Source organism: Platichthys flesus, chromosome 19, assembly GCF_949316205.1.
Source record: "Platichthys flesus chromosome 19, fPlaFle2.1, whole genome shotgun sequence".
NCBI lineage: Eukaryota > Metazoa > Chordata > Actinopteri > Pleuronectiformes > Pleuronectidae > Platichthys > Platichthys flesus.
Window position 1 is genome coordinate 18,694,562 of NC_084963.1, and position 144,179 is coordinate 18,838,740.

General features: G+C 40.8%; 4 protein-coding genes across 17 annotated transcripts in view; 2 read left to right on the forward strand and 2 right to left on the reverse strand.

The window, feature by feature from the left end:
- The first annotated feature begins 505 nt into the window (after window positions 1–505).
- scarb1 (scavenger receptor class B, member 1) lies at window positions 506–17,641 on the forward strand. Of its 6 annotated transcripts, none has more exons than XM_062413044.1 (14): window positions 506–854; window positions 2,061–2,221; window positions 4,220–4,361; window positions 4,462–4,665; window positions 5,190–5,285; window positions 5,462–5,577; window positions 5,655–5,821; window positions 6,053–6,171; window positions 11,258–11,331; window positions 11,498–11,549; window positions 12,426–12,566; window positions 14,539–14,589; window positions 15,536–15,608; window positions 17,339–17,641. In XM_062413044.1, exons 1-13 carry the CDS (start codon window positions 735–737, stop codon window positions 15,605–15,607), a joined length of 1,515 nt encoding a protein of 504 aa, XP_062269028.1. In that variant the 5' UTR covers window positions 506–734; the 3' UTR covers window position 15,608; window positions 17,339–17,641. The 6 variants fall into 6 exon arrangements, with proteins under 6 accessions (XP_062269028.1, XP_062269027.1, XP_062269031.1 ...); XM_062413043.1 differs by having other exon boundaries at window positions 507–854; window positions 12,426–12,572; XM_062413047.1 differs by lacking the exon at window positions 14,539–14,589 and having other exon boundaries at window positions 507–854; window positions 12,426–12,572.
- Window positions 17,642–19,558: 1,917 nt separating this feature from the next.
- Window positions 19,559–29,394, reverse strand: tacr1b (tachykinin receptor 1b). The gene is given in 8 exon segments (XM_062412210.1): window positions 19,559–22,574; window positions 22,577–22,664; window positions 22,961–23,057; window positions 23,227–23,423; window positions 23,639–23,789; window positions 25,059–25,253; window positions 25,869–26,044; window positions 28,959–29,394. Coding segments are annotated over 8 exon segments (1,308 nt in total). The 5' UTR covers window positions 29,289–29,394; the 3' UTR covers window positions 19,559–22,500.
- Window positions 29,395–40,559: 11,165 nt separating this feature from the next.
- Window positions 40,560–71,691, forward strand: slc4a5b (solute carrier family 4 member 5b). 6 transcript variants are annotated; one of them, XR_009924740.1, is made up of 28 exons: window positions 40,560–40,623; window positions 41,665–41,883; window positions 45,623–45,752; window positions 45,934–46,094; window positions 47,298–47,453; window positions 48,104–48,211; window positions 50,685–50,740; window positions 54,973–55,130; window positions 57,033–57,120; window positions 57,445–57,603; window positions 58,156–58,277; window positions 58,371–58,545; window positions 58,787–58,920; window positions 59,483–59,663; window positions 59,792–59,882; window positions 60,621–60,652; window positions 62,034–62,225; window positions 62,808–62,921; window positions 63,222–63,335; window positions 63,921–64,082; window positions 64,577–64,755; window positions 64,917–64,989; window positions 65,091–65,159; window positions 65,457–65,630; window positions 66,012–66,176; window positions 67,810–67,925; window positions 68,485–68,537; window positions 71,552–71,691. XR_009924740.1 is itself a non-coding variant. In XM_062413113.1 (27 exons), the coding sequence occupies exons 1-26, from the start codon at window positions 40,560–40,562 to the stop codon at window positions 67,921–67,923; spliced, it is 3,390 nt and encodes a 1,129-aa protein (XP_062269097.1). In that variant the 3' UTR covers window positions 67,924–67,925; window positions 71,552–71,661. The 6 variants fall into 6 exon arrangements, 3 of the variants coding, with proteins under 3 accessions (XP_062269097.1, XP_062269099.1, XP_062269098.1); XR_009924741.1 differs by lacking the exon at window positions 62,808–62,921; XM_062413113.1 differs by lacking the exon at window positions 68,485–68,537 and having other exon boundaries at window positions 71,552–71,661.
- Window positions 71,692–101,241: 29,550 nt separating this feature from the next.
- The window catches only part of LOC133975615 (seizure 6-like protein), a 76,390-nt gene continuing 33,452 nt past the window's right edge, over window positions 101,242–144,179 (reverse strand). Inside the window, exons 2-17 of one of the 4 annotated variants that reach the window (XM_062413610.1) lie at window positions 121,369–121,845; window positions 119,982–120,121; window positions 118,311–118,506; window positions 116,680–116,865; window positions 116,390–116,561; window positions 114,869–115,035; window positions 114,248–114,442; window positions 112,723–112,861; window positions 110,827–111,023; window positions 107,072–107,266; window positions 105,341–105,532; window positions 104,164–104,358; window positions 103,524–103,559; window positions 103,052–103,166; window positions 102,581–102,686; window positions 101,242–102,477 (exon numbers count right to left, since the gene is read on the reverse strand). In XM_062413610.1, the coding sequence (XP_062269594.1) occupies window positions 102,448–102,477; window positions 102,581–102,686; window positions 103,052–103,166; window positions 103,524–103,559; window positions 104,164–104,358; window positions 105,341–105,532; window positions 107,072–107,266; window positions 110,827–111,023; window positions 112,723–112,861; window positions 114,248–114,442; window positions 114,869–115,035; window positions 116,390–116,561; window positions 116,680–116,865; window positions 118,311–118,506; window positions 119,982–120,121; window positions 121,369–121,845 (2,738 nt within the window). In that variant the 3' untranslated portion in view covers window positions 101,242–102,447. Of the gene's footprint in view, window positions 102,481–102,580; window positions 102,687–103,051; window positions 103,167–103,523; window positions 103,560–104,163; window positions 104,359–105,340; window positions 105,533–107,071; window positions 107,267–110,826; window positions 111,024–112,722; window positions 112,862–114,247; window positions 114,443–114,868; window positions 115,036–116,389; window positions 116,562–116,679; window positions 116,866–118,310; window positions 118,507–119,981; window positions 120,122–121,368; window positions 121,846–144,179 lie in introns of all 4 variants that reach the window. The other 3 variants (XM_062413609.1, XM_062413612.1, XM_062413611.1) reach the window with 3 other exon arrangements.

Below are 144,179 nucleotides of genomic sequence, written 5' to 3' on the forward strand. Positions count from 1 at the left end.
CGGTAAATCTTTTTACCTTTGTTATTTGACAACTCAAATAACTGTTACTAAAATAAGATAATTAATAAAATAAGATAATTAAAATGTACATTTTGATAACACGGACTTAAACTTTACAGATCTACGGTCATGCAGTGTTTACACTAATACAATATTATTTATTATTATTTAAATCTATTATATATTTTTTTAAATATTTCAAATACTCTAATATAACAAGTTTCACCTTGTACGGGACCATCCTGATTTAATGCTACAACGTTTGCATGTTTAGAAAAAGATTACGTGTTGCAGTGTGCTATATTATTTTGTACCAGTTTTTTAGTATAATTTTGAATGCAGGACTTTAACCTGTGATGCATTTTCATTGAGTTGTTTTGGTATTTTTTCTTCAGCGAGGAAGTAGAAAAATTCTTTCACTATGAGAATCGGTGCGTGTGTAGTATTAGCGGGGACGACAATTCCCAGAATCCTCGGCCCTGGGAAGGCGTGGTCTGCAGACGATGTAGCTACATAAATAGGGAGGACAAGCGCAGCATGTCAACATGATCGATCAGAGGATAAAAAGCCCCAGGTTCAGTAGACTGTGACTTAGAGAGCCACAGTTTGATACCGAGACGTCGCGCTTGTCACTGACAGTGAGTCCGCTCCGTTCAGACGCTCTTCTTCGGGGACATAAACAAACCCGGGACACAAACAAACCGGGACACAGAGCCTGAGCACAGGCAGCAGACATGCCTCTGAATAAGTCCCGGGTGGCTGTGGGGTTCGCGGTGGCCGGTGTCCTGGCCGTGGTGTTTGGGATAGTCCTCACTTTTGTGGGGCCGCTGATAATCGACGACCAGATCGTGAAGGTGAGACTGACGCTAACAGACAGTGTTTGACTGGGACTCAGGTTAGTCTGTGCTTTATGCAGACTTTCACCTGAAGTGTCGACTTCAGACAGACATGCGTGGATAACACAGCTTCATAAAAAACCCTGATAATGATGAGCGTTATATAGATATGTATATGATTATATACATTCATGTGAAATTCAAGGACAGCCACATTCAAACTTCACTTTATTAATATTATATTGATTTTTGCAATACATTTGATTATTAATTTAAGTAATAATATATTTGAAACTTTGCTGTAATTTAGCTCAAAGTGATATTTTAAACAATATCTTTGAATGGGTTATTGCACTAAAAAATGATGTACATCAGGGAAGCATATATACACATGTATGTATGTGTATTAATATATCTTTATATGTTTATTTTTGTATATAGGTACATATGTGTAGGTAGGCTATGTATGAGGTTTTGTCTGCATTTGTTAATATAATGCCTTATTACAGCAAATATTTTTCACTGGAGCTGCAGAGTACCGATGTCCAGTCTGGGGCCTAAACAACAAACGGATTAGTTGATTATTTGTTTGCTTGTTTAAGCTTCTAAAATCTGAACATTTGTTGCGTTTTGCCCGTTATGAACGCCTCACTCTAGACTCTGGGAAATCCTGATCAAAACTTATCAAAAAGTATGTGAATGACACAGAGCCATGGTCCTAGCAGGATCAACTGTTCACTCCCACTCTATCCTCCTATCCTACTTTGGGGTTTGTATCCCAAAAGATGCAAAATTCTAAATACCACTTGGTAACAGAATTTGTACTGAATGAATTGAACCACTTGAAGTGCGATCAATAGTTAACGGTGCCAAGTGGATCAGAAAAAAAAGGTTGTGAGCACTATTTCTTTTGGTTACAGGACACACATGGCATTTATGGTGTTAACACTGGTCTTTTGGTGGGAATTACGATTTGCTGAATATAAAATCTATGCATGTATGTCCGTTCATTCACACTGAATTTTGTTAGAGCTGAAATGAATAGTCAATCATTATTAATCAGTTGTTTATTTAATTTGTGACATGTCATGTGTTGATCCCGCTTTGTAAACGGGAAGATTACATTTTTTCTTTTAAGATTCTTTGTAGATTAACTGATAAAGCATAAAGGATGCAACAACCCATTCTTTTCATTAAAGTTGTTCTTCATCCCTCTCATGTCAGAACACAGTGATCGACCCAAAGAATGATCTAACCTACACCATGTGGAGGGACATCCCTGTGCCGTTCTTCATGTCGGTCTACTTCTTCAACATCCTCAACCCCAAGGAGTTTCTGAATGGAGAAAAGCCCATGGTGGAGCAGCGAGGACCTTATGTGTACAGGTACACAATTACATAATTCGATTAACGTCTTCCTGGACGGCACCCTGTGTCATCACCCGTGCATTGCTTTTCTGTGCTGTATTGTACCTTCCTATCAGTAAACTTTGTCCTGCAACCTTGAGAGCTGTTGCAAGGTGCATTCAAGTTGCATACTTGACACAGACTGTAGATAAAAATGGATGAAATGACTGCATCCCAAAAGTGAAGCCAAAGCCATAGCTCTCTGCTAGTTTCAGTATAAGTTATAATACCGTTGTGATGTTTCAAATATGGGGTGAAACTTCTTGATTTACAAATGAGACTGGACCAGTGTTTGTAGTGGCCCGACCTTGGAAGTGGAGATGATTGTCCATCTTTATGTATTGTCTATGTACTTAACTAAAATAAATTTAGAGCCTTTGTCTTAACTTTCAATTGTATCCATTAAAACATTGTCCTGATATTGACTGGTTATATGCTCCCGCCTTGGTAAAGCAGAGCTGTGACTTTGAGTCTGATTGGCTCACTATGGAACACTATGTTCCCTGCATCCAGTATGTAGGTTACGCCGGGTTCACACCGGACGCGGAAGCGACGCCGAAGCGAGGAGTAATCGCAGCAACAATCCTCTGGCTCCCATCCACTCCCATGTTAAATCGTTGTGCTGAACACACCGGACGCTGAAGCGTAGCGTTGCGCCGCGGCTGCCTAGCACCGTGCAGCGATCGTTTCGGCGTCGAGTCTATTTTTTCCGCTTGACGCGAGCGTATCGCGACAGGAAAAATGATTTAAACGATATTGACGACATATTTTATATGATATAAATGATCAAATATGCATCCCATACTTTGTATTCACCTTCTGTTGTCCAGGAGTTTTAATTTTACCACTTTTACCGACCACATTATTAAATGTCCCCCTCTGCCCATCCACTACAGCCACACAAGCAGTCATAAAGATAAAAAGAGAGAGAGGGGGGGCTACGTATTCTCCACATAGGTTTGAGTGGAGAATACGTAATTTATCCTCGACACCCGACATTTAACGGAGCAAACAGCGGAGAATTTCTTCAACATGGATGACATTAAATTAATAATTGAAGTGGAGAAGTACAGTGAGTTGTATGATCCTCGGAACATGTTGTATAAAGACAACACCAAGGAGGACACATGTTGGGACGCTGTTGCAGTTAATTTTGGAGCAACAAGTAAGTATATGCTTAAAAGAAAATATTAAATGCCGTTTTTACTGAAGGCTGATAACAGCGGCGCTTCGGCGTCGCTTCCGCGTCCGTTGTGAACCCGGCGTTAGTCTGAACCCGTCTCTAGCCACTCATGCAAAGGGGATGTAGCCTAAACATTGTGTGTGTGTGTGTGTGTGTGTCCATTCTTAAGCATTACTCAGCATGTCTGATGCAGCATGTGTTAACATAGATTTTATGTAACTGCCATCTCCTGTGTTGAGGATGAAAAAAGGTCAAACCATTAGCAGTGATGTCAGAATCTTGCCAGCTCAGCGCTTTGTCAAGTGGTTCTCACCTTACTATTGCAGAGTAACTTTGAGTTAATTTTCCATTTGTTTAATGGAAAAAGTTTAAAATAATTCCCTCGGGGGGGCCAGAAGCACTGCAAAGTCTGATGGTAGTCATTTGTCTGCGATTTTTGTATTCTATTTCGGTTTTTCGTTTTTTTTCCTGCTTGCATCTGTTGCGTATGAGAAACACTATCAACTGGAAAGCGATTGATTCTAACTGATTGATGACCAACACTTCCCCAGCTCTAAGAAAAAGTGAATCGGAAAATGAAAGTATTTTGTGGGTCTCTTTTTGTATCCTGGTCCACACCAGGGTCAACATGGTTGGTACTCCCTTCTTCTCTGCTCTCTATCTTAGCTATCATCATCTTCTTCATCACTTTGGTACGATTCTTTTACCTTCAACCTCTTTTGCTCTTAAGTCTATGCCTGGACTACTGGAGAACAGGCTTGTGGATGCATGAATGTTTTTCTTTCCTTTTTCAGGAAACGCTGTCAGAAAGACAACATCACATTTCATCCAAACGACACAGTGTCATACAAGGAATACAGACAATACTTCTTCGAGCCTTCCAGGTCTGTAGGGAACGAGTCGGACATCGTAACGATACCAAATATGTTGGTGCTGGTAGGACATGATTTCTCATTGTTCCCCACACATCTTTCAGTAAACTGACTCGCACACTCTGCAGTTGTCTGCCTTTTCACCCCCAGTCTGTGTTTTTCAGGGTGCAGCGGTGATGATGGAAAAACTCCCGTACGCAGTTCGTTTAATGATCAGCGCCACCTTCAAGACTTTCAAGGAAGGACCCTTTATAACCAAGACCGTCGGGGAGCTGATGTGGGGTTATGACAGTGGACTCGTCGATTTCCTTAATAAATATCTACCCGGCCAGCTGCCCTCAACTGGAAAGTTTGGCCTTTTTGCAGACGTGAGTGTTCAAACAGGAGTTGAGGTTTATCACCTCCAAGCTTCAGCAGACGATATGAAGACACTTTTGCACCAGCCAGCCAATAGTCAATCAATTGTGTTATCTATTGTGATAATTGGGCCTCAATTAATCTTGTAGAGCTGTGTCAGTGCTGGAGCGTAGTGTGACCAGCCTTTATCATTCTGCATTAGTTTGCAATGTGCTCTGGCTGGTTTGTAATTCTTTAAACCAAATTACAATTGTTTTGATAAACAAACGTTTTAAAAATGGCAAATTCTCCACAAAGAAAATACCACAAAAGATAGAGAGGATGCGTTTTCAGCATGTAGGTGTTTTATGTTGGGTGGAAGTGAAAGGAGAATGCAGCCTCCAATGGAGGGCTGAAACCCACAGTGTACATCTGGTCAGCGAGACTGGACTATAAGCAGTTTGTTGTTTGAGGCCATAACTGCTGAGTTCAGTTCGCATATGTTTGTTATTCTCCACTTGTTTCAGTCATCATGTGGTGTTCATGTTTCTTCTAGTTCAACAACTCCAACACGGGTCTGTTCACCATCTTCACCGGACGGGACGACATCAAGAATGCTCATAAAGTTGATTCCTGGAATGGCCTGACTAATGTGAGATGTCAACTTCTTTATCAATCCTGTCTGTTGAATCGAAGTGTCCTTGGGAAAGTTGCCAAAACCCAAATGGCCCCTTACAGCTGTGCGGGCAGTGTTTGTATTATAGAAAAAGTGCTGAGCATAGAAGCAGTGTATGAATGTTCAAATGTTCAATATTTTATCTTTAACAGCTGGACTACTGGCGGACCCCTCAGGCTAACATGATCAATGGAACAGCTGGGCAGATGTGGCCTCCGTTCATGACAAAAGAAAGCACTCTGCCATTCTACAGCCCTGACGCCTGCAGGTAAGTGATTCTTCTCTCTCCATTTCTCTCGTTACTCCTTTTGCAAACGTACGAAACGGATTTCCATGTCTTTGCAGGTCTATGGAGCTTGTATACCAGCGTCCTGGTGTGATGAAGGGAATCCCTCTTTATCGGTATGTGGCACCCAAGACCCTGTTTGCCAACGGGACAGACTACTCCCCCAACGAAGGTTTCTGCCCCTGCAGACAGTCCGGCTTGCTGAACGTCAGCAGCTGTCGACACAGTGAGTATTCATGACAAATGCACAACTGGATTTAGGTCCTAATCTTTGTCTAAGTCTTTATCTTTTTGTTTGTCGGGACACCGCAGTATCACATCTTGACTCAAGTCTGTTTTGCAGATACTGTGGAGTCCCACAACTTGTGGTTAAGGCTCAAGCAAACTTTCTCCTGAAGTCTTTCATTTTCATTGGGGTTCAGATTATGAATTGTCCTCTTTCGTATCCTTTGCTCAGAATCTCCAGTCTTCATCTCTCATCCTCACTTCTTTAATGCTGATCCTGTCCTCCTGGACTATGTGGATGGCCTCCATCCCAATGAGGACAAGCATGGTCTCTTCATCGACATTCACCCAGTAAGTACACAGGACGTTGCATCACTCAGGATATCGGAAGTAAGAAAACTGTTTTAGTGGGGCTGTTGACGGCCTAGTTGTCCTTGAAGTCCTCTTTTCGAGATGTAGACTGATAACATCGAATGACTTGCAAGTTTTGTATTACGTGTCATGGTCAAGTGTGAGTTTTTTTTGCTTTTCTGCAAACAAACACAACAATATCGGATCGAGTGTAGGCGAAAGGTTGGTACTTTTACGGTTAAATATTATTCATTCTTATACGATTTAAATATTCGTACGAGCTCTTTCTTTAAATATGTCTCAGTGCACTACCGTTTTTAAGGGATTGAAGTTGGTGTCTCTCTGTCTGGAGCATCTGAGTTATATATGTAAGCCCCTCAACGTAGACACTTCAATGTACTGCTGGTTAACCCGACCTTAGGTCCTGCTTGGCTCTCCAAGAAGGGAGTATCTTAGAACTTAGATGGGCTCTATTCACCTGTACAAATATGATGTGTAATATACCATATACATAATATATAGTGCCCTAAACAGTAATGTGTGAGGATGGTCAAAGATTCCTCAACAATAAAGGCCAGTTTTCTTTTTTTGTTTTAGAGACATGCAACAAAAAACAGAAAATTCTAACTTTCATGACGTGACGACAGGTTTGACATCTTATATTGCATCCATTTCAGTTTCATCATAATAATAATTTAGGTACCAACAATTTACTGGCAACTGAGCATACACTGGTCAATAATATATTGTCCTATAGGACTTTTAACTCTAAAAAGATTAGAAAATGACAGTTGTGACTAATTATTCATTATATTAGAAATCTGTGTCCTTTTTTCAACTCAACACACTCAAAGACAGACTTATGGAGAAATGGGTAGATATTTAATTCATCATTGTTTAAGAACATTGGTCTCTTCAGTTAAAATTATATCTTTACCTTGTCCCTCTGCTACTGTCAGATTTGTACATGCAACAAACACAAATTAAGTTTATCTTTCTCTTGTTGCAATCTTTCACTTCTCGATAAGTCAAACTGATAATCACTATCTACGTGTTTGGTGGTTCTTGCATGCTGCTGGTAGTGTATGTAAACTGAGAGGAGGAGCTTTGACCCTTGTGTTCATTTCCTTGTTTTCAAAGTCGCACCTTGCTTAGAAAATGTACTCGTTGATAAGAGATTTTATTATCGTACAATAACCCAGTAAAAGTGTACTTCAGATAATGTCATTGGTGTTTCAATTATCTGTAAGCACGAGGGACTGATTAGTTTTATAACTGACTGCCATGAATCATATTGTAAGTCACTGTAGCCTGCAGTGTGATAAGGTAATTGGAAATAGGGCCATATCCCCATAAATACAGCTGTAAGACAAGTTTTGTAAGGCCCTAATAAACATCAGCTTTGATAACAACGTTTTTTTTTTCAAAGCCAGATTTAACGATGTTTCCAAACACAGGATTCAGGTGAATCCAGCACGTCTAGATTGATATCAAGTTAATTATTAAGGGAAATCACTTGTGTGGTGTGTGTATAGCACACTGACATTTGTAAAGTAAGTACAATTTGAGGAGAATAGCTAGCACTAATTTTGTTGACTTTATAGACATGCCAATTTAATGCAGATTAGATGATAATGTAAAATCTGTCCTGTCCTTTTAAAAATGCATCGTAGACGGTACAGTTTGATGCACTGTGCCACTGGTATCTGTTCCCGACTTCTGGGAACTATTCTGAGGCTCCACGATCTGTCTGGGTGGGTGTGTGCGCGTGTGTGTGTGTGTGTGTGTTAATTTCCTATTGTCTAGAGTATAAGACTTCATCTTCTCTTAAATCCATGATAGTCAGATTATCTGCTGTCTGTATCATCATGTGTTGTCTCTTTATCTTCCCTCTGGACAATGCAGACCGCTGCACGCTCACATTAATGTTATCTCTGTAATCTAGATGAATCATGACTCGCTTTTTTCTGCTGTCTCATAACTTTTTCTAAATGGGGCTAGGACAAAAATCACTTAAATTTACAAAAACAACCAAGAGCTACCAATATCCTGCACGTGCTCAGTGCTCTCTACCCCTGTGTGCAACCATCTCCATCTGTATGTGTATTTTAGAGCAGCTGTGCCCCTGGAGGTAGAGCGGGTCATCCACTTATCACAGGGCTGACGGGTTAATCCCCTCGTCCTGTCCATGTGTCCGATTGACCTTTGACGCTGAACATGAGCTTGCCCCTGATGGGATGGCCACAGCAGCTCCATAATGTGTGATCGGGGGCGAAATCCTGACAGCTTTGCACATCGAACCAATTTATCTACATTCAAATGAATAATCATATCATGATTTTAATATGGGACCTTGTTATGTGGTTGCTTATTATTATCATCAACACACAAATACAAACTCATCAGCCTGTAAAAGTTTGGTACTTAAGTGCTTAAAATGTCCCCTGCCTCTTCTTTAATCATTCTTTTTGGAACCCTAACTGCAGAGAATGTGGCCTGGTGCTCGGGGACATTTCATTTCCTGCAGACTCAAACTGTTGTTGGTAAATTTCCGGCTCGAACATGTCATGTGTAGTTAAAAGGCCAAATGACTGAGGAAACATTAGGACTTGAAAGAGCTGCAAGGCAACGGTGATAAAGTTTTGGAGAGGGAAGGTTTTACATATTAGGTGAATCCAGGTTTGTGAGAGGACACTGCAAGCTAGAGAAAATACACCCCGGTAATCATCGGCTTTTGTTTCTGATTTGAAGCTCTGGAAATGTCTGCATCACAATGTGTTCTGCCAGAAACCAACTCAGAAACACAAGAAAAGCCTGAATGCCATGTTATTATGCATCTTTCCATGGCCTTACACAAATTCCGTTTGGATGTAAAACAGTATTTGTTTCTCTAAAATGCTGATTTTTTTAAACGTTATATTGATTTGTTCTCTAGCTGCCTATTTAAAGTGGTTAAAGTGGAATGACACATTTCAATTCAGTTTGACTTGCATATCTCCCAATCAAACATTATCTCAAGGCAATGTCTAAAACAGTGAGTGATGTTAGTTACATGTTGGGGTTAGTTACTAAAACCAATTGATCAGTGAATTAAATGCAGAACCGAGGATGTCATTAGCAACATCTAGATGAATGTTGAAAAACTCACAGACTTCAGATACAATTTCACAGTAGGGGCCGGGTGGAATATCTATAATAACTAGATGAACAGTTATTTCTGATTTCAGGCTTGGATAAATGTGGTTGAGGATGAGATTATCTAATGAGCAACAACAAACTTGAGGGTTGATTGATCTGTCATATTTAAAGATTGCTGCAACCCCTCCACCTCTGCCTGTGCTTTGAGGAATATTTAGTATTGATATGGATTGGAGGTGTCTCTTCATTTAAATTTGCCAATTCATCTTTTTGCAGCCATGGTTTCATTCAAAGAGAATATATGTATTTATAGGATCATTGACAAGTAGGGATTTTGGATTTGAGTGAACTATTATTCGATAGACTACAATTAATCCTTTATTTATTGGTTCTGATATAGTAGTTGTATGGATTTTTATTGTAGTACTTCTCTCCTGTTTGTTCAGGAGACCCAGATGTCTGAAACCCAGTCAAAGCATAAAAGAAAATAGTGATGTGCACGTTAACACCCAATGCCAACCAGTTCTAAAGAATGTCCTTCACTGGGCTTATATATCTATTTCAACCTGGCATGGCATGGGTTGACATCTCAGAACCTAATGCCCCCTGTCCCACTTAGAGAACAGCTGTCTCGCTCTCTTCTCTCCCTCCTGTCCCTCTTCTCCGCTGAAGCCCAACCTGTCGAGGCCGTTGGCCGCCCACATTGATTCGAATTCAGTTGTAGGTTTCTTCCTGTTACAGGGAGGTTTTCTTCTCACGTCACAATTGCAGAATGTGTGCTCATTGTGGGAGCTGGTGGGTTTCTGTAGAATTTTGTACGGTCTCGACCTGACTAAGTGCCTTGAGATGATGCATGTCCTGATTTGTCGCTATACAAAAAACTTGTTTATGGTGAATTACATAAGAGTGTGACCTGTGTACAGAAGCATGATCTAATACTTTATAGAGATATACCTTAAGAGAGAAACATTCTTTGACAATAACAAGGTTTTCTTTTCCTGTGCTGAACTATCACAAATGTGGCTCATATCTATAGACCATTGATTTGGGATCATTTTTTTTACGATCAAATCACTTTTATATCCCTCACTTCTCCAGTCACTCTCCTGACTCCATAATCAAATTCCCATGATTCTTGATCAAAGGCCCTGTTCAGACCTGGTATTAACTTCCATCCTGAGAGATCTAATCAAAGGCTCACCTGTTAACACCTGGCATTAAATGTGTCCAGAATGTTTCTACTGTGACAACTTGTGATCAGATCTTGCTTCTCTATAGGAAATAGTCACGTTCACCACTTTTCGCCAATATGTTGTTTTTATGCAGTCTGAGTTTACAGGTGTGGCCGATTTCACGGAGTGTTTGTCAGCCTGTCAATGTGATAATTGAGTCACTGCACGATGCACAAGATCCTCCACAAAGCTCATTACAGAAATGCTAGATTTGTGATGAGTGATGCTATCGCCTGCCAATCATATCCACGAGTTGTGGTCCTGCTCCAGGTGAATGAACCACTGATCACAGTTCCTAAACCCTGACATTTACATTGACAACAGAGGACAATCTTTTGTTAGCAAAATGCACCTGCACCACACTGTGTGCCAGACGCATTATTCGTCTCAAATGAAAGACACGTCAGGATCGACCTTGATTGTGTATAGGAGGAAGTTGTTATGGTTCGGTCGTGCGTAAAAAGCCTTTTGATTCAGCACAGCACACCACAAACCACAATTAAAACCGGCTGTATTCCTTCATGTCCCTTCCATCAAAAGAAGGCCTTGAGAAGAATTGCTCGTACATGAAGATTTCCGGCTTTTGTATATTCTCTGTGGTAACATGGGAAAACAATTTTGGCCCAGAGATTTAATCATCCCAATTCTCTAGTGGAAGTGATATTTTCATTAATTAAACAAGTTGACACTGAAGAATTTTGTTTTTGTCTTCACAGCAAACCGGTGTCCCTCTCAATGTTTCCATCCGTCTGCAGCTCAACCTGTACATGAAGAAAGTGTCCGGAATTACGTAAGGAGCCTATTCCCTAAGCTATTGTCACACCATTATCATTTGTCGTGTATTGTGTTGGAATCTCTTCATCCTTCAATATAAAGGGCTCTTGGATATTTCCTGCTTTTCTTACCGTTGGCTGTGTAGCCTTGGTGTTTGAAGTCTGGTGTTATTGTCCTTGTAGAGAAACTGGCAAGATTTCTGAGGTGGTGATGCCCATGATCTGGTTTGAGGAGGTAAGTCGTTACATGTCTGATCTCTATTATACACAGTTCTAATTGCTATCATCATCATTGTCTCTGTTTTGTGTAATTGTTGTGCAGATCTTAGTGTATGTCTTCCGTGCTTTGAATCCACTTTAAATAATTCCTGGATACTGGACACTTAACACTTAAATCCAAAGAAATATATTGAAGACTTTTTTTTATTTAGCCATTATCAAATAATGCTTACAAAACGTGGATATTGTTATTTAATCACTCAGTGGTCATTTTCTTAAGGCTAATACAACAAACAAGAGGAAAAATGTGCATTTAAACTTCTATTTTAATTTGGTTATTCTGCTAATAAGGAAGAGGGAATCAAGAGACTTGCTGTGCAGTACTTTACATTTGTAAATTACTGTTAATGTAAGTGTAAATCAAACTCATACAATACAAGATCTCTATTAAGCATAAAGACACATTAAACCTTAGATATGTTCATGACTGTTGAGATGAATAGTATTAACTAGTGAAATCATTGAAATAATCACTGTTAGACAGTTAATTAGTGATTTCAGAAGTAATTTGATAAAAGCAGTAATACTGCAGTGTGGAAATACTTCATTACTCTATTGATAGCATCAAAATATAATATCTAAAGCTTATTTTGAAAATACTTTTTCCCCCATATTTTGATGTCATACAATAGTAAAGTGTAATTATGTATTTACTTACTTAACCAATAAGATTGGAGATATGATTATTTAATTTAACTGAACATTTGATATTGACGAAAAAGTATAGTCAGTTTGTCTCCTTGCATTGTTGATGCTCAATGATTCTCTGCTCTGGAAACTGAAATACTGAAACAACCCTCCTTGCTTTTTATTTTTGCCCTTTCCCCCTCAGAGTGGATATATAGACGGGCCTATCCTCAAAACGTTCCACACAAACCTGGTCATTCTTCCTGCTGTGATGGAGTACACGCAGTACGGCTTCATAGCTCTCGGCCTGGCAACGATAATAATCGCCGCTCTGGTGCATCATAAAGTGCGGGTAAAGCTGCCACACAGCATGTACTGACATGTTTGTTATTAACTGCATGCAGCATGTTGCACAGTTGTGCATGTTTCCCCACAAACCAATGGAATGGAATGGAGCTGAAAAAGATTGACACTTTATACATTAAGGGTCTAATCTGTTTGGCTAAATTAAATGTGATGATAGTGACGTCATACTAACCCAAAAACTGTGCTATGCTGCAAAGTTGTCATAAACGTTTCAAAATTGCTTCTCAAAGAAAGGCAGATAAAATAACCAACATCCTTTTTAAAAAGATGTAACAGAAAACCTTAAAAGCCGTTTAGCAACAGGGAGTTCTGTGAGATTAAACAATGTTATATTTTTCTTAGGTGGACAAGTGACGCTACGGTTAAAAATAATCTCAGTTTTTGTTAGTATCCCTGTAGTCTCAAACCACATACCCCCGGCAAGTGGAACTGGATTTGACTTTTAAATTAAGGAAACAAATTAGAAATTAAAATCCAGAAGGTTCTCAGTTATAGTGGAATTTGACTGATGAGTGTTGTGTCCCTGTCAAGTGACATAAGAAGAGACTGAAGAGCCTTATGGGTTTAAATGAGTTTTTTGCAACAAACTAACCAGATCAGAATTATTGCAATATTAATAGAAAAGCTGTATCATCATAATGCAAAGTCACTGCGGGCCTCCTTATCAGTTCAAACAGATGGAGTCAGGGTGAGGCTTCCTTGTCAGTCCAAACGTCAAAGATAGTAGATTCATAGTAGCATAGAGTGCATCAGTTCATACATGCAACACATAATTGTGTTGCATGTATAAAGAGGATTTTTTTTTATAAAAACATTTTAATACAAGCAGGCATTACAAAAGGTCCATTGATTTATGTTATATATATTTAATATTATATAATGTAAGTGTGTGTGTGTGTGTGTGTGTGTGTGTGTGTGTGTGTGTGTGTGTGTGTGTGTGTGTGTGTGTGTGTGTGTGTGTGTGTGTGTGTGTGTGTGTGTGTGTGTGTGTGTGTGTGTGTGTGTGTGTGTGTGTGTGTGTGTGTGTGTGTGTGTGTGTGTGTGTGTGTGTGTGTGTGTGTCAACAGTTTATTGTCATAAACAACGATTACATTAAGAAGTCGCTTGCAATGAAATACTTGTAACAGGCACTCTTATGGCAATGCTCAGAATATTACAAGCAGACAAAAAAATAAAATAAGATAAAGTAGAATGTAAAATGTAAATAGAAATACTATATACATATCAAAAAAGTGTGTGTGTGTGTGTGTGTGTGTCCCACACGAGCCAATCCCTTAAATATATATTTGTTTATTGTAGGATGAAATAAATGCACAATATATTATATATATTGCATATTACATGTGAAAATATGTATTCTATGTCCTTCATAAACTACAATGTGTGTTTTTTCTGTCCAAAGTAAATTGATAGGGCTGTTTTTTTTGTGTCTGGAAAGTTACTGTATAGCCAGTTGTCTGTTTTGTTTCCTCACGTTGATTTCTGCATGACAAAGATTTGGAGGGATGAATTGTTGCTCTCATAAAAAAAGAGAAATTGTCAGTGTGCAGAGGGCCTCTCCTTTTCCTAGATTTAGCAAACAGATGTGAGAACAGCGTCAGTCTTCTCAGCTAACTCGCAACAAAAATTGGAACCGCCCAAAATGTCAAAGAATTCCTTCAAACCAATCAAAAGTAGCCTACTGCCGGGACAAAAAAAGACTAACAGCTCCCAGCATGTCTGTTATGTCAAGAGTGTGTGTGTTATGAAACACACTATACTTGATGTTTTATAATAATGCCATAGATCAACCAGTTGAAGTTAATGAGTACTTAAGTACTTTCAGTTCACTCAGTGTTTTTATGGTCTGTTATATCAGCAGCAATCAGTCAGTGGTACAGTCAGGTGATGAGGTTCAAGTGACATGGTTTAGTTCTTAAAGTATGAATGTTTTTGATGTTGTGTGTTTGTAGAGGTCTAATAGAAATGCTACCATGATGTCCACCATGATGAAGAACCCCGGGGTTTGTAAAATGTTTCGCAACACTTCCAATCTATGAGATCCAAATCACCTTGCCAAATTCTGATTCATGTGATTTCGTATTGTGGTTGTCAACTTGATTTTTCAAAATGGACCTGATTCAAAAACTTTTCCTTTCGAGAGTTATCAGTGCAGCTATATTAACTCAGCTTCTTCTAAATTGAGGGAACTTGTGATTCAGATGCAACATAAAACGTAGAGTAAATATTTTGTCACATTTCCTGTTTTCCTTAAGTTAACGATAATAATAAAAAAAAGTTATAATAGTTAATCCGATATTTGTTCGAGTGAGGGATTTGTTCAATGTTAAACATACTGTTGAGTTTACCAAAAATTACTTGGCAACGATCATTTAATTGTTCAAGTAGTTTTAATAGTTTCAGACTCTCCAATTTCAATATTTAACTTTGGACAATACAGGTGTCAGCTCAGGATTTGTTTATTTATGGCTGAAACGATCAATCAGTTCATTGATAGTTGCACGAACCAGGTAATAAGTGCAGTTCCATTTTAATCTCATGTGAGGGCAGGCATGCTGCATGTGTGACTGTCAAATCCTTGATTTCTTTATCATCATCCTTCAATACAAATTTTAAGCATATTCTCTGAAAAACATGTTTTTTAAATTCATTATTGATGCTTTTCTTATATTTCCTTCTGCTGCATAATAATCTGTCGATCAAAATGAGCTGTTGAGTTAAACAAACCAAATGCCTCCACGTTTAATCACATATGATCATATGCACAAGACCAACTAATGAACTAATAGCACGTCCTCGTAATTTACTGCATGGTCCAATGGATTACCACAGGAAATTAGTCCCTGCATGAATCCTTATATCCCAAAACCTGATGCTGCCAAGTGCCTTGAATCATACCAGTTGCTCATCATCTTTGTATTATTCTGATTGGCTGATGTGTTGTTTTAGGCCTCTGACAAAAAGCCAGTAAAAGGCTCACATGGCCATGAAACACAGGAGAAATATAACATAAATAACTAAGGTGGGTAAACACACAAAGACGTAGATGTATACATGTATTCATTGCTTCTCTTTTCATTTGTGCTTAAACTTTGGACACGACCAAAGGCAAGTTAGATTTCCTTAATATACAGTAATAAATACATTTGATATGCAGATTTGTTGAATGGGGTCCCAGTGACAAGACCTCGGCCTTGGCCAACTGTCATGAAAATGTGGGTGCTTTGTTTTTAAGATTTTATGAACTTCATATATTTTATTCAATTACATTTTAAATGGTTAATGACTTTACAACTCATGGCATTACGTTATGAACTACACCAGCATTAAGATTTACCTCAAATGCTGCTACTGTGATAGAAAATAAAATATATAATGTATTGTGGAGCATGCTATCTTGTCCACATAGTGTGAAGCTCCATTTGCAGAAATTACAAGAGGATTACAAGCGAGCAGTTTGCTTTAAATCAAACTACGTTTTTTGAGGGTTTTTTTACATTTTGTCACTTGGCATGATGTTGTAAAACTTTTTTAGAGTTTTGTTCATCGTCTAATACTACACTTGTACCTGCAGTTGATTGCCATCTTAGGGCATCTTATTAGGGCCATGATTTCGAGATTAAAGTTGCAATTGAGAGTAAACTTGTGATATCACATGAAAAAATCATAGACATAGAATGGAGACTCATAAGTCTAAGAAACAACACAATCATTTTCAAGGAAAAGCATGCGTCAGAGTTGCATTCCCTCTAGACCCAAAACCAATCTCATCTTGAAACTATGAAACCCCTTTAGCCAGATTTAACCAAATATCGTCCACCACATTTTCTCCTCAACATAAGAGGTAATTTCCTTCCCTTTTTCAGAATACAAACCCTCTTGTACAATCTTTTCTAACTCATAATATAAAAACATTCAAGATGAAGTATCACATTATTTGTGAAATCTAGTTCAGTACAAGTTCACATTCTTCATCTCCCACAGGCAACAGATCTCCTGGTACTCTCCTTGTAAGGTGACATACAACCCAAGTTTATTCTTGTAAAATTAAGACCTTTTTCCCAAAATATTAGAAGAACAATTTAACCTTAATCTCATAATAATTCTCGAAATCTTGGAATATTTTTCTTCAACCCGGCCCTGAATGCTGAATACGCTTTGGGAAAAATCACAGTGATAATGAAACCAGTTAACAAGTATGTAAGTTGTGTGTCTTAAACACAAAGAGAACAAAAAATAAGTGTACTGAACTTCACCACTGCTGTTTAAACCTAATAACAATGACCCATGTATAATTGTTGACATTATTTTTACAGCTGGCTATTGAAAATATTGTTTAATAATGATATTTCTACTTTTTAAATTCTTAGATTGTATGCTTGTATTTAACCTTGGCAACTCAATTCAAATAGTTGTTTGGATATTCTGTTGTTGCTCATTCATTTAGTACATTCTTTCCCTGACGTTCCCTGAACACAGCAGCTTCTCTTTGTCACCAAATTGTCTGTCCATGTGTAAACGTGCTGTGTGTCTCATGAAAATAGATACTGTCCTGTATTGGTGGTTGTGAGGGAACACGCTGCAAACTTCAAACTCATGTCGTATGTTACATCTTGTCCAAATTGAAATGAAGCTGGACTGATTTGTTTTTCGAAAGTTTCAAAGTCAAGTGTTCAGGTGCAGTTTGGCTTGATGGTGTTTTTTGTCTCCTGAGCACATCCTAACATCCTCTTTCTTCTGGCCCTGACACAGAGAAATAAACGTGAAGGTGGCACCACACCAGATGCAACAACAAGCACTTCAGGCGAAGAGAGAGACCCTCTACTACAAGATGAAATGGACTGACATACAGTGACACTGACATGTCATTTTACCTCTTTAATTTAAAGAAATGGGAACTAATGACCTGCAAGTGTGTATCACACACTCTAACAATCAGTGAGTCAAGCAGAGCACTTTTTGTATCCTACTGCCTTCTGTAAAGATGTGAATGTTTCTTCTTAAAACTGATGTGAATGAATCAGGTAATAAATGTGCCTTTGTTTGAAAATCAAATCTTTTCTGTGTACGATGGTTTCTTCTTGTGGCAGAACGGAGGTCCCAGCAGCTACAAGGACCGAAAAGTGATTTTTGATATCGGACAATATTAATTATAATAGTGATTCATTTTATATTTTGAAACCAGTACCAAGTATTTTGATAAAAATGTTTTAAGCAATGATTTAAAAACAGGTAAAGTGCAGCCACGTCTCAGGTCCTTGATGTCTTGGAACATAGGATGTTAGTATCTCTGTAATATAACTCGGGGCCGGACTGTACTGAGTTTTAAAAAGTATAATCTTGAAATCAAGCCTAAATTTAATTTGGCCGTCAATGAAGTAAGCCAAGAGTTGGAGAGATATGAACCCTGTATGCTTGGTGTTGGTAAAAAGGTGATTAGCAGGATTCTGCTTGTTGCTGAAGCAGAGACACTGAGATTGACTGGTACGTGTAAATAGTGCAGAACAGAACAAATCCAGCTGGATGACGGCTCGGTTAATCTGCTTTCAGTTTGAGCTTCCGCCCGGGATCATGAGGGGAAAGTGTTATTCTGATTTATGGGGAATATGTCCAGATCTAATTTGCACAAGTTATCTAAATGAAACAGAATCCTGGCTCACTGTTGAGCCAAAGTGCATCAGGCTTGATTCAATGTTCCTTTGCAAACGTCTGATGATGACATTTGTGGTGAGGCCGCAGGAACTGTTTTCTTCCAATGATTCTTTTTGAGGGTCATAATAGTTCAGGTGCGGCTGCACAGTAGAACAGTGCACCTCCATCACTGCTGCTAAGTGAAGGTCTTTTGCAGTCATATGTTGGATTTTGCTTTTTTACCAAACATACATAGTCTCTTAAAGTTTTGTGTCTTTACTCAGTTTGACCCCCGATGTTCCTGGTCACTGCCATTTCTTAATTACATTACAAAGTGAGCCCTGCTGAAAAAATATTATTATTAAAGCCTTCTCCTGCTTCATGGGCATTAGTTATATTTATCATTTTGAGAGAGCTACAGGCAGATGTTTAGATGAATCCATGGCTTCTGTTTTTTTGGAGAAGGTTTGAGAAATAAGAATATAAAAATAAACATTGTTATCCATCACTTTTCCATGACTTGGCCTTTATTAACAAGCCAAGGACCTAAGAAGTGTCACAAGATCAGAGACTTTGGTGAAAGTCATTTGAGAGCTCAATAACCTCAAGCTACTTTAACCTAAAATAGTTTATAACACAAGTTAACAAAGATTAAACAAAAGACTTTCTCCTCTAAATTGAAAGTTTGTCTTCATCCCACAGTAGACTAGCATGATCTGCCTCCGTATAATTCAGAACTGCGTTGTGTTTGCAGTTTGTACTGCTGCCCCCAAGTGGCCAAAAACACAATTTCATGCAGGTCTAGATGAAAGGTAATAGTCATAGCTTGCAAACTAACATTGAAAATTGCAGTCAAGTATCATGTTTTGTAATCAACATCTGAACTGAGGGGTGTCAGTGGTGGAAGAAGTTCTCAGATTGTACTATAGATGAAATTATAGCGTGTGTGTGAACATTCAGTCGTCCAGATCTATCTAAGAGAGGTCACTCGTATCAAAAGCAACTGGACTTGGTTGAAGATATTTTAAGACCTGATGACAAGTGAAAACAGCCGTCATTGGAGGGTTTGAGCCTCCTGAGGGGAGATGAACTGACAACACTGTGGGTGGCATCATGGGTGCTTTACTTGTGTTCATGTGCATTTCAGACGGACTGGTTTCTGTCTTCATGGTTTGAGGTGCAGAGCTGGTTGAAGTCAGTTTTTGTGCATTGCTTTTGTTTGTGATGTATCAGGCCTGGAAGAGTTATTGAAATGAAAATAGACATTGAGATAAGAAATCACCTCAGTGAACGAACAGACCACAGCTCATAGACATGTGGAAAGAATTTCAGCCAGTTTTATTGAGTCACATGTCAAAATCATATATATGTAGTTAAGTAAAAAATATAAAGAAGCACAAAATGTTACATTCAAGTAAAGCAGAGGTTCTACATAGTAATTGTCTCCCAAAAATATGTTGGTGACTCCTTAACGGCAACAATTTATTTTTATATGTGTGTGTGTGTGTTTGTCGTCAGGTGATTTATGCAAAAACTATAGAACAGATTCTCACAAAACTCAGTGGAAGGACAGGACATCGACCAAGAGGTAAATAGACAGATCCAGGAATTTTTGAGGAAGGAATTCAAGTATATATATATATATAAAAACAAACATATAAAGCTGACTAACATGAGCGTGTGAAATCTGTTGCAGCTTGATTGAAGGGGACTGCTGAGCCTTGGCAGAGGTATGTGCTCTACAGAGTGACGTTCTGGTTTGATTTGTTCTAAAATGAGTCCTTGTCAGTGGCACTTGGCACCACAGGCATCATGCGGTCAGTCAGTGTTACCATCACATTCCTCTTTTTGACCAGATGTTCATTTAACAGTCAATTATCCGCCTAAGCTGCACACTGGGACCAGTACTACTCTGCACACGGGCAAGGCACATGTCACACTCTCTGAAAAAGTGTCTCCCATCATACAGCATGTTCAGATGTGGCTGAAGGCTTGGTTCACTAACGTTCCTGACAAACCTCATGGTGGAAGCCTTGAGGTGTGCACACAGCACACAGGAGAACCAGCACAGTCGAAACAGCCGACTGGACATTTTGGTCAAAGCTGGAAACACGTCCATGTTATGAGGAGGTCATGTGACCTGACAAGACGTTATCAGATTACTTCTGGTAGCACTGTGAGTTTCAGTAGCTGTTTCTATGGCAACAGATTTCCAGCTCTCTGATAAGATGCAATACAAAGTGATCCCACGACAAGGATCACCAATATCATTACCAACACTTTTTATAGTTAGAATCAGCTGATTCACTTCATCATCTAATGAAAGAAATATGTCATGATTTATGAGGTGAATTTTATTAACAGGCTTATCTGCATAACCACCAAATCAATATATAAACTAGTGTGTGTTGACAACTCAATCAGAGTATGCATCTTTAAACACAAGTCAGAATCCTTGACCAAGGCAGCAGAGTCGCAGCAATTTTATTTCTAGGCAGCGATCCTTTCAGGATGGATTCAGGAAGTTTAAAGACAAAATCATGGAGATGCTATCCATCTCAGAAGCTACAATTTTAAAGTAGAGGGCTGACTAAGAAATGTGTGGTTTACTCAAGTCTGTAGTCGCTGTAGATAGTGTTCAATATCGATCACTTTGTAAATGGAGATACACGTCATTTAATATTATTGATCTGCTAAAAGTTCTGCTAAAAGTTACATACACTGTGAAATCTCCTTCACTTTGTTTTATTGGTAAATATACACATAACCAAACTACTTACAGCTCGTAAATGTGCCCCCCCAAAAAAGGCTTTACCAACAAGAGCCATTAGGATCTGCACTACAGCAGTGACTCCCAAACCAAGAGGGACTACCTGGGGGGGCATGAGATATCGTAACATTCCCTGAAATTAAAAACAATTTGAAATAATAGGTTTTAGCCATGATTGTTATAAACTACAAACAAATGTTAACATAAAACCGTGCAAATTAAAAAAAGTATTCTTTAGCCTTCTGATTGTCTTATTTGCCCACATGAACCTTGAGGAGATTTTGGCAAATTGGTGACATCATCAGTTGCAGCAGGTCAAATGCAGCACCACAGGAGACTTTATATGAAGGGGACTGTTGCAAAAAAAGCTTAAAGCAACATTATTTGTTTGCTTCAGGGGGACAAGGACCATACATTTCCAGAACCCTTGCAGCAGTAGGAGTTCACATTGAGCAACGCGCTTGAGCTGCTGTCAGACATATCAGTTTCAAAAAGTTTACAGAGCACCATTATTTTCAGTGTCTTCCTTTAATGTTTTAAGAATCCCTGATGATTGGAGTCAAGTACTCCATGCAAATCAACTTATCCGTGTAATCAACATGTTGTTCCAGTCCAATTTAAAACCCATATAAATACAAACCAATTGGCTCTAACAACAAATACAATACATGGATCATTTGCAGATTATTGAAATTAATCCATAAATAGCGAGGCATCCTTGTACCACAGGATATAAAATATTTGGTCCCCGCTCACATAATGAGAAAGAGAGTTGGTAAAGTTCAGTAAACCCTACGTGGCCATTCTTTGACCAGTGTTGTGCAGCTGTTGTCTCCGAGGCTGAAATAGCATCGTTCCTTCCTCACCAGTGACAAATCAAAACCCCCAGTCTTTAGCCTGTAAAGAGAGCACACAGATGGTTCACTGGCAGTGTAGCTCCACATGTTTTCCTATCCTTTCTTTTCCTCTCCCCCACTTTATCAATCCTTCCCTATGTGTCTCCCTGTCTGCTGCTCCGTCCTGTATATTTAGCTGCTGTGGCTGTACCCCGCTCTACACATTGTCAAAACAAGGGGGCTAATCCCGTCCAACAGGTGCTAGATTTCCACGCACACGCTCTGACGCTGACCTCCCTATTTCCACACAACACAATCACGTCGCCACAGACAGAAGTTGACGTGGCGCCATTGCCAGGGGAAGCCGAAGGTCTCACTCCAAAGGCAGCCCGAGAATGCTGTGGGGTCAAGTGACGACGCCGCACTCGTGCTGACCGATGAAAAGACCCAGTGTGATATGTACTGCAGTGTTTGTAGTCCACTGGGTATTCATGCACTTGGCAAAACGGCTCGAACAAAATATCAATAATGGACCAGATCAAGTGCAGATTTCTTTGCCATCTGATCATGACTGTCCCATGCAGTGACAGGTTTTAACCACATGGCAGCACTTTGTTTCTGCACTGCAGCACATCACTCTTCGAGGTGTCTGCTCTGCTGCGAGGGACTATGAGGACTCATGCGGTCAACATCTCGGGGCCTGAGCCATTGGTTGTGACCCCCAGGTGAGGCGGGGTGAGAGAGGCACAGAAGGCAGCTCTGCCCTCTTCTGATCCTCTGCTGCAGGGTGGTCTGCAACGGAGACAACTGTCTCCATCCTGCTGGCTCGGTATATGCTCGCCTGAGAAGAGAGACAAAACAATCATCAGCCTCATATACCTTTTTTTGCTTAACAATGCAATGTTTCCTTTGAGTTATAGAAATATTGATGTTCTTGTATTACAGTGGGGAACCATTTAGTCCTTGAGACTATGGAAAGACCACCAGTTTCTTTCTGCCACCCTGATGGAAGAGATACTACTGACTGAAACTGGTCAAACAGAGGACAGAAGACAACTCTCTCTCTCTCTCTCGCTTTCTCTCTCTCTCTCTCTCTCTCTCTCTCTCTCACACACACACACACAAACACAAACAAACCTGTGCTTGCAGGTAACGAGGTGACTTGAGCTCTAGCTCCTCCTTGATGATGGTGGGGTTGCAGCAGCAAAACGCCTGGTGGAAACCTGCTCTAAACCTGCCGTGTGGAGGGCAAATATTTCATAACAGGATGGATTAAACAACAGGCAGGATTACACACACTAATACAGATTACCTGTCACATGAGGAGATCACCTAAACAAGTGAGAGTCAGGAACTAAAAGAATCCAACATTTTGACAGTGAAAAGCAGACTAGACCTCCAACCTTCTGTTGAGGCAGCAGTAGATGATCGGGTTGTACATGGTGGAGCTCATGGCCAGCCACATGACGGCAAGGTACACCTGCTGGATGTAGCGCTGCTCGAACAGCTCCGGGAAGAACTGGTGCAGTAAGAAGTAGATGTGATAGGGCAGCCAGCAGACAGCGAACGTACACACCACCACGATCATCATCTTCACCACCTGTCATGGGACAACATGGTGGAGACCGGGGTGGGGGGGGGGGGGGTTGGGTGCACGATGGGTTTTAAAAATAATCTGTTGATTTTATTGGTGTTTTGGTGTGGGGATTAAAAAGCCATTCAATTACATGATAGTGTTTAGGGACAGTGGGATGTAAGGAGGCTGAAGGGGTAAGACAAATTCAAAAGTAGTAGTAGCTATAGTGTCCGCGTCACCTTGCGTTTGGCAATGAGCTGTTGTTTGTAGTGTTCGGACGAGTTTCCGGGAATCTCACTCGCCCAGAGGGTGACACCTACGGTTGTGTATGCGCAGCCCATAACGCACAGGGGCAGGAAGTAGATGAGCAGTGTCACACACACGTAGTATCTAGAGAGAAATAAGACATGTCAAGTATGGTCTTACTGCTGCACAGATGAAACATGGGTACTTTTTTTCCCCAAGAGGATAGCCTCTGAACAAATCAAACATTCCACCTGCTTATCAACTCGAAAATTTGAAAAGCTTAAGAGGGTGTGTTAGCAGGGTGTTCAGGGATAATATTAATTTATTAGTTTTGGAAATAAAATTAATATACGCCCTTCTCCCCTTTAAGCTAAATATATACTTCCTCATGGACTAATTTTCAAGTTCAGGGTCTATTTTTCATATTCATGAACTCTGCATGAGAATGATTATCGCTCTGGTTCAGACAGACTGATAGCACGAAGCAGAAGGTTTTACTGTCTGCTGTGGGATGACTATGGGAACCAAACCTTATTAACCTGCACAATGTAATGCTGCTGGATATATACTAAACATAGAGATGGACCAGTTCTGACATTCTTGGCATGAAATACATGAAATAAATGGTTTCAATACGGCTTGAAATGAACAACCACCCCGAGAAGCATGACACCTAGCAGCCTGAAGGGGAGTAAGATAATACTCTAAACTGGAACCTAGTTCATTTATTAAGAGTGGGATATCATTTAGTGTGAAAATGATTCTGAATACTAATGGGGCCCAAGCAGATGTTCAGGGTGTCAAAAAATGAGTTTAATACTTCACCTCCATAATAAATAACACAACAAGGCCTGAAATTCATAAGACATGTATTGCTTTTCATTGATTAGAGGTGTGGAAGTAGCAATCTGTGGTATAGGGGCAGTAACATCCCTCAGCTACTTGCAACCGGTTTGAAAGCAAGAGGCAGGAAAATTACAATTACTGTCAGAAAGCTGATGCTTAAAGAAAAACGGTTGGGCTCTCTTTGTTGACCATATGACCTGTAAAAGAATATGCTAGACGTTGTCTCAACTTCCCATCACTGTACAAAAATGAAGCCAAAATAACAGCAAGGCCATTTCTGAGTGAAGCTTAGGGTTTGAGGTCTCATAGAAACATGCAATCGGCCAAAGTCATAACCAAAATGATCAGACAAACGGACACTTTAACATACATAAGTGTGCATAAGAAACCATCATAAAAAAAGTATTTAAGATTTGAAGTTGTTTTTTTAGTTTGGTCCATATTCAATTTCTCATCGGGGGGCGATGAAGATGTTGTGGCTTCACTTCGGAAGCTGTCATGTAATCCATCTTTATTCACTAACTTCTCTTCTTATATAACAAAAGAAACCTCACGTTCTATACTCACATCTTCTTGAAGTCCAGAGTGGAGTACTCAGGCCAGTCTATGTAGCAGACGGAGCGTCCGGGCAGCAGGGCGGTAGATGAGTAGTAGTACTGAGGGAAGGCTAGAAGCAGAGCCAGGGTCCAGATCACACCAATCACCACACGGGTCTGTGTGGAAGACATCCTCTGCTTCAGGGGGTGGATGATAGCCATGTATCTGTGTAAACGAACACAGACAGTATGTTTATGTCAGATTTTGCACAGTATTTGTTATTAAAAAACATCCATTTCCTGTTGGAATTGACACAATAATGCTATGATGTGGTATTTGGTATTAAATGGGACAACTTGGTGTTCCACAGTATAAAGCTTATTCAACTTGACATGTTCCATCAGCCTCAACTGTAGTTTATTGCAGCGTTTATTAGCTAATTTTTTATGCGTACAAGCTCATCTCAGATGGTAAATACTAGTTCAGTCTCAATAATGGTCCACACATGGCAATACTTAAGCAGCAGCCATTTTTCCTCTTTCCTGCATTTATATTATAGGATTACTGTATTTCATGATATATTTGCTGAATTTCTTTCCACTGCACTAAAGTCACATTTATGTTTCATAATTTCTCATCCTTTTCGACTAGTAAACATTTTGTGATATTTCAAAAAAGAATAGTGATAAAATTTCAAAACATAATCTTTCTCAGAGTTTCCAGTCTTATGAGGAGATCACCTTAATGCTAGGGTTAAGAATGGCTTGTATTCCTGTTAATCTAAAGACAGGTATTCTGTAATCCAGACACTGCTGAAAACACAGACACACACGCACAAACCTGTCCAGAGCGATGGCCGTCATGGAGTAAATGCTGGCAAATATGGCTGCAATGGGGAAGAAGTTGTGGAAGCGGCAGTAAACCAAACCAAAGTACCACTCGTTGTGAACAGCATACACAAAGTTGATCACTGTGTTGAATGCAGACATGGCAGCCTCAGCTAAGGCCAGGTTGACCTGCAGAGGAACAACAGAATTTACTGAACCGCTCTTGCCACAATACTCACAAACAGGCACAGTGAGAAGCGCAGCAGATTTAACAGTCCACATGAACTGGCCCAGTGAGATGCATGACTTTTTCCCTATAAAGACATAATCAAACCCCCAATGACATGTTGCAACCGTATAGGTACAACAACTGGGAGACAAAATTCCGAACATAAATCTGTCTTTTCCCTTCTGAGCTGGATGAATAGAGAAGGTAAATGGTACTGTCATGACCAACCGTACGCTCACTGGTCACTATTTGTTAGCTTGTTCCATGAAGAAGACAACTGAGCTCTCTCAGTTTATGAAACTACTATAACGCTGCCACAATTTATTGATTAAGCAGATTACATTTTTACACAAATATACTAAATGCTTTTTGAGCAAATGTGTTAAAAACTAAAAAAGGTAAGTAAAATATCATTCTGAAATGCATGTATTGATCGCAATCACATATTCTCTTTTAAATGATTTCATGAAATTAATCTAGCTACTGCAGTTGATAAATATATTTTGGGCTAACTGTGTGGTAATATGCTCCATAGTTTTGTGACTTGAAAACAGAGCTTCAATATCTGATACAACCATAATCAAAAATGTGTATTGTTCCATGAACAACTGAAATACAAAAAATAGTCATTATTTACATCCCTCATAGTTGTTACAGATCAAGTGTGTGTTGAATACAAGGGTTGTCATGATTCCATACTGTAGAGCTGCAATGTGCAGGAAAAAAGCTTTGCAAAGAAGACATTTAAAAATATTCCCCTGTGCTCATAGATGTTGAGGGGACTGTTGATTATCATTATGTATGTTATTTTACTACTACTAGTAGTCTGTTCTAATGTTATATGGCAGTGGTTTTCAATAGGTGAGGCGCACCTCCCCTGGGGGGCGCCAAAGAGTCGCAGAGGAGGCGCGAAACAAGCGAAGAAATATTAGCAGTTAGCAGTTACAATAGCAGTTAACTCATTGTTCGTGCTTGCGTGTGTGAACAAGTTGGCCCATTGAAAAATGCATCGCTTTCTGATACAACCACCGAAGTCAGCAGAAAGGGAGGCGCCCACAAAAAAACGTAGGAAATATGATCCCGATTACTTAAAAATAGGGTTTACATGGTCGGGTTCCGAGAGCGCACCTCTGCCACAATGTGTGGTGTGCAAAGAGGTTTTGGCTAACGATAGTATGCGGCCATGCAAACTGCGCCGTCATATGGACACAAAGCACACGACTTTATTTAACAAGCCACTGGAGTTTTTTGAGAGGAAACGTAATGAATTGCGATCACAAAAAAAGCAGTAATTCGTTCGTTTGGCACCACTAACGTCAAGGCAACTGAGGCATCTTATCGAGCTGCTCTCCGTATAGCGAAGGCAGGCAAGCCCCATACTGATGGAGAAACATATCTGCTCCCTGCAGCTAGAGAAATGTGTTCACTGATGCTGGGAGAAGCAGCTGCAGCTAAACTTGACACGATCCCAGTATCTGACAACACCATCCAGCGACGAATATCCGACATGGCCTACGACGTCAAAGAACAGGTGGTGAACAGTGTTCGCAAAAGCCCCAAACACGCCATTCAACTGGATGAGTCCACTGACGTTGCACACTGCGCTCAATTGATGGTGTACATCAGGTTTATTGAAGAGCTAAATGTGCGCGAGGATTTTTTGTTTTGCATTCCCCTCCCTGCCCGCACAACAGCAGATTAACTTTTCAAGGCTCTGAATGATTTTTACCAGGCCGAAGGCCTTGAGTGGAGCCGGTGTTGTGGCATATGCACGGATGGCGCAAGGGCCATGACCGGCCGTCACAGCGGTCTTGTGAAACAAGTGCAGACCGTTGCCCCGGCCGCTGTCTGGAGACACTGCATCATTCATCGCCAGGCTTTAGCAGCAAAAAAGATGCCCAAAGAATTGCGTGCGGTTCTGGATGAGGCAGTGAAAATTGTGAACATAATTAAATCACGTGCCTTAAACGCACGCATGTTTAGAATCATGTGCGATGAAATGGGCGCTCAATTCAAGCAATTGCTCCTGCATTCCGAGGTGAGGTGGCTCTCTCGGGGTAAAGTCCTCACCAGGCTCTGCGAGTTGCAAGAAGAAGCCTTCCTCTTCCTCACCGAGATAAACTCCCCACTCGCAAAACATCTGGAAGACATGAACTGGCTCGCGCTGTTGGCTTATCTGTCTGACCATTTCGAGCGGATCAACACCCTGGATACTTCTCTCCAGGGCAAAGAGTGCAATGTGTATACGGCACACGACCAAGTATCTGGCTTCATGAAGAAGCTGGATGTGTGGTGTGCCCGTATTGGAAGGGGCTCTGTTGAAATGTTCCCGACATTGGAGGATACGCTGGAGAAGACAGCGCAGCCGCTCAGCTCTGTGAAACCGGTCATCAGCGCGCATCTGAGCGGGCTGCGTGACCAGTTCGGAGAGTATTTTGGAGAGGCGCCACTGGGAAACCAGTGGGTCCGGAACCCCTTCTCCTTCCTACCCACAGTCCGAGAAAAGGTAAGGCTTGGTCCTCCTTACCTTTTCCAAGGGGAGGCTCACATTCAATGAAATTGAAAACCCCTGTTATATGGGATTCAAGTTAATCTCTTAAATAATTTTTAATTCTTGCATTTTATCACTACATGTTTTGCTCATAAAGATCATGTTGCTCATTAAATCAGTGCCTTTATAATCGATAGTTGATGCAATATATAGCCTGCAACATTTCACTTAAGAAAATTATGAGAAAGAATTGCAGCTTTTTATTTATACAAATCCAAACATTACATATCATCATTCAATTCCTAAAAATATACATGTTTTTAAGTTGTATCCTATTAAACAATACTTTACATTTAAAGTGTGTAAACATACGATTTACTTACCAGAAAGTAATTGGTGACGGTCCTCATGCATTTGTGCGCCAGAATAATCCAGATAACCACCATGTTTCCAACCACAGACACCGCGACCATGCTGCAATACGCGACAGCCCACAGCGTGATCTGCCACACTGGCTGGACGAACTGGTTGAAGCCGTCGCTGCAGTTAACGGAGCCGGTCGTCCCGTTACAATCGGTGGTGTTGTACAGCGGGTCCATCTTCCGGGCATCTGTCTGACCGTTTGGTGAGTTGGAAGTTAAAAATAGATCATATCTCGTCAACTGAGCTGATTCCTTTCTACGAGGAGCAATAGAAGCCAGGCTGGTGAACATATGAAAAAGTACTCTCGGCGCATTGCGTGGCACAGCTGTCTTTACGCACCGCGAGGAGAGCGCGCCGCGCTCCGGAGGACTTTACCAGACCAATACGCACGACGCACCTCATGAACGACGGTCTTCAGGTTGTTCACCCTCCCCCCTCACACACACACACACACACACACACAAACACACACACACACACATACACACACATACACACACACACACAAACACACACAAACACACACACACAAACTTATAACACCGAATGATTCGTCTCTGTTTGATCTGGCCGAAGTCCAAATCACTTCATATGCCCCTGGTGTGCACCACAATTTATCCGGACCCTCTAATATGATCTCAGCAGGATTAGCCCTCAGTCGCCCTAATGATATTGTTTTATATAATGCGATGAGTCAAAATGTCCAAAACAGGTAACTGTCTGAGTAAATAATCTATGGCTTGTAACACACCATAATGTTATTGCAAGCAGAGATAGTGTTGTAAAGTAATCCTCTGATAACATTTGGCCATCAGCTCATATTATATTTTTATTATTATCATGGATTATCCTGGCAATGGCTTCTTCAGTGTCCATAATACTGGAGCTAGACTGAAAGCTCTGTAAGAAATCGAGTCAGTTGACCATGGGATTGTGGCAACTTTGTCTGATTTGTACATATAATCAAATACTGTGAGTCACTCTTTAACAGTTTAACACCAAATACAGATAATGCTGCTGTTAGAGAAAACTATACTACAACTAGATTGTTTAGATAATATGCCAACTCACCAATACTACCATGTTTAACTCTATATACCTCTATAATTACATCTGTCATTACTGCTCCCTCCGTCTCTGTCAGACCTTTTCTTTTGTACCCTTGTGAAGGGTTAAAGGGATAGTTCAGCCAAAAAGGACCTTTCACTCATTATCTATACTCACCACTGTGCCGATAGAAAGTTGGGTGTATTGAGAAATTTAGTATATGAGTATTTAATATATGAGTTATTCATGAAAAAGTCTAATGTGTTGAGTAAACGCCTACAGTGGAATAAGTTAAATCTAGAGAAGGTAGCACTAGAGTGACACAAATTTCCTCACCACACTCATTTTGTCAGGACCTGCCAATTTGGTAATTGGCAATTGGCAGGTAATTGCCAATCGATTTCATGCTTCAATACTGTATCCACTCCAGCTAATTTGTATGTTCATTCTAAAATAGGCAACAGGAATGTCAAGCTGAATAGTTTATTGCAGCTCTGTTTGTCTTGCTGTGCATTAAGGGCTTGATTAGTTCAGGTCAGATAGTCGGTAGTTTGTGGGCCGCCATGGTCAGATTGGATGTCAGCTCACCAAGGGATCGGAAAAACAGATGGAGTGCGTTTGTCTCTCAGCATCTCCACAACTGTTTGTCTGTCTGCTGCATCACATCGGAGCTATTAAACTCCACTGCAGGGGAGACAGCAATTCAATCTCATTCGTCACCTGCTCCCCTTACAGCTGCTGCTTCCTACGCAACGCCGCAGGTAGTGATATCTCACGCCCGAACAAGTGAAGAGGAAAAGGATGTGACATGAACTTGGAGAGAGCTTTCTCCGTTTATCTGTTCATCAGCATGGAACAGCTGGATTCATAAAAAAGTCAAATTAAAAGGTGAACATTTGGTAAACAGGAACATGTTGAGGCAGTGGAAATTTAAGTCGGAGGAGAACTACTAGAGGTGACCAGCGGTCCAAAATCCAACAGGATTCATTTGCTGTGATTTATGACTAAGAAAAGCATCAAATCCTCATATCTGAGAGTCTGCAATATTTACATTTGCCTTCGTACATTCCTTAATAACAAAGGGAGACCTTTTTCGGTCAGGGCCCTGCAATTATGGAAAATCTTCAGGATCAAGGAATTGCATATAATGAAAAATTATATTGAAAAATATATCTCTCTAAACCTTTATGTGACATCACCTATCTTCGACTTTAGCACTCATGGTTTAAAATGTCTCTACTGGTCACTGTTTATCTCCATCTTTAAAAAATGCATTGTTTATTTGTATGTGCTTTTGCTTTGTTTTACAGACAATGTTGTTATTGATGTCAATGCTCCTTTTATTACCTAGTATAAAAAGATGTCAAATTCGTTGGAAGAACACACAAGGCTTTTTCCAAATGTGTTTAAATTCATGTTTGATTGCAAATCTCCAAGATAATCCATCAACCTAAAATGCTGATTACCCAGCATTGATCTGAATGTCCATTATTTCACAACATTTGTTTTATTTAAACAGATTTAAAAAACAGCGAACCATTCACATGCACATGTGACATGTGGATGGTTGATGAACATGGTAAACATACAAAATAGTGAGTCATGACCACTGACCTCGATATGTCAAGCTGGAAATATCGTATTGAAGTTATCCTTCAAGATGTTTACCCTCATCAATGCTGCTGAAAACTCTAATCTTGATGATGTTTTCCTACACTTGACATTGCACTTCTGTCCGTCCTGGGAGAGGGATCCCTCACATGTGTCTCTCTCTGAGGTTTCTACGTATTTTTACCCTGCTAAAAGGGTTTTTAGTAGTTTTTCCTTACTATTGCTGAGGGTTAAGGACAGAACATGTCACACCATGGTATAGCCCTATGAGACGAATTGTGATTTGTGAATACGGGCTATACAAATAGAATTTGATTGATTGATTGACCTCCATGTTGTTTAATTGTCTGTAAAAGTGCAGCAGATGAAAACATCCAGGACAATTTTTGGTCAACTGGTTTTGTTCACTGAATTGTAAGTGTGTGTCTGTGTGTGCTCTACAGTTTAAAGAGTTCACAGCAGATAACATACTCAGAGGCATCTTCAGCTGCAGTGAGTCCACACTGTCTCCTTGCAGACTCCTTTGCTGTCAGAGAGTTTACCCTCCCTTTGCCAAGAGCCAGTCTTTGAAACCAAAGTCCCAAGGTCACAATTCATTTTTTTATTGTTGTCATTTTTAGCTGTGAGGGTGAAAACCAAAATAACATCAGCAGTTCAGTTCGCCATGCTCCTAAATGGGAGTGAAGAGTTTAAGGGGAGAAGACAATGCTAAGCGCGAGAGTCAGACTTGATTAAAGTTGATTTACACCGCCCGACATCCCATATGCTAAAAAACCCTCTATTCCTGCCACAATAGTGAGGTTAAAATGGCAGAGAAGTCCTTTGTTGCTTTAGCAATATAGACAAAGGATTAAAAACGTAGTAATTAATTGATGAAACCGCTACACTGTGCAATGGTTTGGAAAATGATCAGGGGTGGTAAAAGAAAAATGATGAACACACATTTTAAAATTGGACTGGAATAATTATCCATAGTTTTAATTAATAACTCGTCCCCCAAAATTCTTTAATAGAATCATCATTTTAGTAATATAACATATTCCTGTGTATATGCGTGTGAACATTCGAATGTGTGAGAGAGGAGAAAACCAAGTAAAGTCATTCTTCTTTGCCCTGAGGTATTGGTCCCCATCAAAGCAAGACATAAATCGTCAGATATGGAAGACTCTCTCTTTGGGTGTACATGTCTGTGTTTGTGTGTGTGTGTGTGTGCGTGTGTGTGTGTGTGTGTGTGTGATTGTGTGTGTGTGTGTGTGTGTGTGTGTGTGTGTGTGTGTGTGTGTGTGTGTGTGTTTCGGATTGCACGGTTTAATTCGATTATTTCTCGAAACCAGGGCTAACTCCTTATCTCTCCAATATGCAAATAGCTTGGTTCATTGAGCAGTGCAGCAGAAATGAATACCGTGGGGAAGTAGCGACTACTGAAGAGAAATTAAAACATGAAGAAGATACTGAGGTGATGAACAGATACACAGGACAGAAGCAAATCAGAATCCAATCGGTAATATGAAATTATATTTTCTTGACATATGGATGAATACATTCAAAATGATTGAATACACACAGAATTCAGGAATAAAACAGAAGATAATTACTCACATGCCAAGAGCAGGGGTCCATTCAGAAATAACTCAATAACGTTATTTGAAGCACACACAAAGTGATGCAAGTATTCCGATCTGTTGAATTTTTGACCATGCTCACACATTACTGTATATGCCACTATAAGTGATGTATAGTCTATATTATATCTGTAAAGGGGAATAGAGCTTGTCTAATTCAACAGATACTCCCTTCTCTCTAAGCAGTACCCTGTGATGGAAATTCATCTTGAGATTTGAAATAATGAAATTCTCAGACTGGAGTTGCCATTGAGTCTTTATAACAGTAAGCTCTGCAGAGTTTACACAACAAGCACGGGTGCTCAAAATGGAACAATTGGCAGCAAGTTCACAAAAGCCATAACTTATACGAAGAGGCGTTACATAACATATAATATGAAAAAAAAGAAGTCATGCCAGAACTAATACAAGTAAACAGGTGCTTCATAAAACGTAATAAGAAACAAGATATGAACTCCTCCTCTGTGTCTATCTACTGTGTCCGTCCGCTGCAGCAAACTCCCTGTTTGCCAAGGTCACAGCAGTGAGACACCTAGTCAGGTGATTGCCACAACCTGAGACACTGGTCAGTGGACCTTTCCATAACAACCCAAATTCAGGTTATAGATAAAGGACCAACAAACAGTACATTGAAGTGTCTACGCTTATAAGAATTTTCATATCTAACTCAGATGCAGCAGACAGAGAGGCGCCAACTTCAACTCTCACCATCTTCAGCTCTTTTGTGTATTTCACCAGGGCCAAGACGTAAGGACACAATGTGATTTAGTTATGCATACTTTAGGCTGAACTATCCAATAGGATGTGAACACCAACATGAAACATAGAGACGGGCAGCAGTTCTAGCCATTCATTAATGTGCTGTTAGAATGGGTGCAGCAGATGGAGGGAGATATACTCGGATGCTGTGGGACACAATTTCTCATGTTACTCTGTTAGCGTTTGTATATTCTTCCACCTTCTGGTATCCTTGATGCATCAAGTCGACATTACAATCTTCTGCATAAGACATCAGCTGCTGCCTGATGTCCTTTCACCAGCTACCAGGAAACTTCCATAACAATATCCTACTCTGTATAGTACCAACACAGTCTATGAAAAGCTCCAATCACATAAAAAAGTTAAAGAATACTGCAGTAAACTGTCTCTTATGACTGCCATATTGTAATATAGGGCATTTTCACCCTCCGATGCATTGACCCTTACCAACCAAGGTCGGCAGTTTGATCCATCTGAATGCCGAAGTGCCCTTGGGCAAGATACTGAACCCCCGAATGGCCACTGATAGAAAAAGGGCTGTATGAATGTATGGGTGAATGACAAAAAAACTGTACTGTAAAGCACTGTGTAAATACAGACCATTTACCTTTTACCAGTGTAAATGGGGATCTGAGTGAAAACCCTGATGAATCATTTCAAGCTTTTTTTAACGTGACGTTCAATCACGTTTATCGTTACGTTCACGTTAATAATATTGTAGGAGCCGCATTTAAGTTTCTTATGATTTGAGTGACTCACTAATTTTTCCTTCTTTCCCACCTTTGCTGAGTGCACACCGGCGACAAGGGCTGATTGGTGCACCCTTTAAATAGGACATGGAAGTGCATGACGAGGAGAAGGCCGGCAAGCAGATACAGTTATTGACCGTCTGTTTGTGAACTGTGCAACTTGATGTATATATGCATCCTTAATTTGTTACATTTATTTACAATAAATGACGGCCAAAGGACGGCCTTGGACAGTCAAACTCTTACTCTTTTTTGGACACAAACTGCGCCTCAAACAATGCCATCACCAGCTTTCTACGTGTGGCAAAAGGACAACTTGGAATCCTGGGGTTATAGGAAAAACCCAACCACGTTTTTTCACCATAACAAATATGAAAACTGATTTGTTAAGTTCAGCGATTGCGAAACATATGCACAACACTGTACTGTACAGCCACTGCAGAGGGGCTGAAGAGCCGCGTTCGGCTCCAGAGCCGCGGGATGACAACCCCTGTGCGGAACCGATATTGTATGGTGTATTGGACGTTTTAGTGTCTCCTGTGGCAGCGGTGTCTATCCCTTTTAGCTGTCCTCTGGAAACACTTCCGTTGTGTTGTCGCCTCTATAGGCTGCGCGTTCGTCTATTTGCTGCGCGTTCGTCTATTTGCTGCGCGTTCGTCTATTTGCAGCGCGCTCGTCTATTTGCAGCGCGTGTGTCTATTTGTAGCGCGCATTTCTGTAATGTGTTGTGTTGTGTTGTAAAATTGATGAAGATGTTTTCTTACTTTGCTTGTGTTTTGTCAACTTGCATGTGTTTTGTCAACTTGCATGTGTTTTCTTAAGTTGCTGTTCGTTGAGCTCTCAGGGCCACCGTACAATACAACGCCAGCTGATTCTCCAGTTTGTGGTTCTGCAGACTGAGTTCAGTTGAGTTTCAAAGAATTTTGAATAAACAGGTGAACAGCTTTTTGTGAAGGAGTGGTGGTGAGTCCAGTAGAAGGTCTTTACCTGCTCTGGCTCCTAATATAAAAAAAAAATGTAATTCTATTGTTTTCATCAAGCAGTAGTTATGCTTTTCGTAAATTCAATTGACCAAACACAGGGGCGTAGCAAAAATGTTTGGGCCCTATACACAAGCAGTCTTTATGGGCCCCCTTCCAATACAGCATGCAACACAGAGACTCTGCAGATTCACTATAAATTAGCTAATCTCTTCTATTGTCTCAAGCCCATAAGATTGCTTTGCATATTGCAGATAGTTTGGAAACTGTTTGCTTTCCATATGTTTTGGTGCCATTTTGGTTATGTCTCTGTCCTCTCAGTCCCTGTTAAGTAGTTCCTGCTACATTTTCCAAGGTGCCCCAGTCTTTAGATTCTTGGATTGCCTCCACATATATTATTAATACAGATTCATGGATCAAATGTATTATGCTGTCTCTGAAGTTAAGAGGATTACTCACTATACTGCAAGCCACCACCAGCAATCATCGGCATGTTCTCAGCTGGGAAAGGAAACTAAATGTGAGAGCCATCTAGTGGTGACACATGCTGCTGAAAGAGTCAGATACAGTCAAGGAGCCAACTGGGTGTTGGCTCATTTTATAGCACAGCCTCCCTCCGCCTCCATGTGGTTAGTACAACATCAATAGTCATCTTTTAGATTTTAAGGGATGTATTCCATGTTTTGTTAATTGTTATCTGATCTCATGAAAGACCCAAATCAAAACTGAATGTCTCCTACTCAGAGGATGTATGTATCGCAAGCATGATATAACTTATTCCTCTTTAGTCTCAAGATAAAACATCTCTGTGACTGACATTATTAAACCTGGTAGACATGTTCTTTCACTATATTCACCATTGTGTTGATAATGTTCTGTTTTTCTTTGTTTTATTCTGAATATTTTTGCAGGTTTAGACTACTAATAAAACAAGACATTAAAAATTCTAAAATTAGTAATTTCATTCATCACATTCGACACATTAATAACACAAGTCATTATCTCAATGTGTAAATTTGTATGGTATGTACAGTACATACACACACAAACAAACAGAATATCTCTCTCTCTCTATATATCTCTCTCTCTCACACAAACACTAACTCTCTCTCTCTCTCTCACACACATACACACACACACACACACAAACACACACACACACACACACACACACACACACACACACATACAGCTGCAGCATCTAATACTCAATACTCAGATTGTCCATGCAGTCATTGAAAACAGTTTGCTCCAGCATTCTGCTCAACAGATTATATACATAACCTTATTGAAAGCTGTGTTATTCTAATCATTTTAAGCCTTTAATTAACCCTCCGTTAACTTCTGAATTTTAGCTTCATCCGTCACACAAGGTAAGACATTCATTTTTTTGTCACAATGTCATCCTGACTCGATTTAGAGAGAAAATCTGATTTTAGATCATTTGCGATTTTGTGAAAAATGATACTGATTACAGATGAAATTGATCCAATGCCAATGTCAATGGCTGGTGAAAAGGGAAAACTGTGGGCTTTCAATGTTATTTAGAGATTTGGCTGTAAATGTTTCAATACCTTCAAAAATATGTTGTTTAAAAGATTTGAATTGTATTAACTAGCATGATTCTGACATTGATTACAATTTATTTAATTTGGACTAGAAAACTGTCTATAGCTCCGGTTGCATTTAGCAATTTGACTATTTGAGGTGGTCGTCATTAACAATGACTTTAGACAGTTTGGATGTTGTCTTATGTTTTGTGTTAGTGTATTGTTACGGCTACTAAGATCCATTGCTCGTTTCCCTCACTCTGGGATTTGTTGATGAGTTTCGGTAGCTTGGCCCTTTAGGTCCATGGTTTGGCTCAGCCTCAGAAAAGGATGTATTTTCATTCTCCCTCGTTGAAGTTAGTTAACATTAACCTGAGTGTAGCTGTGTTTCAAGAAGAGGAGCTGCCCTGACTATCTGTGTCTGAAGTATGATGCCAAACTAAAAAAAGTAGAGTTAACTTCAGCACAATGTGTAAAAGTTTGCATTCATGTTTGTGCATGTATGTGTGTGTGTTTGTGTGTGTTTGTGTGTGTGTGTGTGTGTGTGTGTGTGCATGGCTGGACTCATGTGACTGTCCTTCACAGTCAGTGATCAGGCTTCAGGAACTAGTAAGCAATCAGGAATGACATTTATTGATCAGCCTAGAAAACTCCCCCAAATCGGCTTTAGAAAGACAAACCTATATGTCATCAGTGCATAGGAAACTTAGTGATCAATTCCTGTACAAATGTATGTGTAACGCTAACGAGTTCATGTCTGTACAAAGAAAATACGTAGATTGCTGTGTGAGTGTTTGTGCATGTGTGTGTGGGTGTTGTTAATTTTTTCGGCCTCCCTGCTGGCATCACCCAGTGGCCGGAGGCATGATGTTTTCAGGTTGTCCATCCAGCCTGCTCTTGTTCACATGATACCTAAATATGTAACACCTTGAGGGAATTCATGTCTTCAAAATTGTTACAAACATTCACTTGAACGCAAAGATGAATTGATTATAATTGGTGGTCGAAGTTTAAGGTCACAATGACCTCATGTTCCTGTGTATGTGCTAGAGAACTGTATTACTTCTGGTACAATTCACTTGGACTCATTGATGACCTGATTAGAATTTGGTGATCAAAGCTCAAAGGTCACTGTGACCTTTCAAATACATGTTTTGCCTTGTGAACAAATAAGTGAATATCTCAGGAACATCTGGAGATAATTCTTTCAAATTTGGAACACATGTTCCTCTTACCTCACTGAATATCAATCACTGAATAACTGATTACATTATGTTGCTCAAAGGTCAACGCCACGGTGACATGTTTTTGACCCTTTGAATGTGATATTTCAACACCGAATTGAGGGAATTTTTCATCTTTTCATCAGATATCACCTGGACTCAAAGATGAGTTCCAGTGGTCAAAGGTCAAAGGTCACAGTGACCTTATGTGAATCTGAGAAAAAAAGACATGTTGTTGGCGGCTACATAAAACCCCAGTGTATTAATTCTAGTCTTTTCTTTTTGGTGGCTGTAAACTGAAATCATATTGCTGACCTTAGATTGCTCACATCATTCATTCACATCCCCTCCCTGATGAAGCTGTCTGCGATTTCTATTGTGCTCAACTCAGTCTTATAACAATAAGGATATCACATTCTAACAGTGTTGGTCTTTTAAAGGCAGCTTACTGGAAAACCTTGCAAACTGGTCCAACTTAAGCATGCTGCATTAAGATTTGGGCCTTGACAAAATTAAAAATGACAGATCCAAACTCATCTCATTAGTTGTGAAAATGTTAAACCAGCATTTAAGTTCACTAAAGGGTTAACAGGTTCAATAAGGAATTCAAGGAATTCAGTTCAGTTAACAACAATGTAGTACACCAAGGTTTGCTTCTATGTTACTCAGTTTGATAAGTCACACTTTAGTTGCTCCAGGAGCAGACAGTTTGTCCCAGCGTGAACACTGTACAACAACAGTGCGTCACATTGCTCCCAGCTACTTTGTAGGAACGAAATCTTTATCATGATTAACAGAATACACATAACTATCAGAGGAAACATGATGGCAGTATGTCAGTCATGGGCCGTAATGTTTCCTTTAAGCATCTGGACAGTTGGTGCCTGATGGGATTTCGGCAAAAATCCTGTTTCTTTTCATTCTTCATTTGATGAACTAACACTTAGCTACAGCAACTGAGTGCAAATAAATTACGATAAACTTTTTTTTAAATAGTCTTGAAGAACAATCTTTTCAACTTCTATTTGGAGAGAATTGCGGCTAATCCATTAGGGTTTCTTATAAATTAATGATTTATTAACCATTGGTTGATACTTAATAAATGTTTCCTTATTAGAAGAGTTGTAGCGTGAGGATGAACACAACTTGGCAAACCCTGACTTATTCATATTAATGTTCATCATGCCATCTCATCATCCTGTAAAAATGGCCTCTGGCCTCAATCGACGTTGTAAAACTCCAGCTACGTATGTGGTAGGATTTGATATATCATCTTTTTAGACAACACACATATTCAGACATCCTACAGATGTAGCTGGGGTTTCACAGCCTCAAATGTTTAAGCGTAGCTCAGGTAAAGTTATTCAAGTTATTGTTATTGACCAATTTTCAGTGTAGCATCATTTTGGTGGAAATGTATCACCGTTTGCTTTAGTTTCCATGGGTTGAGCTCGAGCCGGGACCTGAGGGGCTGCTGGGGTTTTCGATTGAGTTTTCCTCTTGTCATCCTTCGATCTGTGGATGTTGCAGTGGCATGTGTGTTGCCATGTGGTCTGGCAGCCCATGTGGGACAGCAATGTGAGGAGGATTCCCTGATACATGATATTGGACACTTTAACTGTACATGAGAGTGGGGCATATATAGGGCAGGGATAATGTTGATAATATTAAGGGCTGTAAATATATTTATTTTGTTGATGTGCTTTGCTGCTTGCAGATGTTAGGGATCCCTCACATGTGGCTCTGTCTGGGGTTTCAAAAGAGGGGTATTAAGCTGCAACATGCAGCTTAATACCACCAGATGTCACTAAATTCTACACACTGAATCTTAATATGGTTCTTTTTTTGGGGGTTAGGGCAGAGGATGTCGCACCTGTTAAGCCCTTTGAAACAAAATGTGATTTGTAAAGATGGGCTCTACAAATAAAAATTAATTGATAACGATCGCCTCTCTTTCTTTCCTCAAGCTTCTATATTTCCTCAGTAAACGTCTTCCTCCTTGCTTCTAATCTGTTTCAGGATGGATCATCATGACTGGCAGAGGGGAAGGAGCAGAGGTCATCGACACCATGATGATGATGATGGTGAGACAACAGTAACACTGGAAGAAATGCAGGATTATCAGCTGAGTAAAGTGGGCACAGCCCTGGATCATCTCAAAGAAAGTTCAATACATGGCAATTAGTTTGTAACATGTGATAAGCCTTATCATATTGGGGAAAATTGGAATATACACTTCTCAATCCCATCAACTGTCACAAAGGACTTTCTAACCTTAATGTCAGACTCAACTCAAAAAGTTGATATCGCTGGAATTCAGGTAATCTGGGAAATAATGTGGGACACATAAACTTCAGTCTGTTTATTTCCTGTTCCAACAAAATGGCAGGTCAATGTCATGATTCCGAAGAGATTAATGTCAAGGATATAAATCTGTCATAAATAAGACAATGATCCTATTTGTTATCAATTTACGTTTGTGATGTATTCAAGTAAAAAAATTGGCTTTGAGCTGTTGACAATCAATTTTGTTAGTTTTTTCTTTCTCTTGTTGAGGGTTAGGGACAGGGGATGTTCCACCACTGTCCTTAAAAAATGTCCCAGATATCCTGACTTGACCCTGGGAAATGTTTTTGCAAACAGTTCCTGATCATTTCATCAAGTACAAACAAAGGCATTTATTTGAAGCCGATGACAAGTGGTTATAACAGCATGCTGGCACATACTTTTCCTGATAGTCTGATAATTATTCGGGAAATAACACTTGAAGCTTATGGGTTGTACAGGTTATGTACAGTAAAGAACACCTATTGGCCTAATGTCAGTATTAAATTATTCTGATGAATCAAAAGCATCTGAATCTTCTGCCATGACATCGACAGTACAGAGCTAATTTCTTCTTACTAGAAGTTGAAGACTGACCCCAAGTCAGGGTCACAATCCGAATGATTTTGAAGCTTTGTCTTAAAGTAATAAAGTTCTATAATGTTATTGATATTTGTGACAACACAAGATATTTGCAGATTTGTGCATATGAGTGTATGCGTGTGCACATACACTGCTGTAACATCATTCCACAAGCAGTCAGTGTTTTTTTCTTTTCTCTCACATGTTCTCTCTCTCAGAGGCACAGCCGGAGTACATTGGTGTCCCAGTCTCCCACAGGCGGAAGAGGCGCCGACACCACTCCCATGCCAGTGACGCCGAACATAGCGCACGACACGAGCACTACGATCATCACACCCATCGAGACAACTCCCACCGAAGCTATCACCACGACAGAGAGGAGCACTATGACGATGAGGAGGGGAGTCTGGATCGTCATGGGCACACCAACCTCACAGGTTAGGTAAACTGAGTCTGTACGAGACGTGTGTCCCAGGATCCCTTTGTTTCTATTACTTTTCTAAAGTTACCCATTAGGGCTTAGGTATTCTAATATTATATATAGAAAATTATCATATTCAAGGGGCATACAAGCTTAAAAAAGAGAACAAACTTACAAACCTAAAACAAGTAGAAAATATAATACAGCTGATGAAACTTACAATGTACAGAAGAGCCAAGAGTCTTCTCATATTATGCTTCCCTTAAATCACTTTATTTGTCAATGTGGAGGTATCTCTACTCTTCAATTTTTTGAAGGGACCTTAAAAATATTAAACACACAACTTTACTTGCGCATGCAATTGCAGAGGTCTGCCTGCACTAAGAATGTGTGTGATGAGGTAGCAGCTGCGGGTGCTTGTATGTACATATGTGATGAATATTTTTGCAGCAAGGGGCCATGGAGTCTGAAGCCTGTAAGCTGATTAGAGCTGAGGAACTCCAAGCTGTGTGTGCATGTGTGTGCATTTGCTGTGTATGTGTTTGTGCATGTTATTTGGGGTGACTGTGAGTGTTTTGCCTTTGGTATGCTACATTTTTCCCCTGCTCCAGAAAGGATTCGTCCCAAATGTGTGCCGCAAACACAAGGCCTGAGTTGACGGTTAGAGGCACCGGACTACCTGGGTCTTCTGAGCAATAGAAGTTCTGTGGGCGAGGAAGTCCGTGCTGTTCTCACGCATGTTTGAGTTTGAGTGTGTGTGCTTGAGTGTTTGTGCATAGACCTCTGGGAGGAGAGTGCTTGAGGGCCCCGTGGTGTGTGTCAACCCTCTTAAGCCTCTGGCCCTTTGCTGCTTTGGAGATTTCTGAGGATTTCTGCCACAGCTTAGAGGAGACCGACTGATTGAATGGCGCAGGTTTCACATAAACCCACCACACACCAAATCGAATGACTGAAACAACAGAACTGGCTTTGGCCAACGCAGCAGAGAACAGGAAGAAGGGGAAAGGACTTAGCGATTAGGAGTCAAAGTGTGTCACTTCTCTCCACTCATGGTGAAGAGCAAGCAGTGGTGAGCTAAGAACCCTCAGGAACCCAGACGTCTTTTTCTTCCTGACCAAAGCCAAACTGAGGACCCCTCTTCAGCAACTCAGTGGATCAAGTGAGCCTGCAGGACCCCGGGGCCTCTTTCCCCTCCATCATGGCCTCCTGCTGGACCTTGCCAGGCTCTCAAATAGGTAAAGATGACATGAAAGAGGAATGGAGGAGGAAAACCCCTGTGAAAACAAGGTTGTCAGTCTGTTTTAGAGCTGGGGGTCACCACAGATATCCAGAATGTGTATCAGAAGAGCAACGGTCACCTTAACGTACATTTGTCTATTAATGAGGCTTTGGAAATCATTAATTTGCATGGTAAGGGCTTTGCAAATGCATTATTTTTTGGAAAGAATTGGATGGATACTTTATTCCAAAAGCCTCCCCTCCTTGGGTTTGATTTGGATGTGATGGTTCTTTGTAAATCTGAGTGATTAAATGGGTTCAGACATTCAAGGTATTTCCACAGTATTTCACTACTTCATTTAGCACACCTTGCATATGGTAAATTGGTTGTGGTTCTCCTCCTTGATGGTGTTTGTGTGTGTGAGTGTCTTATTTATCAGCAATGTGCAGGAATGTTTAAATATGTGAATAGTTAATCCCAAGAATCACAAGTTTATCATCAAATCCCACACTGAAACTAAAAGGTTGTTAAACTGAGCACTCAAGCGCTGCTCGTCAAGCCTGATAAATATTCATACTGTTAATTGAACGCCATGAGCACAGTCTAGGTCACTAAGCTGTGTCACCGGCGTTTCTCCCTCTGCAGCTACACTGTAGTAGAACTATTCACAACTGTATCAAATAGGACTAACCCTTACCCTAACCCATAGTTACTAATACAAAACACTGGGCTGAAAAAAATATCAAGCAAGAACAACCTCTCATGTTTCCCTCCCCCATATCCTCCTAGTCATTCTTCTGACGAGTTCTCTTCCCAAGGGGAATGGCTGAAGTGACATTGCTGGAAAATGTGTCTTCACTTTGTGTGTGCGTGTGTTCGTATGTGTGTGTGTTTGTGTGTGTGTGTGTTTGTGTGTGTGTGTGTGTGTTTGTGTGTGTGTGTGTGTGTGTGTGTGTGTGTGTGTGTGTACGCCATCTGGTGCTGGGCCAACATGGCACAGTGGATGTAACAGAACCTTTGTATTCCACGCCTGCCTGCTGCTTCTTGAGATGGGGATGAGTAGAGGTGTCAGACCAAAAATACAAAATAAGCTGAAGTGTGCTGAATGCAGTTGGGTCCCTGCACTTGTCCTACAGATCCTATCTTTGTACGAAAAGAGTGCAGCCTACAAGAAGTTAAAGTAGTAAAGGGAATTGTGCATTTGTGTTTTATCCAACGATCCACAACTGAATTGAAAACACAGCAAACACAACAAAGCATGATCTGCCTCTGTGGGATTACTTTGGTCAGAGATCAAAGACGGAACAGCAGACCTCCTATTCTGACAGAGCGGACATAGTCATGAAAACACGACTGATTGGTCTCATTGTGGAACATTCTATTGTGTTATAATCATGCACTATGCTTTTGTAGCCATGGATTACATAATTGTCCCCTCCAAGTGGAAGTGTTGATTGAGATTGTGAACATGCACTTTCACATGAGGCTTCGGACAATTGTAGCTAAAACTGGACCCATTCAGATCTATGAGGTTGTGTGTTATTGACTTTTGCCTTTTTTTCTTTTCTTTTGGGGGAATAAACTGTGCAAAAGCAAAACTGGGACATCTGTGAGACACACACACACACACACACACACGCACACACATACACACACACACACACACACACACACACACACACACACACACACACACACACACAAACACACACACACAAACACACAGTGTTGGGATACAATTGCACAGCGCCTCCAGGCTCAGACGTTAATGTAGATTGATCAGTTCAGAGTAAATTTAGAAAAGGTGCCAGCTGATAGATTACACTTCTCTTTCAGATAGTAATTAGAGGAGCTGACTTTGATCCTCGTTAAAAAAAGGGTAACTGAGGATTGTTAACTATTTTCTGGCTGTCTTGTTGGTCAAAGGTCCATTCTGTGAAATTGGTCATGTCCAGGGACCATTGTCACATGTGACGACCTTGCTCTCTAGAGTTTGTTGTCTCCACTGTCCAATAAAGGCAACATCCCAAACTGATAATAATAAGAATAAAAACCTGACTTGTGGCAGCAATGTTTATTCCACAAAACACAACATACATATTGATGAATCTTACTTCCAATCAAATGGTATCTGTGAAAAATAATTAATGCCAATAAACATTATCTGCAGCCTTTACTTAAGCTTCTCATAAGATGCAGCTTTTAACACAAAGTATAATAGGCATAATTTAAATGGGTTCAAAATTCAGTGGGAACTTGAAGTATATTGATCTTGCATAAATATAATGTACGCTTCAGTTTATATAATATATTTATAAATGGACAAAAAGAAAATTCTTCCCCTTCAGATGTTGACATGATGGTATTTGCTAACTAGCAATAAACACGGGCTGAGAGAAATTCATTCATTTTGCAAGTATTTCATCAAAAGAATGGTATCAAATAAAAAATTGTAGCCGTATTAAAAAGACCTGCACATTTATATTTAAAAATTTCCGAAACTGACCCTTTGTCTCGTTTGGCCTTTATTCTTCAGTGTCCCCTGCAGCGGAGCGGCTGCGCCACATACTGGGGGAAGATGACAACACCCCAACACCCACCATATTCACTGAGATGGACACACTACAGAACGAGGGGGGGGAATTAGAGTGGAAAGAGTCTGCAAGGTACTACGACACACACACACACCCATGCAGCCTGAGTGTCAGGGCTTTCATTAGTTAAGGATTTGGGTACACTTTTGATGGGATTTAGGGGTTGAGGGCTACATGTGAGATATTGTGGACTCTGCATTACTAGACTATACCATTACACGTGATTGAAACCCCCTTTTCTCCCCCTGTGTAGGTGGGTGAAGTTTGAGGAGAAGGTGGAGGAGGGAGGAGAAAGATGGAGCAAGCCTCATGTCTCCACACTGACCCTCCACAGCCTGTTTGAGCTCAGGACCTGTCTGCAGACAGGAAGCATTCTGCTCGACCTGGAAGGCTATTCTCTGCCACAGATAGTGGGTGAGTCCCCCAGCCTCTCCCCTGGTGTGTCTGTACCTGTAGTAAACTACTACACTGCTCACTCTTATCCAGAACATATTAGTGACATTTTGGATTGCACTCCTGTCTTTCATACAACAGAAACTTGAAATGCTAATGCATAAGGTAAAGAGGTGGGTCCAGACTTTCTCCAGAGGTTTCATTTCAAACATGCACATGGCAGCAGGAGATTCTCTGCTCAGACACGTTCACAACAGTTAAAAACCCATCGGCTCTTATCAATACAAACTTTCTGAACATCTTTGTCTCTGTCACTTACGTGAATTGCTTCCCTTTTCATCACAAGATATAGGTTTTCCTTTTTTTTCCGTCTCTGTCACTTGTTGCGTTGAATCCTGTGGAGGTTCTCCTGATGTTTCTCACATTGACTACTTCATAGTTACTGCGAACTTTATACTGGGGTACCAGGTGGAGAATGTCCGCAGAAATTCTGGATGTTCTCACTCTGACCTTTGCATTCACACATGTACCTCCTATGGAGAAACTCAGGAGGATCTCCAGAGTTCAGTGCGTGTCTGAAAGCAGCTTAAGTAATTTGGTCTTCCAGGTGCAGTAAGAAACACCTTGGTGTTGCATTTGAGGAGAGTTTTACCTTTGAGAGATCCAAGTTCCATATCACAAACTCAACATATAAAAGCATTGTAATATTAACATCTCACACGTAAAGTTGACTCGGCGATTGTGTTTGTAAATAGGTACATATTTACATATCTAGCAGACTCAGATTCAGAGCTACATTCGCTTAACCAGTGTAAGGATGAACGACAGCTCCCCAAAAGTATAGCCAAAATATGTTAATGCCCCCCTGGAGGCTAGCCTATGTACAGGTCATTAACCCCATACAGCAAATGGGACATGGGCCAAACAAAAAATGTAAGTACATGTCAAAAAAATGTGGCCCATTTTAGGAATATCTTATCACACTGGTTTAGGGCTGCCACTAACGACTATTTTTCTATTGATTAATCTAAACGATTAATTTTCCTCCCAAAAAAATCGAATTGACCAATTCATTTAATTTCCGAAGTGCCTCGCAGCGCCAAGGAAAGCCAGGCGCCTCTTATCCGATCCCGATGGTTTCAGCGTTGAGTCTATTTTTTTCATATGAAATCAAAGATGTTGTCATGCAAATTCAGCTGTATCGTAAACTTTGACTCTCTCCAGATGACATCGTGGATCGACAAATTGCCGACGGTCTCATCCTTCCTGATCTGAAGGAGAAGATCACTTTTGTGTTGCTGAGGAAACACCGTCACCAGACCAAGAAACCAATGCACCGTTCTCTGGCAGACATAGGGAAGTCCTCCAACACTTCTTCGAGTAAGTGTGTGTGTGTGTGTGTGTGTGTGTGTGTGTGAGTGTATGTGTATGCTACCATGATACAATTTACATTATTTTTCACGGGGCAGTTTCCAAATAATAATGTTACAGTTTGAAAATGTCACAAATATTATTATTTACATAAATTGACTGCATTTTACGTAATGGGCTGGTGATATTTTTCCGAGGAAAACAAACATAGACATGACCCTACCCTGCCTTTGATTGGCTTACTCTAATATTCTTGATCTAACTATCCAATCACGACTCCAACAACCAGCAACATGTGCTAAGAGAGTCAGAGGGTGATGCTGTCACTTTCCTAGGAAGAAAAGGCTTGCAGGACACTACTGCACCAGAAACGAATTAGAAATGGGTATACGCTATGCTTATTGAGAAGCAAGTGGTGATACACCATATACCTGCGTATACCTTGCATTACAACACTGTGGGTTTCTGTATGTGTGTATTCTATTTGTACACTTTTTTTACTACCAATCAAAACTTTCAAACTATAACTACATCCTAACGCTTCCTTTATTTTCTGCCATGTTGACCTCTATCTATTCTACCTTTTCCTTGTTGAAATCGCATCTGCTGTGGCCATCGTTTCACATCCTCTGCTGCTGCTGCTGCTGCTGCTCTGTCAGGCCGTAGTCCTCAGGTTAATCTGAGTCGTAGCAATATTTCAGTTTCTGGGAACCACCGCTCCACAGAAGACCTACGTTCTCGGCAGTCAGGCAGCCTTGGCCGCATGCGTGAGTCAAAACACACCACACAATCATGCACACATGCATGCATCATGTCAGGTACTTGCACATGTTTTTTTTAAATTATAGTCATGTTATAAATGAGAAAGAAGTCTCTAACAATATATTGGCTGATATGTGGGTATAAAAGATGTTTGATAATGACTCATAAGATTGCGTTATCAAACCCGGAAGTCAAAGAAATGTTATTGATATTTTACAGTGTAACCATGAACTTCATTAAAAAAGAACTAGAAATTAAAAAGAAACACAAATATAACCAAATATTAAGTTCTTGAATTGACAAAAAAAAAGAGTAAAAGTTTTGTTTTTAAATCTGCATTATCAACGGCTTAAAAAAGACTGTTTGCTAATAAAAATGGATATAAACAATGCACAGTTCAAAAATAAACCCATTAGCTTTGTATTTAAAGAGAAAGAAATGCACTCACATAGCCTGGATGCCAGACGAACTTAGCCTTGCCCACAACATTTGAGGTCGGGAAGTTCGGTCTGGAGTCGCTCCGTTGGGGAGAAATTATGCCCGGTTCGAAATCATCCGGACCAATCAGATTGTCAGGTCGGGCTTTATACGATGATGGACAGATGATCAACGGTAACGTAATCAACCACGTCATCAAAGTGCCCTTGGGTTGAATTCGTTTTCAACAAACATGCCTGCCGCTGGAGAGCTGAGATGTGTAGATGCTGCCATTGATTCTGTTTTAGAAGACATCGACAGCGCATTCATTTTGAAAGAGGAACACAGAACCACAAACGAAGCCAAAGCACCGCGCAAATTCCTATCGCTGCAGCGCTTGGCTGTTCACACTGGACACTGAAGCAACGCTGAACCGCCGGGCAGCGCTAATAATGTCACCGGTTGATCCAGTAGATTAAAAGCATATACTTACTTGTTGCTCCAACATTAAGCAAAGGCGTCCCAACATGTGTCTTTCTTGGTGTTGTCTTTATACAACATGTTCCGAGGATCATACAACTCACTGTACTTCTCCACTTCAATTATTAATTTAATGTCATCCATGTTGAAGAACTTCTCCGCTGTTTGCTCCGTTAAATGTCGGGTGTCAAGGGTAAATTACGTATTCTCCACTCAAGCCTATGTGGAGAATACGTAGTCCCCCCCCCCCCTCTCTCTTTTTATCTTTATCACTGCTTGTGTGGCTGTAGTGGATGGGCAGAGGGGGCGATTTAATAATGTCATTGGTCAAATTAAAACTCCAGGACAACAGAAGGGGACTTCAAAGTATGGGATGCATATTTGATCATTTATATCATATAAAATATGTCATCAATATAGTTTAAAATCGTGTGTTTCCTGGTGCGATACACTCGAGTCAAGCGCAAAAAATAGACTCTACGCCGAAACGATCGCTGCACGGCGCGAGGCAGCCTTGGTGCAGCGTTTCAGCCTCCGGTGTGACCAGCACAAAGTTTTAACATGGGAGTAGATGGGAGCCAGCTGTTATTTAAGGCTTGACGCTGAGCTGAAGGGTCGCTTCGGCATCGCTTCAGCGTCTGGTGTGAACCCGGCGTTAGTAAATAACTCACAATGCGTTGCTTAACGTACGTCACATACTACGTTGCTCTGATTGGTTGTAGGTCTATCCAATTGAGCGAAGAGGAATTTTATTTCCTGGTCAGTTGAAACACGCCCCATAATCACAGCCCAATGGAGCGGTCTCAGACTCACATTCTGACTAGAATTGTGAGTCTGACAACGTCAGGCTAGCACTCACAGCGCATACATTGTGGTTTGATGTGAAATAATTAATTTAATTTAACACCAGTTTGTTTACAATAAACACCACAGGGCAACTTTACAGAGAAATTTGAGGACAGGACATACTTATTATGGATTTTTTTTCAAATTCAATAGTTCTTTCTTTACTTTACTTTGACTTTTAGTCACCCACTGAAACACACCTCATGACTCGTACTTTCTAACCCCCACTGGTCCCTGGCAGCTCCTGCATGATTTCTACACTTGAGATTGCTTTGGGTGTTTATACTCACCATGAACACAATGTGCTGGACATACTGTATTAATTGCGTGTTTACTTAAGAGAATTTGGTCCTATTGTGTGATCCTTTGATGGTTTCTTTTGTGAATCTGTCTCAATGAAGGGGATTATGAGAGGATTTTCTGGGCTCTGCAGTATGTTCTCGTTCTCTCTTTCTCTCTGTTCAATTTTATTTGTTCCCAAATCTGCTTTGAGGAGGAAAGGGGGTAAATGGCTCATTAAAATATAATCCAACACTGAAACAATTCAACATGGGAAAGTTGTGGAACACTCTGGGGACACTAAAAACGGGGACCGCTAAATTGAATTTACAACCTGTAAACATGAATTATTAAGCTATTATAGCTACTGACCAAATATCCCCTTATATCCCCTTATCCTATCTATGATGTGTTGTGTGTTTTAGTATCAAATATAAATCCATGCTTCATTTACAGATCCTTCCCAGAGCCGAAGCATGAACGACATTTCAGACACTCCGAGCACAGACCAGGTAAATGTTATATTCCACCATTTCATGTCATGTGTTATTAATAGCTTTTGGATAACAGTGGAGCTTAATGGCCTAGAGGCAGGGCCGGTCTTTCCTACAGGCGACACAGGTGATTGCCTAGGGCGCCATTCAGAGGGGGGCGCCAAAAACTGCGCGGAGCAAAAAATAAAATAAAATGAAATATTTTTTTTTTTTTTGCTAGGCAGAGTTTTAGGCGCCCCCTTCTCTATGTGGTATGGCCAAAAATATTGTATTTAATTACTCTGACAATAATTTAAGTAGTTTCAATAGAGAAATCAGTAAATGACAGCAGCACTCAGGTGGAACGTTTGGCACGGGAGCAGTTTCACCCCGTACTGTCAGATGCAGTCTGGATAAGGAACTGAAGGCTCCGTGTCGTTCCTGCTGCTGCATTCATCCTGTATTCTACAGGTTAGTAGTGGGTGAGAGTCTCCTACGTTAGCTCCTAAAGCCTCGATCACCACGGGTGTCATTGAGACGTGTTGACTGGTAAAACCTAGAAACTCCGCTGGGCAGTGAGGAGAGACACTCGCGCACTAGGTGGGCGGGGCTACATTCGCCTGTATAGGTGTTTGTTTTACCTGCACGTCGTCTTGCAGGCGGGTCGCGATAGTATATTGTTTACTTTACAGTGTGTAGTTCAGCTCCGACACACACAGACTCTGTAATTCATGTATTGTTATTGTGCCTTATAAAGACCAGTTATAAGCTAATGTTCAATAGGTCTATATTGTAAATGTTTATATTTCTTTATGAGTGATGATGTATATTAAGATGTTTGGAGGAAAGAGACACCATAATAATTGAATGTATGTTTTATGCACTTAAAAATGCAGTTACACTGCAAGAAATGCTTGTACTTGAAATTGTGTTTAATTTGAATAAGATGCAGTCTGGATGTGGAACTGAATGCTCCGTGTCGTTACTGCTGCTGCATTCATGCTGTATTCTACAGATATACTTTGTTGCTGTGGTATCAATTTTGGGACCCATAACATATATCTCCAACCAATACTTTGACACTAAAAAAATTAATCTAACATTAGGGTAAAATGAGGCAAAAATTGAGGTACGAACCTCCTTGGTGTTGTCAGAACATGCTAGCACATTGAGGCTTATGGTTAGAGTGTGTGTGTCCAAGCAACTTCGACGTAGAAAGAAATAACTTTATAATAAGTTTTCGTGTGGGGGTGGGGGCGCCAGGAGTGAAGCTTGCCTAGAGCGCCAAATGTGCTAGGGCCGGCCCTGCCCAGAGGAATCAAATATATCAGGATTTGCATTCATATACAGCTCATATTAGTCAGAGACATTGATTGTTGATTTGGTTTTTCATTGGGTTTCTCCCTAAAGGCATTCCTAAAAGGTTTGTTTTACTATGTATAGTGTGTTAAACTGATGGAGCTGAAGCCTCTGGGCAAAAAACCCTGTTGGGTTCACGGGAAATGTAGTCCTTTTTCTAGTAGAAACTCTCGCATGTTCCTCCTTCAAAATACAATTGTTCAATGATCACCACACCTAGATCCTGAAATAGACCTGATCTGAGTATTTCCCCAGCTCCCTTTACAGCGTCTTATACAGCGAGAGTTGTGAAATGCCCTTTAAAATCCATGAAAACTGTCTAAATCCACTTTTCATTTCAGTGATGTGGTCCTCTAACAGTTCTTGATATTTTTACATTATCTTTATATATTTGTTAATTTTGTATATATGTATGCACTTTTTTCACCATTTTGAAGAAGATGGACCTCAGCTTACACTTTATCCATCAATCAGGATTCAGCAATATTTTACAATGTGAAAAGGGTGAGGGTAAGCAGCTTTGCTGAGCTTAATGGTGAGTTCCAACTCAACATTTATGTATTCTATATCACTGTCCCCTCCAGCTCAGCAGCAAACATAACTAAGAGCTAAAGAGACCAAAACATAGATTAAACAGAGGGAATACTGGACATAGATTCATCAAAGTAGTAATTAGTTATAAAAATTTTAAATGTTGCCCATATGTTGTGATTTGTATATTTTGCGTTTTCAAATGGTCCTCAAATTACAACAAATCTGTTATTGCAGGTTGAAACTCGAGGCCATTCCAAATGTGAACTTGTTGCTTATTCAGTTGTGAAAATTTTATGTTTCTAATATTCTATTTTGTTTCTGTTTTCCTGTTCAGTCTGCTAGATATCATTAGAAATATTCTGGTTTTGTAGCAATGCTTCATTAAAATCCTGGGCCTTTGAATTTCAGGGAGTGGACCTGGAAATACCTAGTGTCTGACATTTGTAAACCCTGATTAACACTTCAGGGCAAAAATTTGACATAAATTCAACACAATTAAGCCGGTGCAGGTGTGATTTACTGTTGTATTTCATGGGGAGGAAATTTGAAAATCAAAGTAGCACTTCTGGCCCTCAGTTAAGGTCAAGCTCCAAAATACTCTGTCCTGCATTTCCCATAACGAAACCTAGTGGAATCTCATTATTGAACACTCGTTTGTGGTGTCAAATTCCACTTTTGCAGTGTGTAACAGATTAGAATTTTTCCCTAGGCTGAAAAATAAGAATTATTGAATAAAGAGCAAACTAAACAGGTAACTTAATATGTAACACCAATGCAGTGCCCCTTTATCTGTATATCCTACACATTCACTTAACCTGGATATATAAGCAGTCACTGCACTCATTACTGATTTGTAAGTAGCTAATCTCCTGTTGCCTGCGGGAGATTAGCAATGGATTGCGTCAGTTTTGCAAACGGATGGCATATATTGAAAAGCACCATTTCTGTGTGTGAGTATGTGTGTGTTTTGTTGCATGCTTCTTGTGCGTTTTATGATGAATTGAGGAGGTATATAGAGGGATATTTAATCCCTCTAATCCACACACTCAAGCATTTGAGGTGGTAATTTGTTCAATTATATTCTCCCTGAGTGCATGTTTGTACTCATTACTGTATGTTTGTGTTGGGGCTTCTGTTTCTCTCAACAAAACAGCAGTGGTGAATATAATCTCTGCGTCAGCCATTAGCTTTTCCTTTTGATTTGTGCCAAAGTATGCAATAACTCTAGGTTCTGTATCACTATCCATTGTTATCCTGCAGTAGTAATTTAGAAAAGAACTTCAAAGGGAGTAAGAAATGAACTCATGAGTCTTAAGCTGGCTTCCTCGATCTGACCAATATGACCGGACTACACTACTACCACACTACAGTGAGGTACATCACATCATATCATGCTACTAAAGGGGTGTGAGAGTAAACTCCCAGCTGCAGAGAGCAGCTACAGTGAGGAGGTGGATTGTTGTTAAATGAGCTGGTTGTGCTGTTTGTGGCACTGAAATGTTTGTTTATGGTTAGGACCAAGAAGTTAGAGAGTGAAAGAGGAACAGTTGGTGAGTTGACTCTGAAAGCAGCATTAAACAAAGATTATCAAGAGCTTTTCTTCTAAGCCTCCACCACTCCACTGCCACGTGCTTTCTTGGTTAGGAGAAGAAGGGGCGGGCTTGCCGTAGGAGTGTTGTGTGATTTTTGAAATACTGAATGCAATTCATTTGGGGAAAACAAGACTGAAGAATCTGTGCCATGGCCAGAACAGCAACTCTGTGATGCTTTAGGAAAAAAATATGTTTTAGATTCTTTACATTCATTGGGAAGGGAATACAACATTTTAATTGAACTCTAACTAAAATTGAATTAGCTTGTTTTTAACTTTCATTTAATCTCATTTGTGAGATTTTATTTTTCCTTCGCCAAAGCTATTAGAGTTCATTCTTATGGGAGCATGAACATTTAAACCACATTTCCATCACGAAATGTCAGTCGGCTACATCCTCTGGGGATCATGAATAGTAATATAAAATGTAAAGGCCAATAGATGTTTACTTATGTTAAGGTCAAAGTTGCGAATGACAAACAATCTTGCAATTCGTTCCTGCAATAAGTTAGTGAGGAACAGATGACTAAAAGAACTCATAAGAGGAGCAAGAATCCTGCTGCGGTTCTTTTGCTTTGATGTAATTTTTATTTTCTCCCAAAAAATGTATAACTATCGTAACTATCCAACCATTTTAATTCACCACTGAAACTTAACTAAATCCATATCAAATACCTGATCTTGGAACACATAATGCAGGCAGCTAGGAAAGGTAGGCTTCAGTGCACGGCCCCTCAAAGTGTGATTTCAACTTATCCTGCTACCTTTTTTTTGTTTGTTCCTACAGCTGAAAAACAAGTTCATGAAGAAGATTCCACGCGATGCCGAGGCATCCAACGTCCTGATTGGCGAGGTGGATTTTTTGGACAAGCCCTTTGTCTCCTTTGTTCGTTTGGCTCAAGCCACAACACTAGGAGGCCTCACTGAGGTCCCTGTGCCCACCAGGTGAGTGTATTTGATGTCTTGTCTCTCAAGAGAGTGTGACACACTCTCAAAAAGTGTGTGTATCTTTGTGTGGATCATTTTGAGCCTAAAATCTACAACCTATCATTTCTGACCCATTTGTAATGGGCTGTTTCAGGGTTAAGACTTGTTTCTAGGGTTAGAATTAGGTTATGATTAGGAGACACAGGAGCACAGGCAACAGGTAGCTTTATATCTATGTCAGTATTATACAGTGCCTTGCATAAGTACTCATCCCCCTTGGACCTTTCTAAATTTTGTCCATAGAAAATGATTTATTTCATTGTGATTTTATGTGGTGGACCAACACAAAATAGTCCTTCATTCTGAAGTGGGGGGAAATATTACATGGATTTCAAAATTATTTACAGATAAAAATCTGAAAAGTGTTTAGTGCATATGTATTCATCCCCTTTACTGTGAAACCCCTAACAAAGATCTGTTGTGACCAATTGTAGGTCACATAATTAGTAAATAGGGTCCACATGTCTGCAATTTAATCTCAGTATAAATACACCTGTTCTGTGAAGGACTCAGAGTTTGTTGGAGAGCATTACTGAACAAATTGCATCATGAAGACCAAGGAGCTCACCAGGGATCAAGTTGTGGCGAAGTATGAAGCAGGGTTAGGTTTTTTTTAAATATCCCAAGATTGAGTTGCAAGAAGAAAGCCGTTGTTGAAAGGGAACCATAAGAAATGCCATTTGGAGTTTGCCACAAGCCATGTGGGAGACACAGCAAACATGTGGAAGAAGCTGCTCTAGTCAGATGAGACCAAAATTGAACTTTTGGCCTCAATGCAAAACGCTATGTGTGGCAGAAACCCAACACTGCCCATCAACCTGAGCACCATATCCCAACAGTAAAACATGGTGGTGGTAGCATCATGCCTTGGGCACACTTCTCCTCAGCAGGTACAGAGATACTGGTCAGAATTTATGGAAAGAAGGATGGAGCTAAATACAGGGCAACCCTTGAAGAATATCTGATGCAGTCTGCAAAAGTCTGGAGACTGGGGCGAAGGTTCATCTTCCAGCAGGACAATGACCCTAAACATACAGCCAGAGTTACAATGGAATGGTTTAGATCAAAGCATGTTCAGGTCTTAAAATGGCCTAGTCAAAGCCCAGACCTAAATCCAATCGAGAATCTATTGTAAGACTTGAAATTTGCTGTTCAAAGACGGTGTCCATCCAATCTGACTGAGCTACAGCTTTTTTGCCGAGAAGAATGGACAGAATTATCCATCGCTAGATGTGCAAAGCTGGTAGACATACCCCAAAAGACTTGCAGCTGAAATTGCAGCGAAAGGGGGTTCTACCAAGTATTGACTCAGGGGGGGTTGAATACTTATGCATCCAACAGATGTCAACTTTTTTGTTCTCATTATTGTTTGTGTCACAATTAAAGTTATTTGAAACCTCAAAGTACTATGCATATTGTGTGGATCAAATGGTAAAAAGTCTGTTTAAGTCTATTTGAATTCCAGTTTGCAATAGTAGAAAAATGGGAAAAAGTTAAAGGGGGGTGAATATACTTAAGCAAGGCACTGTATATGGTTATATTATGGCCTATGAGATATTCTGATGAATGGGTTATTGCAGTGGAGGTAATTGGAGTAATTTGACAGTGGAAGGTGGGCTATCAGAAATCCCAACGTGCTGACAATTTCCTATTGGTCGGATCTACACATCCCCATGAAAAGAAAATCTATAATGCAGCACAGGGTTAGGGTTAGGTATTTAGTTTTGATGATTAAGGTTTGGGTAAGGGCTGGGGACAAGATTATGCTAATGAATGTCCAGATATACAAATAGTGTGATAGTGAGTGTGTGTATGTGTGTGTGTGTGTGTAATTAATCTTTTAACCTTATGTTCTGACAGGTTTCTATTCATCTTGCTGGGTCCTCATGGCAAAACCAAATCCTATAATGAGATTGGCAGAGCTATTGCTACACTCATGGTGGACGACGTAAGTGACCAACACCCACTGAAAGACACAGGCATTTGTAGTTTTGGCTCTGGAGGTGGAGAGGAAGGTCAGGGGTTCGATTCCCGGCTCTTCCAGTCTCGATTTAGGCGTCCTTGGCCAAGGCACAAAAATATAAAAGCTGTGCTGCCTTTGTGCACATTGGTTGATGATATCGAAGTGCTGTATTAATATGTGTGTGAACGGGTGAATGTGACCAAATCAAAAGTGCTGGGATTGGGAAGAGATAAGCGCCAGTAGATGCTGCCCGCATAATGCACAATTTCTAATATATTACTTTGATTTTATTTCTTTATTTCATACCAGCTGTTCAGTGATGTTGCCTACAAAGCAAGGGACCGTGATGACCTTATTGCAGGTGTTGACGAGTTTCTGGATGAGGTGATTGTCCTCCCTCCAGGGGAATGGGATCCAAAAATTCGCATTGAACCTCCCAAGAAGGTTCCATCGGCTGAAATGAGGCACGTACATTGACGAAACACATGTTGATGTGTATCCAGGCTGCTCCAGTCTCTTTGTTTTATTTAAAGGTTTTATGTTCTCTATAGTTTTGGAGCCAAGCTACGCAAATACAAATGAGTCAGTTATTTTGTGTTGTCTAACCCAATTAGTTCTGTCTTGTCATAATTACATTGATAGAGTGAGGCTATAGTCATTTGATAAGATAAACTTAACTAATCATGTTTTACTTGATCTAAAACATGTACAGGTTGAATAATAGAGTCATAATAATTGAAACCTGGGGGACTCCACCTGGTTCCACCAAAAAATGATACAAAACATTTGCCAACTTGTTAAGAAAGCATTTAATAGTTAATACAATAATAGATAATATCACAGGTTTGGCAGAACTATTGATCAGCCTGCAGCAGTTTTGGACTAATGTAATTAAACACCTTTATCAGCATATTCTCTGTGCTTTGGTCTGAAGCTGGATGGAAAAAATAGCCTTTTATCATCAATAAGTGGTTAGGTTGAGTATAAAACATTTCTCTAAATTCTCTTTGTCCCAGGAAGTCAGTGCTTAACCTGAACGAACTGGGTCAAGTGAACGGCTCAGCAGGTGGAGCAGCTGGAGGAGAAGATGAAGAGATGCCTGCTCCGCATGAGCTCGGAGAAGAGCTGAAATTCACTGGGAGGTGGGAGAGGGCTGAAGATGACTATTTCATGTACCATGTCATTAGATCTAGTCATGTCCAGGTTTTTAATTACCCTTCAATTTGTTTTGATAGGTTTTGCGGTGGATTGTGGCTGGACATTAAAAGGAAGGCCCCTTGGCTTTGCAGTGATATCTATGATGGCTTCCATATTCAGTCCATCTCTGCTGTGCTCTTCATCTACCTTGGCTGCATCACAAATGCCATCACCTTTGGAGGCCTGCTGGGGGAGGCTACAGACAATTACCAGGTTATTATAATCCAGTCCATCCAGGATTTAACAGGCTTTCTCTAAAATACATTTCATTTTAACATGAAAAAGAGCTCACATTTGCATTGAAGTTAAGGTAATTAAGAATTTCTGTTGAGTGTTGCAAGCATGACATTGGAGGGACTTTTACCCAACCTCAACACTCCAATGTAACTCTGAAATCCTCCAGCCCGTGTTACGTCTTACATTTTTCTGACTGTCTCGCCTCTCTTTCTCTCAGGGTGTGATGGAGAGTTTCCTTGGCACTGCTTTGGCTGGAACTGTCTTTTGTTTGTTTGGTGGACAACCTCTTATCATCCTCAGTTCGACAGGACCCATTCTCATCTTTGAAAAGCTGCTTTATGAATTCAGCAAGTAAGATGCACACATAACGTGAACAGATGAATATATCGTATATTTGATGCAGCCGATAGGTCAATGATGTTGTAGAAGTTGTTGATGATGAAGGAAGGATTCCGGGGACCCAGTAGTTTCAGTGTAACAAAGTTTATTACAAGAAATTACAGGTCGGGACGGGCATCTAGATACCCGAAGACACACAGCCAATAGTGAAAGTCTGACTTTGCAGGAGATGAAAGCACACATATATAGGGAGTTTGGTTCCACCCATGACTTCAGGTACAACGCATCCCACATGGGATTTCTAACTAAATAAGGGCACATCTTTGTGTCCGAACATGAAGGCACACGGGTCAAGAACATTCCTTCTGAGCCCATCTGTTAACTGGTAAGAGATGGTTCCCCTAGTCAAAGGTCATCCCCCAAAGGGTAAAATAAATAAGACAAACATCTGGTGGACTCTCTGAGAATGTCTTTGTGTTTTTAAGCATATATCCACATGTTTTACTCTAACGAATATACAACAAATACAATTACAGTGAGAAAGGATATCTCTTTAACATGTCACACTTTGCAGGAATAACGGTATAGACTACATGGAGCTGCGTCTCTGGATCGGCCTCCACTCCTGTCTGCAGTGTTTTGTGCTGGTCATCTCAGACGCCAGCTACATCATCAAGTACATGACCCGCTTCACAGAGGAGGGTTTCTCCAGCCTCATCTCCTTCATATTCATCTCTGACGCCATTAAGAAGATGGTGGGTAACGTGGACCGACATACTGGCCCAACTGCAACACACAGGAGGGACACATATGCACACCACAACAATCAAAGTCCATTTTTACATTAAGTAAGGTTAACAACACAAACCTGTCTTTTCCACAGGTAGGAGCCTTTAAGTATTATCCAATTAACCGTGGCTTCAAGCCGGACTATGTAACAGCCTACAAATGTGACTGCATCGCTCCAGACCAGGGTGAGTCTGCAAACTGCTTTTTGTTTTCTTTTGTTTTCTGAACGTGATATATATATTCAACAATATCATTTTAGTGAGCTTCCTCACCTAAAACATTCACAATGGCCAAAAGGCCGCCCGAATGACTGATTTCACCAGTAAAATATTATGAGATGACGAATGTTGTCTTGTTCACTTCAGGGAATAGTTCAACCTCTCAGAATTTGGGATGTTTGATCTGAGGAGATGAATAACAGTTTGGTGTGTGTTTTGAAAGATTGGAAGCAGGATGGAGTAAATACAACTGGCCAAGCTTTGTTCCGAGTTTTAAATATATGCAAATATACATGGCAAATAAAAGAATTCTGATTCTGATTGTGATGTGACCCTTGTGATATATTGCTAGGGAAACATTATGTTGGCATGTCAACATAATGATTCATCATGGAAATAGATTTGAAGCAAACTTGCGGTTCCTACTCTTTGATGATTTGTGGGTCTTGTCTTTTGTGTCTCTTGCCTCATTTCGGGATTCTGCCTGAAAAAGTGAGTCTGCATGTGTTTACCGGGCTACTGTGCATGCTGAGAAAAGTAGTGATGGGCCTGGGAGATATTACTGTAATCTGATATTCAGAATGTAAAAAAATACCATCACCACTATTACCAAAAAGGAAAGTTTTACCCATCATCCTGCTCATGATTCATTTGTTTTTTTTTCTTCTTTTTTTCAAGCATCTCTGCTGGGATTAAATGTTTCAGCTCCACTCGGAGATGATAACATGACTCTGCTGGTAAGTGAACTTTAACAACACTGATGAATCTTTCCTATTTGTCTCTGTGAGCTGTATGTCGAGATGAAAATGACCTGTTGCAGCTCAAGTTTGACCCATAGAAATGTGGCCCATATTTATGAAGCATTTCAGTGGAGGAAATCGCTCCTGACCAGCTCAACACTCTCAGTAACGAAGAAGCATTTGGTCCTATTTTTATTTCCTATGATTAAAAGGCATTTATCAGCTTTCTAATTTGGTAAAAAACTACTCCCTGCTGATATGTAATCAATCAATCAACCAATAAAATTTAATTTGCATAGCCAATATTCACAAACCTCAGAGAGACCCTCATGTGAGGATCCCTCTCCCAGGACTTACAGAAGTGCAATAGTTTGCACGTGTAACTGAGAACATCAGAAATATAACAGTATTTACAACATTGATTAGAGGAAACAGTTTGTAACATAATGTGAAAGTGTGTCTATGTTTAAAGTATTTATATATAACAAAATGTCTGATAGAGTGATTGTCAGTAATGGTAGAATATGTGAGTGGGCATATTGTATGTCAAGCAGTCTTGTTGTAATCATAGTCCATGATCTGTTGCCAACACAATCATATTTCACCATCTCTGATTCGCGATCCACTATCATGATTCATGATGTGGCCGCAGCAGTGATCCTGGAATATATAATGGTGCCATATTATTAAGGGCCTTGTAGGTGAGGAGGACATGTTTTAATTCTATTCTTAATGTAACAGAAAGACCAGTCTAGTAAAATGAGCTAAAGAACCTGTTAGTAACATTGTGTAGGATAGGGAGAGAAACCCTAACCCATTTTTATTTATTTAAATGGTGGTCTTATAGTGTTTTATGGATTATTGATAGGCTATAATATCAATAATCCATTAGGGAAATAAAACTCTTGTTATGGAACCTTTCTATTACATACTGCACTTGAGACCTGTGAGGCAAATTGTGATTTGTGTTGTGATGAGTAAAATTAGCACAAAACATTCAGAAGCCATGATCAGTTTATTAATTTACGCATCATATTAGGCACCGATTTGTCGCCTTTAAGATGTTGCACTCTCGTCCTCGGACAATGTCAGTGAAGAAGCTTCATGATTCATTGAGTGTTATCCTCAGATTGAATATATGAAATGCTTGATACAAATGGTCCTTTTTATTTTTCAGTCTTTGTTATACAGCCTTATGGTTCTCACTTGTTCTGCTCCTTATTTTATCTTCTTTCGTTATCGCTGCTCTTTTGTCTATCTTGTGTCTGCCTCTTCTCCTCTCCTCCTCCTCCAACCTCCCCTCACCATGTGTTCAACTCCCCATCCCGACCTGCCTCTCTTCCTCCTCCACCTCCCTTGTCTTGTCTTTTCTCTGTAGTTTAACTTGACTGGCCAGGACTGGAGTCAGCTGAGTAAGAAGGAGTGCGCCAAGTATGGCGGCACTCTGCTGGGGAACTCCTGTAAGTATGTTCCTGACCTGGCACTCATGTCCTTCATCCTCTTCTTCGGAACGTATTCCATGACCGTTTCTCTTAAGAAGTTCAAGTTCAGCCGCTACTTCCCGACAAAGGTGAGTCAGCCTCGCACTTCACAGTTTTAGGCAGAACATGTTCGAAGGCTTCCTGCTGTTAGAGGCTCCCCTCCCTTTGAAGTTAACCTGCATGTGAAGAATGGATTATTGTAATGGAGAGATATTTATAAGAGCATGAAATTCTCTATTGACTCCGTTACAAGAGACAAAACCAACTCTACACTCCAAATGTTTAACAGCTGTTATCTCGGAACACATCAGGTTTGTTTTTTATTCTCCTAGTTACATTTCAAATATTTTGGCTTTCCTAGTCTTGAGGACCACTCAAAGTACAAGTTAAGTAAAGTGCCATTAACCCATTCAGAAGGCAAGAGCAAGCCAGGGAGTGTTGAGCGAGGGACTCACACATTGTTGGTTTGGTCTTTATGTGGGCTTTGGTCACAGCAGGAAAAATAGAGAAATCTGCCAGCATTATTCCTTCAAGCTCCTGAGAATGTTCAAGAAATAATAGGAGCTGTCATCCCTTCATTCCACCTGGTGATCTTTGAACCCTCCATAGCTGTACTAGAGTGTCCTCTCCCATGCTCTCTCCCTCCTCTGCCCCTCCTGAATGTTCTCCAGCTCCGTACCCTGATCAGTGACTTTGCCATCATCATTTCTATTCTGGTCTTCTGCGGGTTGGACAGCCTGCTGGAGCTGAACACCCCCAAGCTGCACGTGCCCACTGACATCAAGGTCGGCTCTTCCCTAAATACCTCTTTCTCCTTTGCTATCTTTCCTATGTCACCACTTGCATGCATTTCTTTCCTCAGGGATGTGTTTTTTGTACATTTATCATAGTTCATTTGTTTTTAATTGGATTTATCAGTGTGATGATTCGTTTACAGAGTTTGTCTTCTCTTCTCTTCTCTCTTGTCTTCATTTCACCCATGTACACACACTTTCCATGTGTTGTCCAACCTCACTGTTATTCTTCACGTAATTGTTCGTCCATTTTCTTTGTCTTGGTGTGTGTGTCTGTGTGTGTCTGTGTAGCTGAGGAAGTTAATCAGTGATTTTGCCATCTTCATGTCAATCATGTCCTTTGTGGGTCTGGACATGTTGATGGGGTTAGACACTCCCAAACTAATCGTTCCAACTGAGTTCAAGGTATTTGATTTCTCACCTAATTATTTGCAGAAATATGTATTTGTCATATTGCTTTTGTGTAGATGTTTTCTTTTGTATGCATGTTAGCAGCTGTGGAGGGTAAAGTAGAGGTACACATTCAATGAGTATTTGTATTTACTGGTACTTTTGAAATCAAAATGTGTATTTTTGACTTTTACTTATCAAAAGAGTTAGTGGTAATATTTCAGAGTAAGATTTTGAATTGAAGAAATATACAATGAATTCATAATATACATTTCATCAACTAGTGATTTCGAATATTTTTCACCTTTTCAAAGAGTCAGTCAAGAGGCATTAACTGCAGAATGAATTACTTTTACCTTTGATACTTAAACTATATTTTTTTGATTGGACCTTTGTCCTTCCAATGAAGTTGAATTCTGAATGACTGGTACATGCAGTGCAGTAATTTTACGTAGCTAAATTCGTACTTTAAGTAACTGATCTGAATATTTCCTCCACCACTACACGTTATTTATATTTTAGATTTATTACTCATGTAATTGCAATTCTATTTTTTTAATCTAAATTTGAATTATAAATACATTTTTCTTTATTATGCAGCCGACACGTCCTGAGCGTGGCTGGTTGGTGATGCCGTTTGGAAAGAACCCCTGGTGGTGGTATGTGGCCAGCTTTGTTCCCGCCCTTCTCGTCACAATCCTCATCTTCATGGACCAACAGATCAGTGCTGTCATCGTAAACCGCAAGGAAAATAAACTGAAGGTCTGCATTCTATAAACTCACATAAAGAATAGACATAAATAATTATTTAATCAATCACATTTTATTTACACAGCCCCTTTTTACAAATCATGCCTCAGGGTTTAACAATCTATTGAACGTGGGTGTTGCTCTGTCCTCAACCATTCGACTATGATGAGAAAAAAACTACCAAAAAACAAGGATGCACAAAAATGCAATAAGTATTTTGGGTGTAACAGAGTCCATCAACAAAATAACAATATTTTAAACAAGATAATTAACATTGGATGCAGGGTTTGTTTGTTTGCCTTACACTGTGCCTAGAGGGGATCATTAAATACTTCCAGTACCCTAGAAGTTAATTGTATAAAAAACAATACTATTTAAATAGCTACATTTGTAAGAAGAATCAAAGAAATCAAAGAGAAATCATTTTTTTACTGAAATCGTACAGCCCTACCCTCATGGCTTGATATGAATGATTTTTCACTTCCTGTTATTGTGTCCGACTGCAGAAAGGTTGTGGCTACCACTTGGACCTGTTCTGGGTGGGGGTACTGATGGCTGTGTGCTCCTTCATGGGTCTGCCCTGGTACGTAGCAGCTACAGTCATCTCCATTGCCCACATCGACTCTCTGAAGATGGAGAGCGAATCGAGCGCCCCCGGAGAGCAGCCACAGTTCCTGGGTGTCAGGTAGGACGATTCTGACACTGGTGTTCTGCTTCCTGTGTCACATATAATGGTGTCCACTTCTTTCTATGTTAGTAAGTAAAGTTAGTCAGCGGAGCTTGAGTTATAACTGTAAATACATTTGTGATTCTTTCATATTGAGTATAATGTTGCTTTATTTTTAGGGAGCAGAGATTGACAGGTATCCTGGTGTTTGTAATGACCGGACTCTCCATCTTCCTCGCTCCGGTCCTCCAGGTCAGTTCACACATGAGACTCATGATGTTGCTTTTACTCCCAAAATCAGTTTGTCTCATTTCATAGATATTTTAATAATGTGTTTTTCTGCTTTAATTCAGTTCATCCCCATGCCAGTCCTGTATGGAGTGTTCCTCTACATGGGAGTTGCCTCACTGAGTGGTATCCAGGTAGACTGAAGATTATCACATACTTGACCCATGTACCATTTTACTCTAATACACAACAATACTGCAAATCAGAAAAACTAAAATGTCAGAAAAGTGTGACGGATGCTCATCACAACATGATAATGATCAGACTGAAAAAATAACAAATTAAAACTTATTGGAGAACAGTTGGAAAACTAACATCTGATTATTGAAATAGCTGATCATTAATTCACTAAAGAATGGCCATACTGACTAATCCCTGCAGTTACAAACCTGTGAGTGCATATGAGCATGTTCCGTATCTGTCTGTTTCAGTTCTGGGAGCGCATGAAGCTGTATCTCATGCCGGCCAAACACCAGCCAGACTTCTCCTTCCTGCGTCACGTCCCTCTGAGACGCGTCCATCTTTTCACCCTGGTCCAGATCATCTGTCTGGCTGTCCTCTGGACCCTCAAGTCCACATTCCTGGCCATCATCTTCCCAGTGATGGTAAGTGTCTAACTCAAATATAGAGTTGTCATAGTGTGCTGAAGTTAAAATGTTATGAAAATACATTGTTGTAGAAGGTGGGATGTTATGTTGGCCATCTTTAATTATAGACTGTGGTTGATGATAATAACAAACTTTAGTCATAAAGCACTTTTCAAAACATTTTTACAAATTAAAAAAAATATATATCATAAAATGAACAGAACAAATTAAATAATTTAATTAACAAACAACTCAGATCAAATCAAGAAATGCTTTAGTTTGATGTTTTCAGAAGAGACTTAAAGTCATTTTCTAATCACAAGATGTTTCCAGGAAAGAGAGTGATTAGATTGAAGATTGGAAACTGATGGAGTGTTTCCCTTTTTCCACCGTGTGAAGATTCTGGGTCTGATGGTTGTACGGAAGCTGCTGGATCTGATGTTCTCGCAGCACGACTTGGCCTGGTTGGACGACATCCTACCAGACAAGGACAAGAAGAAGAAGGAGGATGAGAAGAAGATTAAGAAAGAAAAGAAGGCGGCAGAGCCAGAGAGCGACGAGGAGGTGAGGGAAATATTGTCAAACATGGAATCAAACACGACACACACACAAACAGCTGTGGTGTCTGCCTGCCAAATATTCAGCTACAGTAATCTCCTGAGCTGGCGAGTGCATGTCTGGTTTCTTGGTATTTTCTGTGTATTTAAATGTGTGTCACTCCATCTTTTGTATCTTTCCTGAGTTTTTTTTTTTCTCCGACTAATACTGTACGTTTCTCCTCTCTGTTCCACAGTGTTGCTGAAAAGGCACTGTACAACACTTACTACAACCTTTTTGTCTGTCTACCTTCCTTTTATTACTGATCTGCCTCTCCCTCTGTTTTCCTAGACTTCACACTCTTAGCACCTTCGTGTCCCTTCATGTCCTTTTTGTTTGGTGTGAGGACAGTGCTGATGTCCGAGACAAGGCTGGTGCTGTTCTATATTTTTGTTACAATCGAATAAAAAACATGCGAAGTCCAAAACTAACAATGTGTCGAGTCTTAGTCACATCAGACCGTGGCACAATGAAATGAATCCTCCTGAAATATTTAGCTCAAGGGGCTTGATGACATCACAGGAAGAGAGAGAGACACTAGAGGGGTAAATATAGAAAAGGATTAATAAAAACATATTTGGTCAGCAGAGTGGATTCATAATATGTTCTGGGGGTGGGGGATGAAAGATGCTATTCCTTTAAAAACATCTGTTAGTTCATGTTTTGTAGAAATCACATCTAAACACTTTTACTAAAAGCAGTCTAGATATGTTATTTAACTATAATGTAAATTTTACTTAAACATATGTTACGTACAAATGTAGTCTGAGTAAAATGTATGAGGAAAGTGTGAGTGCATTATATGTCTAAGGATGAAATTGCTAGATTACTCTACTTGAATGTTCCTCTGCATCATGACTGTTTGTATTGTTGTTTATCCTCTGAGGTCATATTAAGAAAACTGGACTCACAGCGTCAATTTCGCCCTAGATTATAGACTCTGGCTTCCTGCTGCGTTATAGATTTTTGCTGTCAAAATAGTTTGCTGTTAAATCTGTAAATCTTTAAAAACACCTCACAATTATATAGTTTTGTAAATGTAGTATTTGTAAGAAAAACAATGCACGGATTTTCTAAAACAGAAACTCATTGGAGGAAATAAATAGATGGTGTGGAAGAGGACCTGCTGATATTGCAGATTTTAAAGGGCTCATCAAAGGTAATTTTACACTAATGAAAACATCAGTTTGATATTTTATTACACCATAGACTCTGAATTAAGATTGACAACGTATCCCTATTTTACACGGGTGACATCATTAGAAGCCAAACTCTAAGTAGTATAGCTCTCTAAGGTCTCGCTGATACACAAGGTCAGCCACTTGCAACTCAGTCTCAGCTGTTAATAAGAAACATTTTTTATAACATATCTGAATAAAAACAAACTTACAATAACTTACTGTACATAAGTCAGTTTGGTAAGAATGATCTTAAGTAAAAAACATTATGGGAATTTATGATCTATACCATAGCCAGCCACCTGGAAGGTGGTGAAGCTCTATCACACATATTTTGATGGCAAAAATATAGAATTCATCTGTCCTTTTCCTTTAAGAACCCAGTATGTCCTGCATGCCGACTTCCTCTCTCTGTCACTCAGCCCAACAGCTCTGTTCCCCCTCCAGTGAAGATTCCCATGGAGCACATACATCCACACACAGAGCCAGACCCCACCCATGTTAACCCCAGACTCAACCCAAAAACAGACAACTAATTGTGAGTACACCAACCCCTCTCCTCCACTTTGTTATGTCCTGTCTAGTGGGCTTTTACTGTTGCTATTGACTGTGGGTGAAATATCTGGTAATGTAATACTTGAATCAAATGTACATGAGGTAACATCACACAGAGCTATGATATCCATCATGCACCTGTGTGTATATACTCTAGAGGGACCAACAGAAATGGTATGTTATGTGAAGGAAAACGTCCAGCATCACACAGAAAGATTATCTATCTCCAAGCTCATGCAGGTGCAAATATTTCAAGGGGTTAGGTCAGTAGAAAAAGAGAAGACGGTGCATTCACATGCTCTTCGAAGGGGGGGAGGGGGGGGGGTGTAGCGAATGTAAAACAAAATAGACACTTGTTTCTTTGGTGTAACAACTTAGGAAACTCTTTTCTTATTATTTTGTTCATCTTGATTATCTCTGTGTATGTGTTTGTATGTGATGAACTGTACATGTATGTGAATGCTTGTTTTGTGCACTTGTTCTCTATGTGTGTGTGTGTGTGTCTGTGTGTGTGGGTGTGTGTTTGTGTGTTTTCCTTACAGGAGGAGAACCCTTACTCGACAGTCACATACGATCAAAATGAACTAGACCACAGGTACTGTGTGCTGAAACTGCACGTGCCCTACAGTGATCTGTTTCACACACCTGACTCAACAAACATTGGTTTGGATCCCAGCCCTGTCACCTCCAGGCAGCCAAACACACACACAATAGCTACAACATAGAAACAAAACTTTCTGTTCACTTGTCGGCTGTTGCAGCTCTTGGAATTATGTGTATGTGGAGATGACTATTTGAGGCATTTTATTTTTAAACATAGACTTTTATGGTTGCGTACATGGTTTTTGACATGCATAGACAGTACATGTACCATGTACAGTGACGTGATTGAGAACTTGACGCTGTCCTGAATATTGAGTAGGTTGTACATATGGTGGTCAGAGGTTTTCAAAGCACAACACTGCAGGGTCCCCCTTAGACAAAACCAAGACGATCCCCACCCCTCTTTGTCTACAGGAGGTGAAATGTTAACAATGATAAGATAAGATCATCCTATATTAACCCCACAATGGGGAACTTTGCCATTTTAGAGCAGCAAAGAAGACAGTACAAGTTATAAACATGCAATACCTATACAAGTATGGAAATGTAAAGAATATGATAAATCTAGATATAGAGTGTAAACTGAATATATACCGTGTGAGAATATTTGCAGTGAAAGTTCCTTTAGAGTTAAGCTTTGCCTCTGTTTAAGGTATGCCAAATTAGATATTATTAAATCCAGTTACCCATGGATGTTCTAACAATTACCACTGGATCCTGTTCTGCAGCTTTAAGGAGCCTTTTTTTCCTACAAATCCTAATCAGAATTCTGATAATTTATTTTCAATGGGCACCAGACATTACATTACCAAATTGTGTAATGCAAAGTGAATCTAAAAACATGAGTGCAACTGCGATATGAATGTAAGGAAAAATAAACACTTTGGACACACACTACGCCAGACAGGTGTAAGGGTTGTAAAGTACCTTAGTGCCTCAGTTAGCTTACAGTGTTCAGCACATTACATTAAGTGAATTCCTGTTGTGTTAGCATGTGTCCATCCCCTTTAACTGTATCCAGTTTCTGCCTCACCTCTCTAATTCTACGCCCCCTGGGGAGGGACACCTCGCAGCTTGAAAACCTCTGCTCAAGGTCTATCATTTCATTTCTAGTAGTCCCCTGCTGTTCATGTATATGAATCATTGTAGATCCTGGCATATCTACATTGATTATTGTATTCAAATTGCCTCAATCGCTTTTGTATTTTGATCTGGATGGTGACTGTGACCTTCCACTGATGTTAACAGTGCATTAAGATGAAATGCATTGTTGCAATGCTGGGGGATGTTTTGAATATGATGTCCACCCCCTTTCAATCAATGAGTGTGTACAAGGGTTTTCACCAAGACAGGATTTTTGGTTGTTTCTTACGAAAATACCAATTTCCCTTTTTAATTTAGCTCCTGCGCTTTTCTATATATAGCGTACCTTATTTCATGCACTGTGAAAAGGCACATTGATTCAGTCAGAGGGCTCTCCGGCATCATGCTGCATTTTACATTTCCAGTGTGTCATCTGAAATTTGAGATTTCATTGATCCAAATCAGTCAATTTAGGTGGGTATCACACATTGGCTCAGTGTCTTGCCCAATGAGAATTCGGAATGTTGAATTGGGGTTACCTGGGATCAAGCCACCAACCTTCTGGTTAGTGGACAACTAGCTCTATACCTCCTGAGCCACAGCCAATAAATGTACTACTTTAGAAAATGTAACTAATTTGCCCTGAGACTTTTTTATGCCAGCTTCTCCTTGCGACCGTATTTCCGTATTGCCAGTGTCCCAAACTCTGACAGCTTTAGTTCTTGTAAAGAATGGTAAACAGCTATAGCTTTTTAATGCTCAAATCAGGCTGGTCCCCATGGATACATCAAAGCATAAAATGCAGTGTCAATGCTGTTACAATGAAATTCTAGTTTTTCTTATGTAACACGCAATGAAAAACACACTTACACTTTACATTTTTTATGAAAGCTTCAGGACTCCCACTGTGTATGTGTGTATGTGCTCACTACAATCAGTTGTCAGTTTATCAGGTACACCAGCTCAAAGGAAAGCAGCATTATACAACAATCCTACAATACATCCTCCTTCATGAAGGTTGACTCAACTCTGTGATAATTTTGAAGTATGTAGTTTGCTGTGCTCGTCAACTGCTATTGTGCTTTTATTTTATTCAAAATACATCCGTTGAAAGAAATAAAGTACTGTTAGCCCCATTCGGTACTTAAGTATGGTATTTAGGTATTGTGTGTACTGTGTTGTACGTATGTCTGTGTTTTGCACCTTCAAATTTTATCTCATTGCGTTTTAGAAGGAATTATTTTGTCTTTTATTTGACAAATAAAATCAAATGATAAAATGAGAATGAAATGAGCAACGTAAACATGAGGGAGATGTGATCCACAGATGTCTGTATGTATAGGAGTGTGGATGTGCAGATACTTTGAAAATAGAAACCTTAATTAGATTTGAGACATATGATCACTAGGACTACAAATAAAATATATTTCATTAATTTATCTAAAAGAGATTTTCCTAATAAATTGTTGCTCTATAAACAATATTCAATCTACTCTGATGTAAAACAAGTAAAAGAAGAGAAGCTTGAACCTTTGAACATTTGTCATGATTCTTTGAACAATAACTAAGAGGATTAATCAATCGTCAAATTTGTTTATCAGAACAAAACAATTTTTTTTTATCAGTTTATCAGAACAAAATTCATTTGCAGCACAACCCTGAAATATAATAGCTACAGTAAAGGAATCAAATTGCATAAGGTACAAATACCTCATTGAAGTACAAGTACACCAGCACTTGAGTAATTGTACTTAGTTTGCACCTCTACATTTTTATAAATATATATATATAAATATATGATGGAGGATTAATTGCAGGACTTATGATTGGGACTGTGTAAGCTTTAGTCAGGTGTGTGTGAGTGTGTGTGTCTGATAGTGATTAGAGGTGTAACATGGCCCGGTTCCCACCACTGTTCCTCAGCATCACCTTGCACCTGAAGATCTCCTGCCCCCCCTCACCTGTACACTCCCAGACGGGCCTCATCTTTGGAGACATCGTGTCACATCCGCCGCCCCAGCAGCCTGTGCCCCACCAGCCGGTGCTCCACCAGCCTGAGCCCCACCAGCCTGAGCCCCACCAGTCTGTGTCCCACAATCCTGTGCACTACCAGCCTGTGCCCCACCAGACTGTGCCCCACCAGACTGTGCCCCACCAGCCTGTGCTCCACCAGCATGTGCTCCACCTGCCTGTGCTCCACCAACCTGTGCCCCAGGTCATCATCCAGGTGGAGTCGGACAGCGGCTCAGAGTCCAGCCTTTACTCCGAACTAAGTTACCCAGCTTTGGACCCAAAACCATATAAAACGCACCGAGTCTTTGACAGACACCTGCATGCTCACTTTGGTGACTCCTGTGCTGAGACCATTCTGTAAACAAAAACTACACAAAAATACACACACACTCACACAGCAGGAAGGTGCAAAGTGTTGCATGCCATACGTGTATCTGACTGAATTCAGGGCTAAAATAGATTTGTATCTAATGTGATGCCAGCTTATTTAACAGCTCCCCAACCTTAAACATCTTAGCTCTTCAGAAACCAATTTCCTGTAGTGACACGAATCGAAAGAAACAACCAAAATGAGTGAAGAATAAATATATGAACCCGTTCTGAGACTATGTTCAGAATTGCTGAACATTTCTTTTTTGTCCCTTTTTTTCTCTTTTTTTCTTGAGAATCTATAAACGGTAGAGATGTTGGTTTATGTGCATTATGGATTGTTACACCCTGAACACGTAATAAAACTGCATTTAAAAACAGTTCTTGCTGATTTGTTTTGTCTGAAGATGAACAATACCAAGTTTATTTGTATAGAGTAGGCTAACCCATTACAGCAGTGAGAGTAGGATGTATGTATGACTTACCGAAAATAAAAGTAATCAAGGCAAACTAAAGGCTGAGCAATAAAAACGTCATTCAAAACTCTATTTAAAGATGTATTGCAGCACACACTGTGTTTCTTTGTAGCTAGCTATTGGAAACCAAATTGACAGAATAAATTGATTAGTGTTATATTTTACATCTGTCATTATCATCAGGTTTCTGTCATTATCATCAGGTTTCTTTCATTATCATCAGGTTATGTACCACAGTCTTTTAAAATAGCAGTAATCAAACCCCTTCTCAAAAAAAAAAAAACTAGACCTAGAGGTTTTAGCCAATTACAGACCAATATCTAATCTCCCCTTCATGTCTAAAATCTTAGAAAAAGTGGTAGCCAATCAGCTGTGTGAGATTCTCCAGGAAAATTAAATATATGAAGTCTTTCAGTCGGGGTTTAGAGCCAATCACAGTACAGAGACAGCCTTGGCAAAAGTCACTAATGACCTTTTAATAGCCTCAGATCAGGGACTTGTGTCTGTCCTCGTTCAGTTAGATCTCAGTGCAGCATTCAACACAATTGACCATCAAATTTTATTACAAAGACTCAAACAGTTAATTAACATTGATGGAACCGCCCTTAACTAAGTTAACCATGGTGTTCAACAGGGCTCTTTGCTCGGCCCAATTTTATTCTCATTATATATGCTTCCACTAGGAAACATTATCAGGACACACTCTGTAAATTTCCACTGCTATGTGGATGACACCCAGTTATACTTGTCAATAAAGCCTGAACAAAGTAGTCAAATAACTAAACTACGAGCATGTCTCAAGGACATAAAAACCTGGATGACCCGCCATTTTCTCTTATTAAACTCAGACAAAACAGAGGTTATAATACTTGGCCCCAAACACTTTAGAGATACATTATCTAATGATATAGCTGCGCTAGACGACATTGCCCTTGCTTCCAACGAAACAGTTGAACGAACAGGAACTTGGGAGTGATCTTCGATCCTGATTTATCCTTTAAAGGGGACATATTATGAAATCATCTGCTTTTATAGTGCTTCTACATGTTAATGGAGGTATCTGGTATATCAACCGTCCCAAAAACTCTGGAAAAAAACAACTCCCGCGAATTGTTGTGGTTCCTCTATGTAAGAAACTATAAGATAGAGTGCGTCGATATAAGTACCTTATAAACCCACTATTGCACTCCGCTCCCAGGATTCAGGCCCACTTGTCGTCCCTAAAGTCTCTAAAAGTAGAGTAGGAGCCACAGCTTTCAGCCATCAAGCCCCTCGGCTGTGGAATAATCTACCACTTTCAGTTCGGGAGTCAGACACCATCTGTTCGTTTAAGAGTAGGCTCAAAACCTTCCTTTTAGATAAAGCTTATAGTTAGAGCTAATTAGTGCGGCAGAACGTAACTTGTTCTATTTTATGACACATGACACACAGAGCTTATTTTTCCAGCTTCTCCTTCCTCTTCTCCATCCCTATCCCCCTTCCCCGGAATCCCTTTGCTTTATCACCTGCAGATCCAGGGCCTCTGTGGCCGCACCATGGATTACGGTTTGTGGATCGTGCACCGGGGGTCGCGATGGTGGATCCAGTGTTGCGGATTCTGAGTCATGTGGGCTGATCCTGGTGGCGGACCCTGTGTCGCGTTGGCATTGGGTACGTGCGGTGGACCAGGACCACGGTTGTGGCTTGTGGTGGGTCCTGGTGGGCGGCGGTGGACGGTGACTGAGGACTGGAGTAGTGTCTGGTCTGGATGATGGATCGTGTTCCTGCTGGTTGCTGACCATGGACTGTGATCGGGATGTTTATCCTCATCAATGCTGCTAAAAACTTTAATCTTGATGTTTTCCTACACGTGGCATCTGTTGCACTTCTGTCCGTCCTGGAAGAGGGATCCCTCACATGTGGCTCTCTCTGAGGTTTCTATGTATTTTTACCCTGTTAAAAGGGTTTTTAGTAGTCTGAAGTTGTCAGACTCAAAATTCTAGTCAGAATGTGAGTCTGAGACCGCTCCATTGGGCTGTGATTATGGGGCGTGTTTCAACTGACCAGGAAATAAAATTCCTCTTCGCTCAATTGGATAGACCTACAACCAATCAGAGCAACGTAGTATGTGACGTATGTTAAGCAACGTATTGTGAGTTATTTACTAACGCCGGGTTCACACCGGACGATTCAGCACAGTGCCAAGCCTTAAATAACAGCTGGCTCCCATCCACTCCCATGTTAAAACTTTCTGCGGGTCACATCGGAGGCTGAAGCACCGCCCTGCACCAAGGCTGCCTCGCGCCGTGCAGCGATCGTTTCGGTGTCCAGTCTATTTTTTACGCTTGACGCGAGCGCATCGCACCAGGAAACACACTGAAAAATGATTTTAAACGATATTGATGACATATTTTATATGATATAAATTATCAAATATGCATCCCATACTTTGAAGTCCTCTTCTGTTGTCCTGGAGTTTTAATTTGACCAATGACATTATTACATGTCCCCTCTGCCCATCCACTACAGCCACACAAGCAGTGATACAGATAAAAAGAGAGAAAGAGGGGGGGCTACATATTCTCCACATAGGCTTGAGTGGAGAATACGTAATTTACCCCCGACACCCGACATTTAACGGAGCAAACAGCGAAGTTCTTCAACATGGATGACATTAAATTAATAATTGAAGTGGAGAAGTACAGTGAGTTGTATGATCCTCGGAACATGTTGTATAAAGACAACACCAAGAAAGACACATGTTGCTTAATGTTGGAGCAACAAGTAAGTATATGCTTTTAATCTACTGGATCAACGGGTGATATTATTAGCACTGCCCGGCGGTTCAGCGTCGCTTGAGTGTCCGGTGTTCGCCTCCACGTTCTCTGTTCCTCTTTCAAAATTAATGCGCTGTCGATGTCTTCTAAAACAGACTCAATGGCAGCATCTACACATCTCAGCACTCCAGCGGCAGGCATGTTTGTTGAAAACGAATTCAACCCAAGGGCACTTTGACGACGTGGTTGATTACGTTACTGTTACTGATCATCTGTCCGTCATCGTATAAAGCCCGCCCTGACAATTTGATTGGCCCGGTCGGGCATAATTTCTCCCCAACGGAGCAACTCCAGACCGAACTTCCCGACCTCGAAAGGTTGTGGGCGGGGCTAAGTTCGTCTGGCATCCAGGCTAGGTTTTTAGTAGTTTTTCCTTACTCTTGCTGAGGGTTAAGGACAGAGGATATCACACCCTGTTAAAGCCCTATGAGATGAATTGTGATTTGTGAATATGGGCTATACAAATAAAATTTGATTGATTGACTTTCAACCTGACATCAAATGCGTCAAATGAAAGTATCCAATGTATCCATTAGAGCTTGACAACGCAAGCAGGTGACTATATTTACATGTTTAGTCCACAGGGAAAAAAAAAGTCTTGCTGGCAAGTGGCTAACATTAGCAATTCTAGATCTTGCAGCATAATATTGGTTAAAACAACCAAGATCATGGTTGATCAGATCGATGAAATCATCAGCGTCGCCTATCCTCTGCTGAGCCATAAGAGACATTTATCACCTGTGAACTACTTCCCATTAACTGACGTTTATTTTTAAAACTACTTCCACTTTTTACATTACGTCCATTTCCTCAATTTTTAATATATTCAGAAATCACCAATACTTAGGGAGAGCGGGTAATGCAGTGACGAAACTTTGATTTCAGAGGTGGGGGGGACACAAATATTTTTTATAAAACTCTTCAGTTCACTGTGTTTTCTAGTAGTTCTTCTAGTTTTCTGTTGCTACTTTTAAGTTTACTGTTCCCTTTTTTGGTTTGTCTGGTTGTAAAGCATGTAGCAAAACATTATCACCCAATTCTGTGTTTCACCTTGTTAGTCAACTTCACTCCATCTCAGTAGCACCAATTTTACACTTATTTTTGGAAAATATGGTAAACAGACCTCATTTACATAGCACTACCCAGTGGTGGGCAGGTCAAACTGGCAGGAATATCACAGGTGGGGGGAAATTGAATAAAATGTCCATAATTCAGTGTAAGTAGTCAAGTGATCAAATTTATTTAAAATTAATGTAACACAGAACCACTGTCATTTTAGGCAGTTATAGTAGTTTCTCGTCTTGTTAAGTCTTACAGGATGATCGTGGCAATTAAGGTGTGAAAGGGTGTATATTTATAATTACACGGTTTGTCTGATAACACTGTATTTGTTATCTCTTTGTTTCTTTCACACAGTGGCGAGGTTAACAGATCCACCAGCCTCAGTTAGTATATTTGCGGCTTCTCAGCTACATGAAGCTTCCAAACACATGTTGTCTTCGGTCATTGGCAATGATGAATTCCTGGCAGAGTTTCTTCCTGTCCAAGGCATCAATCCTTTCTTGGTGTATGTGACAAACTGCCACATTGTTCAGGCGTTTCTGCTTCATGCAGTTGCGAAGCCAGGTCTTCAACCTCCTCAGTGCACTGAAACTCCTCTCGGCTTCAGCAGACGATGTTGGAACAACCAACAACAGCCTCACAAGGACCTCCACCTGATCAAAAAGACCTCTGACTTCAGGCAGCATGCTTCTCAGAATGTCTGCAGCTTCTGTGCTTGACATGTAGGTGTTCTTTGACTTAAACATGGCTAACTCCACATCCAATATCCTCCTATTGATCTCTGGATACTGGTCCACAATGGCATCACTTTTTCCAGTTACAAGTACATTCTCCAACTTCTGAAGAACTTCAAGGCTTGTTTGATGAAACTGCTCTCTGAATTGCACATCTGCTGTGTCAAGCATCTGGAAGAACTCCCTTCTGAAGTAATCAACAGAAGCTGCTGGGGCATGTGCTGCAGCTTCACCAGCTAGGCGTTTCGGTGGCCTGCAGATATGAGGCATTTCAATTGGGCTGTTATTTAGTGAGGTGACCAGCTCTGTTGCACTGTCAAAGATCTGTTGGAATGTTCCCTCTGTTCTTTTCTCTTGCAGAGCTGTCTTGACATAATGTGCTGCAGCCTGCATGCCCGCAACTGTGATGGTTCGCTTTTGTAATGATTTGTTGAGGCATTCTATTTCCTCAAGAACTTCCATAGCGAGATGGACTCCCAGCACTGTGTTCCCTTTCTGGAATCTGTCACGGAGACCATTTGCCTTTGTAGCTGTTTCTGAGCCACCGGTTGAAGCCATCTCCTCCAAACTGAGCAACACTGCCTCATGCTGTTTGAGGACTGAATGGACTGCTGCCACTCGCACAGTCCCACGTGTAGGACACAGTGGCTTCAGAGTGGTAAATGATCCATGTTCAGATGTGGCAATTTTGCAGAAGATGGTCTTGAACTTTCCTGAAAGTCCAAACAGATGCCCCAATTCATGGACCCACTGCAATGCATCACGGACGACAGATGAGGCTGCACAAGTTGCCTGTGTTATCAAATTAACACAGTGAGGACCACAGTGTATGAACAGTGCCAGTGGTTGTGCTTGTCTAAGATAGGCCTGTGCACCAGCATATTCTCGGACATATTTGCTGCTCCATCATATGTCTGTCCCCGGAGCCCATCGAGAGACAAATTGAGACGAAGCAGCACATCTTTGGCTACATTTGCTAGGTTTTGTCCAGTTCTGAGCTACACTTCATATAAACCAACAAATACTTCATGAGGAATTAGGTCGTGGTCAACGTAGCGAAGACAGATTGATTCCTGTTCGGTCCCAGTTATGTCCTGTGTTCCATCAATGATGATGGAGTATTGCAACTGTGGTTCTGATCTGATTTCAGTGGCTATATCTCTGACAATGTAGTTGCTCAACATCTCTTTTGGGGCTTTTGTAATCATAAGAACGTGAATTAAGCCACTCGAACAGCACAGAGTCATCATCTGATCTCAACTTGAGTAACTGAGAAAGATTTCCTTCCTCAGATTCATTGCCTCTGAGAGCCAGGCCTTGTCTGCCTAGGAATTGCACACAGCTCATGATCTTCATCAAGCATGCCCTTGCCTTTTGCTGTGATGCTGCCAATGCACTAGAAAGCTGAGAATTAATTGGATTTGCTTTTTGACAATGTGTAGTAACTGCAAGCTTATGAGACTTGCTTTTTATATGATCTGTAAATTTCTCCACAGCCTTTTTCCAATTTCTGAACCCAGCAGAGACAAATGCTGAATCAGTGTTTTTCGCCAGTGAAGACTTGTCAAGTTGAAATGCTTTTACACAGTAAAAGCAGAGGACTCCATTCACACTATGACTGTAATGAATCCAAGGAAATTCTTTAAACCATTTCTCTTGGAAATGTAGGGTTCTGTTTGCAAGTTTTTGAACCGCTATTTCTTTTGGATTGGGCTGATATGGCTGAGTTATCTGATCTGGCCCTGCTCTTCCACCTTGTTCTCCTTTATTGCCTGAGCATCCACTGACCCCTGGCTGCTGCTGATCCAGCTAAGATAGACATAACAAAAGGTGGAATATCTATGAGCAACTTATAATTTAATTAATTACAATAATGACGTTGAACTTTGTTGTTGATGTTTGAACTTTGAAAGCTCTGATACAGATTATCATCACCCTAACATTTGTCACAATGTTTAATCTCATAACTAACATATGTTTATTCTTTCAACCTCACCTGTGAGCCTCCACATATGTTTATTCTTTCAACCTCACCTGTGAGCCTCCAGCCTCTTCTCCTCTACCTCCTCCAGCCTCTCCTGCTCTCCCTCCTCCAGCCTCTTCTCCTCCAGCCTCTCCTGCTCTCCCTCCTCCAGCTTCTTCTCCTCTATCTCCTCCAGCCTCTCCTGCTCTCCCTCCTCCAGCCTCTTCTCCTCTATCTCCTCTAGCCTCTCCTGCTCTCCCTCCTCCAGCCTCTCCTGCTCTCCCTCCTCCAGCCTCTCCTCCTAGATCTCCTTCTCATCAATTTTAATGATACGGTTATAGAGGAAAAAACTTTTTTTTTCACAATTATTATGAGTATTGATGTATAAAATCACATTTGTAATCCGAGGTTTTATTGTATTTTTCCCTAAATCTTTCATTGTTAGTGTTTTACAACATAACATGTTGCTGCCTTTCAACATAAAAAATAATACATGAAAATAAGTGTATCTCTTTGGCATTAAATATAAGCTTTTTAAAATCCGTTGCATTGCTGAGGCTCTACTGTTATAATAATAATGATAATAATAATAATAACAACTAGAACATTTCTAAAGAAATTTTGTCAGGGCCTGGTGGAGCCCACCAATCAGAGCAGAGCAGTCACCCGCAGCGGCTCCTGTGACATTTGACACCGCTGAGAGACAAACCACTGAAACCGAAGCATTTTTGGCCAAACTGTAGTTAGTTCCTATCATTGAACCGGCTTCACTGTGAGCATCCTGAGCTCTTCCTGAACGTCTGCATATATATTTTATGTGGCTAAAGTTAGGAAATGGGGTTTTTAGAGCAATTGATAGAAACTGGTACCTCTGCTTTCCTCCAGAAATTTTCGCGCCTTTTTTTAACAACAATACATTTTATTTATCAGCACTTTCAATAAAACTCTTTACAAGATTACTGAGAGCTTTGTAATTGATGAGGAGGATCTTGAAGTGGACGTGCTGCTTTATTGGGAGCCAGTGAAGGTGTCGCAGGATGGTGTAACGCATTTCTTTGAGTAACTTACACTTTGACTTTGAAAGAAGTCTCTTATGTCCACTTTTCTTTTTTTAGACATCCTGGCTGCGCCTAATTACCAAACACACACACACCGATTCAAACGTTAATGTAAATGAAACCTCTGATATTACAATCCTTCCAGCTGACGTGGCCCAGGCAAAACAAACGCCCAACTTACAGCGGATGATTAACACGGCCTCCTCCCCAACATGCAGACCGGTGTGCGTCCTGGTGCTGTTTATTACCTGATGGAGTGACAGCGGGGACGGCCAATCACACAAGGAATGCAGAGCCAATGGAGGAGCTTGTGGGCAGGTCTAAACGAAAGCAAACTGGCTTCGGCTCAAGCGGCCGTTTCCGCTTGGTCCTAGTGCCTGACGAGTCTCTGTTTACCATAGCGTAACATGGTTTCCGGACGGTGACAACTGCAGGGGACCAGAACAGCCTTTTGATAAAGCGCAGGGGACATGTCCCCTGTGTCCACCCCCCCAAATTACGTCCGTGGGGTAATGTGAGACATTTTTTACATTTGCGCCCCTCTAGGCAAGCTAAAATGATATGTCAAATTTACACATTTCCCATTAATTCAGGATGTTTTCTAGCAATGGAAATGATCAGAATGTCTTTAGGACATAGGGCAGTGAAAATATGATTGTTTTTAAAAAAAGTGTCACGGTTTGGTGGAGGAGATGGACCCAGGATGCAGAGGTTGCAAACAAAAAGGTATTTAATATAAAAAAGGCTTTAAACAAGAAAGAAACAAAACAGGAACACTAACACTAGTAACACAGGCGAAAAAGCGCACAGAGAACAAGGAAGCAGGAGAAGCTGGTCGAGACAGCAGGAACAAACAAACCATATCTGACACGTGTGGAAATGGGTAGACAACGAGTACGAACCGACAAAGGGCTTGGGGAACACAGAGACTTAAATAGAGAAACAGAGGGAAGGCAGGAGCAATTAACCACAGTTGAAACACATGAGGAGTGGGAAGACAATCACCGAAAGGTCTCAGGAAGACTGCACCGTAGCCGCTCAAGGGCCGGGTTTAGAGGCTCCACATGGATTGAGCACCACAGCATAGGGACTGGAGCCAACGCCGGTGTGAGGATCTCCGACGCCGAAACACAGGGGACGTCAGCCGAGAGCCTCAGCTGATGTCACTCGTTCTCCGACGTCAGTGGTCCTCACAGCGGCTTATGCTCCAGCACCTGTCAGCCGAGAGCCTCCGGCGCGGAGCAGGCACTGGAGCAGGTGCCGGAGCAGGTGCTGGAGCAGGCGCCGCTGTGAGGACCACTGACATCTGAGAATGAGTGACATCACCTGAGGGCCTCCGGCGCGGGGCAGGGACTAGAGCAGGTACTGGAGCCAACGCCGGTGTGAGGATCTTCGACGCCAAAACACAGGGGACGTCAGCCGAGAGCCTCCGGCGCGGAGCAGGGGACTGCGACCCAGTCGGGACTGGTCCCTGTGAGCATGCTGCTGGAGGGATTGGCTTCTGCTGTGGATCCCCCCTTTCCAACGTCCGCAACGGGAAACCCCTTGAGGTTGCAGGGTCCCCAAAAGGCCCCGCCGCTTCCAGCGTAAGGACTACAGCTGGGGCTGGAGGGTGGTGCCTGCGAGCTGGCCTTAGAGATGAGGGGGTACTGCTCCGACCTCTGCCACCAACCGCAGACCTCTGCTGCAGGCTGCGAGGTCCACCAAAAGCCAGGCGGGTTCCAAAAAACGGGTTAGAGGAAGGGACTGTATGGCTGCAAAGCTTCCTCAACCTCTCCTGCACCTCAGGGAGGTATGGCACGGTGTGGCTCTCCCACGGTCGATCCTTCAGCAAGGCCTCCACTACCAAGATCTCCCTCAGGGTCTCTGCAGGGTCTGGGGATCCATCCTCCAGCTCGGACACCAGAAAATCAAAATAAAATAAATTAACCTCTGCTGGGTCCATAGTTTGGTCGGTTCGTTCTGTCACGGTTTGGTGGAGGAGATGGACCCAGGATGCAGAGGTTGCAAACAAAAAGGTGTTTAATATAAAAAAGGCTTTAAACAAGAAAGAAACAAAACAGGAACACTAACTCTAGTAACACGCGACAAAGCGCACAGAGAACAGAGAACAAGGAAGCAGGAGAAGCTGGTCGAGACAGCAGGAACAAACAAACCATATCTGACACGTGTGGAAATGGGTAGACAACGAGTACGAACCGACAAAGGGCTTGGGCAACACAGAGGCTTAAATAGAGACACAGAGGGAAGGCAGAAGCAATTAACCACAGGTGAAACACATGAGGACTTGGAAGACAATCACCGAAAGGAAGTGAAGATAGAAACTACACACAAGGGACATAGACTACAAAATAAAACAGGAAACAGAAAATACACTGATGAGACTGAAATTAACAAACTAAAATGACAGGACACCACAAAAAGTGGTCTTGTATCTCACTCTATCCCAGCTACGGGGTAAGGTGATCCATTTACTTTTTCCACTTTATAACTACCATAACAACACATGTTGTAATAGTTAAATTAATCTTTTGAGGGTTGTCTTGTCAATATTTCTATCCCTTCCAGCTTTTCTTAAGGACTTCTTTCCTTGCATGACCTCAGCGGCTGCATTCTCCATCTCTGCGAGGGGTGTTTGGTCCCAGGTTGTCTTCCTGGTGTATAGTTTCTTGGCATGATGGCTTTTCTACAATGTTTATGACATTAAAAATAAAACGTATATTGTCTCACTTTACCCCACAGCATTTGTCCCACTTTACCCCACAGCCACCGTTTTAGAAAAAACTCTTAGTAATTCAGGCTAATCTTCAGCTAGCATCAATCACATGGTTTAATATGTTGGAAGTTCACCAACATGAATGATATACGTTTTTTTACCTGATTCAATTTGTTTTGACACAACAGTTGATTAAGTTCAAAGCAAGAAAATTTACTTTTACATGCTAAAAACACATTTTTGTGAAAAAACATACTGTCCACAGCACCAGCACCAACTTCGCCTTCATGGCAAGGGGGGATTAGGAGGGGCTTGAAAACATAATGGTCAAATGACCACAAATGTGTTTGGTTGCCTAGATACAGGGGGTGTCTCACATTACCTGATGTCCCACATTACCCCGCTCTCCCTATTCCAAACATACTGTAACATAGAGGAAACTGCTGTGGTCAGATTTTGATAGCTAAGTCCATCATACCTGCAGGTTTTGATAGGTTTTCACTGACAGGGTTCTATCCCGAGGTCCACATCTGATTAAGTCAGAAACGTCATTTTTTAAATTTGCTTTATAAATGTTTGCATGCATGTCTGCTTATGACAAACATTTTGTTGTATATTTATGTATGTATATCACAAGGTCAATACAGTAAATATAAGTGTAATAAACCAGATTGGTTGTGGTGTCTGTGTATCTGAGTGAATTGGTATTGTACAGAGGCCAAGAGGAACAACCTGTGATATATCACCCTATAACACAGAGTGCGCCAGTCTGTCACTGAAGGAGCTGCCCAGTGTTGGGATGGTGTCCAACAGGGGGTTGGGACTGCTCCTCCAAGAAGTCAGTAAAGAACAAGAACCGTAATAACTATTTGTAAATTCAAAGTTCAAATATTACAGTTGAGTAAATATACATAGCTTTATACCCCTGATGATTTAAAAAAACATTTGTATTTGAACTGTTGGTTGGACAAAAGTGAAATAAACATCTATTATTGTATTATATATTTACAGGAAAGAAAAAATATTGCAGTGTTTGCAATACAGCTTGATAATTACAGTACAAGTCGGCGATGCAAAGTAATTGAGTAAATTAACTCAAGTACTGCCCTTGAGTATTTCCGTTTTATGCCACTTTATACTTCTGCTCCACTAGATTACATTCAGCTATTGCAGTTTCTTAACAACAGCTACAGTTACTTTTCAAATAAAACAATAAACCATAATGGAGAGCTGTATTATACTGTAATTGACACATCCTCTCCAGAGCAGTGGTACTCAACTTAGTTCAGTGATTGTACCCCCTTTCAAATTTTTTTGTCAGTCGAGTACCCCCTAACCAGCGCATGGCATTTTTGGTTGAAAAAAAGATTCTAATACACAGTCCTGTGCAGTTAGTGTCTGATTTATTAAACTTCTTGATACTTTTGAATGCAGGGTTGTTAGTGCATTGTTAATATATCTACGTGAAAAATGTATATGAATATACCTCTTCCATGACCATTATAAAACAAACACCATGCTGCACTGTTGCAGTAACACATGATAACATCTGAACATATCAGCGTTGCAATTTAAGGGATTTGTTAGTGTCTGGTGGCACCTGGTGGCACAATACCATTATCAAAATAATATTTCAATACCTTGTTTGAATAACCAGCAGTATCAGAGTCAAACATTTCATTTTGTGAAGATTATTTATTTAATTAAGTAAAACTCAGTATTAGAATGCTGATCAAACAAGACATCTGAAAACTTCAGGAGGTTCTAGAGATCGATGGGCATCTTCTGTATTTACATTTTCCAAAAAACCTGAGGAAAGAGCAAACAAATGTTACATTTGTTTCAGCACTTTGATTCAAAACAAGTGAGGTAATTCTATCGGCTAAATAAAACAAGGTAGAGCAGGAGACAGTAGGAAGCCATTTATTAGTAATTAGACGAACCTGGATTGATCTGTCCAAAAATCCAAGAGAATTCTCCCTACCCTGTCTAGTGCCCCTGAGCAAGGCACCTTACTCCCCCAACATCTGCTCCCCGGGCGCTGTTCATGGCTGCTCACTGCTCTGTGTGTCCTGCACCAGATGGGTTAAATGCAGAGGATATATTTACCTACCATTGCATGAGTGTGTTGTGCATGTCTGTGCATGTGTTTGGTATAAATAAATTAATCTTAATCTTAAGGAATTCCATGCTTGCTCCTCTTTTAATGTAAAAAACAGAATATTTCATGTCTCAGATCAGCTTAGCTTTGAAATTCTAGGCTCAACCTCCAGAGTGATGGTCTTACCAGTCAGGGTCTTCACAAAGATCTGAATACCTCCTTGAAGGCGGAGCAAAAGATGGAGGGTGGACTCTTTCTGGATGTGATAATCTGACATGGTGCGACCATCTTCCAGCTACTTGCCGGCAAAGATAAGCCTCTGCTGATAAGGAGGGATACCTTCCATATCCTGGATCTTAGCTTTGACATTCTCAATGGTGTCGCTCGGTTCAACATCCAGAGTAATAGTCTTACCAGACAGGGTCTTCACAAATCTACATATTGACACTGTTGAAGGAATTTTTAAAAGCGTTAGGAGTCGTCAATAAAGTTCATTTAGATAAGGGCTTGAGCCACAGTTAAAATGAATAATAAACCTTCAACAGCTTTCAAGGCAAGTGAAACTTTAGAATAAAACCAATTTTCTATTTAATTAAATGCATCAAATTTTTCATAAACTTATCCAGCCATCAAAATCATTGAGAGCTTATGAAACAGTGCCCCATCTCATAAAGACAAGTTCAAGATGTTGAATCATCATCTATATTGCTAAGCCAACAGTCACACATGACAATGTTTAATAACTCACTTTCAATCCAATTTATGAAAATGAAAAAAGCTGAAGTACCAAACAAAGCAGCATTAACCTAACTGAGTAATAGTGTTCAGTTTTTCTGCGACATTAACCAGACGCTTTCCATTGTTGATGGCCTGCTGCCCAAACAGCTAAAGCTAACCAGCTAATGCTAACAAGCTCATGTTCATATCACAGAATGATCGCATGAAGTCAGCCTTTGTCATTTACTACAAAGTTAATGTTCCCATTGAGTTTCTCTTCTTAGGTTTTAATATCATGCGTTAATATGAGTTAATCGTTTTTTTAACTGAGTTAATCACGAGCTGAACTGTGATAAACACTGTGGCTAACATCATTAGGCTAAGGCCCAGCTAACAACCAAAACAGCTGATGAAGCCACTCAATCATTGTCACCTGCGGCTGAATCACGGTTAATTCAACACATACATAACTACATGAAGATTGAAATATGGCATATACGGTAATTGTAGTTTACAAAGAAAATCTACATAAAAATTGTTTTGGACAATGTTTGACGTTTCATTCTCAGTAAGAGCAAACTGAAATCGTGGCAGCAGTAGCTCGTAGAGGCGCATTCCGGTGTCTTCTTCTTCTTGATGATACACTGTAAAGAGTCAGCTGCCTTTGATGACACACTGTTCAGAAGTAGCTGTTTTTGTTTTAAGACTGTTTAGAGGCAATTAACTCACATTGTCTGGTAGCAGCTGCTTCTGTTTCCATACTGTTTTGAGGCAGCTGCCTCTGTTTCCACACTGTTTAGAGGCAGCTGCCTCTGTTGATACACTGTTTGAAGGCATATGTCACAGTTGCAACACAGTCTGAGAGTAATAACTACAGCTGTTTATGATTTATACTGGTTTATGAAAGTTGATTAGATAGTTTGTTAGCTCTCGGAGGGTTGGACACATAATTAATCAAGAAAAGCTCCACATCTATCAGATCCACATGAACTCAAGGACTGTATTCCTAGTATCAGTTACAGTGTGAGACTCAGAGTCCAGCCTCTACTCCAAACAAAGTTTCCCAGCTGTGGACCAACCACCACCTGAAACACAGAGTCTTTGACAGACACCTGCATTCCCACTTTGGTGACTCCTGCTGAGACCATTTCGTAAACACAAACGTCACAAAAATACCAACACACACACAGCAGGAATGTGCATAGTGTTGCATACTCTCCATGTATCTGACTGAATTCAGGGCTTTAGATGCTGGACTGCTCTTTCCAACTTCATAAATATATTTTTATCAGATGTGATGCCAGCTTATTTAAAAGCTCCCCAACCTAAAACTCTAGATTTAATTATGCTATTGCAGTGGTTTCTGTCTTGGTTCTCTTCCACGACTCATTGTCTCCGGCGTCCTCTCGGTGGTGGTCTCTTGAACGCTGAACGAAGCCAAACCCGGAGGTGCAGGCTGACTGTTAAAACAAAGGCTTCGTGTTGACTTTTTTCATGATTTTCATGCTTATACTTTCACATGCTCAGGGAGATTTTGGCAGGATGACCATTTCTCGGAAGATTAACCGCTGTCTCGCACAGTTTCTCCTCTCGTTCACAGTTGGCCGTTCAGTGGTGCCCTACAGCTTTTGGAATGACCTTGGAAGCGTTTCCAGACTGACAGGTGTCAACCTGGGCCCTCTGGGTGATGGTGGGGGTGTGTTTGATTGCGATGTGATATGGTTCTAAAACCTGTGTGATGATTTAGCTACTCTCGTGGACGAGGCCAAAGTTTGTCAGACGTCCAATCGGTTGAGTCTGGTCCAGATCAGTCAAGAGAGCTGCCACTTTTGTGAGAAATGTTGTGTATTGATATCCAGTTAAGTTTGTTCCCTCAGGGCATCCGTTATGCCCCACTGTTTACCTGCATTGCATGCTGGTTATTTTCTGTCCTGTGAAACTCACAGTAAAGTACGCACGTCTTTTCCATCACGGTCTCCTGTCTCATCTCTACTTAAGTTGTATCAGTATAGAGTGTGCTATACAACAAAACTGGCGACGAGGAAGAAACGTTCTCACGTTTGTTTTATTATTTTCGGTGAAAAGTACGAGTTTAATACGGAGAAGTTATGGAGAAGACACGGAGAAGACGAGGAGGTAGCTGGTGAAGAGTGAAGCTTCGAAGCTTTCAACGGCCCGTAAGTTTCCAACGGCCCGTCCCCGTTAGCTTCCAACGGCTGGTTAGCCTCCAACGGCTCATCGGCTTCCAATGGCTGGTTAGCTTCCAACGGCTGGTTAGCCTCCAACGGCTCATCGGTTTCCAACGGCACGTCAGCAGGAGAGGAAAAGTGCGCCGCGGGAGAAAAGAGATTCTTCGCGAAGGTTGAGATATAAGGGCAGTGAGTAACAGTGACACGATGGCTGCACTGATTGGAAATATAGGACCATTTGATGAATCTGTAGAACAATGGAGTTCATACACAGAACGTTTTGAGTACTTTTTGTTAGCAAATAGCATCAAAACGGACGTGATTGTGCCAATGTTTTTGACTGTCATGGGAGGAAAAACGTTCAACCTACTGCGCAGCCTAGTAACACCTGAAAAGCCTGGTAACAGAAGTTATGATGAAATAGTGGCTACTTTAAGAGCACATTATTCTCCTAAACCACTGATCATTGCTGAGCGGTTCAGATTCCACAAGAGAAATCAAGAGGAGGGGGAGTCAATCTCACAGTTTGTGGCTGTACTGAAACAATTATCAGAACACTGTGACTTTGGACATTCTCTAAATGACACTATACGTGATAGGTTAGTGTGTGGCATGTGCAGTGGGACAATCCAGAAACGTCTATTGACTGAGAGTGACTTAACATTGCAGAAGGCAATAGAAGTGAGTACTTCAATGGAAATGGCAAACAAAGATGCTCAGCAGCTAAGTGCATCAACCCAAGTGCATAAGGTGTCTACGGATTTCAGATACAAAACAGTAGGTGGCAAGCCATGCTATCGCTGTGGGAAACCAGGTCACCAAGCAGAGGAGTGTTGGTGCAAAGACTTAGACTGCAGAAGTTGTGGCAAAAAGGGTCACATTGAGCGTGTGTGTAAAAGCAAAAATGGACAGTCAAACAAAAATACTGAACAAAGGAAAAGTGACTTCAGGAAGTACAAAAAGAAAGTGCACAAACTGGAACACACAGAGGAAGACCAAAGTGACACCCCATCGGAAGGGACAGAGTCTGTGCATGTTTTGTCTTTCTCAGATGATGGGCATGGATACTGGGTTACACCGCTACTGGACGGAAAAGCAGTACGGATGCAAGTGGACACAGGAGCAGCTGTATCTTTGGTGTCTGAGGTTGTATACAAGGAGAAACTACATCACCTCACACCACAGCCAACGAAGATCACGCTGAAAACGTACACTGGTGAGCAGTGTTGGGAGTAACGGCGTTTAAGTATAACGGCGTTACTAACGGAGTTCTTTTAAGTAACGGAGTAATCGAATTAATTACTTTTGTCATCGTTACAACGCCGTTATCGTTATTGATAATGTAAAGTGGCGCGTTACTACAATTTGGTTGAATGAAGCGTGCGGTTGTAACAAATCACCCTGTTCAAACCCCAGGGGAAATGCGCTACGCTTTTAATTTTAAGGACACGGGCGGACTCGACCCGCTGTGTACCTTGCGCGCTGCCCGACCAAGTTATTATAAACAAAAGATCCCTGGTTGGACCGATGATCCCTAATTAAATAAATATAAATATAAACGAATTCGACACAAAAAGGTTGCGTATTATAAGTGTATTTAAACAAAACCCACATCAATCCCACATATCCCCGTGCTCGAGCCCGCAAACCATGGCGGCCCCGTAAACATAAACACACTATTTAGCCACATTCAACACATCAATATTTATTTTTATATGTTTTAATTCTATGCTGCAATCTATTGAGTTCAAATAAATACCAAATGTTCTAAAATACTGTATATAGTGTTTTTATTCTTCAATCAGTTAATATAAACATCTTTGACGTTAAAGATGTTACAGAACGTAACAGCGTTATAAAACATGAAAAATAACGCCACAGTTACTTTGCTGAGTAACTAATTACTCTAACAATGTGGTAACTGAGTTACTAACTCAATTACTTTTTGGGAGAAGTAATTTGTAACTGTAACTAATTACTTTTTAGAAGTAACTTGACCAACACTGCTGGTGAGACTGTACTAGTGAGAGGAATCGTGACTGTCACAGTGAAGCTCAACAAACAGAAGGTAAAGCTACCACTCTACATTGTGAAGGGCAGTCAGCCAGCTTGGCTAGGACGCACGTGGCTGGAAAAGATCAAATTAAACTGGCAGGAAATTCATATGGTTGCAAAAGTTGAGGACATAAACCTACAAGTAATATTGAGGAAACATGCTGAAGTATTCAAAGGAGAACTTGGTAGTATGAAGGACATAACAGTTAAATTGACAGTGAAACCAAACAGTAAGCCCAAATGCTTCAAAGCCAGGCCTGTTCCATATGCCATAAAGCCAAAAGTTGAAGCTGAACTAGACAAACTAGTCAAGAGTGAAGTACTGGACCCAGTAAGTGTTAGTGAATGGGCTACACCAGTTGTTCCAGTCATGAAGAAAGACGGATCCATCAGACTTTGTGGTGACTTCAAAGTCACTGTTAACCCTGTCCTGACAGCTGAACAGTATCCATTACCCCTCATTGATGATCTGTTTGCTGGTTTAGTTGGAGGATAGAAATTCAGTAAGATAGACTTATGTCAGGCCTATCTTCAAATGCATGTTGACAAAGAATCACAAGAACTGTTGACAATAGTGACTCACAAAGGACTGTTCAGGTACCGGAGGCTTCCCTTTGGGATCACCTCAGCCCCGGCTTTGTTCCAGAGAGCTATGGACCAGATACTGAGATACTGACCTTCTCATCACTGGTAAAGACGAACAGGAGCACCTGAGAAACCTTGACGCTGCACTTAAGAGACTGGAGGAGTACGGACTGCGGGTCCGGACGGACAAATGTGAGTTTTTCCAGTCTTCAGTTGAGTACCTGGGCCACATTATCGACGGTGCTGGGCTGCACAAGGAACCATCTAAGGTAAAAGCTGTCGAGGAAGCTCCATCCCCACAAAATGTGAGTCAGCTGCGATCATTCTTGGGACTACTGACGTACTATGCAAAGTTTGTGCCGAACCTATCAAACAGGTTAAAACCACTGCATGAACTGTTGAACAAAACCACACAGTGGAAGTGGTCAGACAGATGTGAGGAAGCTTTTAAGGAAGCTAAAAGAGCCTTAGTCCATTCAGAAGCCCTCACACACTTTAACACTTTAACCCCAGCGATGTCTGAGGTCATGGACATCATCACTCATGGGAGAGAAAGAGAGCTGTCAGACAGCCTAAAGCCTTACCTGGTGAGGAGGAACGAGCTCACAGTGCAGGCTGGATGCTTGTTATGGGGTTTTCGAGTTATCATTCCGCCGCCACTGAGAAAGCAGGTGCTTGAGGAACTCCATTCAGGGCACTGTGGCATGGTGCGAATGAAGGAGATGGCGCGCAGCTACTTTTGGTGGCCAGGCTTAGACGCAGCTATCGAAGACAGGGTCAGGTCAGGTTCTGTATGTCAAAAGATGAGAAACATGCCTCAGCTAGCGCCACTACACCCATGGGACTTCCCAGAGGAGCCTTGGCAGAGAATTCACATAGATTTTGCAGGTCCACTGGAGGATTGTATGTTCTTAGTCATAGTTGACGCACACAGCAAATGGCCAGAGGTCGCCATAATGAAGAGCACTTCATCAGGGAGAACCATCGAGGAGCTACGGTCCATCTTCAGTCGCTTTGGATTACCTATGCAACTCGTTAGCGATAACGGCCCCCAACTGGTATCTGAAGAGTTCCAGTCATTCATGGAAGCAAACGGAATTCAGCACATCAAGTCAGCTCCCTATCATCCCGCCACAAATGGCCTAGCAGAAAGATTTGTGCAGACGATGAAGCAAGCTCTAAAATCATCACAAGGAAACGGAACGCTCAACAAGCGCCTAAGCGCCTTCCTATTGACCTACAGAAACACCCCCCATGCTACAACCAAAGTGGCCCCCGCGTCAGCCATGATGAAAAGACAGCTTCGCACACTACTTGACCTTCTGAGACCACTGAAGACTAAGCAGGTCGTACAGACACAACAGAGAGCACAAGTGGAGAGACGGAGCAAAGCGAAAGACAGAAGCTTCAGAGCTGGTGAGAGAGTTCTTGCTCGGAACTACTTCAAAGGTCCAAAGTGGATTCAAGCAACAGTTGTCGCACAAACAGGCCCTGTGTCCTACACAGTTTTAACACCAGATAACATCATTTGGAGGAGACACGTGGATCAACTGTTGCCAGGAACCAACCTCAGTGATGACTCAGGTCAAATGGCAAACCCAGAACAGCTACTGGAGCCATTCCATGGTTTTGAGCCATCATCAGACTCAGAGACAGTGGGACTGTCGACTTACCCGTACGTCGTCATTACCCCACAAGAGAACGACGACCCCCTGACAGGTTGAACATGTAGTTTAGAGACTAACCTCCAACAGTGGGGCAGAATACACCCCAGGGTTAAGTCTGGGAAATGAGGCAGTCTACCCTCTTTCCCTAGTTCAGGAAATGTTATTATATTAATTTATATATTTATCTATTTATATATTGAGTGTTATTTTGTAAACATTGTTAAAGTAAAATGGGACTGTTATATTAAAAATATAGTTTCTTTAAGGTTTGGATCTGTTATAAAAGAATAATCAATACAGTGAATATTACTTTTACTTATGGGGAATTAAAAGTAAAGGGGGAGGAATGTCGTGTATTGATATCAAGTTAAGTTTGTTCCCTCAGGGCATCCGTAATGCCCCACTGTTTACCTGCATTGCATGCTGGTTATTTTCTGTCCTGTGAAACTCACAGTAAAGTACACACGTCTTTTCCATCACGGTCTCCTGTCTCATCTCTACTTAAGTTGTATCGGTATAGAGTGTGCTATACAACAAGAAGAGTTTAGAAATAAGAATTTGTTCAAACAAATTGGCACCAAGGAATCTTCTCCCACTCCCACTAAACTGAACAGACTGCACATATAAGGGAAAAATAAGGGAAAGTTTGAATATAATTAAATGTACTGTTTTCTGAAATATGCTTTTTAATATTGGAGAGTTGGAGAAGATCTGTACCATTTTTAAATCTGTCCTTTTATCACCTTTCTCTTTATAACAAGGTGAATAATAATAATAGTGATAATAAGGATAATAACAAGGGATCTCCAGAGTCCATCTGGTTTTAGTAAAAGGTCAAACTAAAGATTAAATGCAGAAGTGCAAATACATTTAACTTATCAAATCAAATCAAATCAAATTTTATTTGTATAGCCCATATTCACAAATTACAATTCATCTCATAGGGCTTTAACAGGGTGTGACATCCTCTGTCCTTAACCCTCAGCAAGAGTAAGGACAAACTACTAAAAACCCTTTTAACAGGGTAAAAATACATAGAAACCTCAGAGAGAGCCACATGTGAGGGATCCCTCTCCCAGGACGGACAGAAGTGCAATAGATGCCACGTGCAGGACAACATCATCAATAATCAAAGTCTCTAGCAGCATTTGATGAGGGTAGACATCCCGAAGGACAACCCCAACATGACATGCCAAGCAGTCCCGCTGCAAGCACAGTCCATGCTCAGCAACCATCTAGACCACGATCCACCATCCAGACCAGACGCCACTCCAGTCCTCAGTCACCGTCCACCACCGCCCACCAGGACCCATCACAAGCCACCACGCGGTCCTGGTCCACGGCCCGTACCCATTGCCAACGCGACACAGGGTCCGCCACCAGCACCACGATCAGCCCACATGACTTAGAATCCGCCACACTGGATCCAACACCGCGACCCCCGGTGCGCGATCCACAAACCGCAATCCATGGTGCGGCCACAGAGGCCCTGGATCTGCGGGTGATAAAGCAAAGGGATTCCGGGGGAAGGGGGATAGGGATGGAGAAGAGGAAGGAGAAGCTGGAAAGAGAAGCTCCGTGTGTCATGTGTCATAAAATAGAACAAGTAACGTTCTGGCGCACTAATTAGCTCTAACTATTAGCTTTATCAAAAAGGAAGGTTTTGAGCCTACTTTTAAACAAACAGATGGTGACTGCCTCCCGAACTGAAAGTGGTAGATTATTCCACAGCCGAGGGGCTTGATGGCTAAAAGCTCTGGCTCCTACTATACTTTTAGAGAATTTAGGGACGACAAGTAGGCTTGAATTCTGGGAGCGGAGTGCTCTAGCGGGTTTATAAGGTACTAACAGCTCTTTAAGGTAAAAAGGCGCTATATTATTAAGGGCCTTGAAGGTGAGGAGGAGAATTTTAAATTCTATTCTAGATTTAACTGGAAGCCAGTGTAGCGATGCTAATATTGGAGAAATGTGCTCTCTTCTCTTTGTTCTCGTCAGGACACGTGCTGCGGCATTTTAGACAAGCTGTAGAGTCTTTAACAACTTACTGCTGGAGCCTGATAATAATGAATTACAATAGTCCAGTCTCGATGTAACAAAGGCGTGGACTAGTTTTTCTGCATCTTTTTGTGAAAGGACATGTCTAATTTTTGAAATATTACGCAAGTGGAAAAAAGCGGTCCTAGAAATTTGTTTTAAGTGACTATTAAAGGATAAATCAGGATCGAAGATCACTCCCAAGTTCCTGACTGTTTCATTGGAAGCAAGGGCAATGTCGTCTAGCGCAGCTATATCATTAGATAATGCATCTCTAAGGTGTTTGGGGCCAAGTATTATAACCTCTGTTTTGTCTGAGTTTAATAAGAGAAAATTGCGGGTCATCCAGGTTTTTATGTCCTTGAGACATGTTCGAAGTTTAGTTAATTGATTACTTTGTTCAGGTTTTATTGACAAATATAACTGGGTGTCATCCGCATAGCAGTGGAAATTTACCGAGTGTGTCCTGATAATGTTTCCTAGTGGAAGCATATATAATGAGAATAAAATTGGGCCGAGCACAGAGCCCTGTGGAACACCATGATTAACTTTGGTGCGCACAGATGACTCATCATTAATTTGCACAAATTGGGAGCGATCAGAAAAATACGATTTAAACCAGTTAAGGGCGGTTCCATTAATGTTAATTAACTGTTTTAGTCTTTGTAATAAAATTTGATGGTCAATTGTGTCGAATGCTGCACTGAGATCTAACAGAACGAGGACAGACACAAGTCCCTGATCTGAGGCTATTAAAAGGTCATTAGTGACTTTTGCCAAGGCTGTCTCTGTACTGTGATTGGCTCTAAACCCCGATTGAAAGTCTTCATATATATTATTTTCCTGGAGAAACTCACACAGCTGATTGGCTACCACTTTTTCTAAGATTTTAGAAATGAAGGAGAGGTTAGATATTGGTCTGTAATTGGCTAAAACCTCTGGGTCTAGGGTGGGTTTTTTGAGTAGGGGTTTGATGACAGCTATTTTAAAAGACTGTGGTACATAACCTGATGATAATGACAGATTGATAATGTTAAGTAACGAACTATCAATTAGGGGCAGAATGTCTTTAAGTAAGTTGGTAGGAATGGGATCTAAGATACAGGTTGTTGGTTTAGAACCTGAGATTAATTTGGTAAACTGATCACGGGTGATCAGAGAGAAGCTGTCTAAGTAATGGGTAGGATTCTCAGCCGTTTCTGAGATCTCTGTTGTTGGGAGGGTATTAGTGCCAATTGAGGGCAGGAGATGGTTGATTTTATTTCTAATAGTTTGAATTTTATCATTAAAAAAGGTCATAAAGATATTGATATTTAGGGATGGAGGAATACTGGGTTCGGTGGAGGTGTGACTCTCTGTCAGCCTGGCTACAGTGCAGAAGAGAAACCTGGGGTTATTTTTATTCTCTTCTATTAGTTTTGAATAGTAGGCGGCTCTTACTTTGTGGAGAGCCTTTTTATATTCTTTAACACTATTCTTCCAGTCTATGAGGTTTTCAACATTGTTGCTGGAGCGCCACTTCCTTTCTAGTTTTCTTGATAATTGTTTTAACTCATTTGTCTGGGAATTATACCACGGAGCTAATTTACTATGTTTGACATTTTTCTTTTTTAGAGGCGCTATTGAGTCTAATGTTAATCGTAATGAGTCTGCAGAGCTATCGACGAGGTGGTCGATCTCAATGGAGCTCAGGGTTTTAAAGAATTTGTTGTTTATATCTACTGCTAATACGGGTTTAAATGTAATTGGGATTATTTCCTTAAATTTAGCTACAGCACTATCAGGTAGACATCTAGAAAATTAATTTTTTATTAGTGGCATATATTCAGTTATTGAAAAATCAAAGGTTATTAAATTATGGTCTGATAGAACTGGATTGTGCGGAAGTACTGTTAAATTTTCAATTGCGACACCGTACGATAATACAAGGTCAAGTGTGTGGTTACCACAATGAGTAGGTTTGTGCACACACTGACTGAAACCAATAGAGTCTAGTATTGAAATAAATGCTACGCTAAGGCAATCTTAATTATTATCAACATGAATATTAAAGTCACCAACAATAATAATTTTATCGGTCTTTAGGACTAAGTTTGATAAAAACTCAGGGAATTCCTTTAAAAATTCAGTATAAGCCCTGGGAGCACGGTAAACTACGGCAAATATGATTGGCTGTTGGTGGTTCCTGGATTGGCTTGGAAGACTAAGAACCAGACATTCAAATGACTTGTAGCTGAGTTTAGGTTTAGGATTAATTGATAGACTGGAGTTAAAAATAGCAGCAACTCCACCTCCTCGCCCAATTTCTCTAGGAACCTGTGAATTGATATGACTGGGGGGAGTAGATTCATTTAGACTGACATAATCATCAGGATGCAGCCACGTCTCAGTGAGGGACAATAAATCTATGTTGTAATCAGAGACTATTTCATTAACTAAAAGAGCCTTTTTTTCCAGTGATCTAATGTTTAAAAGACCACATTTAAAAGTCTGGGTTTCCTGTATTGTTTCAGAGGTTGTTTTAATTTGTATTAAATTTTTGTGTGGAGTTCTCGCTCTATTATTGTTTAATTTCAATAATTTAATCGGACGGTGAACAGACACAATCTCTATGGGGTTTTGTGACTGATCCAGAGGGAGCGCAGAGAAGTGTTTAGCACTGCAGCTCTGCTTCCTGGTCCCAACTATGGGTTGTCATGTTATAGACTTAGTAATATTCCTAGATAAGAGAGCTGCTCCATCCCAAGTGGGATGAACGCCGTCTCTCCTAACAAGACCAGGTTTTCTCAAAAAAGTTAGCCAATTATCTATAAAGCCCACGCCGTTTACAGGACACCACCTTAACAGTACTTGTTAAGTTTCCCAAGTAATATTTCAGGACTTTGTCTGAAAAGTTAAGAACCTACCTTTCTTAAGCTGTCTGATAAAAATAGCCATCTTGATTTTCATGTTTCATTTAATTTTAATTTCATGTTTTTTTTACAATATTACATAGCCTACATTATTTAACTGAAGCCGTTTTGTAAAGATGCAGCAGACAAATAAAACAAACCCCCCAAAAAACGTTTTGTCCTCTGTCCACACATTTATTTTAGAAATTTAAATGATAGAATTTAAGGTCTGATTTGTTTCATAGCAAGGCATAGCACTTTGATTTGTTGTGCCTTTTGTTTGCAGGATATGAATAAATAAACAGGCAAAAATTAGCAATAATAAAAAAAATATATATTTTAGGAATTGATACATATGAAGTACAGTTTAAGGCAATGAGTAGTGATGGATAAAGTTTCCTTTAAAAAACAAGTTAAGTCTTTCATTCTCACTTTCCACCTTAAACTATGAAATGAACTGAACTATGAACTAGTTCAGAATTTAAATGGTGAACTATGAACGTGAACTATTCATATTTACTTGTATGAACTGAACTTTGTACTAGTTCATGAGAGGTGTGAACTTGCACAACACTGCCGAAAACCCAAGACAAGCAGGCAACAGTATTCCCACATTTGTCATGATAGCAACACGGCACAAACCAGCACATAAATCAACATTTCAATCAGGAGAGACTTGATTTCCAATTACAATATTTATTTTGCAAACACAGAAGATATGAATGTTTTACAGTCTGCCATATTAGACCCCTGTGAGATGTCATCAGGATTAGAAGGGGGCGGAACAGAACTTCAAACAGGAATACCCCCCGGGGTCTAGACACTGGTGGTGGTTCAGTCAAACGACAGTTTTGGATGACCAATATTCATGAGAATTTTCCTGTTGGACTTCGCCAATTGTGACATCCTCTGCCCTTTACCCTCAACAAGAGTAAGGAAAAACTACAAAAACTTTCTAAAAAAGAAAAAACGTAGAAACCTCAGGAAGAGCCACATGCAAGGGATCCCTCTTCCATGACGGACAGAGGTGCAATAGATGCCACGATTAATAATTATCTTGTCAGGCAGTTTGTTGCTTCTTAGGCTGCGATCAGCTCCCAGCGTGATTGGGTGCCACCGTAATCACGATCCACTGACACTTTGGGATCCGTCATCAAGGTCCATGATTGCTGCCAACGTGGCGTGAGATTAGGCATATAATCAGTTGAGGTCGTATCCTACTGGAGACTGGATGAGATTGGAGTAGAGGAGGGGTTATGCGTGTCACTGAAGGATGCCTGACTGCGCAAGAGAAGAGAAGGGATTTTTAAAGTTTGACAGGTGCTGAATGATTTGCTGAAAGACCGCGCCAGACTGATTGGACATTTAGGAACATCCACAATCAGCTGATCACTATGCAGGTTAAGTGCTCCGTTACGATCAGCTGATCGTCTGCAGCTTAAGTCTTCCTCACTGAACTTACACTAAACTTCAATAGAGCAACAGTGGACTTATTGGTTCAAATCTAAAATGGTAGTTTGCCATGTTGATTTTTTTCTTATTTATTTCAGTAAATACTTTTTTTAATTCAAACTCATGGAGCTATTTTTATGAGTACATTTGAATCCAAACAAAGCCCTTATAATTTACATAGGATGAATGTTCTTCATGAGAGGTGGGGTGGCTCTTAAAAGAGCCATTTTGTGGTCCTCAGCCAGCACACAGCGGATATTGCCCAGCACCAGGTGGTTCCCTTCTGCATTAAAGAGTGGCAGGTTCGCTCCATGCAGGGCCTCTGTGTCCACCAACAACGCCGAGGTAGGATGTCAGAGAACATCAGGAGGGACCCGAAAAGAGAGCTGCGACCTCCCCGATGTCCTCCTTCAGCCAATGCTGTTGCCCCGAGGCGGAACTGCGGTCAAGCCAGCCGGAACTCACATCTCTGTGGTCAAATCAGCCGACACGGAATTTCCACTGCACCAACATACTGAAATTTATAGTAAACACATCCGAACCTTGTAGAACCGCACAATGTCGAGGTTACTCCGATGGCATATTTTTTTTTATAAATATGTAAACTCTTGTGATTGGTGGACTCGATTCACTCCCAGTGATAGACGGTTAGCTTTACAGAATCCAAGTTGGCTCCAATTTCAAGAGGGAGAACGGCACATCCAGGTGAATGCACGCGCAGCTCTGAAGTTAGAGTTTGCTCATCTAAGAAAGGTACAGAATCTAACACTGATCATTACACATTAACACTGCTATATGTTATGATCAGTGTTAATATTGTGGCGTCAGGTTTAAGCTATAGCGGCTGAGATACGTCAGCAGAGAGAGAGAGAGAGAGAGAGAGAGAGAGAGAGGTGAGCAGATGATTCAGTGTGTGTTTGAGCACCTGGTCTACCTCTCAGTTCACATAAATGATATATGATAAATGATAAATAAAAGTAAGAATGCAGTAATAAAAATGAATCCAAACAGAGAAAAAGAAATGAATTCTCCTCCCCAAATATATAAGGCCTATATGCAAAGTAATGCCTTTATAATTTGCATAGGATGAATGTTCTTCTTGAGAAGAGCCGTTTTGTGGTCCTTTAAGGACCGTTGAAGGTCCTTGGCCAGTTTACAGCGGATATTGCCCAGCAGCAGGTGGTTCCCTTCTGCATTCAAATGAACGGCATAGCCCAACAGGATATCATTTCCGTAATAGTATCACTGGGCTCAACCTCCCAGGTGATGTTTTGCCTATGAGGGTTTTTACAAAGATCTGCATACCTCCCCACAGAAGGAGCACAAGATGGAGGATGGACTCTTTCTGGAATGTTATAATCTGACAGGTTGCGGCCATCTTCCAGCTGCTAACTCTGCTGGTCAGGAGGGATGCCCGGTGGAACTATATAATATCTAGGGACGCACCATAAAATACATCTGAAATGATTGTATCTTATTCTCAGCACAGATATAATAACATATTGTTATGGGGATACGGAGAGTGTTTTCTTTTAAAGGAAACGTGGGATAAACAGAGATTTCACCCTGATAAAAGCTAGGCAGTTAGTAAAAATCTAAAGCAATACTGAAAATCTAAAGCAAACTCAAATTTATGACTGAGGCTTTTGGCTTATATTGCAAATGCAATAATCAATTATTAGATACAGAAGGTTTTGAAAGTTGTGGAAACAAATTGCTATCATGGCAGGAAGCATTATTGTCTTATAAGCATTCATGTTGGCAACAGAAGGAATCATTAGGACATAAAGTGGTTTGGAGGTAGGGAAATGCTGCAGGGCAAGATTTGCCTCCCACTCATCAGGGAAGACAACAGCACTGGCATCAGAAAAGATAGATAGATAGATAGATAGATAGATAGATAGATCGGACGGACGGACGGACGGACGGACAGACAGACAGACATATAAGTATATCCAGTGTATTTCTGTTGCTTTAAAAGTGCAGCTGACTAGAAGCCCTAGCTAAAATCTACTTTAGGAACAATACAATGATGCCCAGTGTTGTATGGTTACTTTAGCGTAGTGTAGCTCCTTTGTATACCTTGAAGGACTACATATCCCAGCTCAGAGGTTCTAGGTCCATATCTGTAAATTATCTGTAGTTTTTATAAATATTAGTATCTTTGGTTTAAATCGTTTTATTTAATTCTGCCAAAGTAAATTAATATAGTCCAGTTCCTTAATTAAAGTTAATCTCTCATGTAGGCTTCTGTCATGGCCTCTCCTCAGGTATCACTCAGGCTTCCCTCCTCGCACTGAACTGCAGGGGTGAACGGAATCGAAGTAAATTTACTACCTGACAAATTACCAAAAATTCTATTGTAAATTCTAAACAATGTCTTTACAGGCCACTGAGAACATCAAGGATCCCCTTCATGAGCTGACAGTTCTCAGCTTTTCTCGATCTCTAAAATGACTCACCTGCTAAAATTAGGCTGGTTTGAAAAAACTGCTTTTGCAGATAAATTTGAAAAGTATATATCTGTCAACAGAAGGCTGCCGCTATAGGTGCACAAACAAACTTGATTCTAACTGTGATGGATAAAGCAAATTTCAAGGTTACTCACGTATTTTAATTAAGTTCTGAATGTGTGTGATGAAAGTTAAAACATTTCAGTTTCAAATTTGTTCCCTGAAATAAAAACAAGATGCAAAATAATTCATTTGAAGGCCTCAGTATTTACAAAGAAGGTTTTGTACTTTTTATTCAAGTTTTACCATTTATTTAGGGAAAATGTTGACATTTGTCTTGTCATAATGAAAATGTACATTTATCAATCTGCATAAAACATCACATATACAGTACATCAAAATAAATACATCATCTGGTGGGTTGATTGAGCTTGCACTCAAAGGTCGGTCAGTTGACTACAGTTATGCTATTCACATTGCAACCTCCACATCTGCAACAACACATGTTTTGTTTTTTGAATTTTCCTTTTTAGTCCTCAGCCGGTTCAGTCCTGAGGTCATCAATCTAACTACGTCTGAGAGAAATAAGACAACAGTACTGCACTGGCCCCTGAAGTCATAGATTTAAATACCATTTACTACAGCTAAAGTCAGAAGTGGAGCGCCTGGAGTAAAAAGCCTTGAAGGTAACTGCAGGCAGGAGGGAGTTCTGGGACAGGAGACCGACGTCCTTTGTTGGAATGATTAGGAGGGGCACAAGGCAGCCACTCACCATTATTTCATCCCTGTTATTGTAATTTTGTGGTAAGAACAACTGACTCCTGTGTGGTTATAAAAAAAAAAAAAAATGAAGTCCGTCTCATCCATTCTTCCTGTTGATATATCCCCAAGACACTTAAAGTGGACAATTCCCAAGATTGACCAGGCGGTCACAGACAATGACCCTCGCTTTAGCAATCCAGCCAAAAATATTGAAATTTGGTTGAACGATCACAGTCACACACCCATTCATTTCCTCTGACTGCTTCACAGTAAAATTCACCCTGTGTTTGGCCCACTGACTGTTTTTAATGTGACACAGTAGGAAATGTTCCCTACATTAGCAGCTCAGCTGTAGTAGTGAGGGTATGGAATCACGCATTAACATCCTTTTTTGTCGATAATCTGGAAATGTAGCTAAAACATTCACTTCCTTTTGATAAAAATAATAATACTAAAAAGGGCTTGAATCCCTTCAGTCCACATTCCTTACAAAGTTTCCCCTCCTATATCCCACCATGTCGTCAGAAACCATTGTGTCAAAGGAGGAGAGAGCAGGATCAATCACTGTATCTCATGGCAGAAGGGACTGGACATCATCTATTTGTATTTACATCGCCTCCTCCTGGGCTGAGAAGGAGGTAGGAGAGGATGAGGAGTTCGGACGAGGCGGTCGGTCTTGGGTCAGAAATGTCTTTTGTGAGGCTTCTCATATCGATACTTCATATTCACGAGTGTCCTGCTAAGAATGACAAAGAAGATGGACAAGAAATAGGCAAAATTGACAGTGTGAGTATCTGGAGTATAGGGACAATGCGTTGTTAAATGTGCTGGAAACTCACCCCTCCTGTCTCGTAGAGAGGGTTGTCAAATTCTGTCTCTACAGTGATCTGTCGGTAAGGGTGGGGGTAGATAAGTGGCAGCCGTAGGTTGGAGTGATACCTGCACCTGATGGACAAAATGAGGGAGAGTGTATTAAATAAATAAAATCATCAAGATAGCTGCCTCACGTATCCTGTGTTTGTCTGGAATGTTGTTGGCGCATATCCAACAAATTAACTCCATATACGCTAACAGCAATATGAAAATGAACAGTCCGGGCCTGTTTACGAGCAGTGTGGTGGAAGGTTTTGAAGTCAAGCTAATAGTCAAATTAGCAGTTTCCAATGACCAATTTCAGCCTTACCAGTCTCTGTGCTGAAAGTTGCCCTGACTTGATAATATGAAAGCTGTATCAGTCTTATAAGCCAGCAAGTTGTGTTATTTCCCGAACGCCAAACTAGTTCTTAAAGTTAAGCGCTCAGAGAGCATACCGTGTGACATAGATGTAGGCTCCTCCCAGCAGCACAGACAACAGAAGGACCAGGATGAAGACGGCCAGTGCAATGTTCCCTCCATCCAGAGTGGAGCCTGCGGTCGCCTCTGCAACTGAAACACAACAGAAAGAAGCAAGTTTAATTAAAGGCAAGAGAACAAATAAAGTGCAAGTAGTCTGGTCAGGGATGGCTCAGCAAACGTTAGTTGATTCTACAGGTGACTGCATGAATATAGACAGGTTGTTGGGCAAACACACAAAAAAAAACAGACAATAGGAATGAACTAGGCAGGCAGCTGTTTGCTGATGCAGGCAGAGCAGACACATGTAAGCGTTGTTTGAGGCGTTCTTGTGAGTCCTCAAAACATATTGTGTGGTCCTTTCAGACCCTCAGTATCAGATCACAAAACACACACACACACACACACACACACACACACAACCACACACACACACACACACAGACTCACCTTCCAAAGCATGGTTGCCAAAGCAGTCATGGTTGGCTGCAAGACATCATTCTGTCAGTCAGTGCATATGAAAACTGACATCATACTTATGTTTAGTGTCCAATTTTGTAACAAGGCTGCTTTGAATTCACTGTTCACAAAAAATCCTCACAATCACACTATTCCGCCTCAGTGGTTGCTACAGCCATGAACAGAGATAAACTGACAGGAGATGTTGTCCTGCATTACTTTTGATACTAGAAGCAAAGTTTACCAATACTTATGTATATTTATTAATGAATACTTATAATAAGTTCCTCTATGCATGTTTGTCTTTTAAGTAAATGCTCCATATGATGATTCAAACACTGTTTGATTCAGCTCTTACACATGTACCCTGCTCTTGTGTCTTGGGTCTTGGAAAGGGAAAAAAGGGCCACCATTCTCTGACCTCTTTGAATGCTGATCTAAGATTGGATAGTCGTTGTTTGGGAAAGGAGTTTAGCGAACTGTCAGTTGCGTGAACAGGAGCCTGATCAATCTGTATCAACAAACAAAGGGCACCCAAAACCCTTGGGTACGTGCAGAAATCTGCAAACAAGGTTGCTTGACATGCCACAAACATTGAAAAAAAATCCACCAAATTCTGCAGAAGTCTCACCCCTGCAGAGTGGAGGAGGGCCGCTCCAGAAGGACGGGTTTCCCAGGATGCATTTAATTGCAACTTCTCCAATGAGCTTGTAACCTTGGTAACAGACAAAGGTGAGCGACTCGCCGGGCAGGTAGAGCCTCTTGGACAGGATCTGGTAGCCGTTGTCAGGGAGACCAGGATTTTCACAGGAAACAGAATCCTCAGCTGTAGAAAAAAAAAAAGAGGAAGAAAGCTGGATGGATGCCGTCAACGTTCCTCAACATAAATCTGAGGTTTTGCGTCACAGCTCCACTGACACAACTGACAGGCTCCTGCTGAGGTGACATGACTCAGGGATAATCTCCACCCCCTCCTCCAGGTGGTTGAGGGCTGATTGGTATGGTGCATTAGCATCGCATTTACATATCAAACACTGCACACAAACATTAATAATTAACACACGCTCATCATCAGTCCTGGGATTCTGGCATGCAGAGCTGCTGTGATCTGTGTCAGCACAGGAAGGAGAGAGCCAGTCCTTTTTCCTTTCTGCAAGAAGTCACACAAACCCACTCATGTTAGATCCACAGCAGCAGGGAAAGAGCCTCTCATCTTCAGTTAACTGCCATGCACCCAGGTGACAGCACTCTGTAGTCACAAGACTGGCAAGTTAAACCACAGGACAGCTTCAGCACACAAGCTTCTTTCTATTTATTTATCTTTTTTGCATTTTTGCCTTCGTTGGGCAGTTATTAGTTGAGCCATACATGAAAGATTGGGGAGAGAGATCTTATGTGAGGCAGCGCTTAGAGGAAAGTTTCCCTCTCAGTGGCCAGCTAATGCTGCTGAAACAACGTGGGACTGGTTTAATTTGAGTTTCGCTTTTCCTTTCACTCTTACTTTTAGTTTAAACTGCATTCACTACAGTGCACATCGGCTGATTGATTACCTCGGTACATAAAGTTACCAATGGTTTAGTTTAATAGCTAATACAAAAATACTGAATATGCATAATTCATTTAATTTGTATTGACAATATTTTGATGATTCATTTATACGACTGCATCCGTTTGTTGGAATACAAAGTATTCTGATTGTTTTACTTATTCAAAATCCATTGGACTGATTGCAAATATTACGTATGTAAATTTGCATTCATTTATAACATTTCAAAATGACACTCAACCCTGCTTTGAATGATACTCACAGACACAGTGAGGGAGTCGAGACGTCCAGACAGGAGTCCCCGGCTCACGGCCATAGCAAGTAATGGTGGCGCCGCCCTGTAGGATGAAGCCAGGATTGCAGCTGTACTGAATGGTTGTTCCCACCAGAAGTTTAGGATCTGACAGAGACCTGGTGGAGTGCTCCACGTGGCCAGGATCTGAGCAGTACATGACTGAGGGAAAGACAACAGGGAAATGAATAGTGACATATTGTTTTTCATATACATAAAACATAAATATATTACGCAAAGGCCCAAAAATGTTTCCTCTGAAGCTGTTGGGGAAGTCGATTATTTATCCTCTGCATTGTGGTAAATAATAAAGAAAAAACTAATTTAAAGTCCTTTCAGGAAGTGAACACTTTCTGCTGCTTCCACCATTATGCCTCCAACGGCAGCATGATTCACCGTAGCTTTGCCCAGCTACTTTTCACTGCCACTTGAGTTGATTAAGGTTTAACATGCCATATGACCGTGGAAACCACAGTAACCTGATAGGTGCAACCTGTATTTTAATGTATGCATGTTAGTCAGCAGCAAGTGTCTAAGTTGCACCATGCTCCAATCTATTCAAAGTCTCTTTGGAGGGATGTCCTTTAAACAGATGGCTGCCACATAATCAAATAATCAGATTTGAATCCACTTTTGATCTCCCTTGTTTAACTTTTGCAGAAGCAAAGACATAACAATCAGGAAACTAGTGTTATCAGAACATGCACACCAAGGGGAGATGCCATTTAAAAGGGGACTACTTTTCCCATAGGTTGTATTGTCTTTGCATTGACTGTTCATTTAAAATAAGATGGTCAACTGCACAGTGAACAGTTGGCAACATTTTGTGTAACATAGTTGTACCTAACTTGACTTTACTTGTACAATGTCTCACGTTCTTCTACTTCGTTTATTTTTCCCTTTTATATACAGAGAGGGAGATTCAAATTCATACTATTCACTCCAGAATATGTATCTGATTGTGATAGAAATCAATTTGTTTCACAGAATTTGATTTGAACATGTAATTAGCTTATAAAATATGATAAACTGTTAAAATTTAACTACAGCCACCATATTAAGTAGTAATTGGCTTCACCATAACTGTAAGAAGTTATAACGTTAACATTCTGCTTACAAGTTTGTATCAGCAATAATAATTCAATAATCCATGTATCAATGTCGCTTATCCATTAGGGTGGTGGCAGTGGTCCCATCATGGAAAGGGCCAACATACAGATGAAAACAACCAATCACACGCACACCTACTGTCAATTTAAAGTCTCCAACAAACCAACCCAATCTACTTGTCTTTGGACTGGGGGAGGAGAAAATGCAAACTCCACACAGAAAGGCCCCAGCCGAACTGGGATTTAAAACAAGTGCCTGCTGCTTGCTCTGAGTCGACATTGCATCACCCTAATTTAATAATACAATTTGTAACAATAATGATTTGACAAATTGAATTAAATGTTGTGCCTAAGTTAAGAATTTAAATAAAGGGAAAACCATGTACTAACATTGAATAGAAATCCACCTTAGCTCAGCTTGGAAATCTGGAGTTGGCCGCAGCAGTACACAAGCGTTAATGAGGTGACTGAAATTAGCAAAAACATCTTAGGGAGTTTTCGAGTTCTTGTTATCAGTTAACAATAAAGTCTAAATATTTGGTCTCAAACATAACTGTGAGGTAGATGGAGTTTAAATAAGAGGGGAACTGACTCTTTTCACAGAACGGGGGCTGTGAGCTCCAGGAGAGGTCTAGCTGGCAGTTGAGGGTCTCCCTTCCCACCAGGTCATATCCAGGGTCACACTGGTAGGTGATGTGAGCCCCCCGCACCAGTGCAACATGGGATGTTGTCTTCCAGCCGTTCTGGATCTCAGGTAGGTCTGGACAGGAGTCGTTTCGGGACACCTCTGAAAAATGAAAAAAATAATAAACATTGATTAATGGCTCCATTATGACGTGTTATTGCTTGTGGTCCAGGTTTGGCTGCAGGGAAGGGTAAAAAAACTACAAGATGAACAGCACCACATCTGATCTTGACATGAATACTGGCACATGCTGTCTGTGAGGAGGAGTCTTTCTCAGTGTGGAAGATTGATGGACTTATTGTGCAGTGACTTGACCATGTGGCAGAATGATGGATTTGATCTTTGTAGGGTGGTCTTCAAATATCAACCCCCCGGTGATTCCACGCTGACAAGGACAGTTTGCTATGAAGCTGCCTTCTGAAAATGTTATCCAGTTTAATTCAGGCTTACAGTGGACCAGTCTTCAAGAACATCTGCAGACAACTGACGGGAAAGATACATCTTTCCTGTGGCAGCAAGTTCTTTTAGATCACTTGGGGTTTTATTAAAGGGGACATATTATGAAAATTCCACTTTTGTAGTGCTTCTACATGTTAATTTGGGTATCTGGCATGTCTACCATTCCAAAACCTCTGAAAAAAAAAACTCCCGCGATTTGTTGTGGTTCCTCTATGTCAGAGACGATACGCTAGAGTGCGTCGAATGGGATTACGACCGAAAAAAACGTCTTAGTCAGACCATGCCCATGTAGGGTTTCCCGCTACATGGCCTTGGGCGAGCGAGCTTACGCTAGCCGCTCCACCGGTCCAGTTAGCTTGTGAGCCGGTGGAGCCCGGCTAGCGTTAGCTGGCTGCTGCTACCCGTCAGTGATTAAGTGGCCACATAAACAAGGAACCCCCTGGAACACCTCTAAACGTTGACCCAACAGTGTGGAAGGATGCTGCTGCTGCGCCAGCTCAAGCTCCCACTGCTCCCACTGCTCCCACTGCTCCCACTGCTCCCACTGCAGGGCTGCTCTGGGGCTCTCGCAGCCAGGCTCACCGGGGGTGAGGGGGGCGTGCACTCAAAACAGTTCAATCTGAGGAGGGCTGTTTTAGACAGAGTAAAAAGTTGCTGTTTTAAATGATCCTTGTGGTATTTTGACCAAAATATTTTACGGACATTTCATTAAGACCCCAAGGAACCATGTCAACTGTGGTAAAATGGGCATAATAAGTCCCCTTTAAGGGTTGAACTTGAAGGCACATTCCGCATCTTGGAAAAAGTACTGCTACTGTTTGATATAGTAGTTGGACCTAAGTAGATCTTGTGCTCAGGTCAAGTGTTCAGGACAAAATTACATGTGATTTCTGGTCAAAAGATCCAAACAAGCCACCACATAGACCTTGTTTGTCAGTGTCACATCAGAGTCCCTTCTTTACCGCTCTAACTCCTGTGTGTCTCTTTATTTTGGTCTCAAATCATCATGAAGCAGCTGGTGGAGCCAGCCTTCGGTTTGTACTCTAAGGGAGTCTTCCATCGTGATATCAAATCAGAGAACATCCTCAGTGAATGTGGCTCCTATGGCCCTTGAGTGCGTTTTTTTTTTTAAGTGATGACTGTCTTCAAAATCAGTGCCTGTTCCTCCTCCTTTGTTTTTTCATTGTAGGAACCTTCGTGTATACGCCTCCAGAGTTTCAAATGGAAAATACAAGGCTGACCCCACAACATTCTGGCAGTTGGGTGCACTACTGTTTGAAATGCTGAATTGATTCACACTGTTCACCACCCATTGGTTCCTCTTCATTGAAGTTCAAATCATCAGTGAGCTGTCCCATGTTAAGCTAATGCAGATTTCAATAGAGTGCCTGACTTTAATATAATATGATCCTTCCATGTTACAAGAGATTCCTGTAGATTCCAGCCTTAAGTACTTTAAGCACAATCTGTTTATTTCTCTGTATTGCTATATGAATATTATTATGTAAGGACAATAATAGGCTTTATGATGATTTATGTGCTTGATTAATCGACGAAATCAGCTACAGATTTCTTTTGTTTTACCCATTCATAAAAAAATTGGCATATGTATTGTTCTGTGGATGTCAATGTCTTGAAAAAGAGAAAAAGACAACCACACTGCTTCCAGTTGCAAACCGTGCCAAAAAGAAAAATACAAAACATTAATACAATTTACACTGTGACAGAAAAAAATCATTATAGCCTCGAGAAACATGGAAATAAGAAGCCTCCTGTTGGGACTAGTGTGCACGTGTATGCATATGTATATTTGATGATTGATCGGACAGCCTACAGTATTGCATTACACTGTACAATATAATAAGCCCACAGGGATTTGTAAGTTGAAGTTCCTGGATCAATTATTCATTCTCTATTGACTTGGTTCTCCTCCTCCGTGAAGCCTGAATGTGTGTGATGGGTAATTTATTCTCAACCCACACACACACAAACACACGCACACACACACACGCACACGCGCAAACGCACACACGCACACACACACAGGTATATAAAGTGAGTAGCCCACATATTCATGCTGGGTCTACTTGATTTACTCCTCTGGGAAACCTGTGAGAGCTTGTGGTGTCAGGAGGATGACAAGTAAATTGGACAGTGTGTGTCTCGGTGCGATTCTAAATTGGTGTCAGGTGTTGGATATGGGGAGCCCAGCAGATTACTGTGTGTAGAAGGAGCGACTGAGCGTATTTGGCTGCTTGTGAAAGTCTGGGGCTTGTGTGTGAATGAGGCACAGTTGCAAGATGGAGAAACAAATGTGATGTGATTGAATAAGGGCAGAGGGAAATGAAAGAAAAGACAAATAAAGATGAGAGGGGGAAAAAAGGGAAGATGAAAAATGGAAATTTTAATTTGATTGAAGGGGGGTGGGACTGAATTAAAGTAAGGGTTTTCAGATATATCTTGTAACTTCGTCAAAAGATCCAATGAAAAGATCAAGGCACAAGGTTAGCCATTACTACTACGCCAAACTGTGGTTGAATTGCATTATGGGACAATGCCAAGAGTCCTACATCAAGTGCATTTACTTGTAGCATCTTAGTTTTGAGATGTACCCTGATTGAATGTTTGCATGGATCAAGAGACATTTGGTTATTTATATCTCTGAATACATGGTGCTCCACTCCAAAGAGTTTTGATTTGATTGATGAACAATGGAGAACTTGGAAGATATGGACAACCAGAGAAGGAGAGGGGTAAGAGTGAGAGGAGGGAGAGGAAGAGGAGGAAGAGGAAGAGGAGGACAAGGATGAGGAGAAGGACAAGGAGAAGAAGAAGGAGAAGGAGGAGAAAGAAGAAGGAGAATGGTCATCTCTAATGAGATTCGGGCCACTGTGGTAGACCATTTGCTCAACCATGGTTTGAGTATGAGGTAGGCTGGCCAGAGGGTCCAACCAAACCTCAGCCGCCCACAGTTCCAGCCGAACAGGAAACTGAAATTCTAGATATGGTTCGTGAGAACAACGCTATCTCACTCAGACAAAAAAAAACTAGGATCCTGGCTGACCATGATACATTTAGAAACGTCCAGCCCGTCAGCCTCTCTACATTGGACCGTATTCTTCATAGGAATGCTATGAGGTTTTGTTTTGTTTGTTTAGGCTTTGCTGAAAATAATAAAACTGTAACTATCACCAGACTCTCACCCATATAGTTGATGATGAAGCCCTCGCCCTTTCCAAAGACGAGCCCTGCCGGGTCGGAGTGGAAGGTGACAGTAAGGTCAGGGGTTGTGGAGGAGAGCTTGAAGGGGCTGCTTCCTCCCACGTAACGCCCAAGGATACGTGTGGTTACTTCATCTCCATCAGTAATTGTCAACATGTCACTGTCGCTGATGTTAAGTCTGACGACAGGGAGAGAGAGAGAGAGAGAGAGAGAGAGAGAGAGAGAGAGAGACAGAGAGAGAGAGAGAGAGAGAGAGAGAGAGAGAGGGAGAGATCAGTTTCTGATGACTCAGAGTAATCATGTTGACAGCCGACTATGTGGAGGACAAAATGACCTCAAAGGCTAAATGCTGCATTGATCTCCAGGCAGAATGTTCAACAGTGTGTACAGACAGACATTTTTTTATTGGCACCGAGACGTGTTCAAGGCTGTCTAAGCGTGCAAGGTTTGGAATACTTAAATATCTGTAAATATGATGCAACATATTTATGCCGAAGAACTGAAGTATGTAATTAGATTGGTGCTCGCAGGGAGTCGAGATACACTTGTCAGACCCATTACATACATCAGATAAAATTAGTTTAATAAATGGATTAATTTTTAAATGATGTAGGCCAAGTAGAATTGAAATGTGGTGATGGTTGTTTAATTAATCTTTGCACTCATGCCTTTGATTTACTGTGATTTGTTACACATATCTTATTTATTATGTTGTGAGATGAAGCTGTACAAAACATTGTCCTAAATTACACACCTCTAGATGGCAAAAAATCCATTACATTCTTTTTGGGCTGTATTCAAGTGAATGTGAATAATTCAAATATATGTTTGGAAAATAAGTCATTCACTTGATGAAAAGCTTTAAACTTAATGCCAATGAGTAAAGTATGAAGTAAAAACTGAGTGGGGGGGAACATCACCCGAGGATCTATATACATCTGTGGATCTGTATACGGACATATTGGCATAGTGACGTGATGATGTGAGTCAAATTAGATTTGAATGGAATATTTTATTAGCAGCCCATGTTATTACAGAAATATAGTCAAAGCTTTCATAACTGCGATATACTTTTCTCCAAAACAGCATCAAGAGTTCTTGGAGCATTTTGATCACAGTAGACTTGTCCTGATCTGTCTTTACATTGGCCCCTGATGCAAGCCAGGGCCTATTTTAAAAACCCCTTTCTGCCTTGCAAGCCTTTAAACTGATAGGCTCCTTCCTACATCTCCAGTCTTATTACTCCACCATGTCCTTCATGCTGCCTTGAAGCTGGTTATTTAACTGCTTCAACATAAATATTTTGACTCACTGAGCTCATCTGCTTTGGAATAAATTCACTCTGAATTATCAGGAGGCAGCTCAGAAGAGAATTTTTGATTTGATCCATCCTTTTCACTGTGCCCTGCTCCCTCATGCTTTTACTGGCTGGGTAAACACAGAACAGATTTCTACTTTGATACCTCAACTCTGTTATGGTTATGTGCTTTCAGTCAGAAAAATACTAATAAGACATTTAGCAGTGCAGTGATCCTAAACCAGATCTTCTCAGCGTGACTTCCCAAATTAAAATTAAACTTATGAACTTATGTTTACTTTAGATTTACACTGGACCTGTCTGAGATGTCAGCAACCTTGTCAGGGTTTGACTTTAATGGTTCAGTGCATATGAGCAGGAACACAGAAACATCAATATGCACAACATCTGGAGAGAGTGCTGCCCCCCCCCCCCCCCGACACACACACACACATATTGAGCCTATACACTCACAACTCCTCACATACAGTTTTAATGACAACATCGGGCCCTTGGATGGGACAAACTCTGAATCGGAGCAGACGTTGGGATGTGAGTATGTGGGTTGACGTTAACTCACAGTTGTACATCAAGGAGCACCCGTTTGTCCTCCCCGACATGTATCCTCCAGCTGCAGTCCTCCCCCTCTCCGTACCACTCTGGCCAGTTTGGAGACAGAATCACGCCCCCTGGACCAGTCAGGTCTCCTCCACACTGTGCTGCAGAGAGACAGGGGGACAGACTGAAGAATGAGAAACAACAGTAGCATATCATTTAATTCAAAGGAAGTGAGTGGTGCTTGTTGACAGGTGTTGTTTCCTTCGGTCAGAGCCATGCTAGCTGTTTCCCCTTAATTTCAGTCTTAAAGATAATCAAAACAACAAGCTAAGATGAGATAAACTAAATCAACAGTCTCTGAGCTTTATCTTCTGATTCAGACGGGAGGTTAAATTTGTATGTGAATCTCAGCAAGAAAAGCAAATAAGAGCGGGTTGAACGTGTCGAACTATTCCCGGAGACTGCATCATATTCACCAGTTTTTTCATATCAATATGTTTGCTTTTGTACAAACATTGAGTTCAATTTTCTGCAATCCAGCTTTGATTTCAGCTGAGTCTTGTGGAGCAGTTTGTGAAATAAAGACAGGAAAAGAAATCAAGGGATTTTGTGCGCATGGATAATAATTATCCTTTTTTCCCCTGTAAACTATTAACGTGTAGAGATTACACCAAAATTCAACTTTACTATGGTTTATGATTTAGCTACCAGGATTCAGGGTAAATCCTGGTCTGGTCTAATACAGAAAAAGTTCATAGAGACACAACCTACAAATATGAATTCAACCAGGGGAATTCGGATTCTGAGTCTGGAGTCAAACCAAATTCTTACAGTCATTGGTTTTCTTTCCCACTGCTGTTAATTAATATAGCATTTCATAAATAAAACATATAAGTTTAAAAGTTGAGGGGACTGTCAGAAAAAATGAAAACTTAAGTGTATATGTTTCACAAATCATGACATTCATTTTCACTAAATGTTGTGGGAGTGGGTTCAAATGTGAGCATAAACAGCTTTTAAAGATTAATTATGGGAATCTTGCGTTGAATATTCAATCTAGATAAAAAATATTTCCTTTTCAGTTTTTTATCTGAATAAACATGCAGCGAAAGTGAGATGTTTCTTTTGAGTAGTGTCTTCAGTGCCCACAACCTCCATCATCAGGTCGAGTCTGTATGTTTCACGGCAAGGTCAACGGAGCACTGTCTCTGAGCTCAATGTCACCATGGCATCAAGACTGATACGAATACAGACTCTGCTAAGAAGGTGTGTTTATTTCTGCTGACTTGAAGAACTGCTCTTCTTTTTACACTTATGGTGTATTTTGTGAACGAAAAACATTCCACCATTGCAGCAGCCACCAACAAGTCTCACGCCCCATGAACAAGTGGCATCCATCATGCTGACACCAGTGATTCAAGACATTGCAGTTGAGAGAGTTACCTTAATTGAACTTGGAACTATCATACATACAAACATCAGAGAACAATGTAAGAAAGGTTAAAAGATTGTCTGGCTTATTTTCTCTTCATCCCTTTGAGTGTTACCTTTGCAAATCGGCTCTGTGTCATTCCAGTATGGATCCCTGGCACTGATGCACTCAATAACAGGGGGGCCTTGTTCCAGCGAGTGGCCTGCGTCACACGTAAACTGAACCACAGCTCCAACCCCATACAAAGGGTCAGAGGTGGTGAAGTTTCCATTCTGGAGGTACGGCTCATAGCAGTGGCCACGCTCAAAAGCTGCAGGAGACATTTTTGAAAAAAGACACATAGCTTATATGTCTTTGAAGTTACTCCGTATGGCTATTTGAATAAATTCTTCATTTGAATTTCCTTTGTGATACCTCAACAAACTGATAAATTAATAGATAATATATATCATTCTAATTCCAAAGACGTTTCCTTGGTGAGCTTTTATTTTTCTCTTTATTGGTGAAGATAGGCGTGTCCACAATCAAACACTGCCAGGAGTCATTAGCTCAGACTGTGTCTCCTGGCTATCCAATCAGAATCCTCTTGATCAAAAATATAAGGAGCCTTGCAGTCATCTCAAGAAATAATCATGTTTAAATAATCATACAGTAATTCTACAAATGTATCAGTTCATGTATAAACTGTGCTGCAGAAATACACAGATAATTGTTGTGTCTACTTTAGCCTCCATACCTTCATAGCGGATGTTGAATCCTGTGTTGTGGTTAGGCTGATCAGTGATGAACTGGACCCTCACGGCTGGACCCTCACTGATCACTCCTTCAAAGGGTATCTGTCCACCGCGCCCTGAATCGAACAGTACCACAGAGCCGGCGTCCAGCCCGCTCCACAACACCAGCCTGCAGGGATGGAAAGATGGTAGGCATGAGTGCATGTGAAAGGGAAAACCTTGAAAAACCAACTGCTGAGCATGTTGGTTTAGGTTACTAGGTTTAGGTTTCCATGGCCTGTTGATATTATCGATGTTAGAGAAGAAAAATATTTGCTTTGTTATCGCTTTTTCTTTTCAGTATGAGTTAAACTCATGTTTTTGTTTTCCTTTTCGCAAATATGTTTGTGAATAAAAGTTTTAATTAACATCTTTATCTTTACATATTTAGTCAATCGTTTCAACGAAGGTAAGGAAAACGAATATCCTCTGGAGATGTAAAATGAGAAATTTTACTGCACACATTAATTTGGAAACCAGTGAAAGATCTAGTTAAGAAGATATAACTGTCACAGATCCAGTAGGAAGGATCCTCAGTGTAGGTCCTCATGTTTTACTACAAAGTAGGGCTGCACGATATATCTATTATTTATCGTTGTCGTGATATCGACATGCACGATATAAGTATCGCAAAAGGCTGCTTGAACTGTGCTAAATGCTTTCATGTTCCAAGTTCTGCATGTCAATATACATGTATGAGGCCAATCAGATGGAGCCCTGCTGCCCTAGATACTAAAGACTAAAGATATTCAGATTATTGACAGGCTGGTCCAGGTTTTCCTGCATAGAGAATTTTTCAAATGATGTGCCGCCTCCCAACATAATATTAGTAGAGTTGAAATTGCTAGTAAACACATTCCATCCGGGCCAAACTGATGTCTATAAGCGTTTGATTACTGTAGAAGAATAGCATAGCTTCTTTATTATACTCCTCGAACCTGAGGGATAGCTAATGATGACACACACACTGACCCCTTTGCTCACTTATCTCTCTCTATCTCTCTCTCTCTCTCTCTCTCTCTCTCTCTCTCTCTCTCTCTCTCTCTCTCTCTCTCTCTCTCTCTCTCTCTCTCTCTCTCTCTCTCTCTACCACTCAGACTTCGCTGACCTACTCCAGTTTAAGCTTTTTTGGTTTGATTGAAATGATGCCACAATATCAATACTGATCACCACATAATGATCAATACTATTTTTAGATACTCCTTTATTACAATAAAACTACAGCAGCGTTCAAGGAAAATAATTCCAAATTGCTAAAATAAAAGTTTAAGCTGTATGGTGCCAAATCACAACATACAAGACTATATGATTGTGAACCCTTCAACAACTGTTTGTTCCATGTTCCGTTCTATTTGTCCTACTGTCACATGTTTTCTTAAAAACAAAAATGAGTGCCTATTAAAGTAAAGATTCGTGGACCAGGTTGGTCACTGCAGACTCAGAGGAGACATTGTCCCATAAAACCCATTAATAGATGCCCTGACCTGTCAGTGGATCCCAAGGCCAGTCTCTCGAGGTGCAGGTGCAGCCTCTGGCCCTTAGGTGCCTCCAGGGACCAGGAGCAGGAAGAGTCCTGGGTGGCGTTTGGCCCATGGTGGGGAGAAGGGGACAATACCCTCCCCACTGTGGCATTCTTCACTATCCCTCCACAAAGAGCTGCGGCAGAGGAGGCACTTCTACTTTAACATGGAGGCCAAAACTTTTTGCTGCATATGAAACTTTTCAAATCTTGCTCCACTTTGAAACCAGCCTCTGCAGCTCTGCACATACTCACCTCTGCAGCTGGGTTCCTTGCCGCTCCACATGGGCAGGGAGGCATTGAGGCAGGTGAGCAGCGCCTCCCCCTGGAGGTGGTACCCCATATGGCAGTGAAAACGGGCATTGCCTCCAGGGAGCAAATCCAGCACCGACACCTCCCCAAAATGAGGCCTCTTCGGCAGGGAACAGCTCAGCCTGAAGACTTTAAACAGAGAGAGGGGGTTGACAGATGCTATATGCTTTCTATTTTTAATGCAGTTACAGTTTGCAGAAAAAAATCATAGGAGTATACAGTAAATTATTGATTATTAGCCATATTATTGTTAGTATCCAAATGAGTACATGTCAGGTCACGTACTGTAGAGTAGTGTAAGTGAGGGCCAGCGTGTGGGTTCCTGATGTGTGGTTTCTTCACTCTTAAAATAATTACTTACACAGTTAACCTTTTTTCCTTTTTCCAATATTTATATTTTTACTCTGAATCAAATGTTTTATGGTCACGATCCATCTCAGAGCTGGTTAACCTGGTTCCAGACCTAAAACTCTTTCATAAGGTCATCTGAAACGTCAATGGAAAATATGAATGGGGACTTCGCTTCTGGGACCAGAGCCATTGTTAAAGGAAAGGGTCACGCTCTATTTTAAGGCCTCTGCATTGTTCAAACAAGTAGGCCACATGTCAACCCTCCAGAGGCTAAAACTCAGTCATTCTCACAGAGCTTGTATACAAAATACACAAACTAACAACATGACCACAAGACTGAATCAAACTTTATGTTTATTGCTGCTTTACATGTAAGTCAATGTTCACTTCTTCCATTATATTATAAGCAAATTGTTTGTGTGACTTCTTGTTTTTAGTCTGAAGCTGCTATTTTACAATTTACTTCACAACAGCTAAGATCAAAAATAAATGTCAGACCTGAGACCTCATTTCATTCTGTTCACGCATGCCTGTATTAGGACAGAAGTGGCCAAAAGAGCTTATACATATACAGTACAGAGACATAATATGAATTAATTATTCTTGGTCAATTAACGTTAAATGGTTTATAAAATAAGCAATTGCACGATGTATATATATTCTAATTAAATTATAATAATAATAAGCTTTTCTGTGTGTGTTGTCTTTAGTCTCTTAATGCTGTTTTATTTGTATGCCTTTCTATCTCACCCTCATTTCCCACTGTGAACATATTCTAATCTCAGTCAACACGACCCTCTTATGTCCTGCTACCTGCTCGGGATGTTAAAGGATTAAATGGCTGTGATTAACAGCACAGGTGGTTCTTAACACTATGATGCTTCCTCCTTTCAATATGATATCCTCCGTGGGCTTGTACAGCCAAACACACACACACACACAACACACACACACAAATCCCCCATTCTCAGCCCCCTAATGAGATGGGAGCCAATTAATCTGAGCGCTAATCAGCTAATTCACATGACAGATTCAATCACCGTGCTAAGTAATAACATGAGAAGATTTTTGGTCATTCCATTAGCTTGTACACAAAGTACAAACAATGCCTGAGTTCGCAATGATGAATTTACTCTTATTGAATCTGTATACTGTATAATGTGACAGACTGTGTGTGTGAGTGTGCATGTGTGTGTCTGTACACATGTGCTGCATGGACTCACTCTGATAGTGCAGCTGGAAGATGCCCATGCTTCCCTCCGGTCCAGAGCGGTAGTAGACGGACAGAGTGTTGGTGGGACTGCGGATCACCTGACCTTCGACCAGCAGCGTATGATTGGCCAGGATCAGCAAGGACCCTCGTTCATCTACACCCCTGATAGAGAGGTGCTCACCCTCCGACAGGTTCACGCTCTTCACCTGAAAGTTATTATTCAATTGACAATACATTGATGAGCATTTAATACATGGCAACAAATACCCACAAGCAAAGTCTGTTATGGAGAAGTTCCAGTGTTAGGCTTTGTCGTTTTGAGGATGTCATTCTCTGATATTAATAGTAAATTAAACTTAATGGTACACAAGTGGTAATACTATATAAGGGATGCTTGTAAACATCAAAACCTCTATAGCCAAAATCTTTTAAAATTATACAGATATATAGAAAATCATGACCTAACCCTGCACTTCCCCTCAGTTGAACATAGATTGTTTGTCTTTTGAGCCTTTGGATTCACTCACATTGCTGTCATCAGTGTGTTAATATACTGTTGTGAAAAAGATTGTTGTAAACCCCAAGAATATGAAAGGAGAGTTAATATTACAGAGAAGCCAGAAAGGCTTGACCCCAGATGAATATTACTTAATGACAACCTTTCAATGTTGTGTTTAAAGTTTTTTTGCACAATGCACACAAGGGCACACAAGTTTCATTATAAGGGTACCTACTTATTTAATAAAAGGTACGCTGTTATGAAGAAGCTTCAGTGTGGTCACAATCATCTGCAGATTATTTGCTGCCTTACTCCTGCTGCTCAAATTCAAATTTGCATCATGATTCCTGAATGCAGGAAAAATAACCCACCCAAATCCAGCTCTGTTCCAAAATGTGTTGATGGTAGTCACACGCTGGAGGGAAACAGAATCCTTTTGTCAATGACATTAGAAATCTCAGCGAATTAAAATTGAATAATGTGAGTGTGTTTGAACATCTATTGTTGTGAGGACCAACTTGAGTCACAGTGCCTGGACATTTCAGCTGCTTCTTCGTTGAAGATTTGGATGTAAGGTTAAATTTAAAACTAGGTTCAAATTAGAACTGGGATTAGGCATAAAGACGTTATTACTGACTTAGTAGTGAGCCCAAACTACACATGCCACATTGATTTTTATTTTTAGTTTAGTTTTTCTTTTTCAAATGTGTAAATTTGATGAGCTTATCAGCATGTTTGAGGACAAGGTAGCTGTAATGGTTAAGGTAAGGAGGGGCCACAAAAAAAAAATTTAAAAAAAGACAAATAAACATTATAGACATAAGTGTGACATTTTTCAGAAAGACAATTAACATGTCTGTTGTCTTAAAATAAATTAAATCACAATAAAAATGTCTAACCAAAGAAAAATATGGTGATATTTCTGCTTCGTTTGGTTCAGTGGCAAAGGCGTAAAAATTAGGCTGTCACATTGAAAACGGGGCTTCTCAAGAGAGACAGAGGGGGCAGTACCAGCAGCAGTCACTAGGAGGCAGAGTTCCCCATGGGATCAGCTCATAGGATCAGATCATAGGCACCCTCGTGGTCACATAAAAACCGCTACAGAGTGATGTCCAGCATGATGAGCAGTGACCGTTCTGACAGTGGCTGTTGTCTAGTTGCTGTTGCTGCTGATGTGCATACCTGCAGCTCCACTCCATAGCCGGTGTACACGGTCACGGTGTAGGTGCAGTGGAAGAAGGTACCATCAGGCAGAGGGGGGTCGTCCAAGGAGTCTATGTATCCCTCCGGGTCGGACAAATTCACCATGCAGCTCTGCACAGCTGAGGAGAGGGCAGAAGAGTTGATTTAGCACTTTTTTCTTTTGACCGCACGTTGCCTTGTAATCCCCTTAATGTGAGCCTGCTCCGAAACTCACTGGAAATCCCTGATGTGTATTTTTAATGACAGACATTAAAGGGTTCAGAGCCACTGCACAGCAGACACAAGGCACAGCGATGACTGTTAACAGTCACATGAAATAAATAATCAAATCCTCCATTTTCTATTTTTGTAGGATCAGTAAAGGGGAAAGTATTCAGATTTGTAAGAAAAATAAGTAATAATGCAATGGAAAAAATCCTCCAATCCCAGCAAACAAAGTAACTAACTACAAATGAAATGATAAAAAAAACATCATGAGCAAATTCTTGAAAAGGAGTAGTTTTCCATTTCATTATTATTCTCGCTGAGGCTTCAAACAAAGACATGAGGCGGCTGTGGTTCAGGAGGTGGAGCAGGTCATCTTTTGACCAGAAGGTGTGTGGTTTAAACTCAGTCTCCACCATGCCACGTGCTGAAGTGTCCCTGGGCAAGACATTGAGCTGCTGATGGCTGAACCAAATTTATTTCCACATAAATGGAAAATGTGTGAATGGGTGAAAGTCAAAACTGTACTGTAAAGCACTTTGAGTGATCATTAAGAAAAGTGCTTTATAATACACACCATTACCTTATGATGCATTTTAATCTAAATTCATACTGATTGGAGTTTAATTTATAATGATATACCTCATAAAGTACTTACTTAATTTACTATGTAACCTTTTGAGGCTGTCCAATCAAGGCTTTTTATCAATATTCACATCCGTAAACTAGTGATGTGAATATATTAAAACTTATGTTAAAAAAATATGCAGCTTGATAATTTGGGAAGCTCGATAAGCTGCATATGAAGCAAAAGCACCAGGTTAGGATTCTGTATTTATGACTTGAGCATTGTATCCTGGTTTTGTTCTCGGTTTCAAAACTACAAATGTCAACTAAATGGTGGTGCTAGATTAAAAGTCAGAACAGTTCATCATCTAGGGACAGTGAATGTCGTTTTAATATACATTTATAATGATGATCTATGAAACAGTTGCTCAATCAGTTTTAAGGAGACTGATATCATGTGGCTAAAAATGGTCTTTTCCTCCTGAGTGGAAAAAGTGGAAAAAGTGTAAAGTAAGTAAGTTCCTGCACTGTGTAATGTGGTGCATTGAATCAATAAAGAAGGGATTTTACTTCAGACTAGATGATTCACTCATACCTGATGAAAGTGTGCCTGTATCAGTGTCCACATCCTCAGTGTCCTCGTCCACCATCCTGGCCACAGTGGGGATCTCAGCTTCTTCATCGGGAGTGTGTGTCTGTGTGTGAGGCAGAGGGGAATGTGTGTCTGTCAGAGCAGGCTGGGTTGGATCGCTGCCTTGGCCTGACACTGCAGCTGATGCTGGGGCTTTTACCCTCCTTAGTAATCCCCCGCCCTGATGTTCCAGGGAGTGTCTTCCAGGGAGGGAGCTGATGCTGAGTCCTCTGCCCAGAAGGGGGAGCAGGTTCTTTGGCAGGGCAGAGGGGAGGGTCGCCCCCTTCTGGGAGACAAGTTGTCCGTTTTGAGCAAGCACTGAATGCAGAAAACCTCCAGCCACAGCACTGGAGCTTTTGGCTTTGGGGCTGTTTTCCTTTGTGCTCCTTGGTGTCACCACAGGGAACGGGGTAAAGGGGACAACTGTGTGAACTTCTTTATCTGAAAAGAGTAGAAAACAAAGGTTGAATGACTTTACCTTGCAAAACGAGTGAATTAAAAAGAAAAATCGTTGAAAATGCCCTGGGAGAGCATCTGTGGGGTGTTCTGTTACTGTCCTGCCAGTCTTATTGGGAGTGAGGTTATCTAGCAGAACAGCCAAAGCATGCACAAATATGTACACAAAATAAGACGGTGTAGTGGAGAGACACAGCAGCTCAACATGACATGAAGGTGGGGCAGGGGGCTGAAAAAAAGAAATGCACAGACAGGCAAACCACTCTGCCGTGCATGCTAAAATGCCATCTGCAGCAGCTTAGTTCAAAAACAGCAAAGGCAGCATTTACATAAACACACACTCCTACACACACACACACAGAAACACACACACAATACACCTCCCGTCAACTTCCCCAGATACTTTACAGTCCAACAACAAGCAACCATACAGAATATACACTCCAGCTGAAAAAGTGCTCATGATACAGTCTCACATTAATCTAAATTTGAGTCTCAGTTACACGCTCCTCGAGCAAGAAGTGCAGACCAGAGTTGTACTGCAGCTGACGTTTTTATCAAGAAGGAAATAAGTCAGGGGAAATGTCCTCTCAGCGATGTCAACAACACAAGTGCTTTCTTCTTGTTTTGGTGCTTTTCCATCTTCATACAGAAAGTAAATTGCCTCCTTATATTTATGGATATATACTTGCATTACACTCAATGTGCCAACCGCCATCGTCAAGAAACTCATTTCAGCGTCTCACAGCTTGCAGTTCTTTAGGCAGGTTCTCATGCAGTGGTGTAGCTAAACACGCAGACATAAACATGCATACAAACACACCTATTCCTGATGTAGTTTTGCTCGGTCTACTTTTGATTTTCAAGTTGTTGACATTTAATTATAGTTTCACAACAGTGTAATATGGCCTTCCACAGTGAGTGTTACATTATATGCTTTTTGTCGCCTTCCTGCTAGTGAGTATTTTTTGCCTGTTTATCGTGAGTCTTTCAGAAGTCAGCACTCTAAGGGCATTTTAATACATAAAAGTCTGAGGCAAGTTTCATATCTTAGTTTGATTGTTTACATTTGATCTGGTTAGTATTGGTTTCCCATTGCAATTTTGGGAGCAATGGGAACTTAAGCATTGGTTGGTTTGTAGACAGACAGCCTTTTGTAGTAGTCTGGAGAAAGGAATGACACGAGTCATTTTTTTTAATTCCGTTGCAACTGTTCTGTTTTAGGACTATAGGGGATCCAATCCCTTTGTAATGTGAAGACAACCTGCAGTGACCTGAGTCGAAATTAATGTTCCAACTGAGGGTTTCCAGATGGGTGTCATGATGTCACGTGATGACATGTTGGAGAATATCCCTTGTATGTTTGATGGTCTACCACACTATTTAAGATGAAACCACCAGTTGATGTTGACGGATGTTAGCGACCACCAGCAGATATTAGGGACATAAGTTCATTTCTGTACCTTATATCATCAGGTGTTCCAGCTTTGTAATCACAACTACTAATTAAAACCAGAACCTGAGGATACACTGATGCTAAAGGTAAATCTGACTGGCTACTTACTGGCTTGTATGGCAGCACTATGAAAGTCAAAAACATCATTACCTCTATGCCTTTTCTTAACTGATCACCTACACTATGATATGTTATCATGCTACCAGCATCAACAACTTCAGGTTCAGAACTTGACACTCTTTGAATATGCCAAATGTACATCCTTATGATGAGGTGAAGACTGCAAGCAATCGTGTAAGCTTCTTTATCTTCTTCTATTGTTTCATGCTTAATCAACTTCCTGCAATCGGTCAGAAAGTCTGACTTATTCAAGTGATTTAACACTGCAAACTAACCAAACTTCGGTTTAGTTTAATCCAGAACCTAACCACCCCCTTTTCTGTTGGACTGAATTTTTGTATGTCATTCTGGATCTTGGTCCTAGGCACCTTTCACATCTGTAATTTTTCTGACTAAACTGAAAAGGTCCAAAGCAAACAAGGTGTGATGGTTCTGTCTTTTGAGCGTTTAGTGTCCACCTCTTTTTTAACAGTGTTTTCAGTTTGTTTTTGTGTTGTTTCTGTGTCTCAGGTTTCTGAGGTTCTGGTTCCTGTTTTACAGTTTTTCACAATTGTTAACACACGTTTTTCAAAACAACGGCTTTCTCAAAACTGCACACAGAAAACTGAAAACCTCACACACAAAATGCTAAACCTGACACTACCTTTGCAAGATGACTCTTTGCTATCAAATCTCTTACCTGTTCACAAAATGGAACTCGTGTTTTCATTTGGTACACACAGCCATATTTTTAAATGACACACACATACCATTCATTGAGTACACACAACTAAGCATTTGCTTGCACACTACCAAGCATTTACAGCACACTGAAGTGCAAAATTGAAAACACAATCATCAAAATGGAACACACCATATGAATGACAGTGACTCTTGAGAATGAGCCATTTCTCCTTTTGTAAAATGTCTCAATGTAGGCCTACTTTTTTCAAAGTCAAACATAAAACAGAACACAAATATGCAGCATAAAAAAGTTTATTTCGGTACACACAGAGAATAGTACAGTACTTTAAACCGGCCTGCTCAACCCCCACCCCCCTTCACAAAAATTACAGTTTTTCACAATTGTTAACACACGTTTTTCAAAACACTAAAGGGTTTCTCAAAACTGCACACAGAAAACTGAAAACCTCACACACAAAATGCTGACAGGCCTAGACACTCACGTCGCCACAAGCCTCCTCCATGGCCTGGAGCAGTGGGACCCCGCCCTGTGGGTTCTGTACATATACCTTCCACCTCCAAGCTGAAAATAATTCCTCAATAGGATTCACGAAAGGAGAATAAGGTGGAAGGTATAGAATGGAAAAATGTGGGTGGTCCTGGAACCACTCACACACTAGAAAGCTCACATTGTCCCAGATGATAACGTGATCGATCCGCTGTGGGTCATTTATCTGACCAGGTGGTACCAGCAGGTCATGCAGGTCATCCAGGAAGATGAGGAGACGGGCAGCGTTATAGGCCCCTAGGTGGGCATGACAGTGCAAGATCCCATGGTGATTCATTGCAGCACACATTGTGAAGCTGGCCGGGGACCTCATCAATGGCCCGCTGGCCAATGAAGTTTCTGCCCCGTCGCCTCCTCTTCAACAGGTTGAATCCCACCTCATCAATAAAGATGTACTGGTACAACACATGAGCTGTGTCATGCTCCTGGTTTCGCTGACACAGACAGCATGAGAATGCAAGTTACAGTATGGACACAGAGAGGTCAACACAGTGGGCTACAGTGAGACACTGTTTTAAAGGAACAATATTGGATTACAGGTACAATACATGCATGTGTCAGTGCTGAATGTTGGTACTTACAAGCACAAACTCTCGCCGTAACTCCTTCATGCCTGTGTTTCGTTCTAATGGGACCCTGTACACTTGTTGCTGAACAGACCTGAATGTTTAGAGATTTGAGTATTTGTGTGTTGTAGGTTGATGCTTTGAGATTTTACTTGAGAAGTGTGTGCAACAACTGAACATTGTGTGTAGTGTTTTGACAACAAGGTGATGTGTAATTGACATCAGAGTGTAAAGAATGAAAGTCAGAGTCTAATGCGGATAAGGGAGTGTGAAGTAGTGCCAAATTGGGTCGAGTGATTGGTACATGAAGTGAAGGTTGTGCAAATTGTGCAGAATTTTCGCTTTTTGTGTGTTAACAACTGATAAAAACTGTATTATGTGGTTTCTGCTCCCACGGTGTTTTCTTTCTTCACCTCCTGTCTTTTTGATTGCCTGCACCAGTTCTCATGTGTTCCACCTGTGTTCAATTGCCCCTGCCTTCCCTGTGTGTATCTAAGTCTCTGTGCTTCCCCTTGTCCTTGTCAGTTCATTGTCTTAATGCCTGTCGTAATCTCCTTACGTTATGCTTCATCTCCTGTGCTTGCGTCCTCTGCATCCTCTCTGTAAGTTCCTGGCGTTCTGCCGTGCCCTCGTTGTATCTTCAGTTTTGACTTTTTGATATTCCTCTGTTTTTTTTATTAAAAATACTATTTTTGTTTAAACTCTGCATCCACTTGCCTAACCAAACCTGACGCAAGGTTGGTATAACGTGTTTTGCTGCAACAGAGGTAACAAATTCAAGATCGATACTTACAAGTCACATCTCAGAGCTACATGTGAAAGAGGTGAAAAAGGAAAGCTGTCACAGTGATTTGTGCAGGCACACTATGTTGCTAATAGATCATGTCATGTTATTGTCACAACAACTTTTTGACAGAGCAAATACTGACAGCTCCTCTGGTACCTTCAATAATGATTTAACTCTTCTGACATGATTGAATAGGACTTGACCTTCTGTGCTTTTCTGTTCCCTGGTGAGCTTCTCCATATATTTCTTCCACAGTGAGATCATTTGGGAAAGCCTATATCAGCCGAAACAGTACCTTTAGGCACAGCTCCAAACCACATTTATACATCTTCTCAGTGACTGTAAGGACTGATCACAATTCATCTATTGCTGATATAAAGGAATATAAATGACCGAAGGTTCTAAAGAGGGCAGGACCTTGGCTCCCTGTTTGCTATCACTGTATCTGTTCAGTGTCCGCATCTTTTATTCAGTTGATTGAAAACTGTTGGCTGTCATGACTATGATTATCCTATTGATGTGTTATTATTGTGTTTTTATCTAATGTTAATTTTACATCTATGTAAAATTAACATATGTCAACCCTTTGTGTGATTTGTGTGATAACCCTTTCTTAATTTCTATGTTAAAATTTATATATTATAAAAAACATCTAAAATAGGGGATCCGAAGAATCTCCTACTTCCTATAGTTTTATATGCCTTTGGGTGAAATTACCCTTTAAGACTAATTGAAACAGTTTGTTGCTTGAGCAGCACATTTGTGGTTGTGTCAGCTTTAGACTTTTTACATTTTTAAAGAAGTGTCTGAGGAATTGTTGGCTGACAATCCTTTGTCCTTAATTGGTCTCCAGAGTGTGTGGAATTTGCAATTACCCTTCCTTTGTTTTGTTACTGCACGCATCCCAATTACCAGATTTATTCTAGTGGGTCATCATCTGACTTTGAACTGTTGAAGTTATGATGTGTAATGAGAGAGACACATGGACACAAATACATCAGCTGAGAACTGATGATAAGCAGAATCACAATGAGCTTATCCCGCTAAGGGCACCATAACATTTTACAGGAGAAGTCAACAAGCTTGGTTATAGAGCATGTTTGAATTTTCTATGTATGAGAGCAATGCGCTGACAGCTTCGTTGGCTGTGCTGCTATACCTGAGTAATTTGGTTCAGTCATCTGAGTAAATAACCAAAGCCCAGATGTTGTGAAGCCCATTAAAGCACAGATTTTGTTTATGACCAAATTCCAACATCCTAGATTTTAGGATTAATGTGCACCATTTAATTCTGAGGAGACATGTTGATGAGTGATGACAGACTTGGAGCAGTTCGAAGTCTGTTTGATGGAGGCGAACTCCACTATGACAGCAACAGCTTGATGGGGCATTTATCTTTTTTGAAAAGACTCACATCTGGGTGACTTATCATGTGGTACACAGATCACGTTGAACATGTTTGATTTAATGAGAAGAAAAACAACTTAAGAGGCTGAAACATTGAGGACATAAACAACAGTGACACCTTCCACACTCAGTTACTTTGTGGTTCAGGATATGAATTCTTATTTTAAACCCAATTTCAACTGCTAACAAGAGGAGTGAGTTTACAGGTTTTTGTTACCCCCCTCCTAGAAACCATTGCAGCTGATTTCATTGATCAGTATACCCAAATTAGAAAGGAGGTCATGATCAGGAAAATCAGGCACTACTTGTTTTCCTCTAAACTGCAGGAACTGCTGTATTCATGAAGCTCATAGAAGAGCAACTGAAAAGCAAAAGAACGACACAAGCGAGGAGTAACAAGGAATGGTAATGCAGGAAGAGAATAGATCCAAACGTTGGGCAGAAAGGTTAGACGACACAACTGGGACGAAAAAAGAACCACTGAGCAGATTAGACACTTTAAACCTAATAACGTGGGACTGTCGCCATGGTTGGAACGACAGATCCTAAGCACTGGCAGAAACCTAAGATCCCTGCCTGAGTGGTCAAAGATGAACTGCTCAACATTGCACGCCAGAGCACAAGTGAATCTCATCTGTTTGGGCCGTGCAGAAAATAAATCACAGAGCTTTTTATATCTAAAAATAACTACTGCAATCAATATTAAATCATTACTTGTGTTCATCTTAATGAAAGCCCCTTACAAAACTGCTTATTTATATCCACATTCAGAACCTACAAAGCAGCGTGCTCATTCGTTGAGCAAGGTGTGCATGCCTATTTCTGTTTTTGGTAAAATATCTGTCTCTGTAGCTGCTAAAAGCTGCACTCTGTCCCCCAGCTGCTTTCTGACCGTGTCTATCAGCTGTTTGCTGTTGAACAGGTAGTGGACAGAGGCTTGAAACAGATATTTAAATGGTCGCTTAAGTCTCCCTTAGCGTACAGTGCACGTGATGGGAGTTTGAGTAAACTTTTTAGGGGGTTGGCAGCTGATATATTCTTTACACTGTTTGTCTGTAGGAGGCCTGATAGCATAAGGTACAGCAATGGACTTTTATCTACCTTGCCGAAAACTGTCAGTAATTACCGTGGGACAAGTACTCTTCTTCTAGGCAGTCAGAGATGGCATGGAGATCTGTTTGCACCACACCTGCTTAAACGTTGTTTAGGGACTTTTTTCGTGACATGACCAAGTAGAACAGACTATCTAAATTGATGAACTGAGTAGATAAATTAACTTTTTGGGAGATAATTTTGTTTGACGTATTGTTTGGGGTTGAAGTTTTTTGCTTGCCTTCCGTTTTTTGGTTTGCCTTAAGCCGTCCAAGTGGGACTTGATACTTAATTCTCTGCAATACATCAAATAATTGGAAGCTATAGTAAATTTTTCTATTATATTTATGTTTGTATTATAATCGATTCATGTAAGTAGGTCAGCTGGCAGCATTCTTTTTCATTTATATGGAGAAAATACTGCATCTCTTAATCAAATCAAATTTGTTTATCAAGCGGATTTTAAAGAGCAACTTAGGTTGAGTAGTGCTTCACAGAGACAGCTTATCTTTCCCTCTGTTTCTCCTCTATCTCATGTCTTCCCATTTTCTCCTCACAAACCAACCGCTCTACTGTTTCCTTGTGTTTGCTCATTGTGGCGACTGCTTGGTTTGTCTATTACATTTGTAAGATCTCTATCTTAAAACTATGTAGAGTGCCTAAGTTCAAAAATCGAATTAATACAGGGAAGGACAATATTAAAAATCACTTTATTACAACAATTGTTGAAATCCAACTATTGTTGCAGACAATTCAATTATTTTATATAAATATGGAACCAAAATGCAAACTGCGTAAAGCTGTAATTTAAAAAATTCTAAACATAGGGGAGATCCACTGTCTGTGAATGGCGACGGCCAAGGCATCAGAGCACAACTTAAATATTTCTTTCAAACTAACTTTAATATTAAAATTAACATTAACAATTATTCCACGAACATGTATATCACTATTTGATCAAACTGATGAGCAAGAATGAGTTTAAGTGTTACAGCCACAGCTGCTTGAGTAAGTTTGAATGTCAGCCTCCATATGGTGATGGTAAATCAGGGTCTAGTCTTTGCAATAATGTTAACAGTTCAGGCTTTTTACACGTTACCTCAAACGTAACATGAAAGTGCACATGAGAACGGTCACAAGGCCGTAGGTTCTCCACAGATATGTTTGCCTTTTTGGTTTGGGAAACCATTGATGTGTGTCGTTTCTAAGGCCTGTGGTGTGAGTTGTGTGGGGACTCCCCTGGGTGCAGCGGTACCTGGATGACCCCTCGATCACAAAGCAGAGATGTAAGAGACGGTGTCCAGGTTCATGACAAGGGTTTTGTAGAAGACAGGAATGTGGGCTGTAGCTCACGTTAATTGTGCCTATTTCAGGACATCAGTAGAGTAGCTAGACAGTCTATTGGTTCTGTGCGTCTCCACACAGTCCAATCTGAGGTGACAGCCAAATCAAGAAAACAAGACTTAATTATTTTTCTGTCGAGACTGGCATTGTTAAAAAAGTTAGTAACAATAACCAATGTTTTTACGTTTAATGATTCATCCTTACTATTATCATATTCCTTTTCTGAGGAGCATTCGATTTTGTTTATTCATTAGCAATTGACTTTTGCACTCGTATAGAATGAAAAAAGCCTGTAGCAGCTCTTTGGACCCTCTGCTTGAGTGACAGATTTCAGGAGGTCTGCTGTGCTATCTACTGCCTACGCCGTGCTTCAGCGTTCTCATGCAGACTAAGCTTCTTAAACTGCAGATATTGATGGCTCTGCTCACACTATAGTATTTGTTAACTAAGCCACAATGGTAAATGGTTTTGTATTTATATAGCGCTTTTCTAGTCTCGATGACCACTCAAAGCGCTTTACAGCTACAGCCGCCACAATCCGGTGACAAAGGGGACATAGAGTAAACAAGTAGCTATTTTGATCATTGATTACTTGGATTTTGGGCAAACTGGCAAACATCTGACCATCATCATGGGCTCTGATAAATAGTAATTATTTTCAAATTGTTTCAAAGTGAATTTTTTCACTGTTTCCTGTGCAGGAGGCAGGAGTTGCAGATCCCTCAGGGCAGGAGCATCTTCGTCGTGTCTGCCAAGTTTAGTGGGAGGCCCGGGCAGCTCTCACCCATACCGCTACACCCATTCAACTACTGGCAGATCAGCACCACAAACCCAGATTTCGCAAGTGTGCCACGCTGCTCAGTGTTTCCAGATTTCCTGTGGTCCTGCCTCAGCTCTGCAATTGAGCTTTGCAGCCAGTAACTCCACCTCAGAGCCAGCACCACCTTCTGTTTACCTGACTATCTTTCATAAAATAATTTTTTTTTCTCACAATTTTACAGTTGCCTCAGTCTCTCTACTTTGAGGTCCTTACGTAAAACTTTACATTGTGTTTGCTTTGTACTTGCGTGCTCAGTCATTTGTGTCACGTTTGTTTAAAGGTTGTACAAGGAACGTTTAATTTTCGTTGATCTCAACACCTCTGTGGACAAAAGTGATGGTGTATCCACTATCCAGACAGCATGTGCATTTTTTTTGGAAGGGGTTAATAAAAGACAAATGTACTGAGTTCACGAAACACACCAACAAAACCCTGTGAAGCCGCAGCTCTCTATAGAAAACAGAAACACAACCAAATACAGGCAGCTCGAAGTTTAAGATTTTAAGAAATGTTTTGAGTATGTGTTTAGAAAAATGCAAATCTTTTCTATAAACTAAGTTGTCTTGTTGATACATATCCACTTAAACCCCTGATACCGATGAGTGTATATACATTATATCAATGTATACATATCGGTCGGGCTCAATTCTGTGAAAGTGTTGGATGCTCTGCAATTGTAGTTTTCTTTTTTTTATATTTATATTTAGTTCCAAATGATCATAGGCCATTATAGATCAAGATCAACGGAATTTCTTTTTTATTCGGTTTAGGTTAGTTTTGATGGTTAAGGTAAGGGTACGAGGCTACGAGGCTACGCAATGCCTTATGTCAATGAGTGTCCTCACCAAGATAGAAGTACAAATGTGTGTGTGTGTCTATACCTTACCTTAAACATTCCTGCTTTAGTTGCATTTAGATTATTGCATATGACATTAGCAATTGAGACCATCTGCATTCCGCTACTGAATCCTTTACTTCAAAGGATGGGGTATAGAGTGTGTATCGTGAAGGTGTGATCAAAGACAAACAAAAACAAACTCTGATTATTGGCGACTCGGTTCTGAGAAACGTCAGGTTAGCGACACCAGCGACCATAGTTAATTGTATCCCAGGGGCCAGAGCCGGCGACATCGAATCTAAACTTAAGTTAATGGCTAAATCTAAAAAAGGTAAATACAATAAAATCGTAATTCACGTCGGCAGCAACGACTCCCGGCTTCGTATGTCGGAGGTCACTAAATTGAATGTTGAGTCGGTGTGTGCTTTTGCTAAAACGATGTCGGACACAGTAGTTTTGTCTGGCCCGCTCCCTTATACAACAGGTGATGACATGTTTAGCCGCATGTTGTCTTTTAACCGCTGGCTGTCGAGGTGGTGTCCTGTAAACGGCGTGGGCTTTATAGATAATTGGCTAACTTTTTTGAGAAAACATGGTCTTGTTAGGAGAGACGGCGTTCATCCCACTTGGGATGGAGCAGCTCTCTTATCTAGGAATATTACTAAGTCTATAACATGACAACCCATAGTTGGGACCAGGAAGCAGAGCTGCAGTGCTAAACACTTCTCTGCGCTCCCTCTGGATCAGTCACAAAACCCCATAGAGATTGTGTCTGTTCACCGTCCGATTAAATTATTGAAATTAAACAATAATAGAGCGAGAGCTCCACACAAAAATTTAATACAAATTAAAACAACCTCTGAAACAATACAGGAAACCCAGACTTTTAAATGTGGTCTTTTAAACATTAGATCACTGGAAAAAAAGGCTCTTTTAGTTAATGAAATAGTCTCTGATTACAACATAGATTTATTGTCCCTCACTGAGACGTGGCTGCATCCTGATGATTATGTCAGTCTAAATGAATCTACTCCCCCCAGTCATATCAATTCACAGGTTCCTAGAGAAATTGGGCGAGGAGGTGGAGTTGCTGCTATTTTTAACTCCAGTCTATCAATTAATCCTAAACCTAAACTCAGCTACAAGTCATTTGAATGTCTGGTTCTTAGTCTTCCACACCAATCCAGGAACCACCAACAGCCAATCATATTTGCCGTAGTTTACCGTGCTCCCAGGGCTTATACTGAATTTTTAAAGGAATTCCCTGAGTTTTTATCAAACTTAGTCCTAAAGACCGATAAAATTATTATTGTTGGTGACTTTAATATTCATGTTGATAATTATAAAGATTGCCTTAGCGTAGCATTTATTTCAATACTAGACTCTATTGGTTTCAGTCAGTGTGTGCACAAACCTACTCATTGTGGTAACCACACACTTGACCTTGTATTATCGTACGGTGTCGCAATTGAAAATTTAACAGTACTTCCGCGCAATCCAGTTCTATCAGACCATAATTTAATAACCTTTGATTTTTCAATAACTGAATATATGCCACTAATAAAAAATTAATTTTCTAGATTTTCTACCTGATAGTGCTGTAGCTAAATTTAAGGAAATAATCCCAATTACATTTAAACCCGTATTAGCAGTAGATATAAACAACAAATTCTTTAAAACCCTGAGCTCCATTGAGATTGACCACCTCGTCGATAGCTCTGCAGACTCATTACGATTAACATTAGACTCAATAGCGCCTCTAAAAAAGACAAATGTCAAACATAGTAAATTAGCTCCGTGGTATAATTCCCAGACAAATGAGTTAAAACAAATATCAAGAAAACTAGAAAGGAAGTGGCGCTCCAGCAACAATGTTGAAAACCTCATAGACTGGAAGAATAGTGTTAAAGAATATAAAAAGGCTCTCCACAAAGCAAGAGCCGCCTACTATTCAAAACTAATAGAAGAGAATAAAAATAACCCCAGGTTTCTCTTCAGCACTGTAGCCAGGCTGACAGAGAGTCACACCTCCACCGAACCCAGTATTCCTCCATCCCTAAATAGCAATATCTTTATGACCTTTTTTAATGATAAAATTCAAACTATTAGAAATAAAATCAACCATCTCCTGCCCTCAATTGGCACTAATACCCTCCCAACAACAGAGATCTCAGAAACGGCTGAGAATCCTACCCATTACTTAGACAGCTTCTCTCTGATCACCCGTGATCAGTTTACCAAATTAATCTCAGGTTCTCAACCAACAACCTGTGTCTTAGATCCCATTCCTACCAAATTACTTAAAGACATTCTGCCCCTAATTGATAGTTCGTTACTTAACATTATCAATCTGTCATTATCATCAGGTTATGTACCACAGTCTTTTAAAATAGCTGTCATAAAACCCCTACTCAAAAAACCCACCCTAGACCCAGAGGTTTTAGCCAATTACAGACCAATATCTAACCTCTCCTTCATTTCTAAAATCTTAGAAAAAGTGGTAGCCAATCAGCTGTGTGAGTTTCTCCAGGAAAATAATATATATGAAGACTTTCTATCGGGGTTTAGAGCCAATCACAGTACAGAGACAGCCTTGGCAAAAGTCACTAATGACCTTTTAATAGCCTCAGATCAGGGACTTGTGTCTGTCCTCGTTCTGCTAGATCTCAGTGCAGCATTCGACACAATTGACCATCAAATTTTATTTCAAAGACTAAAACAGTTAATTAACATTAATGGAACCGCCCTTAACTGGTTTAAATCGTATTTTTCTGATCGCTCCCAATTTGTGCAAATTAATGAGGAGTCATCTGTGCGCACAAAAGTTAATTATGGTGTTCCACAGGGCTCTGTGCTCGGCCCAATTTTATTCTCATTATATATGCTTCCACTAGGAAACATTATCAGGACACACTCGGTAAATTTCCACTGCTATGCGGATGACACCCAGTTATATTTGTCAATAAAACCTGAACAAAGTAATCAACTAACTAAACTTCGAACATGTCTCAAGGACATAAAAACCTGGATGACCCGCAATTTTCTCTTATTAAACTCAGACAAAACAGAGGTTATAATACTTGGCCCCAAACACCTTAGAGATGCATTATCTAATGATATAGCTGCGCTAGACGACATTGCCCTTGCTTCCAATGAAACAGTCAGGAACTTGGGAGTGATCTTCGATCCTGATTTATCCTTTAATAGTCACTTAAAACAAATTTCTAGGACCGCTTTTTTCCACTTGCGTAATATTTCAAAAATTAGACATGTCCTTTCACAAAAAGATGCAGAAAAACTAGTCCACGCCTTTGTTACATCGAGACTGGACTATTTTAATTCATTATTATCAGGCTCCAGCAGGAAGTCGTTAAAGACTCTACAGCTTGTCCAAAATGCCGCAGCACGTGTCCTGACGAGAACAAAGAGAAGAGAGCACATTTCTCCAATATTAGCATCGCTACACTGGCTTCCAGTTAAATCTAGAATAGAATTTAAAATTCTCCTCCTCACCTTCAAGGCCCTTAATAATATAGCGCCTTTATACCTTAAAGAGCTGTTAATACCTTATAAACCCACTAGAGCACTCCGCTCCCAGAATTCAAGCCTACTTGTCGTCCCTAAATTCTCTAAAAGTAGAGTAGGAGCCAGAGCTTTTAGCCATCAAGCCCCTCGGCTGTGGAATAATCTACCACTTTCAGTTCGGGAGGCAGTCACCATCTGTTCGTTTAAAAGTAGGCTCAAAACCTTCCTTTTTGATAAAGCTTATAGTTGGAGCTAATTAGTGCGCCAGAACGTTACTTGTTCTATTTTATGACACATGACACACGGAGCTTCTGTTTCCAGCTTCTCCTTCCTCTTCTCCATCCCTATCCCCCTTCCCCTGAATCCCTTTGCTTTATCACACGCAGATCCAGGGCCTCTGTGGCCGCACCATGGATTACGATTTGTGGATCGCGCACCGGGGGTCGCGGTGTTGGATCCAGTGTGGCGGATTCTGAGTCATGTGGGCTGATCGTGGTGCTGGTGGCGGACCCTGTGTCGCGTTGGCATTGGGCACGGGCGGTGGACCAGGACCGCAGTGGTGGCTTGTGATGGGTCCTCCTGGTGGGCGGCGGTGGACGGTGACTGAGGACTGAAGTGGCGTCTGGTCTGGATGGTGGATCGTGGTCTAGATGGTTGCTGAGCATGGACTGTGCTTCATCAATGCTGCTAGAGACTTTGATTATTGATGATGTTCTCCTGCACGTGGCATCTATTGCACTTCTGTCCGTCCTGGGAGAGGGATCCCTCACATGTGGCTCTCTCTGAGGTTTCTACATATTTTTACCCTGTTAAAAGGGTTTTTTGTAGTTTTTCCTTACTCTTGCTGAGGGTTAAGGACAGAGGATGTCACACCCTGTTAAAGCCCTATGAGATGAATTGTAATTTGTGAATATGGGCTATACAAATAAAATTTGATTGATTGATTGAAAGACCATCCAAGGATCCAAGGTAACCAGAAATGCTCAACCCTGGAAAGTACCAACTATAAAATACAATTTCTAAAATATCTAGGACTGCAAAGCAGCACCGTGCACATGCAATTTGAAGCGTTGCATGCATTCTGCCTGAAAAAAATAAATAATGACTGAGGAAATATTGACACATAGAGCTGTTCAAGCTTTGCCTCTGATTATTAGACAGAAGTTTGGTGGTGATAGGTGTTGGGCAAGAGTCCCTACAGAACTAACCATGTGGTGGGATCCACACACAATGGGTCGTAAAAGCGTGGCCTTTGAGCCAAGATGAAGCCAGCTAAAGTCTCCCTCTAAGATCCAGCACGGACATTGTATCTTCTGGTGGTAACTTAATCCCTGGGGTCTCCCCAGAAACCCCTGCTCTGCTCCTGGCCGCTCCCACTCTCCTTTGACCTCTGACACTCAATTGGCTAAAAGCCAGCATCATCCCATGACCAGCACCTCAAGGAGGCAGGACCTCTCAGGTAGAACAAAACCACTGAGACATCAATAATCGCTGCCATTTTTACCCTGCTTTGAAGACGTCAACAGACCCCTCCGGGTCTTTCCAGATGATTTAGTTGCTAAAGGGGGCAACCTTAACTTTTAGTTTATCAGCCATTTTACCCTGCTCTGAAGACATCACCAGGCCCCTTCGGGGCCTCCCAGCTGATTTAGTTGCTAAAGGGGGCAACCAGAGTTATTTTCTTTCATTCCCTTCATTGTCCTTTATCTCAGTCGACGTTTTATTTTCAAAAGGACTTTTGCTGTTTTAACTTGAAAAGACCAAACAGGAAATTGCATGCGGAACAATCTCAGACTGTTTCACTTTCATTACGGACTTTACTTTCTTTTCCCAATGATCTACAAACGGCTTCCACAGCCGTCCCCTGCAGAAGCGCGAGATTCATTCCGCTGAGGAGCACGACCTCCACATCCCTGAAGAAGAAGGACGATGTTCATCCCGTCGAGGCAGCACGAGAAAATCCGCCGCTTGTCCGGTCCAGCGGCGGCTCACCGCTTGAGAGACCACGTGATTCACTGGCCCGACGCGCACGCACACCGCGAGGGTGGTACAGTAAGAGGCTTTATTGTCTGGGCAGATGTTAACCTAATACGTAGCGTATTGTTTTAATACTTGAATGTATTTGTTTTGTATGAGACCGCAGAGTCTCCAGTGTTTAGCGGCGATTCGCCACTTCCGGTTTCCGGTTACGGCCTTGTGCCATAGTTTTTAAGCGCTGTGAGCAGCGTCTCCAGCTCATTGTGACCGTTTGAACAACTTTAAAGATACTTTATCGGTCAAACCTCAGCACACAACGCCACTTGGGTGCTGAGTGGTAAAGTAAATATAACTTGTCTCTGACGGTGCTTTTAAGAGCTTTGCTCTCTCCTTGTATTCTCTCTCTCTCTCTCTCTCTCTTCTCCTAAACCTGTTTATCATCAATCAATCAAATTTTATTTGTATAGTCCATATTCACAAATTATAATTCATTTCATAGGGCTTTAACAGGGTGTGACATCCTCTGTCCTTAACGCTCAGCAAGAGTAAGGAAAAACTACAAAAAACCCTTTTAACAGGGTAAAAATATGTAGAAACCTCAGAGAGAGCCACATGTGAGGGATCCCTCTCCCAGGACGGACAGAAGTGCAATAGATGCCACGTGCAGGAGAACATCATCAATAATCAAAGTCTCTAGCAGCATTGATGAAGCACAGTCCATGCTCAGCAACCATCTAGACCACGATCCACCATCCAGACCAGACGCCACTTCAGTCCTCAGTCACCGTCCACCGCCGCCCACCAGGAGGACCCATCATAAGCCACCACTGCGGTCCTGGTCCACCGCCCGTGCCCAATGGAAAGGCGACACAGGGTCCGCCACCAGCACCACGATCAGCCCACATGACTCAGAATCCGCCACACTGGATCCAACACCGCGACCCCCGGTGCGCGACCCACAAATCGTAATCCATGGTGCGGCCACAGAGGCCCTGGATCTGCGGGTGATGAAGCAAAGGGATTCCGGGGAAGGGGGATAGGGATGGAGAAGAGGAAGGAGAAGCTGGAAACAGAAGCTCTGTGTGTCATGTGTCATAAAATAGAACAAGTAACGTTCTGGCGCACTAATTAGCTCCAACTATAAGCTTTATCAAAAAGGAAAGTTTTGAGCCTACTTTTAAACGAACAGATGGTGACTGCCTCCCGAACTGAAAGTGGTAGATTATTCCACAGCCGAGGGGCTTGATGGCTAAAAGCTCTGGCTCCTACTCTACTTTTAGAGAATTTAGGGACGACAAGTAGGCTTGAATTCTGGGAGCGGAGTGCTGTAGTGGGTTTATAAGGTATTAACAGCTCTTTAAGGTATAAAGGCGCTGTATTATTAAGGGCCTTGAAGGTGAGGAGGAGAATTTTAAATTCTATTCTAGATTTAACCGGAAGCCAGTGTAGCGATGCTTATATTGGAGAAATGTGCTCTCTTCTCTTTGTTCTCGTCAGGACACGTGCTGCAGCATTTTGGACAAGCTTTATACACACATCCGATCTGTATTTAGAATACAGTTCAGGTAACATAGTTAAATCTATATTTAGAGAGGCTGGACACATCTGGAAGCCATGCGGCCGAACGCCAAAGCAGAGACAAAGAATTCTCTTTGTCTGAAAATCCCTTTGTGTAATTCATGTGACGACCACCAGTGTGAGCTCCGGCCACATGGTGTCATTAACATAGACTCCATTTTGAAGAACGCAAGTTAAACCACCATTTTGAGTCTATTATTGCCACGCCTCCTCTCTCCCTCTCCTCCCATTCTGGCTCTAAATTCATAACGGCTCCGCCATCTTGTTTTGTAGTCAATCCGCCATTTTGAGAGTTTTTAGGCCTTGATTCCACGAATCATGATCGGCCGCCATCTTGGTTGTGACGTGACTGTGTCATCGCCACGCCCCCTCTTCTTTTTCTCTCTCTCTCTCTCTCTCTCGCTCTCTCACACACACCCACACAGACACAGAGACACATTGATAGACACAGACAGATACACACACACAGATACACATAGATTAATACATGTGTTTTCTAAATTGTGATAAGCTGCTGCTGTTATCTTTGAAATATGGGAGTTTGTTAAAATGATGAATCATTAAATAACACTAACTGTATTTCACATGCACACACATAGACACACACACACACGGAGAGACCCTTTGACACAGACACACACACACACACCGAGACAGACATACATAGGTAGACCGCCGGTTTTACATGTATTTTCTGAATTGTGATAAGTGCTGCTGCTGTGTTTATCTTTGAAATATCGGAGCTTGTTAAAATGATGAATCATTGAATAACATTATAACTTTATTTCCCCTTTTTAATAAATGCTTTTGTAATTAAAGTATCTGTAGTCTGTGATTATTTGTGCATATGTATGTGATTGCAGCTGGATTATGATTGCCTGTGCTCGAACTTAAAACCCTTCATTGTTTATTATATAGTCATTAATACTAAATATTGAGATTATTAATATAAATTATATCATGGAGACTGATATTTTATAGATTGACTCGTTGGTCCCTGTAACCAGGGTGGTGCCCCGCGACAATAAGCAATGATTACAGATTTGTATTATTCTTAATTGACAATTTTATTGTTTTCATTAATTATTTTAACTATTATTAATGGATAACCGTATAATTTCGAATTAAATGTGTTACTGTTCTTAATTAATAGCTTTATCATTTTTGATTATTTTTAGTAAATAATTGTTATTTTCATAATTTAATAATATTTCATGATTATTAATAATGAGCCAACGTCAATTCTACTCCTACTATTGGACAACATAGGACAATGCACAGTGGAGTAATGACAACATCGTCTCCTTTGGCCAAGGATGAACCTTCGCCGTACCTCAATGTTTACACGGTTTGAGGAAATGTCCCAATTCTGAGAGGAAGAGATTTGAGCCTTTGCAAGACATAAATATTCCTTTGATCTTTCACCACTCTCACTGACACTGATGTAAGCCCTCAAAGTAAAAATGTGGAATATGGCTCAAATCGCCACTAAATGCAAAATAGCAGGCTTCCTGTACTGTTTTTTCAATTTGCTCCTTGCACGCAAGCACGCAAGGGGCACGCAAGGGGCACGCAAGGGGCACTTGAGTGTACCCCTTCTTGCATGTCTCTGAAAACGCAGAAGCATGAGCCGGCCTTAAGTGCATCAACCCTGAGGGTACAAACCCAGAACAACAAGAAAATTTCTTCAAAAATAAAGCAAAACAAAGTGCTATAAGTAAGTGCCATTTAAGTGCTACTAAATTCTTATTTTCAACAAAACATTTATTTTCATATATTATATTTTAAGACATTGATGCGGGCCAATTAAAAATGGATGGCGGGCCGCAGTTGGCCCGCGGGCTGTAGTTTGGACACCCTTGATCTAAGACATCAAAGGAATCCTTCCTTTCTAATAACACTGGAAAAGAGAAAGCTACACTCTAGCAAAGCCCTGTAACACGTGATTATCCAAAACTATAAATCCTATCTGTGAAATAAACACTGTGAGAATCCCAAGACTTTGCTGAAACCTACACTCTAAAAAGTGGATTTGAGTAATAGTTGAAGTAATGTAACATTTTGAGTGAATCTCACTTAGTTTTTTTTTTAGTGGGTGCAATCCAAATTTGTGTTCTTTATCAACTTAATAAAAACAGCTTGTTCCTATAAATAACATTTCTTATTGGAGTCAAAGCGCCTCATTTAAGTTAACCATTTTTGCATCTGACGTCATGACGTCAACTTCTGTTTTCTCCGGCGGGATTTCTTCGCCCGATCTCCGCCATCTTTCTTTTCCATCAAGCAGGTAAGTCAAGTGCACGATTTTTTTCTTATCAAATGATATATCATGTTAGGTATTAAATTGTCCCCTGAATATGTTATGTTTTCATAAGAGCCAAGCTATTATATAAGTCATGTTTTTTAAAGGCCCTCGTATTTACGTCGGGAAGTAAGGAGTCGATTCTCGCTGTGTGAAAGCACCACAGGTAACTCGTTACGCTAAATGTTAATATGAGGTCACTTCGGGTTTGTGTGCATAGTTTTACAGTTCTGGTAAAATGCTCCGTACTTTCACTGGAGACGAGTCCTGGCCGCTGCCCAGTCACGCTCAGCTCATGCGGTGTAATAACACCGATACACACCCACTCAGGCCGGGGCAGGAGACAGAGAGGACGGCGTATATTCACATCAAGCTAACTCTATGAATCAAAGATTTATTTCACACAGACTAGAGTCGGTGAGTTTGGAAGACGTGTGTTTTATCGTGGGTTAACATCACGGAGCTATCCGGGCTACATGCTAGCGTTAAACCTTAGCTAGCCGTTTGCCAAGTTCTCCGACGCCCGAGCGAAAATCTCCCGTTTACAACCGTCCCCGGTGTCTTTCTTCATGGAGCCTGATCACCTCAGTTTGACATTAAAGTGTATCTGCATGTCTGAAAATGTCACCGGGCTCAGTGGTTTCACTCCTGCCTGAAGTGTGATGCTCGTGCACATCTGTTATGGCCCCCGGGTTTCGCGCACATCTCCCAGCTGTAACGGTCGGGCGGAGACGGGCTGTGGGGGAGAGGGGCTGCGGGGGAGGGCTGGGTGCTTCGGCTAAGCGGTGGCCCACGTATTAACGTCGGGACAATATTGAGACGAATCTCGCTGTTTGAAAGCACCACAGGTAACTCGTTATGCTGAGCGTACTCAGCTCAGTATTTCTGAGCCAGGGCGACATGACATCCTTTGTATTAATGCTGAGATGTGTGGAGATGACGGCGAAACCCGCTCGTTGTTCCGCGTTACCAACTCAGTATTTTCAACTAGTCACCGCTGTGCGAAATTGAGTCCATGAAAAGGGCCGTTTCTGCTGTAAAGAGTCTAAAATGAACCTACATGTAATACTGATTAACTGTACACAACTCTAACTAGACGCTGAATAGAAACATACCCATTTTGTCCAGTATTAATGGACTTTTATCTTCTTAACATGATTTTGTTCCAGACGTTCCAGACTGATATTTGAGCCCAGGACACACGATTTACCGAAGGTAAGTTAAAATCCAAGAATGAATAGCATCATTTCCATTGACAAGAATGTATCGTGAATTTATGTACAGGGCAGTGTCTTCTTAAGTGAGCAAAATATTATACACTACCTTAATATTTTTAAACAACAATTCAAAACTAAATGGGACAAAACATATGTTTATATTACGAGAGGAGTCAAATGAAAAAAAACTGCTGCTTCTCAAACAATTTTTTGTCATTTGTGTATTGGTTTCAAACAAACTTGACAAATGTCAGCATGTCCCTCAACCTCTATGGAGGATGAAAAATGACGAAAGTAGACGCATAGAAAATAAATAGGGAAATAATTAAATAAATAAATAGGAGATGCATTATTAAATGTCTTAAATTTATTTCCTCATTTATTTATTTCTGTGTCTGCATGCTAATGAGAAAGGCGGTCCTAATCTCAGTCTCATGGAGGATAGGTCACTGTAGTGCGGTGATCAAGCTCTACAGTTCTCATTTTCCTGACTGAGCATCACGTACTGAGATCCAAATGTTGCCGATTCATTTTTCATGATGTTTAAATGCAGTCTCAATCCCAGTAACTCACACTCCTGTGACCAATCCTGAATGAGACTGAGGTTAGGAGTATATGGACACATAAATAAATACATTTAAGACATTTAGTTATTTATCTCGTTTTTAAATACAAATTCTTATTTATTTAATTATTTATTGATACATTTATTTATTCATTTATTTATCCTTAAGTCAGTTTTCGTCTCAATGAGTGCTGGCTTTATTTGATGAGATTCAATTAAATGATTTGTTCAGTGAAGGCCATCTCTTTGTTTTTCCATAGCTGCACTGCATTTGGACGTGTAAAGCTTGCAAGAGGGTGTTTACAAGAAGATCTGAACTCCTCAAGCATTACAAACTGAATCATAGGCACTTCGGACGGAGCCATTCATATCCATGCACTTATTTAAACTGCTCATGCAGCTTCAAGACGTCGAATGCATTATTGAGCCATTTGTCAAGAATTCACCCTCCCCAACAAACTGTCAACAAAGCCATATACACACTTAAATGCCAGATTTGTAGCCATAATCAACTCTACACAGAAAGAGAATATTTTCAACACATCTTTCAACATCTTAAAAACAAGGAGACTATAACATGTGTTTTCCAAAACTGTGAATATAAAACCAACGTCTATGACAACTTCAAAAGTCACAAGTATAGAAAACACTCTGGCACAGGGAATGTGTTAAAACAGGGAATCCATTCTTTTGAACAATCTTGTTCCCGTGTTCCCAGTGATATGTCAGATGGGGAAAGTGTAGAGAGTATTGCCAATTTTGATACTGCTGTTGACAATTTGGATACTGAAGACGTGGAGAAGGATATAGAGCTTAAAATAGCCTCAGTCCTCCTGAAGTTAGAAAATATCTATCTTGTGTCAAATGCAGCTATAGATGAGCTTTTGCAGGAGTTGAACTATTTCATTGGTTCTCTTTCTCTGCCAATTACTCAGACGACTATTAGCAAAGTATTGAAAGATAGTGGCTGCCAGTTTGACCAGTCAGTTGTTGAAAAGCTTGCCAACGCACTCTGTGAGACAAACCCTGTTAAAAAAGCAATAAGTGATAAAGGTCCACTTTCCAGTGCTTGGAGGCGAAAGGCTTACTATAAGAGACACTTTAATGTTGTGGAACCGGCAGAGTATATAATTGACCGAAAGAACAGGAAGTCATTCCAATACATTTCAATTTTAAAGTCTTTGCAACAAATTCTTGAATGCCAGACAATCTTAGATCAGGCTTCCAATTTGAATAGTGTAGAAAAACAGACACAGAGAACTTGTGTTCACATATACAAAACTTTCTTTGATGGTGCCTTGTTCAAAGAACATGAACTGTTGTCCAAGCAGGAAAGCATTTCATTGATACTATACATTGATGATTTTGAAATATGTAATCCTCTTGGTACATCCAAAAGGAAGCACAAAATTTGTGGTTTGTACTGGACTCTAGGTAATTTACCACCAGGCTGTAACTCTTCTTTGTCCTCCATATACTTTGCTGCTTTAATCA

Excerpts from the sequence above, each read along its gene's own strand:
- slc4a5b (XM_062413113.1), top strand. The coding sequence starts at position 40,560 with ATGGATCATCATGACTGGCAGAGGGGAAGGAGCAGAGGTCATCGACAC. Across the intron at positions 57,121-57,444 it reads CTACACTCATGGTGGACGAC|CTGTTCAGTGATGTTGCCTA; the intron begins GTAAGTGACCAA and ends ATTTCATACCAG. Across the intron at positions 59,883-60,620 it reads CTGCATCGCTCCAGACCAGG|CTCCACTCGGAGATGATAAC; the intron begins GTGAGTCTGCAA and ends TAAATGTTTCAG.
- scarb1 (XM_062413043.1), top strand. The coding sequence starts at position 735 with ATGCCTCTGAATAAGTCCCGGGTGGCTGTGGGGTTCGCGGTGGCCGGT. Across the intron at positions 4,666-5,189 it reads AGTTTGGCCTTTTTGCAGAC|TTCAACAACTCCAACACGGG; the intron begins GTGAGTGTTCAA and ends TGTTTCTTCTAG. Across the intron at positions 12,573-14,538 it reads TGGTGCATCATAAAGTGCGG|AGGTCTAATAGAAATGCTAC; the intron begins GTAAAGCTGCCA and ends GTGTGTTTGTAG.